The sequence below is a fragment of the Cyprinus carpio genome, chromosome B10, assembly GCF_018340385.1.
Source record: "Cyprinus carpio isolate SPL01 chromosome B10, ASM1834038v1, whole genome shotgun sequence".
NCBI lineage: Eukaryota > Metazoa > Chordata > Actinopteri > Cypriniformes > Cyprinidae > Cyprinus > Cyprinus carpio.
In genome coordinates this window covers 18,684,282-18,828,460 of record NC_056606.1, presented here as the reverse complement: position 1 = coordinate 18,828,460, position 144,179 = coordinate 18,684,282, and the positions used below count along the sequence as shown (strand labels likewise).

At 35.9% G+C, this 144,179-nt stretch overlaps 3 protein-coding genes across 3 annotated transcripts in view; all 3 read right to left on the bottom strand.

Moving 5' to 3' along the window:
• The window catches only part of git2b (G protein-coupled receptor kinase interacting ArfGAP 2b), a 16,719-nt gene extending 13,779 nt beyond the window's left edge, over nt 1-2,940 (bottom strand). The window contains 2 exon segments of the mRNA XM_042733030.1: nt 1,334-1,467; nt 2,790-2,940. Of these exon segments, the coding sequence (XP_042588964.1) occupies nt 1,334-1,467; nt 2,790-2,844 (189 nt within the window). The 5' untranslated portion in view covers nt 2,845-2,940.
• Nucleotides 2,941-6,179: 3,239 nt separating this feature from the next.
• gramd1ba (GRAM domain containing 1Ba) lies at nt 6,180-44,405 on the bottom strand. Its single transcript, XM_042733029.1, is given in 25 exon segments — nt 6,180-9,316; nt 9,609-9,729; nt 10,069-10,176; nt 10,284-10,295; nt 10,729-10,819; nt 11,166-11,297; nt 12,111-12,280; nt 12,422-12,552; nt 12,677-12,795; nt 12,891-13,037; nt 13,140-13,321; nt 13,521-13,670; nt 14,250-14,365; nt 14,458-14,538; nt 14,613-14,708; nt 14,891-14,994; nt 15,180-15,264; nt 19,182-19,202; nt 20,212-20,229; nt 21,097-21,099; nt 21,404-21,607; nt 21,609-21,621; nt 39,363-39,440; nt 41,232-41,762; nt 43,696-44,405. Coding segments are annotated over 24 exon segments (2,637 nt in total). The 5' UTR covers nt 41,597-41,762; nt 43,696-44,405; the 3' UTR covers nt 6,180-9,226.
• Nucleotides 44,406-70,119: 25,714 nt separating this feature from the next.
• Nucleotides 70,120-121,008, bottom strand: LOC109087974 (CXADR-like membrane protein). Its single transcript, XM_042733028.1, is given in 9 exon segments — nt 70,120-71,342; nt 73,941-74,082; nt 75,901-76,023; nt 77,473-77,504; nt 77,555-77,655; nt 77,658-77,698; nt 79,061-79,259; nt 80,131-80,288; nt 120,645-121,008. Coding segments are annotated over 9 exon segments (1,176 nt in total). The 5' UTR covers nt 120,676-121,008; the 3' UTR covers nt 70,120-70,993.
• Between the last annotated feature and the right edge of the window lie 23,171 nt (nt 121,009-144,179).

Genomic DNA, 144,179 nt, shown 5'->3' with positions numbered 1-144,179 from the left:
CAACTGGAAAACTCTATGATAGCATGTGAAGGCGGCATGACTTGCTATGGCGGATGATGTGGCAGCTTCTGCAATTAACCACAGTTCTGAATTTAGCTTAATGCAGCATGTTTTAATATGACTTGTTTGGTTCTACTGATTATTTAAGATGCTGGATGTGATATGTCTAATGACTATGGGTGGAACGGTTCGCGGAAAAAATTTAAACATACGGTTCTCCATACACGGTTCGGTACGCGCTAGGACCGCGGTTCAACTTAAATCTGACAACGTATCTGTAATATGGTATGTTATAAATGACACGTAAAACAGACAGTGTTCGGCTAATATATGTTTCTGTTGATGGATGCGCATTCTGGCTTCCCAATACATTACAACAGGGGTCACCAAACTCGGTCCTGGAGGGCCGGTGTCCTGCAGAGTTTAGTTCCAACCTTAATTAAACACACCTGAACCAGCTAATCAAACTCCAACCAGGTATGCCAGTTTAAACATTTAAGATCCAGAGGACACGACCTTGCGCACGCAGTGAGAAGTCAGAACGCGGGCAAATATTAAGCTTTCCCTGAAGTATTGTGTTTAAATGGATAAATTCACACAAAAATGATGTCAAAATACCCATCTTGGTAAGTATCCCACAGCAGACATAGCCAGCTGAACATACTGTATCAGTGCATTCTCTTAAAGTGACAGCACTTTCTGAATATCAATCAAACAGCAACAACAAAGAAATCACTCACTGCTCTTGATTGAATAGCTTTTGTAACTTTAATAAAGATTGCTCTTTAATTTATACAGTCAAAAATGCAATGCTGTTTTACATTTCATTACTCTATTAAATTTCTTTACCTGAAAACTAATGTACCTACCTAAAAAAAAAAAAAAAAAAAAAAAAAAAAAAAAAACTGAAAATCACTGTTTATTTTATTTGTATCTTTACTCAATTGTATTTATTTGTGCTGTTGCTTGTAGTTAGATAGAATGTTCTTATTTTCTTTATTTTTATTTGACAGTATAGTTTTTGCCTAAACATAGCAACTACCGAACCGTACCGAAACCGTGACTCTTAAACCGTGTTACAAACCGAACCGTGAGTAAGATGAACCGTTCCACCCCTACTAAAGACATTATCTTGCGGTGAGGTGCAAAAAACAAAAACAAAGCTAGAACAGAAATAGAATAGACAAAGAGGCTGATGAGGGAAGCTGTGCAGACTGCTGTGTTCTACTTCTGTCTGAGGAACTGAGATACAATGCCCCGTTTCCTTTAAAGTAACCTCAGGAAATGCAAAGCTAAGCGGCTCCGCATCAGAGCATGCAGCATGGTTCTTCACCTGGAGCTGGGAGGGGGGCCACGGAGTTTGGGTCAGGTGTCGGACCTGAGAACTGTGGCGGCCCAGGCCTCGGTGAATACTGCAGCATTCGTCACAGATCAGAACTCCACGATTGATCGAGGCCCAACGAGAATCTGAGAGGGAGAAAGAAAAGCGCTGTGAGTCATGAAGTGTTGTAACACAGTTACAAATTCCCCTCAAAAGGCAGATCCTGACATTATTTTCCAGTCATTTTTCCTCCTTAGCTGCATAATGGCCCTTACAAAACATGTCTGAGCAAAAGGCATGAGAAATGTATACTGTATAAGCCTTCATTGGTGACATTAAGCATGTGGCTTCTTTGTACAAATGGCCAAATGTGCTTTTTTCTGATCACCAGGATTCAGAGCTTTTGTCATTAAAGCACAGGAGCTACAGTAACTCATTTCATGCATTTTTCTTTTCATAACAACACAAATTTTTACAGACATTCATTTTTATGTGAGCAACAAATAGCATTTTAAACTGAACAGTCAAATTGGCCCAAAACAAAGATGGAAGTAGATCATTTAGACCTGCTGTATCGCAAAACATTGCAGTATAAATATAACACCAGAAATAAAAACGCATAATTTATAGTATAATGTGGCCATTGCTGTAGATAAATTGTTCTTGTGTCTGCGTTATATATATATATATATATATATATATATATATATATATATATATATATATATAGTTCTGCATATTGATTTTCGGAAAACTAAAACAAACATAATCTGTGTAGTGTGTAAGTATTGGTTGTTGGGGGAAAAATCTACATATAAAAGTGATTAAATGACGAATAAATAAATATTTATTTTCCTTTTGGCCGAGCACTGGCTAATATATTGGTTTATCACTATATTTATTTTTATGTATGAATGTATTTTATTTATTTAGTTGAAGACAGCTTTGGCTGAAATCAAGTTATTTATGTTGCAGTTTATTTAATTTTATTATATATATATATATATATATATATATATATATATATATATATATATATATATATATATATATATATATATATATTATTATATTATAATAATAACAATAACTGCTGATAATAGCAACTACATATTCTGATGGAAACTGGTCTCCACATATTGTCTGGTCTTTTCTTTGATTTATTAAAATTAACATGGAGTTTTGCTTCGTAGAGAAGTTATTTAAAAAATAAATAAATCAAAAAGCGAGGGCCTGAACATCATCAGTTAGCGCTATTTTCCATTGAAAAATATCAGGATTGTTATTTAACCGCAATCTGTTTTTTTCAACCACCAATATCCATGTAATCCGTAAGGATTATTACTGTTTACTTGAAAATAATCTAAGAGAAATCAATTTTATAAACATCTGTCTGAATAAATCCCTACGCTGCAGAATCTCATCAGCACTGTGTTTGCGCTTGTTTCATGTGTTTTGTTTGTCTTACCGGGCGAGCTGCAGTCCGCGCAGACCTCTCTGTTTCGCGCTCTAGTGCACATCATACAACTGCGTTCCACGACAATCTAAAACGTTAATGTGATTAACGCATTAATGAGGGAAAGGGACAGATGTGAGGAGGACGTGTCCTCCTTTCTCCTCATTATACGACTTCCTTACTTCCACTAAAAGAAAGAGAACGAGATCAGCAGTCATGGGCGGGTGTTCTTCAACATGACGCTTACTGCAGGCGAGCGACGCGACGTAATCGTATCGCTTTTAGTTTACATTCACAAATACAAAATAGTATTTACGGGAGGGGTTAATTTTGTAAGTATGATGATAGATTTTTTTTGCCACTTTCTTGTGGGATTTTTCCCTGGTTAAAACTTCCCCACCACATTTTTAGTTTTTAATGAAATACAGAAAGTATGTGATCTGACAATTAACTTGTTTAAATGTCACTAATTTTTATAAAAAAAAAATTCATAAATTAAAATTTTAACATTTACTCACTGTTGTGTTTTACACAGAACTCTTTTAAAGGGGTCATATAATGCAATTTAAAGTTTTCCTTTCTCTTTGGAGTGTTACAAGCTCTTGGTGCATAAAGAAGATCTGTAAAGTTGCAAAGACTAAAGTCTCAAACCCAAAGAGATATTCTTTATAAAAAGTTAAGACTCATCCACGCCATAGGTGGAGCAGGGGTCGGCTAATTGGGCTTAAGCCCCGAATGTTTTGTCAAAAGCCCCGAATGTTTTTTTTTTTTTTTTTTTTTTAAATAACTTCAACGTTGTTTCATTTCTTCTCAGTCTTTCAGACTGGGGCGCCTGGGGAGCAACTGGGGGTTTAGTGCCTTAATTGCTCAAGTGCACATCAGCCATGGGTATTGAGGGTGGAAGAGAGCACTGTTCATTCACTCCCTCCCACCTACAACTCCTGCCAGCACCGAGACTCCAACCTGCGACCTTCGGGTTACAAGTCCAAATCTCTAACCATTAGAACACTAACACTAAACCTCACCGGCAGGAGAGAGATTCAGAAGCAGCGTCAGACGAACCGCGGACAACTGTTACAGGTTTGTGAATCCGTTGTTGTAACACTTGAGTTACGTGACTGTATTGCTGGAAATGGGAAAAAAATCTCCCCGGGGGAGTATGCCCCTGGACCCCCCTAGTTTTGGGCTAAGCCCCGAAAATTTACAAAAAAGTATGAAAGCCATCATCCACTCCCTCCTTAAACGGCTCGTTCTAACACACCCCCACATTTCTACATCACGATGTGGGAAGATTCACATAACGCCACCCAAATGTTCACGCAAAGAAAGAAAGCGTAACCTTTGATTCTCGCTGTAGTAGGGATGGGTGATACCACTTATTTTGTTTTCAAAAATCACTGGTAAATAAAACACACCTTAATATCGATATTTTTTGTTTGAGTATCCATACTTTCGATACTCACGTCAGTATTGATATATCGATACTTAGGTTAGATATGCCCATGTAGTACTGTTGCTGCCACCATGTTGTGGAGACACTGTGTGTTTCATTGTGAAAGCGAAAATACATTCTTTGGTCTTCCAAAAGAGGACACAACTAGAAATCAGTGGTTAAGTTGTATTTACATAACTGTTCCAGAACAGCTCAACCCAAATATTCAGCACATTTTATGGAGGACTGTTTCCTGATCCTGGGAGAGAAGACTACAATGCCGGCTGTTCTGACTCACAGTCTGTAACTACGTTTACATATGTAAAGGATTTGCCACTGATGATTCAAACGCGAGTTTTAAGCAGTGTAGAGTAGCGGTTCTCAATTCCAGTCCTCGTGACCCCCTGCTCTGCACGTTTCTCTTATGGCTTCATACATTTGTTCTATTCGAAAGTTAAGTGCCCTGCGAAGTGGACATTGAAGTGTGTGAGACGTGAATAAAATTTTGTTTACAGAGGTATATGATGTAAACTTGTCCGTGTGTGAAGACATTGTGGAACACAAATCCGTGAATGAATGTTCCGAAGTGAAGTAAACTTCAACAGATTTCCCCTGCTCAGGGAGTAGGGAGCAATGAACACTGTGTAGGGACCATGTCAATGGGAACACAGTTCTAGAGCTCACTTCTAACGAGCTGATTATCTGAATCAGGTGTGTTACCAGAGAGAGACATGCACAAATATGTAGAGCTGGGGGGTGCGAGGACTGGCATTGAAACCTGGTGAAATTAAGCACTTGTTGTTTGTCGTTTCTCCGATCACAAATGCAGACATGGTTTTATGTTTACGCAGCGCAATGTTTTTGTCTTGTGGCGCCGGTGTTCTGACCGGGACACGCATCACAGTATGGCAAGGGGCGTAACATTTCCGTCACATGCTTGAGGCATTCGGCCAATCACAATGCACTGGATAGCTGGCCAATCAGAGCACACCTTGCTTTTTTCAGAACGATGAGCTTTGTAAAAATCTACGCCTTTCAGAAGGCGGGGCATAGAGGAGAACCAATAATGTACAGCATGTGGAAAATAATGTGTTTTTTGAACCCTAAACCCTATAAATTTCATTACACCAAATACACAAAATAATGTTCTTTTTAGCAACATCATATGACCCCTTTTAACATCTGCCTTTCTTTGTTCTGTTCATTAGTTATGTGGGTCATTCTGGTGAGTCTAGGAGGAATTATTCTCTATGAAAAACTGAGATTAATTGGGGCATTTAGAAGAAAGGGCCCTAGAGATCTTCAAGTAGAGCATGTCTGTAAATGAGCAATTACTGCAATTTACCTTCTCTGTCTTCAAAAGACTTCTTTGTAGATAAATCACAGTCAAATCATTATTCATTAAAACATTGTGGGATAAAAGGAGTACCAATTTCGGACTGTTATGACATCTTAAATGTAGAGTTAATTCAGGTAAACGGGGACACTTTTGACACTGGAGTAAATGTCAAAAATAGCACAGTTTACATGGGTTAATGGTAATAAATATATGTATATAAATAAATAAATATATATATATATATATCACTATATATATATATATATATATATATATATATATATATATATATATATATATATATATATATATATCTATCTACACAGTATGTGATATCAGCCACAAAAGTGGAGACACACACTAACAGGATTCAAGTAATAAAGAGACAAACTAGAGTAAAAGGTTATTTTAGTCCATTTTACATTTTTTCTGATCTTTTCTGTCTTCCACTTTATTCTATGTATAAATATTGTTGAGAGGAAATCAATAAAAAAAAAAAAAACGTTAAAATGCAGAATATGTAGCAAGTAATAACATGCAGTAAAAATCTCTTTTAAATACTTTTATTCATTCTGCCTATTTCTTGACAACACAAACGCTATAGTTTTTCACTTCACACAACATATACATATTTTCAGGCATCCCACAGTGCGGCCAGCGCATGTAGGATGTGCACCGACTGTACACAACATATACATACATTGCAGTATACCTGTGTGTATATACAGTTTGTAAAGAAAACTTTAAATAATTAAAAAAAGCTTCAATGTTGTAATTACAATACATATTCATTTTTCTTTCCTTTAATGTTTCAGGAAAAAAAATACACAAAGAATAACCCAGTTTATTTTCATCTCAGTGTTTTGCTCCTGAAAAAAAACAAAAAAAAAAAAAAAAAAAAACATGAATTTCCAAACCATCTGGACCATAACAGTCATGGCCATAGAAAAGCAACCATCCTGTCTGTGCACATAAGCTACTGTAAAAAATAATACTGTTAGCAGAACTTGAAAAATAATACTTTTAGGGCCTGACAGTGAGCAATGTGGCTCCATTGCTGTGGCCTCTCAGTGCTTGACATCAAAAGTGCCTTCTAAATCACCCGTGCTTCCAAACCCAGCAGGTTATGTCCAAATAAAGGATCGTCTTTCGGCTAGAAAATACATTCACACAGACGGTTCATGTGGAGTTTCAGCGGTACTTACACACTCTACTTGAACACGCATTGCACATTTAATACTGCCTTTTGGTTTAATGACTATGAGGATGAATACAGACATGAATGAACTGTAGTCCCTGTTCTGGACAGATTTTTAGGGAAACATAACCATCATGAAAACCGTCAGCTAACTGACTCCTTAGCATAAACAGTGCAAGTGGATCAGTACGGCCCGCAGATGCTATTTTTACATTTCCTAATTGGCCTTGTAGCTACAGCACAAGAGGTCTGCCACTAAAGCCAACATGGGATAGCAGAGGCTCCAAAAATCATGCACAATACCTCATGGGACAAAATGATCATTTAAGATCCAGTTGCTCTGAACAAATTGGAATGGTTTATATCCGACTAAGAAGTTTCACATCTATCACATGTTCTTGACTAAGACAGCCATCAGCTCTGTTTCTTTACATTAGTTCATATATTGGTTTAAACAATGCCAAAGACAACTGAACTTATTAATAAACTTAAAACAAGTTGATTCCATGGCAAAATCTTCATTACCACTTAATATCTAAATATTCAAACCAGAACTTTAGATTGTGGAATTGCTGCTTAGAAATAGATCAACTCCAGTAAATACATTTATAATTAGATTTTTTGGCCTTTTAGGATTAAGAATTAAAATATTCTTGATGAGGAGGAAAGGGGGAACAGGATCAGGAAATCCACTACCTATGACTCGAACCCATATTGCCTACATGAGCACCATGGCTCAATATCAATGTTTGATAGAGTTTTGTATGAGAAAACACAAGTTTTTGCGTATGACACCTCAAGAGGTTTTAGTCAGTTTGACCATTTTCATAAGGTTGATTTTTTATTATATTGCCAACGTTTCTAGACAGTTTCTCTTTGTAAATTCAAGCATAACCTGGATTTTTCACAGTTCAGTCTTAACACACCCACTGCTGGTCTCTCTGTAAGAACACATCAAGATAAATGTCGGTCCAGCTCCACAACACTAACAAAAACAATGTTAAATACTTTCTGACATCACATGACCAGTGTGCATCTTTCACCCGTCCAGCAGCCGGTTCAGCATCAAAACACAAAAACAACATACAACATGAAAAAAAAAAATAAATCATGGAATGGCTTTAAAAATCAAAGCTTGGCAATATGAGGTTGTTTACAGCTGCCCGCAGGATATAAATGAACCCTGAGGGAGAACAGAAACACATTCATGTAACAATAACTCATTCACAAATGAATGGATGCTATTGGCTGGGGTTAACCACTGCATGAGAGGTTTGGTTGATTTGATGGCTGCATCCCAATTCCCATACTCTTCCTCATTATAGAGTGCTGAAGTGATGGCATATCACCCTGGTTCCCTCGACAAAAAACCCAAAAGGATTTTTCCATTGGCCTTTGATTTATTACAGAAAGTAAACTCTGTGACCAACAATGGTTTATGATTCTTGCACTGTTTGTTCATCATGATATCTTCACCAATTAACAAAACTTTTCCAACTTTTGAAGCCTAAGCGGCAGAAGTAAAAATCTAAATGTGAGCTAGAAACCGAAAACACCACAGTTGCTTGACTTCATAGTCAACTCTTTCGATTCAACTCTTTCTTTTTAAAAAAAAAAAGAGTTTTCCTGTTCGGTTTGAATTTAAATGTGCACAGTATTTTCCTTTAGTTTACTCTGCACATTTAACTAAAGTATTAAAATGAAAGTATGTACCTTTTCCAAGTATGTACTTTTATTGTGCAGTAGCATGGAAACTGGAATGCAGCTGATGACGCTTAGTAGATGGAATGTTAGAGACCGACCGTGGCTCTTTTGTCATTGCAAATCAACCAATCGGAGGAAGTCATTCCTCCAAACAGGGGAGGATGTACCAGTTGCATATAGTTGATGCTCCATGGCGCAAGCTATCAAGGAACCAGCCTTGATTCTCCACTGAAGCCTGTTACAAATAAACTCTGGCAACAAATATAGCTCTACATAAAAATTATATATCTTCATGTGCATCATAATATCATTCAATTCCATATTTTGTTTTTATAAATAAATGTGTACATGTCCACATAACACTTCCTGATAGCAACCCCATATTTACTCTATCTGGTCCCAGAATCCAAAAGGTTTAAAAAAAGGGATGCTGCCGAGTTCCAACATCCGCTCGAGTTTTCTGAGTGTTTAAACCAGAGTCTGTGTCTGTTTTTGAAGTGACAGTTGTATTGTTTTGGTGCGTTTGTTTTAGCCCTGGGTGAACAGACCGATTCCACGATCACAGGACTGCATTCCTTCATTTTTTTCAGCTCTTTCATCGCAGAGAAGACAGAGAAATTACAGTACTGGGTTTCCATCAGTGTCTGTTGTGAGGAAGGTCTCACAGCGCTGCAGCCGGACCGTGAGAGCCGTCCCTTACCATGCCCCGGCACAGCTCATCTGGTCACTTACATGTGGAGATGTTCATCACATTGGCTGAGCCGGGCCTCTGTTCATCAGTGATGGCGACTTCTCCTTTCTTCACTGTCTGAATCGTAGTCTCTCAACCCCATACCTTTCTGTAGTTTCATTAGAGACTCTCTCATCTGTGAACACCCAAATACATCTTTAAAATCCTTTGATGACTGCAGCTTAAAGAAATAGTTCATTTTACAGATTTAGGATATAATCATATATGAAGCACTTTCAAGCTAAGTTCTTCCAGGATTCACATTTTGTATTCTACTGAAGAAGCAAGGCTATATATTTAAAATGACATAAAAACAAGTCATTTTGGGTATGAACTATCCATTCATAGTTATTCCTCGTTGTTGATACTCTATTAGTAGGATGCAGTTATAAAAGTTATCAATTTTTCAAATTTGAACTTGTTCGTACCTCATCTAATAACAGCACAGATGACTTTATTATTTCCCTCCATTTTTCCAGCTCATTTTCATGGTAACGCTGCTGAGATTCCAAAAGTTGAGCCCATTCGATCTGTGTCTGTGGAAGTTTACTGCAACACACACAGAGCCAAAAACATTCCTCACACAAATATCATTCAAGTTCATATGCTGCAAAAATCAGTTTATTTATCAATATTGTTTCCTCTTGTGTTCTGCTAAAAAAAAAAAAAAAAAAAAAAAAACTGTGGGCAATGAGGTAAGAACTTATGCAATACTGCTCAGTTAATTTGATGTTGTACTTAAAAAAAAACTGAGATTAAACAGATTTTATGCAGAGTGGCACAAACGGTGCACAACGAGTTGTGTGCCAAAGTTTAGTTGTTTTGAAAAACCTCATATTCCATTTCTTTAAAATAAGAAATAAACACATTCAGGTCTAGTCACTGTACCTTTCATGAGACCTGAAACCCTGCCAGGAGGTCAAACTCTGAGCCGTGTATTCCAGCATCCATAGCTTATAAAACAGCATCATGTTCAAAAACACCAATAGCACCAGACATAAGATAAAAAAAAAAAAAACACAAAATATCAAAAGAATGGCAACGGAGAAATCCTAAAGCAGCTAAATAAGTTTCACGTTCATACAGATGAAAACACTGAATACCTTACACAAATCCTGCAGGATGCAATGAAAACAGGAGAGAGAAAATACATGACGCCACAGAACAACAAAATGCAACAAATTCCAGCTGATCAACAGTGTGAGTTACTTATACAGTCAATAAGAAATGTGAAATAAACAGAAACATTTTAGTGTTCTAAAAATACAATAGAGGGTGCAATATGAAGACTATCAGACCAAAGTAGACACTGAATGAAAGATGCAAAGAAGACTTTAAAGAGGGCTATTTAATACTTTTATAGCATGCTATATTATGAATACATCATATTCTTGTATTTAATAACAGGAAACTTCCTTCACATGGCAACTTTAAATGAGATGCATGTATCAGTTTTATATTGCAGTTAGACATTATTTGCTATTTGCTTTGAGAAAAGGAGTGGAGTAAAGAAGTCCTGTGATTTGGTTTCTCACTGAGAATACTCACACAGAGCTGATTATAAGCAGAAGTTTGGAAATGCTGTAGAGAGCCAGGCCTTCAGATCCGTGGTCTGGGATGTGTCTGGTCTGTGTGGATCCTGCAGCAGCACATACATTATAATCAATAACAGAAAAACAACAGTCGGGCATGTGATCAGCTAGAGACAAAAAAGTAAGAAAATCTGACTTTTGTGTGGAAATGGTGATACACTTTATTTTTCAGGATTTTTTGATGAATAGAAAGTTTAATGAACAGCATTTATTTGCATTTATCAAATATATTAATATGCAGTTTATTTAGATAATAGCTTAAGGTAATAGCTTAAGACCATTTGAGCGATTTCAATAATCATGCAGTAACGGAAATCCATATTTACATGGAAAAATCACATCCCTGAACAATAATGCCCAAGTACACTAGGAGAGATTTGGCTAATGTCACACCTGCCACGTGTTTGATGCGTTGGATAACACTCTTCTCATCCTCAGGTGTGGTGACGGGACTGAGCGCCTCGTCCAGGTGCTGCTGCCTCATGTGCATCAGCTGCCGTTTCCTCCGCCTCACTGTAGCTGTGCATAGAAACATATATCACCAACACTACCTTACACAACCACATATCAACACACACACAGAACACAGAGAGAGAGAGAGAGAGACAAACACACACACACAGAAATGAGAGAGAGAAACAGATATTATTTTCATCTTTATTCTTTTTATCCTGCTCTAAGTGTTTTAATTTCATTTTGTTATTTTATTATTGGTTACATTGTAAGTAAAATATAGTAAGTAAAAATATTTAAAGGGCACCTATTATGTCCCTTTTTATAAGATGCAATATTGGTCTTGGGTGTCCCCAGAATGTGTCTGTAAAGTCTCAGCTCAAAATACCCCACAAATCAATCATCTAACATCTGGAACATTTATTTAATTTTGTAAACATCTGGTAAATGTCATTTTTGGGCATGTCTAAAAAAGAGCTGTTTTGGTGCACTTAAAAAAATAAATAAATAAAAACCTCTCATGAAACCCGGTCAAATGACTGGCAGCTTCGGCTGCCAAACAAAAAACGTAAACTTTAAGTAAAATATCATATTTGAAACAAGGAAAAATCTGTAAAATAACTTTTATTTTTATTTTTTTAGTAAAATCTTTAATGACAATTTCTGTAAAATTATTGTTTTTGCATTTTATTTCAATCAAGATATTTTACTGTAATTTTACGTTTTTTATTTGGCACCCATAGCTGCAAGTCATTTGACCGTTTTTTTTTTTTTTTTTTTTTTAATTTCAGTGTTTTTATCACTTTTATCACAATGTGATGTCAATGTGATATCAAAACTGTAGGCCTAGTGAGACTTATTTGGTTTAATGTGGACAAAAAATAAGGGGTGGGTGGATTTTTTTATCATTGTAGGGTGGTTGTGTTCAGTCCCTGCTCTCCCAAAACATACCTAAATATCTAAAATATTCATCCAAGCCACTCCAGAAGTTTCGCTCAATGAAGCCCTTGACCAATCCCCATGGCTGCTTCCTGTAGCGTAGTTCAGCTGACACCCTTTAAGATTCATAAGAAAAAACACAGCATTTTAACCTTACATGCTAGAAAATGTTTTTGAGCATTACACATTCAGAGCATTACACATTATACATATTTGGGTTAAAAACAGAGTTAATAAATATAGAGCACAAGCTTTACCTCAGGCGGCACTTGTTCTTGGCGACTCTGGTGAGCATGTAGCGGTTGAGCGTGTAAAAGTAATCGTGATACGGGACATCGTGAGCAATCACCTCAGCGTCGATGATGTAGCACTCGCTCACATAAACAGCCTTTAACAAAATCAACAAAGGACAAAAAGAAGCTACAGCTTTTCATAGCATCATTAAGAGAAAACTACATTAAACATGTCCCATGTACTGTATATGGCTTGTTTGTCTCCTCTGGTGAGCTCACCTGCGTCTCTGTGACTGTGGCCGTCTTTGGGGCCAGTGGGTTGGAGAGGGAGACAGTGTACATGATCTCTCTGGACTGATTACCAGAGTCCTCTTTCCTCCAAGAGTTATAGACCACACCTGAAAGAGAAAAAAGGTCAAATCAATAATAGTCAGATATAGGCAGACAGACAGACAGATAGCTGGATAAAGACTATTACATAGAGTTGGTCAACCTGAGAAGCGTCTCTGCTCCAGAAACTCTCTCATGAACTGGGATTCAGTGAAGAGGATGTCATACATTTTATCCACACTGAACATATACACTTCATTAATGTACAGTTTCCCATTCAGATCTTCCTGGAAGGCCTGCACTTCCCCTGCTGAGAACACAGAAATAGAAAGAGACCATGTGTCAGGCCAGATGTGGTACAGTATATAGAAAGTGTTTGATATAGAAATCAGTTTTGGGAGAGTGCACACACCCTCATCGTGTGTTTCTGAGGAGTCGCTGAGTTCAGTGGGGAGGTCCTCATTGTCATTGAAGTCAAGGGAAGGTGAGGGGACGGGGACATGTGCGGAGCCACTACTCTCTGACAGCTTGATGTCAGGTAACGGCAGGGGTAGGAGGTCTTCTGGGAAACAAACACCAAAACCATCCACATGTCAACAAAAAAAAATAAAAAACACAAAACAAGAGTAATACATCCTAACGGTATGCTGCAATGGTCAGGTACAGCAACCTTAACCACCCACAGTAATCCAACAATAATTCATTTATTTTTTGAATATATCTTGAGCTTACGTTGACCGAACCAACCAGTGATGTGTTGTGTGTTGTGTGAAGAGATCTGGTGCTTACGTTGACCGGAGCATCTGTGCTGTCCGTGGAGTTCAGACTGCTGTTGGGGAAAACCTTCCTGTGGAGCTGGGGGCTGATGTCCATTTTGGCGTCTGGGGTTTTAGGGCAGTTGTCATTGGCCTCGTTGTCTTCGGCAGGAATCTCCTCACAGTACCTGCACCAGGGAGAGGGGCAACAGCTGCAGGTCAAGATTACCAGCTCGGGCAGCAAATGGAATGGACTGAAGGATAGTGGTTAAAAATCATATGAAAATCTGACTAACAAAAAATGAATAATCATATCAATATATTATGCACCAATTATTACCATATTACTTTACAATTTATATCTTAATGGTTACTTTTAATTTACTTAATTTTGAGTGGTTAAATATATATTTTAAAACAAGTCTCTTATGCTCACCAAGGCTGCATTCATTTAATCAAAAATACAAAAAAAAACACAATATTTTTTTTTAAATAACTTGTTTCAATATTGTAAAATATTTTTACAATTTAAAATAACTGTTTCCAATTTGAATACAATTTTTTTTTTTAAATAACTTGTTTCTCTGGTGCAAAGCTGAACAGCCATTACTCCAGTCTTCTACTCCAGTGTCACATGATAATTTAGGAATCCCTAAATGAACATCTGTTTTCTGGATCTCTAGATCTCAAAGATGTGAGAGAGGGTGGAGATTTGTAAATTATGAATCACCTAAATGGTTGAACATTCATGACGGGGGAAAACTCACCCCATGGTGTTGAAATCATCATCAGGAGGTACATAATCCTCATCATCACTGGTCAGACCCAGTTCATTCCCATAACACTGATGGACAAAGTGCCACAGCTCTTTGGGACACAATGGCTAGATAAAAACGAGACACACAGTGGGTGAACATGGCCACCAAACATTTGTTTTCAACAGATTATAGGATATAACACCATTTCTTATCTAACCTTGTCCAGAAGAGCATTTTGCCAGAGTCTGAACATCATCATGTATGTCCGATCTCTTGCCCCAAATGAAGTAAAAAAGTGCTGGAGGAGAATATGTGAATGTTTACTGTTGGTACACTACTGGTTATATGTAGAAGTCAAAAGCCTGTGTTTACCTTTTCACTGTCTGTGCACAGCTGGATTGCATTAGGGATGAGTCTAGCCGTCTTCTCTTTCGTCATGGAGCAAACATCTTTCAACCTCACAGTCAGCTACACACACGAGACAACAAACTCTATCACTTTACTGCCAGAGCTAAAAAGATATATGAAGTCCTACATCTTTAAAAGAAGGACAGAAATGTGCAAAATTAGCTGCTTTCCCTCACACAGCTTTGCTGATCCAGCTGTGAGTGACTGATGCCCTCTGAGATGAGAGTAAATCATCAACTCACCAGCGTTTCCCAGCGGAATATGTTGCTATAGAAACAGATCCAGTTTTCGGAGAGGTAGAGGCGACCCTGCAGGAGGATATCTCTCTGCAGGGCACAGGAGTAGTCTGTCAGGATAAGGCCACAGGTCAAAGGTTAAGACATGCCAGCCAGTTTCATACATGAAACTTTTCCATTGTTTCCAGTCACACACCAAAAATATAATAGGCTACCACTAGTTAGAAAAAAATAGTGGGTCTTTTATGAAAGTTGTAAAAACTGTAATACCTATTAAATATCAAATAAGACTCACCCACAATGAGGCGCTCTGTGTCGGGCAGCTGCTTAAAGAGCTTCCTGAAGTCTTCATTTCGCTGTTTGTATGTGGGACTCAAAACCTGAGAGACAAGAGGAAAGAGAGAATGAGACCAGCTATATACAACACACATAAACACAAACATCCAAAAAGAAAAAAAAAAAAAATACATAAATGCACAAATAGTAAAAAATTACATCATTCCATTTAACAATAAAAAATAAATAAAAAAATAATAATACAAAAAAGCACAATTAAATAAATTACATTAATTATATAAATTACATTAAAAACATAAAAGTTAATGAAAATAAAATCAAATGTTAGATATACATATACATTTTTATTTTATTTGTATAAAATATATACTCTTTTTTTCTTTTTTTTTAACTGACAGCCTGGTTCACAGAACAACCCCCCAAAATTATGAATAAATATATTTTTGCTGGACTTTATCATCTACACCAAGGTACTGATCAGTACATCAGTCCCTCCACAGTCCTGTCCTGACTGAGATGTTCATGATCTAACAAAACCAAAGCCAAACAAAAGGACGCTTCTCTTCTCTTCTCCTCTCTGATTGGTTGCTTACAGCAGGAACACTCTCAGAATCCCAGTCCCAGTCCGTCCAATCACACGGGGGCACTTCAGGTTGTTGGACTGCCTCCCAGTCATAGAGCCAATCAGTCTCCGCCTCAAAACTGAGGACTTCCATTGCTCCTGTCCAGTTGTGGAGACTTTGCTACGACTTGTTGTCTCAGCTCCTGACAGTGGTGCAAAGCTTCACAACATATGTGCTGACCTCCAGTCCAGCGTCACCAAGCCACGCTATGAAATGACCTGGAGTAACCCCAGCAACTCATTAGCGTTACTAATTCTGTTGTTTAACTGAGTCTCAGCACCTCAACACCAGCCTAACAATCCTTTTCGGACAGCATCAGAACTCCCCACATTGAGAGACACACATCGCTCTTGACAATGAAAATGGAGTATGTTTTCCACACTAAACTATTCAAATTATCAACAAAACACAAAAGAAAATAAATATTAACATCAGCTGCTCTTCGCTCCTTGGAATTGATCACCAGATGCTCTCAAAATGGAAACGTTCCTTGCAGCTGCTCTCTTCTTGTTTTAGAGTTTACTCCTGCTGCTGATCCACTAAATGTACAAAATACAAGAAGCAGTTTCAGATCCAGCCAATAACTGAGGAACGTTTTCACTTTACAATGTTTCAGATCCAAATGGCTCATGTAGGTTTTCCAATACGGTTATTCAATAGGAACATTTGCATGTTTGGCGAGAAAAAATTAATTCTGGCAAGAAAAACAAAATTGTGAGACTGTTGTCCTAGACATATCCAGAGGCAAACATCTATTTACAAAAACCCAAAAACAGAAAATTGCTTGAGGATCCCGAAAAAACAACTCTTCTCTTCAGACAAAAATATTTTTTCTTTCAAAATTCTTTCTTCAAAACCAACATTCAAAAAAACACATACTAATTGTTTTGAAAAAAAATATTCATTCATCAGTCGCTTTTGAGTAAATTTCTTCCCAGAGGATGTGAATTTTGTCTGAATAAATTTCACAGAACAGCCAACTTGAGCTGAAGCAACCCTTTACTACGGCAGCAAAGAATTCTCACTGAGACTTTCTACAAAACAATTCTGCCAAGAGGAGTGGCCTGAGAGAATGTTTGTGTGTGAGAAACAGGGTGGGGGAGGAGCTAGGGAAGCCAGCTGGCCAATATAATGCCAAGGAGAAGAGAGAGGAGGGGCTGTGTCAGATGTAGTAAGCTCATTGCTTCAGGCTGTACATTTTTCTCATTCATGATCGAAGAGCTGTGAGATTTATATGTTTCTCCTAGGACTGTCATTAAACCCCTCCCTATCCCAAGTCAACCTTGATTTCATGTCTCTCCAGAAATGTTGCAAAAACACCATTTATACTGCAGTGATAGCTGCTGTTGTCAGTTTCCTGAAGACCCTGAGGCGCTTAATACCTGAACAAGACACTTCAACTTCCAGAAATGTTTTCTTTTCATTGCGAAACCCAAAAATTAGCATGGAAAGCAGAGGGGTTTTTTGTTTCATGAGGTGGGAGTAAGAGATCAAAACAGTGGGAGGTGGAGGAAAATATAGGATGGGGAGATTTCAAAGTTTGAGAGAGAATCACAGAGGCCCCCATTGTGCACAAGTCATTTTATGGTGTTAGTGTTTAGGCACGGCCAAGGACAACGCCTCAGTCTTCCTTCTCTCCCTCGTACTCGCACTCACATGGGGTGAACAAACTCTAGTTAACTTCCTGCGCTGGAGGAAGGGGGAATGCCAAATGGGTGAATCATCTCTGTTTCTGGCCTCTCCTTCAATCCCATCTCAAGCAAATCATCTGGGAGCTCTAAGAAAGTCCCTTATTTAAACAAATTTGGTACTATGCCAGCTTGTCTTTTGCCCAATGTCAAGTCTGGGTCAATATCAGTAAATATGAGCAAAGTAATGGAATTTAACCAAGTGTGATCGTTGGAGATGAGTCCGGTTATTCTCAAGGTCTTACTTCTGCTGGCTTCACATGGGGTTTTTCCCCTGCCACAGTTGCTCTTTGCTTGTTAACTCAGGGTTTTAAGGACTAATGCATTTTCTGTAAAGCTGCTTTGAAACGTAATGGATTGTAAAGTGGTCAAAAAGCATTTTCTTCACCGACGTCCTACTGGAATGGACATCTGAAGAGTGTTTACAGCTGACATCTTACAGCTTGTGGTTGTCTGTCCACCCAGGAAAAACAAAAATGAGCAAAGGTAAAAATTTTCTGATAAGCTCACACTTGGAGAGAGTCCCAGCATCTTTGTTTCCTGCTGTTCTTTATAAACAGGCACAGTTATCTGCACACAGATGCTGGCGTCCACGCATTCTGTTTTCTTCAGTTTATGGAGACATGCAGAAGCTTCATACCCTTTCAGACTGCCCCTGTACCCCCCTTACATTTTTAAGCCAAGTTTGAACCATCATCCATGCACATGTCAGATCATTTGCTTCAAATTGAAAATGAATGTTTTCATTTTATTTTAACCGTGGAATTCAGGCAATAAAAATGCATTAAATAAAAATATAATATAATATAATATAATAATATAATATAATATAATATAATAAATATAATATAATATAATATAATATAATATAAAAAAAACGATTTTGTCCATTGAAAAAAAAAAAACTGAAAAAAAAAAAATAAATACTAAAATACTGTGCATTATATAAACATTCAGCTTTGCTTTTAAAATGATTCTGGGGGGAAATGTAATATTAATGTAAAAACAAAAAAATAACATAACTTCCATTAAATACCCCAAAACCCAAAATCAACAGAAATTTGACATGAGTTTCAGGAGATACCTCAAAATCTCATATGAACTGATATGTTTTTCATCAAATTCCTCCAGAACCAAATGATCTGAGCTATACTATGCATATATAGCCTGATCCATGACAGGAACAGAAACACTGTTTATTTGAGAGAAAGAACACTGCAGTCTCTGTTCTGCCGTTCTGCAGTGACTTTCTTCGAGATGGCCCAGAGGTTATGACCGACCATAACACATTGACAAAACATCACAAAGGCACTTGTAAAATTATGAAAAATATCATTTAGAGCTAGCTGACCCAAAGAAAAAAATCAACTCTTTCCCACAGGAAAACAAATGCTGGGAAATGTCAGGTCAAACATCCAGCCTTACAGAACAAAGAGGTAATCATTTCCAACATGAAAAGCAGTGAAAGCAGTTTAACTCAAACAACACTGGGAGGCGACAAGCTCCCAGATTCACATGATTCTCATCATCCTACAACTGATAAAGCATTGTGGAGGAGCAACAAAGCAGTATTTAAATAAAGAAAAACAGCATTCATGACCCCAATATCATACAAACACACAACACAACAATCAGTATCAAAAATCACTGATATGAGCAAAACATAATGAAGAATAAAAACAGACTTACGTTATACCAGCTTTGACTCTTCTGTGAGTTTGAAGAATCAGATTTTGTTGTTGAAAGAAATGAGAGAGGAACAGAGAAACATCAGAGTGAGTTTTTAAGGGAATATACAAACATATATATTAGACAATCTATCTATCTATCTATCTATCTATCTATCTATCTATCTATCTATCTATCTATCTATCTATCTATCTATCTATCTATCTATCTATCTATCTATCTATCTATCTATCTATCAAAAATGTTTGATCAGCACAGGTATATGTGCAATTCATTTAAATATACCATAAAACAAGGGATTATGGGACAGCTCTGTTTGTTTATGCATGGGATTGATTTCATCAGTGCTTGTATCACAGTTCTCATACACAAAGCTACCACAAGGGGGCAGTCTTAACACTAAATCAAAGCTTTTCTTTCAAATGTTGCAAAACTTCTTAAACCTTTTATGGAGGACTGATCTACAAAACCACAACTACTTCAAACGAGTCTTAGCAACGATTATGATATAGTTTTATAATACATATACACAAATATAAAGACCTAAGAGAAATAAAGCAGAATCGGAGCATTGGAACGCTACAGTTCTCTACTGCGGACCCTTCTCACAGGACGGGGCAGGACTCAAGGGCACAAATATTGATTTCTTACTTTAATCAGGTTTAGTCTGTCATACTGGAGAGGAAGTTCATCAAGAGTAAGAGGTCAGGTGTGAGATGTTTTAGTAATATATATGTTTTTCTGCCTCTGCGACATGAGTAATGCGTCTCTATATGGGATTGGTAACTGAAAACTGTTTTGGTGTGATGCTGCATCGGTACAGATTGTTGTCAAGATTACATTTTTTTTCACAGTTTAATAAAAACACAATTTATAACATTAAATTTGGCATTACTAGCTAGTTTCGCACAGGGTTTGCTTAGCATGTACAGTACTAGGTTAACTTAGCACAGAAATGTGAATCAGAGCATAATGGGATGGCTCACAGGCAGGGTGGAGGTACAGTAGAGCAGAAAAGAGTGATGCTTACTTTAGACAGTCTCTTGTGCTACCATCAATCATAAGAAGAACAAAAAACATAAAAAAAAAAAAAAAAAAAAAACACTAAAAAATTCAAAAAAATGAAAAAAAAAAAAAATAGCAAAGAGATGTTCTGTGATTAACTCCTGTACATGAGGTGCTGCTGATGATTATGAAATGATTATGCAACGATTACTGACTTTAGACCATAATGAAATGTGCCTCTTTTGTCTTTTTTGACAGGCATAAAGTATTTCTCAAATGATTTCCTTTTGTGAAACATACTTTTATATATATATATATATATATATATATATTGTTCTATTTATAAAATATATTGTTCTTCCCTAAAATCTTGAAAATGAAATCCTTCAACAGATGCAATGATATGAAAATGAAAGCAAGAGTTCTGTTTCAAAATCTACTGAGCTGCCTGGCTGTCTACTGTACATCTTTAGAAGCAAAATATTTAAGTACAAACCAAAATGTTAAGTTCAAAAATATATTAGGGATGCATGATATTGGATATCTGATATCTGTTCCTATAATTTTAAACTCATTTTGGCAGACAGCTGATGCTGATACATTTTCTTTTGTTTGGAAACAACACCAAGTCCCTCCTGTGCAGAGATTATGAATACATTATTTTTGTTAATTTTGAGCATAGACTTACTTGTTAGAAAAAGCTTATTTATATATATATATATATATATATATATATATATATATATATATATATATATATATATATATATATATATATATATATAATGAGAATAAATAGATTATCATTAAATATAATTTAATTTAATGTAATTTTATTTAATATTTAATATTCATATTTTTATTTAAAAATAATTATATTTATAATAAATATTATAAACTCATCTGGGACTGACTTATCCACAGTGAATATACTGCTAAAATAATATGACGCCTAAAAATGTTTTCTAGGTTGGCAGCTCACTGGGTTTTGAAGTCAGATTACTGGAAAGCTAAACTGTAAACATTGTTATCATATAAGAACATGTGGACATTCATCTTTATGGGTATAAATCATCTGCAATTTTATAATATGACTCAGAATTGAGTTTAAAAAATGATACAGAATTTGATCCCACAGTAGCAATAAATGTGCAAGACATGTGGTATATGAAAACGGAGAGAGCGGAAGTACAGTAAGTACAATCACACATGTTTACCTTGGAGTTCTTCCCTCCGGGGCGGGTGGTGTGAAGCGACTGGCTGTAGGTGCGCTGGACGGCCTGTTCCGGGGTGGAGGGGGATTTATCAGAGGAATGATCAGAGCTCTTTTCCACCATGTTCTCTCCCTCTGGACTCTGGGGCGTTGGGGAGCGCAAGCGTTTACGCAGGACAGGTGAGCAGGCCGGCGAGCTGCGGTTCGAGATTACTGGCAGTGCTACAGAAACAAGAAAAATATCCAGTAAAAAATAGATTCTGTACTTCCAAAGGAATACAAATGTATGTTGGATGATGGCCGGACACTTTAAGCACAAGAGTTCCAGGCACACCGATTTGCAGTGCTCATGTGTCAGAGGAAGTTTTCTTTAAACCAGCAAAACACTTAATAAACTAAATGCCTTCATGAAAATGTGAAAATACAAAAGGTTTGTAAAAAGTTAGGTTCAGGTAAATAAAAAGCCACTGGCTCAGTTTAAAAACAACAGAACTCAACCACTAAAACAAAAATTTTCCCAGGAGGCCACTCATTGGCCTTTCACCTCTGCCCTTCCAACATCTATGAACAAATAAACACAGAAACCTCACAAACATCAAAAAAAACACAACATCTAAAAATAACTTACACATCACTGGACTTATCATATTAACTTCAAAATAAATTATAATTTCACATTATCTGTAGAAGAATTTATGAATGCAAATTCATAAGGTGTTTTTTAGATCAGAAAAACAAGATTGGTCAAAATACAGGAACTAAACATCTGATAATCCTTCTGAAGCACAAAACCGAGAAAAAAGGAAGAAATTAATCTTCATGAACTGAGTCATACTGTGCATGTTCATTTTGTTTTTGCCTCTTTTATTTCTTCAAAGGGATTTTCGGAGAAACATCTCATGCAAAATTGATTCTTAAAATAAAGCGTAACTGAGAACTTCATTAATTCTTAGACTAATGAAGAGCAACCTCTAGACAATGAAGTCATCTTCTGGGAAAAACCATCAGAATGACACTCACTAGCTGACCTCAAACACACAGAATCTCTTAATCAGACTATTTGCTTACGAAGGTCAAGATGATGTAGAAAGGAAAAACTTTTTTCAATCAAAAGGAGAACCACTCCATCTATCTCTGTCTCAGTCTCTCTATGCAGTAATCCTCCATCTTCCTGCTGTCAGTCCTTCATCTGTCCATCAAAAAGGGCACCAAGCTCTATCTTAATTATTAATGTTCTGTACCTGAGCTAAGAGCTGCCCGTCTGGAAAAACAAACACTGTGTGACAAAAGAGAGATAAAGAGAGAGAGAGAGAGCTAACAGATAAAATACAGCAACTCATAAAACACCTCACAATCTCTCTGGGTTCATGATATCCACCTAATGCACTTGTGATTTGCCCATGCAGCAACACTAAAGCACTCTAGGAGCCATCCCCTCCCAGAACACAAGTCCACATGTTGTACAAGGTTCTGACGGCGAATAAATCACTGCAGACGAAACCTTCACAGAAACAGTGGCATCAAATTACCATTGCATAGATCTACATCTGTCATGATGTCAAGAATCTGTTAGATCAGCTGCTTAAATGTTTTCTTTTACATCATTGCATTCAATTTACAAAGGGGGAGCACAACTCCGGCAAATGAACTGCTAAGTTGCTGATTTTAAATTCCATAGTAAAAATCTAAGTAAGTAGTCTAAACACTAAAATAAATCACTTGAAGTGCCATAGGTGTAATGAAGCATCACAACTTTATAATGTACAGTCTGAAAACTGTGATATTTAGATAAAAGCAAAACATGTAAAATGTAAATACATGCTAAACAAGCATGCACAATTAAATATTCAATATCGACTGATAAATTACTGATACATTTTTAAATATACGTTATAAGTCTATATGCTACTCACCAGGATTACTATAGTTAACTAAAACCATAAAAAAATTCATTTCCTGAAATAAAAGAAAAATTAACTATAATCATTTAAAATATACAAAAACATATTTCAGCTAGTTGATAAGGCCACGTTTCTCATTTTCATTTAGTTTAACTAAACTAAAAGAATTTTAACTAAAAATTAATACACATAACATAATGAAGACACACTATAAAAACAATAGATATAACAAAATTATAAAACTCTCTACACAAAAAATTCTCTTTACACACATACACATCTTTTTATTAATAAAAATAATAATTATTATGTATTAAGTATTATTATATTCCTGTCTTACAAATCTGAGCTATGTGTGTACCTTTTTTTATGGTTCCTTGTTATATTTGTGCTATAATTACAATTCTATAAACATAATTATAAAAAATATGGAAATAAAAACTCCAAATATTCCAAATATTAACAAAAAAATATATAATAGTATCTTGATACTAAAACAACCTCACCTTACCTCTCACCTGTCATATCGGCACTCATAACAGGCCTAATGACAGGCCACAGAGTATTCACATGTGTGTGTATGTGTGAAAGCAGTTTTCACACTTCTGCTTAAATGTTGAGACCAAAAAACCAACCCACATGGTCTAAGACATTTTCTCAAACCACCAGTCAGAGGATCCGGCTCTCTCACACTAGCGGCCAAAAAGCAGTGATAAACATCTTTCTCACACTCGTTGAAGAGGTGAAAACACTCCTATCTGATGCAAAAAACGCTTGCTACATGCAGCAAATGCGATGCAATGCCCTGATCAAATGGCGCATGTATGATACTCTTCTAAAAGCATCCAGCTCACGGATGCTTTCGCCACTTTGCAATATTTAATAGAGTAATTGATAAAAAGAACTGCTTGGAATGGCTTTAAAATGGCTTTATTTGCTGGTAAAATCAAACAAATGACTCTATTAAATATTGCAAGGTGGCAAAAGCATCTGTGAGAACTAAAATACTGGAAACTGTCGCTAATGGACAAGTCAGGTGCGACTACCCATCATGCAAATGCAAAAACAATGACTTCCCTTCATGATTTTCATGCAAAAATCACACACAGACAAACCTGGTGGCCATGAGGGGCTACATGAAAGCGTTGGGCTCTGCTTCATTCATTCAGTGCGGCTGCAGTGTGAGGATGGAGTGATGTGACGAGAGAGGAGGAAAAGAGGAGGCGGAGCTTATCTCCTCTGAATCCAGCATCCCTGTTTTTTCAAGCAAGCTCTCTAATTTTTTCACTCTTCTGCATGGCTGTTTCCTCTGAGGTCCCATTAGTCATTCGCTATTATTAAGTTAGGGTCAGTGGGGGACGGAGGACGGTGAGCTGGCGTGAATAATGGCTGCTGTGCGGCACAGTGTGGCGGCTGGAGTTGATTTAATATTCATGGGTTTCTTGAATGAAGCCACTCACGTCAGCAGCCTGAACAACAAGCCAGTCTCTGGCTCTCTACCCCTCCCCCTATCCAATCACACCACTCCCCTCTCTCACTCTTACTCGCTCGCTCTCTGTCCGCTCCTGCGATGCATTTATGGCACATATGCATATGCCAGTGTATTCTGCACACACATACAGTACATTCTGGACTGTATAACTTGTATTGTAACCAATATTACTATTGCATATTGCATGACGCCTCAAATCCTCAGTCTTGTTGATTAACAATGTGCTGTTATTTTTCTTAACAAGGAGACTTACAGTTTTTTTTGGTGGATGATAAAAGAGGCAAAAATATGGATTCCTGTGATGACAAAGCAAAATTTTCAGCAGTCATTCACTACTCACACGATCCTTCAGAAATCATTCTAATATGCTGATTTGGTGTTCAGTTATTATCAAATACAACCAGTGCTCAGTTACTTTAGCGAAACTAAATAATAATTTTTTTTAGGATTCTTTGATGAATAGAAACTTGAAAATAGCATTTATTTAAAATAGAAATCTTTTGCTAAATCTTTTCACACTGTTAATAATAAGAAATGTTTCTTTAGCAGCAAATCAGCATATCAGAATGATTTCTGAAGAATCATGTGACACTGAAGACTGGAGTAATGATGTTGAAAATTCAGCTTTGCAACACAGGAATAAATTACACTTCAACATATATTAAAATAGAAAGCAGTTATTTTAAACTGTATACTATTTCACAATATTGTTATTTTCTTACTGTATTTTTGATCAAATAAATGCAGCCTTACTGAGACTTCAAAAAAAACATTTAAAAAATCTTAATTATGCTAAACATTTGACTGTATTGATTGTATATGCATATTAGACCAGAGGCAAAATCAGGTTATGATTAGATGAGAGTCTAATAAGATCAGCAAGGTCTGTTTAAACTGTCATCTGTCCAGTTTAAGGTGATAATATTGCATCAGATCATGATTCAGTTAGATCACTCAAATCAGATCAGTGTCAGGTGAGATCAAAATTAAATCAGATGAGAATTAGATAAAAGTTTGAGTAAAATCAGTGCAAAATCAGATCAGGTGTAAACAACTACATTAAATTAGAGTCTAATATCAAAGATATTAAATATGAGTTAAATGAGATTGTAATCATAATTCATGAATAATCAGATGATTCGCAATCACAACATAGCTGAAACAGAGAGACTGGGAAAAGACAATAAAAATATCAAAGATCAAATCAAACCATGAATGTGTGAATCAAATCAAACTAGTCTGATCCACACTGAATCAGAGACAGACAGCGCATCTCTGATTAAAATAGGCCTGTAATCTGCTCAGTCAAGGCAGTGTAATACATGGCAATGCTTTTCAGCTGGGCTACTGCAACAAATCACCAAAGAGAATAAAACACAAACATAACAGCCCATATTTACTGTAAAAAAAAAAGAAGCATTGTAACCAACAGTATGTATACTTGGAAAAGCATAAAATATTTTTAATGCATAGAATACCCAGCAGACCTACTATTGTACAACTGCCAAAATGTACAGTATACTGCTTGGAATAGCGTATCCCACAATGCAATGCACTTGACACCTATTTCCCATGAGATAAATTAACTATTAGAAATCAACCATAATTAAAATGCATTTCGTGTCGTAATATTTGATCCAGCTGCAAAATGACATTTTTACAAGTGCTGTAAACTTTTGTCTGTAGTAAATTATAAATAAAATTAAAGTGTTTAGAGATACTTAGGAAACATGCTAAGTTCACATTCTTGCTTTTCGAAAAACAATCTTCCATTTCGGATTGTCTTTTTTTGTTTTGATCTGTGTGATTCCGCCCACTGACACTTTACCCAATAGGGTTTTACGTCCCCGGTTGCCAGTTGGTGGAAAATACAGCATATTGCAGCCATGGAATCTTTCAATCAAACTGGTTAAGGGGTCGCAGATTCTGCCCAGAAAAAAAAAATGCTAAAAAGCTCTTTGACTAGAGGAGTATTAAAATGTGGATAAATCAACTCCTCAACTTCTCGCCTTCCATTGTTAATTACGCTCGTTCTTTCATACTACACACACACACACACACACACACACACACACAGTATTTTTAACAGTATGCAGTTTATACTAGCATGCTTCGACTGTGACAGACTACACTAGAGAGGGAGCTGGTCATATGACCACATCTGCCTTAGGATCTTTATACTGTACACCAAAAAACATAAAAAAAAAAAAAAAAAAAGAAAACAAAATAAAAAAAATATCAAAAATATTAATAAATCACTGAATAATTTTAAATCAGCATGTCACTTACACATAACTGCATAAAAAAAACAAAGATGGGATTTCACTGCAGTAAACACACACAGATGGTCACACAGCAAACCCACAAACAAGCACAAACCCTAAAATACTCAAGAGTCCCACCGGAGGACACAGCAGCACACAGATGCTGAGACTCTCCACACTGTTTCCGCAGAGCGGCTAACGAGCAGAAATCTGTACAGATAAAACAGTAAATGGTAAAACTGAAGATAAACCACCTACAAAAAATACACAGTTATTCCATGTTTTTATAACACATAATATGGTAATATCTTTTTTCTTTTGACATTATATGGTAATTTTTTTTGCTCATTTTTAATGAAAGAGCAGGCATAGCTATTGTAACTTATATGTGCGTAACTTCCGGTGTGTGTGTGCTGAAAAAAAGTGGATGAACCATGATCACAGAAATCGCCACAATTGTTTCACAATGCCAATCTTTCGTCTGGGTCAGCCGAAAATCATGCAGTGTGTTTCGGGCTTTACAGCGGCAAATGAATCAGAAGTCTCACACATTCATAGAAAACACTTCCAATAAGATAGATATGAGTCATTCAATACCATGGTATATATAAGAAAACCAAGCTATTGGTCTAATTTCCATCAACTGATGATGTGAGTCTGGGACGGGACTGTTTATTTTTTAACAAATGGCATACAGGGAGAGTGTCTGGGAAACCTCAGAACTAGTGTCCAAGCTATTTAATGACATTTTAATGAACTAAATAATAACTAAATGTACCTATATGTACATATATATATAAGACTCATGATCTCAACACAAGTTCTTCATAAACAAGCTTTATCAACTTCTGATCTGATATGGAACAGATCTGCACTATAACATAATTCCCAAAAGTTTGCATTAAGCATGTTTGTGATTTCAAACACACAGTACTGCATTTTAAATGACAAAAATGTGTCCATGACCCAGTTCAGTATTAAAACACAGTTCAAATTAAAACTCTTTAATCAAGTGACTGCTTCATGATAAAAAACATGACATAAATGGGCAATTTTTTTACCATTTTCCACATATTTTTTTACATTTCATTTCACCACTTAGCACCTTTATTACAAACAACTTTGAGCACACTACGACATTTTGTTTTGTTCACATGTAGCAGTGTATACATGAGACAAGAAAAGGAATATGAGATGATCACATGAAAACTGCACTGTCACTATCACTTCAAAGACTAATCTGTTCTGAATTCAGAGCTCCTAAATAAGCTTCCACTATCCACTATCCTCCATCTAATCATTCTGTCATCTAAGAGGGCACTGTTACATAACCATTAAAAGTTTAACATTAAAGTCAACCATCTCAGCCTCAGCTGTGAGACTGCCAATCGCTCCGAGCTATGTAGAATGAATTGCTTTCATCAGTCATCAGACCAAGTCGACATTGTACTTGGTTGATGTAAACAAGTGGACACTAATACGTCATTGCAGATCTCTGACAGTGACAGATTCAGAGCGCATACCGCACAATGCAGGTGTTTAGGATGAGCATGGCAAACAAAATCTCTTTCCTGCGACACTACGTACACACAAACAAGCACTGCACAGAGAGAAGAGGCCCATGACAAACCGATTGACATCTGCCCATCTATCTTACCAGGCGAGCTTGAAGCCTTTCATTAGTGCAGTACAGGCTGTCCTGATCCCACAGTGTCATCTTCCCATTTCACGAGACACCTTTCCCAAGGCATCCCAAGCAGGATGTTAATCCGGGTTGGTTTGGGTAATCCCAAGCACAGGCGATCAGCCCGACTCAGAATGCCTCATTCTGCATGAAAGTGCCGGGCAAAGCCATACTTCCACATCCTGTGTGTAAAGCGCTCATGCGCACCTCTCTGAAATGCAGCAGCCTCTCTCTCTCTCTTCCTGCAGATGAGGACATAAACGGCTCTCGTCTCAATCCGGCGCTCACTGAGCATGCTCAGATCCCTCAGGCCACTCCCCCCTGCTTCCTTCCTGACTCAAAGTGATTCCAGTCCGGTTTCACTGCTGTTCTGTGTGTGAGGGACTATGAGGCAGTCGACAGCTGGTCCTCTAATCCCTTAATACAGATGGATGGTAAACACTTCGAAAATAGTATGTGTGTGTGTGTGTGTGTGTGTGTGAGGATGAGAGAAATGCATTGTTTGGTGTCTTGTTCTATTCCAGTTGAGCTGCTATATGCCACACACACACACACACTGCTGATATTATGGCAAATATCTAGTCACGTGTACAGGCCAGCAGCACTTCCCTGATCCCGTTGACACAGAGGTCACCTAAACATTCACAAGCTGTCTGAACACGTAAACGTCTGTTAAATTTTGATATGCGTTTAGGCTGTATTTGCCAGTAAAGAGCAATGGAAGTGTTCACTGCAGAGGGATGTGACGTTCAGATTTGACTGAGTATAAAAAACAAGACACTGCTGAGTCACTGTCTCCAAATATTCTTAAATACAGTGACCATGATTTAGCAAAGTATGACGTGTTCCTGAATCAACATCCTTGAACAACATTTATACCAACCAATAAAATTTTAGGGTTCGAATTGAGTTTTTTGGGCATGAATAGTATTCAAACGTATCCTTTCCCTCTTATTTTAGTGGTTAGGAAAGTTGTTTCTGTACCAACAAAATGTATTGCTTCAAGTCCTAATCAGGACCAAAATATGAACAAAAATACAAAAGGAGGATGTAATGCTTCTCTCAACTCTCACGATTCTTTACAAATTATAAATGAAAGATTTAGGACAAATTATAACCGGAAAGGTGTTCTTTTATTATTGTTTGGACAAAATACTGAACATTTCTTTGTGAAATTAAAATGCGTCAAATGACAACACTAATTTGAAATTTTAAAACAAACCCCAAATCAAACAAATAACACAAATGAAAGAAATCTCTTCATATAAACAAACTAAGGCTTTGCCTGTGCTCTTTTCCTTTAAAAACAAAACCAAACAATTAATAATAAAAACAAACAAAACCACAAACTTATTAATTGAAATTTATAAAACCAAAACTTGTTTTTTGTTATTTGTTTAACTATACTACATAAAACATCTGCAAGAAACAAAAACAGCAAGAAGGGCTGAAAATGCAAATTCACTCTCTGACAGCAGGTGGGGCTTATGGAACAGCGGCAATATAGTGTTTTATTTGCATTATAAAGAGGCAAGGTGAAAAGAAAATACCATCTAAAACTCTCATGTACATTCACATAAACTCCCACCCCCAACTGTATTGCGATTTTTTTTTTTTTATTTCAGCCAACTTAAATTGTTACATATTTGTATTTATTTTCAACTGGCAAAGGCTGTATCGTTGCATCCCTAACAAGGAGTGTTTAAACTGACAGAGCAGCATCAGCATAATCAGAAGTGAATTTCAATGAGAGATAGTGATTTGAGGCAAGACCAAGGAGAGTAACTGTTTGCAATGTAACAAAATACATCCAAATACACAGTCATACACCACAGAAACTACCATTGGAAGTGCAGATAGTAAAGCGTTTGATTGACAGCCAGTAACAAACAACAGCTAAATGGCTGCCCACTGCTCCTGGTGTGTGTTCACGGTGTGAGGGTTCACTGCTGTGTGTGTACACTTTGGATGGGTTAAATGCAGAGCACGAATTCTGAGTATGGGTCACCATACTTGGCTGTATGTCACGTCACTTTCACTTTTTTTATTTTAGGACTTTGACTTAATCACTGTCAGTGGCAACACACCTACACTGAAAAGAAAGATGTAGAAACAATTATCATTAGAAATTACTAGTACATTTCACAAATTGCAAAGAAATGGCAAGTAACACATTTAATTAGATGTGAAATTCTTAAGTAGAAAGATACACAAGAGAGACATAAAAAGAATGACACCTCTGACTACTACTTCCAAATACTGTGATACTTCTCAAATGACCAGCACACATGCCGATTTACAAAGACTGTTAAACACATCCATTTAAACTCAAAAACAGCCATATAATTCCCATTTTCCAATTAAGCATAGAATGAGTCCCTGTAACAGTATTAGACAATCAGAGTGAGTGCATGCCACTCTGGTGCTGAACGGACAGCTCCATCACAGGCCCTGAATGCGAACACACTGCATGCTGTCTAAAATACAATTTTATCTGGAAATAAAATGCACGATATAGGTTTGTGAGGACAAAATTAAAAATGGGCAATGTTTCGCTCTACCTTGGGATTTAATTACATAATGTGGCACAACCTATATCCTTTCATAAATCCATTTTCTGATTCTTATACAATCTGTACATGATATTACTTGATATTATCAGCCACCAAAAAGGTTGATGTCCAAATAAGGAAAAATTGTTTCATTGGCAGTGCTTCTAGAATTTCCCAGCACCTAGTGGAGGTCAGCGCTTATGTGAAATATCAGCATTGCACATGTAATCGGTTGCGTCATTGGTTCCACATGTTCCTTTGCCCTTGCTGGGTCTCTGGGGATCTGAGTGGGGAAGCACAGACGAGGATCTCTGGCTCCTGCGGGCCGGCGGAACCAAGCCAGTGGAGGCTGGAGTTTATTTCTGGGGGTCTAGTACTGCTATGTTTAGCCCCACAGCCCAATGGCCTCCGAGAGCTGGTACATAGCCCCGCCCCTCATCATCACCAAGCTCACTACCACATGGAGGCTGACAGGAGCCAGCCAATGAGAAGAGAGCGTGAGGAGTCAGGTGATGAGGTGACTGTCAGACTCGGTTAGGGAGTGTACTGGAGAAGTGAAGTGAGACAGCTAATCCCTGCATGCACACACGCACACACACACACACACACACACACACACACACACACACACACACACACACACACACACACACACACACACACAAACACACACACGCGCGCACGCACACACAAGCACACACACACACACACACACACACACACACACACACACACACACAACCCTGACTAGCAAAAACAACACAGATTATTATACCACTGAAAAGATTTCAGAGGGTTAGAAGATATGACTTATTTCCAATACGGGGGCAAAATTATTAAAATGAACACTTATTTTATACAATTTTTACTGAAAATGTACACAAAAATGTATACATTTTTATTGTTATTATGCACTGACAAGGCTGTGGGTAGAACAAGAGTTTTACGCTGTAGGGGGAACAACAACTGGCCAAACTGAAAATAGCTGATGCCAAGGCAAAATATTGGCCTAATAATTAGCCTGGAATATCAGTTTGTGACTAATAAACTAATAATTTTAAAAAAATAATACTTTTTCACTGATTGTTGAGAAAAAATAAGAGAAAAAGATAACTATGGCAAACTAACTGAAAATACACTATTACTAAACCTTGTTTATTTAAAAATGCTTTAAAATTTAAAAATATGAAATATGTACGTTTATGATTATATATGCAGAAAGCTCCACAAACTCACAGTACTACATTCTTATTCATAATTGTAACTATAAATATGACCAGATTTACAGACGTGTACAACTTTATTAACGAATTGTTGAATCGTGCTAAAAATCTATGGAAATATGTGGAATTCAGTGCAGATTCCATGCAGATCTACTCATCCATCACAAATTACTAAGGAGATGACTTATGATTCAAACACTGAGGTCTCTAGTGTTTTACTGAGATTTATACAGCAGCACTGGTGAATCCCACACAAGAAGGAAAACTCAATCAGTTGCTCATGACCTACTTTCACTGGCTCTATACTGCCCACTCTTCCTCACAAAGAACCCAAAGGACTCTGGGAGTTAGTTTAATCTGCAAGTAAAACATCTCAGTGTCCACAGACAGACAGACAGATGTCCAGACAGGACTCAGCTTACATATGGCTGAAAGAGCCCGTTTAACGGGAAGTCAAAAGTGCACATGACCTTACTATGAGAGACGGGACTCTGTTTACAGCTCAGTGGAAAAGAAAGAGAGAGATAGAGAGAGAGAGAGCAGTATCTGATTGGGGTGTTAGATAACATAAGTCTACAGTTATCTGATGAATCATCAGCTCTGATAACAGGACACTGCTGCTGCAGTTTTCTGTCTAATCTCAGATGAAAGATGGCCTGTAAATCTTTCACAGGGATCTGGCCAATTAAATAAGAACACAAGAACAACTGAGGCAACAAGGGCACATTGAGCAGCCTGAAAAATTATTACAGGAACAAAGTCAAGCAATAATGTGCTTTCACATCCGACAACAATTTTGACAGCCACTATGTTGGTGGTACTGAGAAAACAGTCTAAACACTGAACAATTCTGAACCACTTGATCTACTATAAGCTTTGATATACAGTGTGTACAGTGGCCCCATCAAGTATTTGATGAAAATGATGCAAACAAATCAATGACCACAGGTTAACAATTCAACATATGAACTATGAACATGTTCAACTAACATGACAACCAGAATTTGTCCAAATACTGTGTTCGTTTCAAACAATATAACTAGTGTTAAAACATTTTAGACCAACAAACCTAAAACCTCATAAAATGTTTTTCTTTAAAGGTGTGCTTGTGCAATCACTTTTTTAAAATAATGCCAGCTGGCTTGTTATCTAGTTACCTAGAGGCACATTTACACTGCAAATGTGGCACAGAAGCGCTTCTGAAGTGGCATTTAGGTGTATTTACACAAACCACACTGTTTAATGTTGCTCAGAGGTAGCATAAATGCATTAACACAGCACTTACAAGTGTATAACTTGATACTAGGAGCCGAGGTAAGTCTGAGCAGGCATAATTTAGTCTGGCTTTGATGCGGCATACCACCTTTACAATGAATTTTGAGCAGGCACAGAGCAGCATTAACTCGGCTGCGTAAAGATGCCAATTGCCAAATTGCCACACTGGCACAAAAGTGCTTCTGTATTGGCATCTAGGTGTTTTTACACAAATTGTTTAATGCTGCTTAGAGGTGGCTTACTGTAAATACATTTACATAGCAATTAAAACCATATATTTTGATACTAGAGGCTGAGGTGGGATAGAACAGGCATAATTCAGTCTGGCTTTAATGCATTGCACCTTTACACTGAATTTTGAGCAGGCACTGAGAAGTCCTAACTCAGCTGTATAAAAATGCCTAGTCATTTTAAAAGCTTTGCATGCAAACACCTTTTGTGGCCATGGTATCTGTAAACAATTACATGAAAGTTGTTAGGAAATATAAAACGTTAAATATAGAAAGAAGTTTTTTAAGGAGAGAAAGCAGTGAATAATGTATGCTTCCTGATATAGGCTCGCTGCACTTTTCTTTTGCAGCATAAGCATTTCCTAACAAACTATAGCAAAAAGGGCAACTCAGAATGTTGCTGATCATGTCAAAACAAAAACCCTGTCCAATGTACAAGGTCTGATCTCACCTTGAATACACAGAGGAATAGAGTGTGAGGCGGGCAGAGTGATTTCCTTGTTAATAAGTCTGCCTTGAACAACTGCTAATTAAAGAACAGGCACACTAGTGCACGCACGCACACACACACACACACACACACACAAATCTGTGTTCATCAAAGCTTTGTGACTGAAGAGAAACAGATCTAGTTAGTCTAGTTACTGTGACAGGGACACAGTGACCCTGAGCTCATGTTGACCAGAAGAACATGACATGACTCTTTCACTCTCTCATCCTCTCACACAATTGTGTGTGTGTGTGACGTTCATTCTGTATAGAATCACTTTGTTAACGGGCTACTTCAACCAAAAATGAATGTTCTGTCTTCACTGACTCAATCTTATGTCATTAAAACCTGTATGGGTTTCTTTCTGTAGAATATAAAAGCAGAGTTTCTGAAGAATATCCTAGCTGCTCTTTTCAATTTAATGAAAGTGAAGAAGACAGGGCTGTTAAGCTCCAAAATGCCAAAAATGCACCGTAAAACTTACAAGCAGTCCATATGAAGTGTGCATTACATTGCAAGTTTTCTGACTAATTTTAAGTCTGTATTATATGAAAAGCTTGATTTTTATTCATGCTTTCCTTGGAATAAGAATTTACGAGAGAAGCAGTGATGCTTAATTCATTAATGAATAATGAATTTGAATCAGATTCTTGTCAATGAATCCAGTTCATAAAACAGTCTGCATAATTTGTTCACAAAATGGACTGATTTCAATTCACTGATTCAGTGATTCATTCACAAAGATCAATCACTTACATTGGTACGCTCTTAAAAATAAAGGTTCTTTATTGGCATCAATGGTCCCATGAAGAACCTTGAACACCCATGGAACCTTTCAAATGTAGGAAAGGTTTTTTGTAGTGGAAAAAGATTCTTTAGATTTTTAAAGTGCTCTTCAAAATGGTTCATTTAAAAGTTCTTCTATGGGATCACTGGAAAAACACCCTTTTTGGTTGAAGCTTAAAATCACTGCAAAAACACCCTTTTGGAGGCTTTACTTTTAAGAATGTATTATATGACTTGAGAAATCTTCATAGTCATATGGACTACTTTATGGTACTTCTGCATCCTTTTTGAATCTTAAAAGCTTCTGTGCCGATTCACTGAAACTGCATGGAATAATTGCATGGAATTACTCTTTTTATGTTGTTAAGAAAACAAACAGATTTGAAATGGCACAATGCTGAGAGAATTATTCATTCATTTTTGGGTGAACCATTGCAACCTCATGCATAAGTCTAACCACATACATTATAACATATTAAACTTTTAAAAAGATCACGTACTTTTAATGCATTTTACATTTAAAAGGCATAGCAAGAATAAGAATGTATTATAATCATTTGTAATACATTATCCAGTTGAGAACTTAAAACATTACAAAATATTATAAAACAATGTGTATTAAAAGGCATTATAAATGCAAACAATTTACATATATGTGACCACACAATCATGGCTTATGTGTGAATACACTGAATAATCAGGAGTTCTGTTCAACTTTCTGTCCTCTCGAGGTCTCTACGTAAAGCGTAATTCAATAGATCACAGGAAACCATATCTGCTACAGCAATTCAGGCTGGATCAACTGGCCATGAATTTCTGCCTGCCAATTACAGTCTGTACACAACACCTTTCAAGAGCCGTTTTAGAGGCAAAAACACAAAAAGTACTCACGGATCCCGGCGAAAGTGCAGTCTTTTCCTGAGTGTGGACACCCGTGGGTGACAGCCCATCTTGACGGGTGAGGTGCATGATAAAATCCTGCTCTGAACCATGATGCTCTAAACTATGTGAAATGTAGAACTGCACATGGTTCACCCACCCTAGAGGGATGAGGACTCCTCATTACTGAACTCACTTCACCTCCTCCTCTCCTCTCCTCTCCTCTCCCTCGCTCTCTCTCTCTTTCTCTGCGCGGGCCATGTCTTGTCCTGCGGTGACCTAGATCCTGCGTTTTCTCAGTGTGTGTACTGTGGATCAGTACAGCTTGTTTCCTCATCTGAGGTGTGGCAGTGGTGAGACCACCAGCAGAGATGCTAATATAACCATCAGAGTCTCAGAGACACATAAGAGGTTGCATGCTTCTGGCCAAAAATGCATATTAATATGTAAAAACCAGAGAAACACAGATGTGATAAGCGGAGTACTGTACATTTGGCTGTTGATTTGGATGAACTTGAATCAAATTGGCAAGTAGGATGCAGAACTGTAATTTAAATTGTAGGAAGTAGAATTCAAACAATATGCCATTCAAGTAGTTTCTAGGGTGTGGCTTGTTAGGTTTTGAATATCTTTTCCAGTTATTGGAGGGGGGGCACTTTGCATAGAGACTGCACATAAAACAGCTTCAAGGCAATTAAATATTAGACTAGTAAACTAGCAACAACAACAAAAAGTACATTGTACATTCACTACAGAAATTTCCAAGAAGTAATAAAAATAGTTTTTCATAACTACGCCTGGAAAACACAAATTCCCTGATATTTCTGATACACATACTGGGGTATTTTCAGAAGAATTTGAGGAAATTACTGTACATAATTAACATCTTAAATGTAATATCTATGAAAACTTTGTGTTTAATTCACATATACTGAATTGCATTATATTAATTATTTTTAATTGTATAAATAATACATTTTTACTCAATTAATTTTAATACATTATTAATATTAACACACTTATTTGAAACAAATATTTTCAGCATTTATTTCTAGGCAGTGAAAACCATGTGACCAAACTTAAATTCTGTTAATTATTGATGCACTGTAAACAGTATTTATAGTTTTATAGCTCAGATCAGAAATAATGTAGGCCTTATATTCCATGAAAAAAAAAGTAATGACATAATTCATGTCTTGTCATAAAACGCTTGCAAATTCCAATTTTAATTCACTATTCTGGCCAATTCGATTTAAATTCACACTGGCAAACTAAAAGGGAGCCTGTACTGTACTGTACTGTGTGTAAATAAGAGTTGAGGGATTTTGCTGTGATCACTTCAGCCTACGGGACACAAACAAGCTGACCATTCATCACCTTTAATGAGCATTAGCTGCTTTTACGTCACAACACAAAACCAATTTAAAAATAAACTCAGGAATCAGCTGAAATCAGGTTGCTGAGTGCACAAAAATGAGCTGCTGGCAACTGCATGCATAATGACTTTAGCAGGTGTGGAGATGCACACACACTTCTACACAAACACACAAATGACCTCTTTTCAGACAAATGCATGGTAAATATTGCTCATGAATGTTAATAGCAACAATACACGAAATCAATTAATGTACAAGCAGTGATGTTCACGAGACACATTTCATAAATACAGAAGAAAGAACACAGTGTTCCAAGAGATCCATTAAAAGCACCAACAAACAAGCGCCTGAAGCCTGGAGATGAAAAAACCCTAATAAAAAATTCCAGCACATGATCTACTTCATCACATATCACTGCAGCTAAAAATCTGAGCTTTCACTACAAAACTTGATTAGCTGATTCAAAATGTGTAGCACCTGGTTTAGTTCATGATATTTCTGGGATGAAAATATATAGTCTCAGAAGATGCAATGGGCTGTTCTGCAGCCCTGCCATGAGAAAGTGAAACACACAAGAGATGTTTTTGAGATGGCACAATACAGACAGTGAGATCTGTGGTCATACTCAAAACCAGACAACAGATGCAGAACTTGACACAGAAAGAAGAACAGCTTCATAAGCAAAACATGAACCACCAAAAACAGACACTTCTCAACCACACTTAACCCACGCTGAGACTAAAACCAGCTGCCTACAGGAAGTTCATATCATGTCAACATTTTCAGCATCTGCTGAAATGGCAAAGATTGAAATGAGAACATAAAAAATACTAAGTGACAGAGACTGAATCCCTGAATTCGCAAACTATGTGTCAAATAAAACACACCAGATTAGCATATAAAAAAAAAAAAGGACATTCAATTAAATAACATTATGGGATATAACACTAAGATAAATTGTAAATGTGAGATATAAAGTCCCATCGTGAGACAGTTACAATTATCAGAAAATAAAGAGAAAATTAAAACAATTAGGAAATAATTCCTTATTAAATAAGAGAAAGTTGCACTGAATGAATTAAACTTGTAAACTTGCAATGGACACTTTTTACAGATTGTAATGACATCACAAATATAATAAAGCGTTTTATTTATTTATTTAGCATTTAATGTATACTTATAGGGAGGGAGTCATGGCAAATGTGACATCTTTCTCTCTTCTAACCACAGCTAGATTATTTTTTTTTTTAAATCTTTTGGAAAATCATATAAATGCTAAATGTTTGTTTGTTTGTTTGTTTTTGCTATTGGAGCAAATGGGAATGCAAAAAAACACATTTGTTGTAATTTCCATTCACCACTATAGAAGTTTACCCAACTATGACAACTTCCATTTCTGAGAACAGTGGAAATGTGAAAAAAGTCCATAATGAGGAATAAGGCAGCAATTATAAGAAGTAAAAAATTACCTTTTTAGGTTTCATCCTTTTTAGGCAGAATCAGGCTATCATACAAAGTACATTTACAGTACACTGAAAGCAGTATATCAAGAGCATTAAGGAAACATCACATACAATACATATTTTCCCATCACAAGTGAATAGTTATAAGCTTAATAAGGAAACTACGGTGACAACAAAAACCAACCACTGACCCCTGTTGAATACATAAGGAAACTACGGTGAGAGCAGCATAATGCATAAATATAAGACAAGTGAGATAAATGCCCCAATTAACCAGCTTCCAAATACTTTAACATGTAAAACCTACTGACAATGAAAATGACATGCAAAGCAGCCCAGATTGTGTACCTGTCTTCACGGGTGTTGGGGCTCAGGTAGCGCATGGACTCTTCCTCATGGCTGCTCTGCAGGCTGCTCTGCTGACTGCTGTAACACAGAGCATCACATTACAATCACAACAAAACTAATACACACATACACACCAGATACACACACATACTTATAATAATTACAAAAAAAAAAAATTCTCAAACAAAACAAACAATATCAATAAAAATAACAAAAAAAATGCTCGAACAAAACATACAAGATCAACACACAGTGTGCATATAGTGTGACTGTTCAGTGTTTCTCAGTTTACAAACTTCCATCAAGTGTCTTAAAAACAGACATTTTAAGGAGACCATTTACGCTTTTCCACTAGAGGACAGCAGAGAGTGTTCTATTTGACAAGAGTGTTATAAAACTGAAACAACACAATACATGCATTTAACAAGTAAACCTTGACATGATTATCAAGTGCATTGTACAGTACGCAAAGTACACTTAAGAAAATAAATGACAGAAAAACATCCTGTGCATCTGACCACAGAAGTGGTTCCCTGAGTTCTTTGCATGAAAAGGAAGCAGGTGAGAAAACAACCTAACAGATCAACATACCAGAGCCCTACATTCTTACACTGGTGTATTTTAAAGGGTTTTCTACCAGCAAACACCTGACAGCTTACAGTACACAGCTGATAACTGATTCATGTCAAACATCTAACCTTAAATTCCCTGTGCACTACCAGTTAAAAGTTTACACACACTTACTCATTCTTTATTAGACGTATTTTCCACATTTTAGAATGATAGTAAAGTCATACAATTTCTGAAATGACAAACTTAAGTATGAGAATTATAAAGTGACCAAACACTTTCTTAAGAGAAATTAATACTTTTATTCAAGGATGCATTAAATAGATCAAAAGTGACAGTAAAGACTTTTACAGTTACAAATCTACTTTTTTTTTCACTTTCACTTTCATCAAAGAATTCAAAAAAATGGTCTCAAAAACATTAAGCAGCACAACTGTTTTCAACATTGATGATAATAAAACATGTTTCTTGAGCACTAAAAAAGCATATTAGAATAATTTCTGAATGATGACGTGACACTGAAGACTGGAGTAAAGATGCTGAAAATGAAACTTTGTCAAATGATATTAGAATGGAAAACAGTTTTTTAAAATTGAAATAATTTTTCACAATAATACATTTTACTGTATTTTTGATCAAATAAATGCTGCCTTGAAGAGCAGAAGGGACTTCTTTCAAAAACGATGGGGATGCAATAGATGAAAAAAAAAAATTCATACACTTGATTGATTATGATAATCATCTAAAATCCAAAAACAAAAATCCCTATCACAAATATTTCTATTTTATAAATTAATCATTTATAAATAATCAAGATTATAAATCAGAAATTCAGTCAAGTGTGTCCATACTTTTGACTGGTAGTGTACTTCAAGTCTAATTTCAGCTATTGTTAAAGCTGCTTGAAGTAAATGTTCAGGTCATAGCAGAAACATATATACTGCATGTTGTATTTTTGTCTATTAAAAGCCAGCGAGAGTTATGAATATTTAAGACGTCCCCAGACAAACTCCTGTCAGCATTCCTGGCAGCAGCAGGTGGCCGCTTGTTCTTCCCTCCAGCCTATAAAATGTCACAGCAGAGACTTCAGTCCCTCCAGAGAAAACAGGGAAAAACACACTCACGCACACACAAACACAAAGGTTTTCTGTTACGGCTAATGTACCAAAGCAAGCTCACGTGAAGACCCAAATGAAGTGGTGCACATTAGTCATGATGGACAGCGGGAATGGAGAATGGATGTGTTTGTGTGCTGAGATCAGGCAGTGCAGGAGGGTTCGGTCTCGTGCTCATACAGACCTGCTCTCACTGCCGTGCTCTTTTTTCTCGCCTCCTCTCAGCCACTTGCGCAGGAGGAAGCGTCTGCGTTGGGGCGAGGCGCTAGGGGTGGAACAACTAGACCACGCTGCGTCCTCATCGCTGGATGGCGTGATCTCAATGGACGGAAGCTTCAGGTACTCCTTACTCCCGGAACACTGAAGTTGTTCCTTCTCCAGTTGCTCCTTCTCGCTCATGACGTTCTTCATACGGCGCATTTTAAAGCGTTTACGCCGCAGAGAGGGGCTGGAAGAGCTTGATAGGGCCGAATCCACCTCGCATCCGTTGCACTCCCCATCTACCGGGCCCTGGATCTGCAGCGCGGGCAGCTGGAGGGTTTCTGACATGGTTCTGCTACTGCCCAGTCTTACATGAGTCCAGAACCAAGTACAGATGCAGATCAAAGAGCTTAGAGAGATCACACCTGGGCTGAGCTAAGTTCAGCACTTCCTGTGAGATGGCTCAGTGCTCACATTTTTAAAAACCTTCTGTCCAGAAATTCTGCATAGCTCCCTAGAGGTCAGACGAAGGTCATAGGATCTACTAGGTTAGCAGTTCTCAAACACTGAAAAATTGCAATAATTACAAACATAAAATGTATGTTTAACTTAATTTTTTTTATTTAAATTCATTTTTTATGTTTAAAGTTTTTATTTTATTTTTATAAAGATTTGTGCATTAAAGAGTTTATTAACACACATTATTACTTTAAGATTGACTGAAGGGCATAAATAATGTATTTATTTGTTTGAAAATTGTTTTGATTTAATCAGGTGTGTTTGAAAACCAATGTCCTAGGTGGACAGAGTCTATGCATGCACATAACCATCTAAACAAAACATTAGGACTTTACATAAAAGATTACACAGAAAGGACAACATGCAAAGCAAATCATATTTTGCTCTCTCACACACAAGCTCTTTCCTGCTCTGCTCTGGAGTATTACTGAAAAACCATTGTTTTTGTCATATATATATATATATATATATATATATATATATATATATATATATATATATATATATATATATATATATATATTTCAAAAATGTATAATGTTACAAAAGATTTCTATTTCAAATAAATAGTTTGTTCTTTTAATTTTTTTTTTATTCATCAAAGAAAGCTAATATGTCACAAAAAAAATATTAATCAGCAAAAACTCAACATCAATAATAAGAACCACTAGTAATAGCTGGGAAACAATAGTAACTGATAATAAGTGATCACCAAGTTAGAATATAAGAATGATTTCTGAAGGATCATTTGACAGCAAATTCAGCTTTGATCACAGGAATAAATTACATTTTATAATATATTAAAATAGAAAAGTATTCTTTTAAATTAAAAAAATATCTCACAATTTTTGATCAAATAAATTTGATCAAATAAATAAACCATTGGTTATCATAATGGACTTCTTTCAAAAAAAATGTTTTAAGAAATTCTAATTATTCCAAACCGGTAGTGCATATTTACATATTTTGTTTCTTCCCCTGAAACCATTAAGTTCCAATAAGTTACAAAAAAAAAAAAAACTTTTATGACTGTGGAGGAAGTTTTGAGTTCTGACAGTTACAGTATGTTTTCATAGTACAACGACTCTTATCTCAAAAAATCTAGGAAGCATGATTCCTCAGGATTACCCAAAAATGTAAAAAAAAATTAGAGCCAGTCATGCGTGTCAGTGTTAATATAACAGGCATCATGTAGCGCTGCACTTCAGGCACTCATAAGTAAACAAGCCATAAACAACAAATTAAATTAATAATACAACAAAAACGCAACCCACTGAGAGCAGACACACACTCACGGACTGCCCATCTGCCTGCTCAGCACATCACACAATCTGCTGACTGACCCCTATGGTGGGTTAGTAACCTGCCACACACTGTTAGATCTATTGCTCCACTGCACAAGGCTCTATATTTTCAGTCAGTTTTTGTTTTTTTATAAAAATAAGTCCCTGTTATCTTGCCAAATGCCAAATACAAGAGTTCTGCATTCTTAGACTTCTTAGATTATATACAAAACAAATCCTACCATCTTCCCCACGTGAGGGGCTCCAGAAGGTGCACACTGTACCACACTGCATAACCTGTACAGTACATATCTGACTTAACTTCCTGTAAAAAATTAATTATCAAAAAACAATCCAAGACTTGTCATCTGTTATTATTTATTACACATTTGATAGGCTACTCAAGAAACCAAGTCATAAGCACTATAGAGAAAGACTGTACCAGAAAGCAAAGTTTAAAAGTCATTCTGCAACACCAAAGTGCACAACAATATTTCCTGTAAAATATGCTATATTTTATTGTGTTAAGTGGAAACAATATGATTTCAAATTATCTTAAAAATGGTATATGGATCTGTAAACAATCCTTAACGGTACAAATAAAAGTTGAAAACATGCACTAAACAGAAATGAGGAAAATCTTACCTGTTACATTTCAAGCAACCAAAACCTTTAATATGCAGTCGTTGTCTTTGCGTTTTAAATAGCCGTTATGAGTGAGAAACTGTTCCGGCGTTTATTCCCACACTGTTCAGTTATGATCTTCACGTTTCCTTTTCACCGGACAAATCCACTCCGATCGAAGGGGAGAGTTGTCGCGCAGAAACAAATTAAATGTTGTTTTACAGAATAATGTAAACTGGGTTTGTTATAAGCGAAATCAAAAGCAAAATACTTGTGATTAAAATATTTGTGTGGTTAAAAAAAAACAAAGACAAAACAAAAACGATCGGATGTGTACGCAGATTGAGCTCTGCCAATCACCCCTCTTTCTGAAATTGAGACGCCCCGGATCTCTCAGCATAAAAACTGCCGGTACAGTCTCATCGTTCAAAAGAGATTTTCTTGCTGCAGCAGTCAAGAGAAAAATATTAATGCAGAATATACGACAATTTAAACTGTCGTGCTTGTCTAAAGAAACGAGCTTCCTTCTCAAAACGAACTACTTTTAACGTTAAAACGTCGTTCATTGTTAGTCCGAATGTTCAACATACTGAGGTAAAATCTAGTGCAATTTGACAGCAGTAAAAACGTCCGAGAAATGTACAAAACCATCTTAACGACGAAAAATCACGACAAACACATTCTTGCCGGAAATACTCGTCAAGAACATACTACAATCATTTAAAACTGAAGTAAAAATATGAGAAACACATCTTGACAGACACAGAACAACCCAAAATACACAACAAAATCCAGCTAATCACACAAAATGCCAGCGGGGAAATGCCAATCAAAATGTACAACCACCTTCATTACTGAGGTAAAGTCATAAAAGCACATCCTCACCGCAGGAGATACTGTACAACCATCTATAAAGGTAAAAAAAACCTCTTGCATATCTTGCATGACAGAAAATACCTAGACAGCACTAATGGGTAATCCATCTTGTTATTTTAACCTAATCTTCATTCAGTAACATTATTTCATTTTCTACCCTATTTCATTTTATGCAAATGAAGACTAAAGTACAGTTCATTAAAGAAATTACACATGACTAAGGTCTATTAATCAAGATAGCTCAATGTTATTTGATTCAGACATAATATGTGAAACTTCACATTAAAAGATGCCAAATCCGTGAACAAATCTTCCTACCATCAGTTATGAGTTTTGAAGTTTTTCATACTGTCATCATTGATGAGCTACACAAAATCTTAAAAAATACACCAGCAGATCTAACATCATTCCCAAGAGTGTCAATAGATCCTGCTTCTTTTCATTATATTGTTTACTCTGTTGCACTATGGTGCTTTGACTTATTTATAGTATGCCAATATTTTCTAACAAATTTGCTTCAAAGCTTTATCTTTGGGGAGTCTCTTTAACTGGCTGAGGAACATCAAGCCACAGGATGCTGGATTTATTTGGCAGATGGCTGCTCCAGTCTGTTTTGTGTGTGACAGTTTTCCCTCACCACACCATAACGTTCCTGATGTATTCATTCACTACACCAGGGGTTTTCAACCTGTGAAGCGTGCGAGACCCTGAGGCATACACCTGAGTTATTATGAATACGAGCTAGCAATTTTTTAGGCATCCACTAGGTGGCAATCTGATTAGTAACGCAGCTAATTATCAAGCAACAGTTATAGCAGAGTTGGCGCGATCGAGTTCGAGAAAAAGTAAAAATAAAATGGACCAGTGGCTTTTTAAGATTAATACCAGTGAAAGTAAAATGGTGAACCGTCTGACAAAAAAGAAGAGGAGTGCCCAACTGAAGCATTACGACTGCAAACTGACGACAAACCCTCCACGTTAACGGGGATCTCCACACAGAGAGGATTAATTGCAAAAACCAAAGGCCTGTGTGCATCAAAGCAATGGAAGTATGACGAACAGTACATAAAATACGGATCCATGTGCATCACAATTAATAATGAACCATGTCCACAGTGTGTGTTGTATGTTCAGAGGTGTTTGCAAACGACAGTTTGAAACCTGTGAAACTGATAAGTCACTTACAAACCAAACATCCAAAGTTAAAAGATAAACCGGTTGACATTTTTCGCCACAAAAAAATCAGCATTAACAAGTCAAAAACATACTATGACCAGCCAAACCACTCTGCCAGTAAAAGTGCTTACTACTTCATATGAGATGGTGCATTTAGTTGCCAAGGCCAAAAAGCCTCATACAATTGCAGAGAGCCTCATTCATCCAGCAGCAATGGCCATCTGTAAAACTATGTTTGGAGATAAGTATGCAAGTGATATTGAACAAATTCCACAATCAGACAACATCATAAGTCGGAGTATTTACTGAAATGTTAACCAACGTCAAATGTCAGCTAATTGAGAGAATAAAGAATGGAATTTTTTTTTTCATTGCAATTAGATGAGTCAACAGGCATCTCAAACTCCTCCCAACTACTTGTATTTGTCTGCTACCATCATGAGAGAAAATTGCTTGAGGATCTTCTGTTTTTCTCAGCACTGGAAAAAACGTGCACAGGAAGAGATATTTTTGAAAAACTCAATGGTAAACTGAATGAACCTGGTCTTTGTTGGGCGACTGTGTCAGCGTGTGCACAGACAGAACGGGATCAATGTTAGGGAAACATAAAGGACTCACTGCTTTGGTTCGTGAAGTAGCTCTGAACATTTGTTTTACCCACTGTATAATTCACAGAGAGGCCCTTGCAGCAAAAACTTCCTGCAGAATTGAATTGAACACAAACTGTAAATTTCATAAAGACTCATCCCACAAAATCAAGACTTGTTTGGCCTGTTGTGCAGAATATGGGTCAGAATATGAATTGTTACTTTTCCACACGGATGGGGGACATTTAGACATGTTCCCGAACTTGAATGAATTTCTCACGGAAAATTTGTTTAACTGGGAAGTTACAAAAAAAGAAATCACTCTCCATCTGTAGTCCTGTCTGCACATTTCAATAAGTATTTTCCTGAGCAGCATAGTTGGATCCAGTACAACTGGGTTCGTAACCCCTTCACTGAAAGCACAGTGAGTCTGTCATCAAACCAGAATGCGCGAGTGAAATTAGATGAACTTGGGGTGAAAGTATTGTTTTGATTCTGAATGAAACTGTTGTGCTATTAAACGTGACTGATGAATGATAAACCGCTCAAGCAGGCTGTCCGTGAGTCATGCCATACAACACCTTTGACCATCTGTATTCACATTCTGTCTTCTGAAAATAAAAATAAACACTGTGTAAATGTACATGAAACACCAAACTGTAAGCTCCTTATTGCCACATCTAGATATGGAAGAATTTATTTTATGTATATATATGCAATACTTAGTTTATATTGTATAAACTTTTTTTGTGTGTGTGTCTTGTCTATACAATGAAAGTTAATGGGGTCCAATGTTGTTCAGACTCATTCCTCACACTCACACTCATAATAAAGCTCTTTCTGATTCTGCAAAATATCTTCTAAGAGCATACACATTTTTTAGTTACAGAGTTCAATAGGTACTAGCAGGAACAGCCCACACATTCATCTTCAGCGTCAAACTGTGCTTTTTTGCAGCTCTCACTCACTCAGCTTTTAAAGGTTATGTAAGGTCTTACATTAAAACTCTGTCCAAGTGCAGTGGATGTGGGTGTTCAAGTTCATTCAACCCAATGGCTTTTACAGTTTTGTTCATTACTTATAGAAACATCCTCCACCACTACAAATGATAAAAAAAAATAAAAAAACTTAATTATCTGTAACCTATGTGAATTCAAACCTAATTTTAGAGTTGTTTAATCAAAGTAATGAATCTTACAACAAAATATTATTAACTCCAGAGTATCAGCATTTAAATGAAATATAACCAATGTTAAATGAAAAACACGGAAATCGAGAAGAATGTAGTTCCTCATAACTCTGACTTCATCTTTCACTTCTCAGTGACAATAAATGTCACAACTGAGATTTCGGATCACACTTACAAATGTAAGACATTTTCACACAGAAAATAAAACGATCACATCAACCCCAACACTTTTGCAAACTATACTATGCCATTTTAAACAGTCATTCATAATAAATGATTCTTGCACAAAACCCACACACAATGTTAGGTTCCTTTTGAAACTTAACCTGAACGGTTAAAAAGAGGGAAATAATGCCCAGTGGCCCTTCCTGAGTAATCAAAATAGGTTTGTTTGAATCATTTAGCAGTAACAACCACAAAAAGGCCCCAAGTCACCGCATCTGGAAGACTGGACAAGAACTGAAACTCTGTATAGTCTAAACAGATACAGTAAATAGAAAACAAAAATACCCAAAAGTGAGCTCACAATGTTTGAGACAGATGATAATGAAATGTGCATTGCATTTTGTACAGTTTGAGCTGATGCACTGAACAGAGAAAAGAAAAATAGGAATCATCTAATAAAGTAAATGCTCCTGACAGCAGTGGGAAGTCACTGCCAGTTTACATGTCATATCCTGTCATAGAAATACCAGTCACTGTGTCAATTTTTTTTTTATTTTAATTTTTTTTTGTGTGAGTCAATTTTAGTTTTTGCATGTTTCCAGGGGTTTCTGACTGCTCAATCATTATATGTCTTACGTACACACCCTGAAAACTACAAGCAACATGTTATATTGTCCTTTATTTAAAACTATTTCAACCCTGTGATACATGATTTTTTTACATTACAAAAAAAAAAAAAAAAAAAAAAAAATCACCAGCATTGTTTTATTTATTAATATTTATTTTATATTTACATTTTACATTTACATTTTAGTCATTTAGCAGACGCTTTTATCCAAAGCGACTTACAACTGAGGACAATGGAAGCAATCAAAAACAACAAAAGAGCAATGATATGTAAGTGCTATAACAAGTCTCAGTTAGCCTAAACACAGTACACGTAGCAAGGGCTTTTAAATAATATAATAAATAAAAAGAAAACAGATAGAATAGAAAAAGAATAGAGCAAGCTAGTGTTAGATGTCTTTTTTATAATTGTATAATAAATGAAAAGAAAATAGATAGAATACAAAAAGATTAGAAATGTAGTTAGATTTTTTTTTTTTTTTTAAATAGAATTAGAATAATGAGTGCAAAAGTTAGAGGGTCAAATAAAGATGGAAGAGATGTGTTTTAAGCCGATTCTTGAAGATGGCTAAGGACTCAGCTGCTCGGATTGAGTTGGGCAGGTCATTCCACCAGGAGGGAACATTTAATTTTAAAGTCCGTAAAAGTGACTTTGTGCTACTTTGGGATGGCACAATCAAGCGACGTTCACTTGCAGAACGTAAGCTTCTAGAGGGCACATAAGTCTGAAGTAATGAATTTAGGTAACGGGGTGCAGAGCCAGTGGTGGTTTTGTATGCAAACATCAATGCCTTGAATTTTATGCGAGCAGCTATTGGTAGCCAGTGCAAATGGATAAACAGAGGTGTGACGTGTATTCTTTTCGGCTCATTAAAAATTAATCTTGCTGCCGCGTTCTGGATTAATTGTAAAGGTTTGATAGAACTGGCTGGAAGACCTGCCAAGAGAGCGTTGCAATAGTCCAGCCTGGACAGAACAAGAACTTGAACAAGCAGTTGTGCAGCATGTTCCGAAAGAAAGGGCCTGATCTTCTTAATGTTGAATAAAGAAAATCTGCAGGACCGGACAGTTTTAGCAATGTGGTCTAATAAAAAAGTTAGCTGATCATCAATCATGGCTCCAAGGTTCCTGGCTGTTTTTGAAGGAGTTATGGTTGATGTGCCTAACTTGATGGTGAAATTGTGATGAAACGATGGGTTTGCTGGAATCACAAGCAGTTCTGTCTTGGCAAGGTTGAGTTGAAGGTGATGGTCCTTCATCCAGCAAGAAATTTCTGTTAGACAAGCTGAGATGCGAGCAGCTACTGATGGATCATCAGGATGGAATGACAGGTAGAGTTGAGTGTCATCAGCATAGCAGTGGCATGAAAAGCCATGTTTCTGAATGACAGAACCTAATGATGCCATGTAGGCAGAGAAGAGAAGTGCTCCAAGAACTGAGCCCTGAGGCACCCCAGTAGTTAGATGTTGCGACTTGGACACCTCACCTCTCCAAGATACTTTGAAGGACCTATCTGATAGGTAAGACTCAAACCACTTGAGTGCGGTTCCTGAGATGCCCTTTGTCAGTAGGGTTGACACGAGGATCTGGTGGTTAACCGTATCAAAAGCAGCAGACAGATCAAGCAAGATAAGTATTGAAGATTTGGATTCTGCTCTTGCCAGTCTTAGGGCTTCAACAACTGAGAGCAAGGCAGTCTCAGTTGAATGTCCACTTCTGAAGCCAGATTGGTTGCTGTCAAGGAGAAAGGTAGAGACTTGGTTGAATACAGCTCGTTCAAGTGTTTTTGCAATGAAAGGAAGAAGGAAAACTGGTCTGCAGTTCTCTAAAAGAGATGGGTTGAGGGTGGGTTTCTTAAGTAGTGGAGTTATACGAGCCTGTCTAAATGATGAGGGGAAAACACCAGTGTGGAGGGATATGTTAATGATGTGAGTGAGTGCAGGTACAACTGCAGAAGAAATGGTCTTGAAGGAGATGAGATGGAATACGATCAAGCGGACAAGTAGTAAGATGATTAGAAAGGATGAGTTTGGAGACTTCTGCCTCAGAGAGTGAAGAAAAGGATGTGAATGAGTGTATGTTTGCTGGTGAGATGTGCTTGATGGATTGTGGTGTGGAAAATTGTGCGCTGATGTTTTTAATTTTATTAATTAAAAATGTGGCAAAGTCATCAGCTATTAGAGATGAAGCAGGAGGGAGAAAAGGAAAACAAAGTATAAACAAAAATTAAGAGTAAAAAGCATGCGAGAGTTAGACGAATTGTTAATTTTGTTATGGTAGTATGTCTTTTTAGCAGTGGAGACATTAGCAGAAAAGGAAGAGAGGAGTGACTGATACACATTAAGGTCAGTAGTATTTTTAGATTTACGCCACACCCTTTCAGCAGCTCTAAGCTTAGAACGATGTTCGCGTAGAACATCAGATAACCAAGGGGCTGAAGGGGTGGTATGGGCTGGTCTGGAAGACAAGGGGCAAACAGTGTCTAAACAAGATGTAAGAGTGGAGCAGAAAGTATCAGTAGCACTGTTAGTATAAACATATAGTTATATACACATATATAAGCTTTAATTTTAATATTTTTGGTTACAGTCTTCTTAGTTTTAGTAATTTTGTTCTTTTGTCATCTGTTCTTTTTTTTATTTAGCTTGAATTTACTTATTTCAATTTTTGTAATTTAATACTTTCATTTCAATTAGTTGCCAAGGTTACATTTCTAATTTTTAAGTTTTAATTTTTCATCTAATATGCTTATTTTTTTTAGCTTTATTTAAAATAACACCAGCTATTTTGATTAATTGTAGTTTTAGTTAACACTCATTTTATTTATTTATTTTTTAAACTTCAAAAAAAATATGGTTTTAGTATGATTTTATATTAAGTAATACGTAATTAATAATTGAAAACTTTTTAAATTTATTTTACACTGCAAGACTATTGCAATACTGCAAAACTGAAAAAAGGAAGCAACTGGTGATTATCTAAAATGACAGATTTTCTCTAATATATTCAAATAAGCTTCAACTTAAAAAAGAATGTTCATTCTATTTATCAACTAGCCTACCCACTTATAAATTCTACAGCTGCAAATACATGCATGCACATCCTGATGTTGATTTCTGATGACAAGTTCAACAAACTTACACAACATTTTTTCTGACTTGAGTGAAGCAAGGGGGCGGTTTGAGTTTTTGCCTCTTTGCAACCAAGCTCTGTCCAATCATAAGAAAACATACTACTTAATGCAACGTTACCATGACAACCATTCTCAAAGTCTAAAGTGATGTTTTGGGTACTTAAAAAGGGAAGCTTTGGGAGTCTCCAACCATACTGATGAATAACAAGTTAGAAGCGGAATGTGTGAGCATGAACCTAAAAATGTCCCGGCATGAGCTGCAAAAGAGCAATGGTCTGCAATGCAATGCTTTGTTTAGGTTTTGACAAGCCAACCTTGGATTTAAAAAAACAAAGCAGCCTCACTCTGGAATACATGATTGCTGGGAGCTGAAGTACACTTGATTGACAGTGATTACTGAATACATTTGTCAATTCTGAATCACATTTGAAAGGCTCACTTTAGAAACCACTAGTCGGTAAAATGCGGCTGCATTTAATCATTAACTTTAAATGAAAATATGCACCTACGGTGTGAAAATCATCAGAAATGCCATTTGTTTGATGTCATTTTATAAATGAGCTAACCTGGAGCATTTAACAGCTCCAGCATTGTAAAAAAAAATCAGTGTTAATTTAACACAAAGCACATCATAGGCAAGAAGAGAATGTAAAAATATTGTCAGCATAAAGCGAAATATAATTCAACTGTTACAGGTGTGTGACGTCTAAATGTTATGAAACAGTCCCCCTGTATAGAAATCAAGGTCTATTCAGCACCGGGTGAAATATAATCAGGACAAATCATTGACTGCACAATAGCACTATTTTGAACTGTTTTTGCCCATAAAATGAAATGCAGTGTGGGTCAAAACAACACTGGACAAAATGGGGAAGGAAAAAAACTATTCCATAGAAACAAGAAAGGCATACAGGTTTGTATGATGACAGGTGTCAGTAAATGATGACAGAATTGAAATGTTTGTATGCAATTTTTTTTTTAATAAATAAGTATAAATCAATAAATTGAACCCCGTAGACATTTAAATAAATGTGTTCATTTTCACATACAAGCTAAGGTCTTCTGAACACTTGATCCTTCAGAAATCATGCTAATATGCTGATTTAGAATCAATATTGGAAACAGTTGTGCTGCTTAATATTTTTTGGGACCTATACTTTTTCAGGATTTTTTGATAAATGAAAAGTTAAAAAGAACAGTGTTTATCCTAAATAGAAATTTTGTTACAATATACACTACTATTCAAAAGTTTGGGGTCAGTAAATTTATATATATATATATATATATATATATATATATATATATATATATATATAATACTTTAATTCAGCAATGATGTGTTAAATTGATAAAAAGTGACAGAAAAGACTTATATTGATAGAAAATATTATATAATATAATATATAAATGCTTTTCTTTTTCATTTTTACTGATCAAAGAATCAAAGAAAAATGTATCACAGGTTCCAAAAAATATTAAGCAGCACAACAGTTTTAATTCTGATAATAAATCAGCATATTAGAATGATTTTTGAAGGACCATGTGCCACTGAAGACTGCAGTAATGGCTGATGAATATTCAACAATGCGTCAAAAAAATAAATTATATTTTAGAGTATATTAAAATAGGAAACCAATATTAGAAATTGCAATAAAATTTCACAATATTACTGTTTTTTCTGTATTTTTGATCAAACAAATACAGCCTCGGTGAGCATAAGAGACTCCATTAAAAAGTCATATATACTATATACTGCTTGAATGCTTGTATCTTTGTAAGATGTCAACTATAATATGAGCCATATCTTATCTGCTAAAACATGAAGATAAGATAATTTGATAAGATGATTTTTTTTGTAAAGCTGATTTAAAATCATGCATACTGTAAAAAGCACTATATAAATAAATTTTGACATTACTTGGACAAAAACATTTTTGCACATTTAAAGCCCTCCAGAAGGCCCTTCTGTTGAATGTCACATCACCAGTCTTCCATTATAGAAAACGTCCTTTAGGTAAACAATACGATAACGTTATGAAAAGGCATTATCAAAATGATAAGCAATGCCAGAGGTGCAGTGATATCTATCTCAAGTCAACTCATCTGCATGGACACAGGACCGTCCCTGTCTCAGACAGCTGGGCACCCGAGACGTGGACACAATGACCTCAGCAGGAGGCCACAGACATTAGCCCTGCATTCAGGGACAGAAACATGTGATCTCATGAATATGCAAGAAGAAGCTGCCAGAGGGTTTGAAATGTGTTTGCCCAGCATGATGCAGAATAACGCAGAGTCTCAAAAGGCTGAAGAGAGACGGGGAGAGAGGTAACGAGCCAAACAATAAAGTCCATCAGAACAATGCGCTGCTTTTTATGGATACAAGACTTCCCAGGGCATCGGACGGATTCTTGATACTGGTCTAAAAAAAGAAGAAAATATTCTCTTCCTCCTCAGGCAGTTGAACTAACATGTTCCATTCCTGAGCCTTCAGAGGACGGTTCAAAACATGCACTTCATTAAAGATGTGCATGAATTTTTAAGTGTTATAGACTGATTGCACTCCAAAGCAGTGGAGGAATTTACTCTGAAGTCATGCTCCATCAACACACACACAAAAGTGAAAGTGAACTACAGTCCCACAGCAACATGCATGTCAACACCAAACCCTATAAGATTCATTTACATGCATACAGTAACCTGGACATGCACAGCATTTGGATAAAAAGGCTTTACCGTTACCTGACCCCAACCGTGTGAAACAACACATCAACGTGTGTGCCAACAGCCTCCACTTTTCTCTCCGCACAACTGAGAGGTCGCCGTCAAACTGTATTAAGCCCACATGGAAAGAAAAGGTGCAGCACTTATTCACGAGACACTGAGCACATGTCACGCTGCTGCCCAGTCAGCGCAGCAATCTCTCCCTCTCTCTTTCTCTTTCTCTCTGTCTCCAGGTGTTCTGTCCTCTTTCTGTTATTTCTCTCATAAACACACTTAAACCTGCTGGGCTCTGTCTCTCTTTTATGGTTGCACAGCTGCACTCATGAAATTCACAGACATTTAGAACACAATTTTATTTATTTTTTTAAGAGTTTTTGAGTAAGAAAAAAAATCATACATTGAACAAGATCAACTGATTTTATGACAACTTGTTTGTTGTAATAGTAATTTATTTTAAAAATGTAATTCTAATTTATACATTAATTTTTTTCTTAACTCACTGCCAAATGATTTTATTTTTTCTCGTTTAAATAAATAAACCTAATAAACATTTGTGAGCTTTACGTTTTAAACAATTTGCCAATAAATACAAATTAAATTAACAAATGTACATAAAATATTAACACGTAAAATATATTAAATAATTACATTATTTAAAATGTGAATATTAAGATAGAAAATATATATGATCTGAAAATAACTATTATTTTAAGTATTCTTAGTATTCTACTTGTATTCTAATAATATCATGCACACAAGTTTTTCACAAGTAATCTTGTTGTAAAGGTCCACTCAGTATTTTTTTTTTTTTTTGCTACCAGTCCGTTGTATAAATTTTGGATTTATACTGACCTCTGCTGATTTTTTATGTGTAACTATTGAACATTTTTATGATTATTTTTAAATCTGGAATAAAAAAAAAAAAAGCTATCTTAAGTAGATATTTTGAAATGAAGTTTGTAGTGTGCTGTTTTTCAAAAGAGCATCAAGATCTAAACCATCAAAGACAGAAATCTCTCAGAAATGAATTCACCTAACAGAGGCATTGACTCCAGAATCCCAAACCGAATCCAAACTTCTTCACACAGCTCTAAATCCTCCTCACCGGTTTGGCTGGAATTGGTTCATTTCTGTGATGTGGGTAGACTGACTCTTCAGGGTGAGACAGAAATAAGTTGGCACCATTTAAAAGAGTTTCAAGTATCTGGGGATTCGACTGACACATTCAGTCAAGCCCTTTTAAAATGTATTGAGCAGAAACACGTTCACACAAACACACAGAGAATACACATAGTCTGAAGTAATATTAGGATGCAGATCACACAACATGAGTGTTGAAAAATAAAGACGTGCGCATCTCTGAGAAATTCCTTGAAAGCCTCCCAGCTCCCAACAGAACTGCAAAGATCCAAAGAGAATCTCAAACACACAGCAAGCCCTTTTAAGATTTAGTTCACCCGTTATGTTTTGTTGATGACTTACTTTCCTTCCATGGAATACAAAAGGAGATGTCTAGTAGATTGTTCTGCATATTTTTTCTATACAATGCACTGGAATGTGGATTAGCACCATCAAGCTCCAAAAATGACTGACGGACTGACTGATGGACAGAGGAACAGACAGATTTCATTTTAGGCTACACTGAATCCCTATACATGGCACAGTATTATGACTTCTCTTACAGCAACAGATGGTGAGTTAGAGGTTTACACTGAGCTTGACTTTATATTGAGGAGGACCACCAAGAAGGGATTGTGAGCTCGCTACAAATAGCAGTCTGTCATTGTAGGTTGTTATAGATTCTGTGCAGGGCTGTCACTTCTGGGTTGACAGTAAACTCGGGAGATCCTGGAGCAAAGCTTTAACTGAAACCCTTTATTGTTTTATTTAAGAGCATTTCTCTATCAAAAGGAACATGACCTGATATAAAGGAGATGCTCTGATGTTCACAGGTTGACTCTGAAGACCAGAATCTCCGCAGTGAACTCAAGAGATACAGTCGCAAGAGTCGCATTTACAGTAGAAACCTCTCAGTAAAGGATTAGGTTTATTTTTGCCTCCAACCAAGAGTTTCTCTTCAGATGTTGCTGAAGCTAGTTAATATTTCCATTGTGCAAATAAAGGAAGTGTAACTGACTTCAGGCTCAATGGTTCAACCTTATTTCCACCATTAGCATATTATGATAAACAGAAGCCCACACAATGTTCCTTCTGCAGCTCAGAGGAGGACAAACCTGCCTTCACTGCTGCCAAAAAAAAAAGTATAGCAGCCCAATAAATGGAGCTGCACTAAAGGGTGGATATTTCTCTCTCTGACTGAGAGAAAATAACAGTTTTTCTCATCTTGTGCCTGGCGGCTTTTACCTACATGTACACACTGGCCCAATAAAAAAGAAACCACCGTGTAGGAACAATGCAATCTTAATCTGTTTCTCTCAAAATTAAGAAGGTTTCTCTTACTGTCTAAAGGTCATGAATATTTAATGAGGCAAGTACTGTATTGTTTGTGTTTGGCTATCTGTTGTTAAACAACTTCCAATAACATTCAAGTACTGCACTGTTTTGATAAAGAATACCTTTGGTGCCACGATTCGAGGTTTGTAACAGCACCAACAATCCTAAAAACTAAAATTACATGTGTGAAGCACTTACATGTTAAAGTGTTAAAAAGGACATATAAATCATGATTCTAAAAAAAAAGAGAGAAATAAAAACACTATTGTTCAAAAGTTTGTGGTTGAAAATTTTTCTGAAACATGTCTCTTCTGCCCTCCCAAGCAACATTTATTTGATCAAAAATACAGTAAAGATGTAATATATTTTTAAAATGTAATTTATTCCTTTTTTATTATTTTTAAAATGTATATTATACAGCATGATTAATGTTTTTCCATTTTACCGTGTTAAAAATATTTAATGCGATTAACGCAGCATCCATTTTTTTCCCCTGGCATCCCTTTGGATAGTGTTACAGTAGACTACTGAATATGAACACAATATTTAGCATGACAAGTTGCAAAAAAGAGAATATATTAAAGAGAATATATCAGAGAATATAAATGTCCTTAATATTAATATCCGAATATTAATATCCGATTGTGATCAGTTATAGAAAAATGTTGGTTTAATTAGTTATTTTTTTAGTCGATTTACAGCACTGTTGTCTTATTCTTGTATTATTTGTATTTTTAATTAACAATTATTGTTAAAAATTGTGATACATTTTTGTTCTGAATTTTTTAATGAATAGAAATGTCAAATAGATATCTTTTGTAACATTACAAAAGTCGTTTACTGTCATGATTGATCAATCCCTTTCTTAATAAAACTATTAATTTCTTTAAAAAATTCTTATTGACCCCAAACTTTCAAACTTCAGTGTAACTATTGTGGTACCTTATTATGTGCTCAATGGTTCCACGGTCCAGAGGATAGTTTCCCAGCTCCGAGCAGCTACAGGAACTCACTCAACGTCTTAAATGGGATTGGATCAGACAGCATAATCATATACAGTATCCCTCACGGGCTGATATTTCTAAAGCTTCCACCACCTTAAAATTCTGTGAAATTGAAATGTAAAATTCATAGTCAGCCACCGCCGGCGTTAAGCTTAATGTGAGAGATAGCGTTTGCTTTTGGGCCATTGGCACATTCATGAACTGAAAAAGGGAAAATGACACATAACATTGTGACCACTTTCAGCCCAACTTAGAAATTACAGCATTGGTGAAGCTAAAAAAGAATCGGTTATAACTCTGAGAACAATGATTAAAAACATTACATTGTTTTAGATATTTTTAAAAACCACCAGAAGTGGATTCAGAGTAAGCATCAGTGCATCTCTGCGCTAGTCTCAGCCTCGAGGGCCGCTCACAATGACAGCGGTTAAATCGATAGAGGTCGTACAGTCACTGTACTGTGGGCTGCTAGCAGGCGTTTGCACTTGACTGAGCTTCACTCCACATTGGTGTGCATTTGCGTAACACATCAGATTGACAGCTGTCACTGAAAAATACCACTTTTTTCTGAAAATTCTGTTAAATAGCTGAATTACGATTATGCAGCCTATTCATAATTTTGCTGCTCTCTAAAGATGATGCATTACGAACATACAAAACACTTTTTGTGCTATGCAAGAGGACAAAAGCATCTTACTACCACAAACACCAAAGGCCAAGATAACCTGGGAATGTGTGGGTCATCCAGCTGTGTTCAAATAACACTGAATGAATGTGTCGGAACTTATGCAACATCATGAGTAACACCATCCTATGGACAGAAGAAAAAAAGGGAAAAAAAAAATCATCTTTTATTTATTATATTGATGTGGCAGACACCCACTCTGCATTGTTTATGCAACTTATTTATTTATTTATTTATTATGACCTCATTCAGTTTCATTCTTTCTGAGTCACCGGCCGGATTCACCATGATGAAAATGCCACATGCATGCTTGTCTCTGACCCTCCTTTTATTTCTCTTTACACTCAGATTGACATATTTATTCAGTAAATTAAAAGTTCAGTGTTATTACGAAATAAACTGAATTCTTGCATAGTAAAATACCTTTAAAGGTCTTGATATGACAGTCAATCAAGTGCTGCCCTCTGGTGTTCTGTAATGTAATCTACTGTATATATATTTATACAGTATATACTGCAAATCAGCTAATCAAGAGACTGAATTTCCTCCTTTTGCACAAGTTTTATATTTTATGTACCGTAGGCAGACATTTACTTCACACAAAATCCCAAATGCATGCATTCTGACATGAACTCATTAATAAGAACATAACAACAGTGGGGTCCAAAAATGGGGTCCTAAAATAAAAATTAAAAGACACTAAAAAACTCTCTCTCACTATATACTTTATTCATTATACATCATAACATCATTTTTCAAAATCTTAAAACTATATATGTGACCCTGGAACACAAAACCAGACATAAGAAGCACGGGCCAACAATACATTGTATGGGTCAAAATGATAGATTTTTCTTTTATGGCAAAATCATTAGGATATTAAGTAAAGATCATGTTCCATGAAGATATTTTGTATATTTCTTACTGTAAATATATCAAAACTTAATTTCTGATTAGTAATATGCATTGCTAAGAACTTCATTTAGACATCTTTAAAGGTGATTTTCTCAATATTTATATTTTTTTGCACCCTCAGATTCCAGATTTTCAAATAGGTGTATCTCAGCCAAATAATGTCCTCTCCTAACAAACCATACAGTACATCAATGGAAAGCTTCATTCAGCTTTCCGATAATGTATAAATCTAAAAAAAAAAAAAAATAATAATAATAATAATAATAATAATAATAATAATAATAATAATAAAAATAATTGACCCTCTAGACTGGTTTTGTTGTCCAGGGTCACATACTGTATGTATGTGTTTGTGTGTGTGTGTGTGTGTGTGTGTGTGTGTGTGTGTGTGTGTGTGTGTGTGTGTGTGTGTGTGTGTGTGTGTGTGTGTGTGTATGTGTGTGTGTGTGTTAATTATTTAGATGACCTCATCTTAAGTTAATATTTAAAAACACTAATCATTTATACACTAATAATTTATCATCTTTAGCAAATCTCAAAACAAATATCCATTCACTGTATTGTAATGTTCAAATTATAAATATCCATTCATACTGTATTATAATGTTAAAATTAAGATCAATATTTTTGACATAGTACAGTATGAATTGATTTTTTTTTTTTGACATTTGCCAGTTTATAATTAACCGTGCTAGTATTTTTGTGTGTGTGTGTGTGTGTGTGTGTTTTAAAAGATTAACTTCAAGTGAGGTAATGTCTTCTCTATGTGTCAAAATAGGGCAAATGAGCATGTACAACTAAATATTGCGAAAAAATATATAATAAAAAATCCTACATCCCTAAATAAGATATCTGCATTTCTTGATCACTAATCAAGTAATCATAACCAAGCGCTACAAGTTTATCAGTGAAGCATTCATGACTAATGTGAGGTTGCTGTCCATGGTGCTGATCTTTTTGTTATTATCTATGTGTTATCTGGAATGCTGAAGGTCCCTGGGATAGGTGGGTTTCTCAAGGCTCTCTGCTGAATCCGACTCACAAAGACTCATCAAGGACACATTTCTGTGAGTCTGCGCAGGACAACCAGCATGACTTACAAAACAGTGACTTCATTTCATTTTCATCATTTTTGCTTTGAAAGAGATCAGTCAGTCCTCTGCAGAAAGGAAGCCACTAAATTATGACAAACACACATAGGAACAGAGTTCTAGAAAAAGCAGCACAACTCTTTCCCTGCTCTTGTCTAATGTTTCTACTAAAAAGAACTTACAGATTGCAGAGAGACCCATTATCTCTTTACTGTCTAATGCACAAACAGCAAAATATGATATCGCTCCAAACCACAGCCAGAGTATGTCGTCACCCATGTCTAATTCGGGCGGGACTGTGTTGGATGTCTCACAGAGGTCACAGGTAATGGACTAACAATCAATAACGTGCATAAAACTGTAATGGGCCGCAATGCACAATGGGTAAAGAGAGCCCAAATGGGCCTAGGGAAATAACGATTCTAATGTTTTGATTTCAATGTATGTATGGTATCTTTTTACAGTTTGGTTATAATGTATTAAAATACTCTAAATACTCTGTAAATAGATTTTGCTGAGCAGGTTCTGCAAAGGAGAAAGGGTGCTATGGTACTCTAGGTGGTTTCGTAATGGCAAAGGCAAGAGAGAACAAAAACACAAGTCTAATCAAATAAAAATGTTATTATGAAAGCCTTTTGTGAAATAAAGCTTAAAATAAGAAACACAAGTCATATTGTGTTATACAAGGTTCCAATTGTGAGACATAAAGCTGCAATTATGAAAAACAATTTCATAATTAAAGATATGTTTTGGTCATTTTATTTTTCATGAAAGTGCTAGTTAAATGTTATAACACTGGAACCTACTGAAAACCTACTGAATTTGAACACAGAGGGTATAACTTCCAAACAAACTTGTTGATCATTTTATTACTTTTGGGGGATTTTTCCCACCTTGTTACACTTGTGGTATTCCCAGCCTACAAATAAATTGCTTATAAATTTCCTATGTTATACTATTACCAAATATTGGATTCAATCTTTTCATCAACTTGTTTTATTTCAATTTCTTTCAATTCTTTAATAATATTGAAGGGAATAGGCTCAGATCAATGAGGTCTATGATGAATCTTCTTCTTCAAAAAAAGAATTGGCATAAAGACTGAATCCAAGATTCGGCGATAATACAACATAATAAGAGATTTACTAGCAATGTTTAAAAGGCTGATGATTTTTGACCAGGAACAACAAACTAGGTAAAAGATTTTCAGCACAACACAAAAGTAATATCTTTTTTATTCTCAGCGGGAAACATCCCTTAAGTAACACTTCTCTTTAATACGCCACACAATGTGAGCCATCTTTAAGCTCATACTATATCAACATGCTCACCGATCAAGACCGAGACGGATGGATCAAGTGCCTGAAATGTATCTGTACAAGTCAAGTTCCATCCTTTAGAAAGCCTTGTCATGACGCATCAGCCTTGGGATTCTCTGGAGAGAAGCCAAGGAAATGTCTTCTACAGCAGCAGATATAACGTCACGCATTAAGCATGCTGTCCTTGAGTTCCTGGCAATCTGAATGAGAAGGTTACAAGAACAAATCGTGGCCTAATGGTTAGAGAGTCGGACTCCCAATCGAAGGGTTGTGAGTTCGAGTCTCGGGCCGGCAGGAATTGTGGGTGGGGGGAGTGCATGTACAGTTCTCTCTCCACCTTCAATACCATGACTTAGGTGCCCTTGAGCAAGGCACCGAACCCCCAAATGCTCCCCGGGCAGCATAAAAATGGCTGCCCACTGCTCCGGGTGTGTTTTCACAGTGTGTGTGTGTCACTGCTCTGTGTGTGTGCACTTCGGATGGGTTAAATGCAGAGCACTAATTCTGAGTATGGGTCACCATACTTGGCTGAATGTCACGTCACTTTCAAATGAGCTGGGTAAAACTACAGGCTTTATCCCAGTATATTAATCATTTGATTTAGCAATGTCTGACCGATGATGACATCAATTATTTGGTATACTGTCCAGTTTTGTTCAGTATTTAAAGTGGGTAATCAAGCTAATAAAAGAGTTGATGTCTGCTACTCCTGCTGCCTAGCTCTTTCACTGCAGTACTACAGAGCCAGCAGCATGTATAAGATTTGTAGGCCACGATATTATAGTACAAGGACAAAAATGTGTTACTAAGCCATCTGACTTCCACTCTACATGCTCTGATAACAAATCCAAACACTGTCAGGATATAGTAAAAACCAGCACTATTCTTAACACATATAGAGTACAGTGAAGAAAAGGCTCTTTTGCAATGGATTTTCAAAAAGGATGTGCAAGGAGCTTTGAAATAAACATTGAATAAAATAATTGATGCACAATTATTTCGAAGCATGTATTTAAATAAAATCTAAATATGTAAATAATAATCTAAATATAGTCATTTACATATCAAAATACATAAACAAGTGTTTATTTCTGTTCATATATGTATATTAAATACATGTAAAGTGTCCGGTGTCCACAGTGTCCATCATGCAAACCCACAAACTCATAGTGAAGGTCAGATGGACTGATTTCAGACAAATCTGATATCTACATCTGCCTTTGAAAACACTGCAGCTCTCTTTCCCTCTGCAGTATCCTCTAAATACACCGGCCGGCTCAATGGTTAATCAATCCCAACATGCAGCCTGCCTCTGTGCTTGGAATCAAGACTAGCACATAGTTTCACATGTTCCCTTTGGCTGTAAAGCTCCAAATCGGTTCCACTGACAGCCACCGCACTGAGAGGTCATCACCGATCCCAAACTAGGCTGAAAAATATGTGCTTATACATGTTTATTTACAGATCTACTAAAAGCATTTAATTAAATATTCCGCTAACGAGGTTTCGGAAGTCCTCTTGAGCATTTACTGTAATTACTCGCAAACTAATTTCAGCAGATTGCCTCTGCTCTTCTGCAAGCACAGAATGTTTGGACACCCCGCAGATTTAATAAAGCTGCAGAGATTAAAATGACTTCAAAGATGACAGAACAAAAGAAAAAAAAATCCATTTAGAAGCTATTTACTCTTATTCTGTGTTTCTATTTTTTGAGGTTCAGAAATGTAATTTGATGCTTGAAAGGGAAATAAATGGAGGATGAGTGAAATGGATGGCTTGTTTGAAGGGTTTAGGCGAAAGTCATTGAACTTTGTAATTTAGTAGATAAACGTCCAGATGCCAGCATGACTGACACTTGTCAAAATGACTGACATTTGTCTAAACCAAGACCTGTGCCAACTTCACCACAGCTGTTTTTAACTGTTCATGTATCATCACAATCAGCCTTAACGCGACAGAACTCATTAGATACTGAATATCTGGAACACTGCACTGTGTCTTACCTCTGATGTTTCCTCGAGCTGAACGGGGAGAAGGAGGTTTTGCTCCGCCGGGTGGAGGTGCTCCTGGACGGGCTGCTGTCCTCCGTCGCCTCCTCCACGTTTAACTGCAGTATGATCTGACCACCAACAGTACAAGCCATTTTCCTCGACTGCTCGTGTAAAGCGCATCTAACCTCCAGTGAGATGGAAAGTTCGCCTCTGGACGAAATGAGGACGGGAGGTGCCTGTTTGCAGATCTGGACTGCAGGGGTTGGGAAACTGGCGAACTGATTCGAATGATTTGTGATTTCAAGAAGTGAGACTTTGTGTAATCCTGCGAATTCAGCCCGTCTAAATTAAATAGCTCTGTGCTCTGAGCTCCTAAATGTATTACTTTATCCCAACACTCAACAAATTTTTTGTCCCGTAAGTCTCAGCGCTTTAAATCGTTGTCCGATTCGTGAAAGAATCGTTAACGTGATTCGAATCTTTTCAGTGAATTAGTTCAACCAGGTCACATGAACCGTTCTGAAGGATTCATTAAATTTGCAAATAGGTTTAGCGGTTCTCGAGTCTGATTCATTGAAGCGAAAATCCTATCGATGAACCGATCGAGGGTCTCTGTCGGGCATATTTAATTGGTAGGCTAATAATCCGAGAACTGTTAAGTAAGCATATGAGGCATATGAGTTGTTTTTTGTAAACAAAATATATATTATTATTATTATTATTATTATTACTATTATTAAAATAAAAATGTTGAGCTCAACTTAACTTTTGTTATTTTTTAATGAAGAAATTAAAATGTGTAAATTAATTTTATCATTGTTTTGGAGAGCGGGACATAAAGTAACATTTTTTGACTTTCTCAGTTTTTGTAAATCCACATGGGGTTCAGAATAAAAAAAAAATAATAAAATAAAATAAAAAAATTATCCACAGTACTTTCATACTTGTCTAGTACAGATATATCGCCTGGTTTCATACAGTGTATCCGTTTTTCTTTATTTAACCCCATAAAAACGTACCCCATCTGAACCGGTTCTTTAAGTGAATCTTTTGAACTAACTGTCGGACTTCCAACTTTGTCCACCAAGAATCCACAGCGAATTAAAAATGTATGCCTATTTGGCCGTGTCTAAACGTCTTTGATAAATGTGTTCAATTTACCCTAAAGCCATACTGGCCAGTGACATAAAAGGACATTTTTAAGAGTAGGCCGAGTGGCCAAGAATATGAAGCTCAGGATGAGTCGTCAATATTTTGAGCCACTTCCCATAAGATAGTGACTGCAAATCTTAAGTCTTCTAAAGGTTGACTTTGTTAGTACTGCACTAGTATAGAGCCACAAAAATCAAATTCTTAAGCCACTCTTCATGAACCGAATCCACCTTTTTCCAGCGCCGCCCACTGATCTATATATATGTTCTACAGGTGATGGTCATATAATTAGAATATCATCAAAAAGTTGATTTATTTCACTAATTCCATTCAAAAAGTGTAACTTGTATATTATATTCATTCATTACACACAGACTGATATATTTCAAATGTTTATTTCTTTTAATTTTAATGATTATAACTGACAACTAAGGAAAATCCCAAATTCGGTATCTCAGAAAATTAGAATATTGTGAAAAGGTTCAATATTGAAGACACCTGGTGCCACACTCTAATCAGTTAATTAACTCAAAACACCTGCAAAGGCCTTTAAATGGTCACTCAGTCTAGTTCTGTAGGCTACACAATCATGGGGAAGACTGCTGACTTGACAGTTGTCCAAAAGACGACCATTGACACCTTGCACAAGGAGGGCAAGACACAAAAGGTCATTGCAAAAGAGGCTGGATGTTCACAGAGCTCTGTGTCCAAGCACATTAATAGAGAGGCGAAGGGAAGGAAAAGATGTGGTACAAAAAAGTGTACAAGCAATAGGAATAACCACACCCTGAAGAGGATTTTGAAACAAAACCCATTCAAAAATGTGGGGGAAATTCACAAAGAGTGAACTGCAGCTGGAGTCAGTGCTTCAAGAACCACTACACACAGACGTATGCAAGACATGGGTTTCAGCTGTCGCATTCCTTGTGTCAAGCTACTCTTGAACAACAGACAGCGTCAGAAGCATCTCGCTTCAAAAACGACTAAACTGCTGCTGAGTAGTCCAAAGTTATGTTCTCTGATGAAAGTAAATTTTGCATTTCCTTTTGAAATCAGGGTCCTAGAGTCTAGAGAAAGAGAGGAGAGGCACACAATCCACGTTGCTTGAGGTCAAGTGTAAAGTTTCCACAGTCAGTCAGGTCAGTCAGGTCCAAGGTCAACACAGCCTATACCAGGAAGTTTTAGAGCATTTCATACTTCCTGCTGCTGACCAATTTTATGGAGATGCAGAGTTCATTTTCCAACAGGACTTGGCACCTGCACACAGTGCCAAAACTACCAGTACCTGGTTTAAGGACCATGGTATCCCTGTTCTTAATTGGCCAGCAAACTCGCCTGACATTGTGAAGAGGAAGATGCGATATGCCAGACCCAAGAATGCAGAAGAGCTGAAGGCCACTATCAGAGCAACCTGGGCTCTCATAACACCTGAGCAGTGCCACAGACTGATCGACTCCATGCCACGCCGCATTGCTGCAGTAATTCAGGCAAAAGGAGCCCCAACTAAGTATTGAGTGCTGTACATGCTCATACTTTTCATTTTTATACTTTTTAGTTAGCCAAGATTTCTAAAAATCCTTTCTTTGTATTGGTCTTAAGTAATATTCTAATTTTCTGAGATACTGAATTTGGGATTTTCCTTAGTTGTCAGTTATAATCATCAAAATTAAAAGAAACATTTGAAATATATCAGTCTGTGTGTAATGAATGAATATAATATACAAGTTCATAATATACAAATTCACTTTTTGAATGGAATTAGTGAAATTAACTTTTTGATGATATTCTAATTATATGACCATCACCTGTATATTATAGATCAGTGGCGCCGGCATTTGTAAATTCTACGGGTCTAGCTTCCAGTCTCATTTGCGTCCAGCTGTTCATTTTGCTGCTTGATATTGACAATTGATGTGTCCTATCATATTATTTTAATCTGTTATCTTAATTAAGAACACACTGGTTTGTACTGCAAACAGTTTTACAGTTTACTGCACGTTGTTATTCTCCTCGTTATTTAGGCTACCTTAGTCGCTTTAACAAGCCACTAATAGAAGGCAACCAATTACCAGTAGGAACCAGTAGGAACCCATAGGGTCCATTACAGTTACCATTAAAACCAATACCCAAAGGGCACTGTTACACTAGATATAAATGCTCACACCCTTACCACTTATTTATTCCCTCCATTTCATACCCATTACATACATATAATATATATATAAGCGCAGGTAAGTGGACACTGTGGCCAGTAGAGGGCACAATTGCACTAACACTGTAATCAAGCATCCTAAAACTCTAAGAGATCTTTTTGTTACGAGTGAAGAGGAAGGTGGAAACCGGTTTTTAGATATTTTAGAACAACGGCTGTGATCGGTTAAAAAATAATGGATTATATTGTTGTATAGGAGATTTGGGTCAGCCATTTGTCAGACTGCATACTGATGAAACATGCCCGAATCACTATGAGACTGAGAGAACAATTACACCACAATGGGGGGATTAAGGAATGAATAATTAACTTCCTTTCTTCTTCTTTTTTTATTTATTATTTTTAGCCCACAAGACACTCCAGAAACTAACTTGACTCTCAACTTCGAGCAAGAACACTTCAGATGGATGGCTTCCATAGAAAAAACTTTTTTTCAGCCATAAGTACATAGTTTGGATTTTGATCCCCCCACAAAGTCAAAAGGCAGGTTAACTACTTTTGAGAATGGAAACCCCTGAAACGTCTGAGCAGTGAACAGAATAATGAAAGCATTTTCATTGGCTTGCCACGGAATGCTTTATTACAAACCAAAAGAAAATCATTAAGATACTGTACAAATATACATTTGTAATGAAGAAAGAAAATATGTACAATATTTTTTATCATCAAAAAATAGCCAGTAATGTTAAAGAAAAAAAAACAAAACAGCAACAGAGGGAAAAGGCTTATGGTTTACTTACTCATGCAGTCAAAACACCAGACCGACCAAACAAAACTAATTCAAAAATAACACAACATAATAAAAGACAACCCTCAAAAACAAAAAGTACATACAAATGTTAATAACATATAAACAAAAACCACGTATAAATACAAAAAGTATTTACATTAGTAACATTTTAACCAAAACCCTTTAATAATGCAATTCTTAGTATATAATGTACTGATATTAGCACTGAGCCAAAATATTCATCTTTCTCTAGCTATCAGAGTCATGCAGGTCCATTGCCAATAGTGTTTAGATGCACATTCTCTCAAGCAATTGTATGCAGGGTGTTTAACATTAGAGCTCAGCATTCAAACTGTTCAGCTGTGACTGAGCAAACGCAAACTCAACTGAACCATGCATCTCAGCACATATCAACAGCAGACTCAGCCGTTCAGATACAGTGGGTAGCGAGGAAGTACTTGGACTAATATTACTTCATTTCCTCACTTTCCCTGCGCGTGGAAAGAGACTTCAAAGCCGGGGAATCGACCGGGCTGTGGGTTGAAGCTAAATCAATGGAACTGGGTGCACATTGTGTGTCCTTTTGCATCATCCTCAACAATAGTTAAGAATTATATTAATAATAAAAATAACATCATCCTTTTACTCCACCACCTCCACCATCAACAACAAATAATTCTTCCACAAAGAAAAAATAATTAATTCCCTGGTTATCCGGCAAGAAGACATTGTTCTGTCCTTAAGGGTGACCTGTCACTTTGAATATTTTCTGACACCTTGTTTGTCCATCTAATTCATTTCTGAAGACCTAAATAACAAGACTGTCTCTTTGAGGGGAGGAATCCATGTTATGGTCCCCTGCCGTTCACTAATGCGGACTCAAAAAGAAACTTTTTCCAGCTGGATCTGGGTATGAATGCCTCTCTGAGCATTAGAATTCATCAAACATTAAAATCTAAGAGGGAAAAATACTGAAAAATGTAGAAAATATATTTGCAATGGCATTAGAGTAACTCAAATATAACTAGAATACAAAAAAATGATTAATGTATATAAATATCTGCACTCAAGAATTTAAAGCTTCTAACCTACTGCAGTAACAATAATGTGTTTTTGCTAAAACAGCAAAAATAAAATTCATCTTAAAACTTAATTGCTGAAATGAGGAAAAAAACTAAATAGTCAGCTATACAAATATCGAACACATTCAAAGCTCATTCGCAGGCCCAGAAAAAAATTTGCTGATTTTTTTTTTCACATTTTCTCAGTTGATTTTTTCAATAAAATGATATACAACGTCTTAAACTGAGCAAAAAATACTACATTCTTATTGGTAGCTGAAAGCATTAGCAAATTAACCATAATATTTAATAAACATACACACAAAAATGAAGGGTTATGTAGAGCAGCGGACTTAGCAAACATCCAAAGTGTCCACAGGATGACTTAAAATTATTTAATTATATTCAAATTTTCAAATTATAAATATACAAGAAATTATATATATAAAATAAATAAATAAAAAATATATATATATATATATATATATATATATATATATACTAATATATAAATATATACTAAATAATAAACACTAACTATTGTTTTTATTTAAGAACATATTATTTCCCCACTCTAAATAACTATTGTTTTTATTGAGGAACATATTAGAATCTTGGATCTTCTGGAATCGCGATAACAAATTGTGGTTAAATAACTTCAACTAATATGTCAACACTCCCAGTTTATGCTAATAAAAAAACAAAAAATAAAAAAACACTTAACAGATATCTCAAAAATATTTTATAAACATTATTTTAATATTACATATATTAACAGTACACTACTATAATTTTCTAAGAATCTCTTTAAATTTATATTAATTGAACATTAACATAACATAACATTACACAATTTTACACACATTATGAGAACATTACTCTCATCAACATTCTGAAACAACAAAACAACAAAAACAATAACAAATAACTATAACATTAACATACAACAACATAAACAAATAACTACTAAAATAACTTGCCACTGTCATTACTTGTCTCTGAGGAAAACCTTTCCAGAACTTTCTGAGAACATTTCTTGTCAGCTGGGAATAGCAAATAAAATATATCATAATATGGGGGGTGGGGGGGTTGAGTAATTGTGTTGAAAATGGGGAGATTTGCAAAAGACAGCCTTTCGAATTCTGCTGAAAACTGGATTTTTTCCACACATGCATGATTGTGTGTGGGCCTGCTTGTTCAGTTTCATCATAATAATTTGGACACTTTAGATCCATATAAACCATATAAATAGACATATCCATATAAACCAGCACATAATAAGCCTGACCCAACCTCATCATACTTGCATCCAAACCAATGCAACAAACAAACAACTCTAATTCAAATTCAAAAACCAACAAAAAACCAAAGCGGAGCCAAACCATTTCCCCACTGAGACAATCAACCTCATTACTGAAGATACTGGTTGAATTATCCTGAAGAATGTGAATGAATGATTTAAAGGGAATGTGCACACGATACAAATGAACTGAAATATATGAAATTCTTTTAAATACCTCTTAAATATGGAATATGTCTATTCGTATGGAATATATATATAGCTCTAATGAAGAACAAACAAATTTACTGTCACTGTTTATGTAGTAGTGTGTTGATTTCTCCTCATTCTGGGCCAATCGCAGAGTCTGTGCCCAGCAGGTGACCTGCCATTGGCTGTTAAAGTGTGATGCCCACTGGGCCGCCTGGCGAATGCTGATTGGCTGAGGAAATGAGTGGCAGATGTGAATCCTCATAGGGGCGGGTGAGCAGGTGCCGGAAAGAGTCCGCTTTTGTGAGTTTCTCCTCCAGTTCTGTAGCTGTCAGTTCAAACCCAGCAAGGGCGGGAAGTGTGCGGTCAGGCAGACAGGCTGTCTCTCTGGGTAAAGGCAGAGTTGTATCTCTGTTCATATCTGCCTCTTTTGTATGCTCAAACCATCATAATAACACAAGCCACAGCCCTCCACATCCAAACCCCCTTTTTCCCTCTGCCTTTACCCTTTACACTCCACAAGGGGTCTTCTTCCACTTCAGTGTGCACATAAAAACAACAAAAGCATTTATTTTCCAACACAGTTGAATCTGTTGAATCAAAAATCCTGACCACCTGGGTTTTCCGCAGGGAATGGGCAATCCTTTGGGAATGTTCCTGATACCAGATGTGGGATTTGATGCTCGATGCAGTGTGTGTATTTATCTGTTTGTGTGTATGTTTAGGCCGTTTATTATTCCTACACAGTCTGGAATGCCTTGGTTTGGGCGGGAATCATCACCGGTGTGGCGCCCATCCTCGCCAGGTTCCCAGGGCTGAGTTTTGCCGGGCTGGCTTTGGGGCTACTGCCGGGCTCCGGAGGTTTGGGGACCACATGGTTGTACGGTGGTGGGACCGGAGGGAAGTTTTCGGGCTGCCCGCTTTCTTTAAGGGCAGCCACGACAGGCAGCCGAGGCCTGGGCCCACGGGGGACACTGCTGTGCACCATAGACTGAGTGGAGGAAGCCCCAGAGCGAGAACTACCAGATCGGGAGGAGGAGAGAGAGTTCGGCTTCACCAGTTTGGCTTTGGGAGCCTCTGCATCTTCCCTAAAACATAAAGTCAGAGACTGTGAGATTCATTATCTGGCTTGGTCAGTGCATTGCAGCAGGGCCGTCGCTAGTGGGGTGAAAGGTGGTGACGATTATAGGGGCCCACGGCTGTTGGGGGGCCCCCGGCGAATAAAAAGACGCTCAGGACAGTTGACACACAGTCCGTAACCACTAAATTCCTCTTTCTCTTGAACTGACAAATACATACAAAATTATGTCACAATACCAGTCTTTGCGAGTATCCTCAAAAAAATTGTTGGTTATGTTTTAAGTGAAAGTAAACAGTGGAGAAAGAATCTAGAAGAAAGTTTAATTTGTATCTTTGTTCTATTTATTAATTTGTGATATTTACACAATTTTAAACAGGGCCCACAGGTAAAACTTGCACCGGGGCCCCACAAACCCCAGCTACGGCCCAGCATTGCAGGCATGCAGTCTTGTATATACTTATCGTCTATACTTAAGTGGTCTTAAAATGTCTGTGCCAAATCGAAAGTGTTATTATTCAGACAGCTAGCTATAAACATGTCATCTCCCTCAAAAACATTTTATTTTCAAATTGTTCATCCTCCAGCACAGTAGTTGACTCAAAACTAAATAATTCCTGTTATTACACCCTTTTCCAGGAATGCAGTGAATGCAGTGTGCATTTGTGTAAGCATATAAATTTCAATGTGACTCATCAACACAAAGAAATAAAAAATAAAGTTCCACATAAAGCTAAAAAAAATACATGTAGCATATACATATATGCATACAGTATAGTCCTTTTATGACCAAAATATACAGTATGCTAAATAAATCAACAGCTTGCAGGGATTGTCCACCCAAAAATTAAAATTCTGTCATCATTTACTCACCTTCATGTCTTAAAAGAAGATATTTTGAAGAATGTTGGTAAACAGTTCAGGTTCCTATTGACCAAAACTCTTTCGAATATTTTCTTTGTGTTCCATAGAAGCAAGAAAAAAGTCACACAAGTTTTGAACAACATGAGGGTAAGTAAATTATACAAATTTTAATTTTATGGTGCACGATTTTATTAAATATACAGTCAAACCAAAATAGATTGAGACACCTTTAACATTTCTCACATTATAACAGTTTAAGGTCCTTGCACGCTGAGTCCGAAATTTCTGCAAAAACTCAATCCAATTATTCAACAATTCATAAAAAAAAACTTGATACAAATGTGAAAATGCAGAAAATCAAACCTGATCCGAATTTTTTTATGACAGACGAAAGTTTTGGAGACAGTGTACAAACATGATTGACACGCGAGGTCATATTTATTTTTTAACATATGAAAATTTCAGACTCAGTGTACAAGGATCTTTATTCGCTATAGTTTAGAAAACGGTAATAAAATATGACAAGAACGTAGAACAAATGTCAGAACAAATTCATCTTGAAAAAGTCAGATAACTTTGATAGAAAGGTATGTATTGAATTATGCTGAATAGCTCTCAGCTGTTAAATTTAAGTTCACAATTAGATAATACCAATTTAGGTCAACCAATTACTAAGCAATGCTTCATTTTGTTCAGTGTGTGGTGTAAAAAGGTCACATTAGCAATTAAAGAAAAAACACTTAAGCAAAACATGGTCAGGTCAAAGTGTATGAATAATTTTAATTCGATCAATTCTACTGGTAGTCCACTGTATGAAGAATGTTTCGGTATAATATATATCACAGTTTACTTTATTTTGCTATCTTCATTTACATAAATGAACTATAGTGTCCTGATACCTCTAGTAAAAAGATATCAAAAATGATATCTGATGTGTGCATAACTTTTGGTTTGACTGTACAGTGAATATAAATATAAACTAATGGATAAAATATTTTCAGCCAACATAATCAAAAATATATAAAAATGGACGAGAAACATATGAGGAAATTTAAGTAAAGTACATAAAGTAATTATATATAATGCATTTTCAAAAAAAAAAAAAAAAAAAAAGAACATATTTTGGTCCACTTTTTTTTTTAATATTTTAAAATTTATTTAAAAATATATCTGAAAGTATACTTTTGCCATACAGGTTCAGAAACTTGCTAGAAGTGTTTCTGTTCAAACACCTGCATGGAGTGCATTCAGGCCTAAATGTATTTTTTAATGCAATCTAAATGCATTTTCTAGAAGCTTGTGCTAAATAATATATAGTGATAAACGGCTCTAAAGCTTGTTTTGCTAAAATCATTTGCATGCACAAACTTTTGTTTAGGGCTTTGGATTTTGCAAAATGTTTTGATAAATACACTAAAATGTACAAAAAAAAAAAAGACCCTTCAGGCTACTGGCTAACAAGTTTAGGGAAATTGACTGCAACTCTGTGGCCTTGTTATGTATCTCTTTAACTTCATCAAGAGCAGTGCATATGTGTGTATCTCGCTGCTGTCTACATTGTTAATGCTCACTCGTCCTCCAGACGTGCATAATTCATCCGACACCTGCAAATTAGCCTAGACATGAATGAAAGTCAACAAAGAGAAATAGAGCTGCTGCTTTAACAAGCATTATAAACGGTCTCAGGCTGTAATTTGCATGCACGTTCTATTTTAAAAAGTGTTCATTATTTTTTTTTCTTTACCTTATTTCATTGGGTGCTTCCTCCTCCTCGTATTTCTTCTTCTCTTTCTTGCGGAAAACAAGCCAGACGATAAGGATGATGAGGAGAACGCCAAAGGACACGCCCACCACAGCGCCAGCCACCACACCCATCCCCCGGACATCTGCAAAAAAGCAGAAACATCACAACTCTTCCTGTTTTATAAGAAGTTATGGTGTTTGCTAAGGTAACTGTCACTATTATTACTTTTAAGTCACATTATATTAGTTATATTAGTGCTTCATACAACACAGATTGTTTTAAAGCAGCTTCCCAGTAATAAACAAGAAAATAAAAGTATTAACATTGCAAAAAAATCTTCATTTTAGAACTGTGTGAATGTTGCAAAGTGCATTACCTATAAAGAGAACTCAGTTCCGCTATGAAGCAGCTTAACAGAAGATAATGTTATTCAGCTCAAGTTAGTTCAGTGTTTATTCTGTTAAGTTCAATACTGTCTTACATATCAAGTATGAAAAAAAAAATATGATCAGTTATAAAACAGCTCTATAGAAGACAATGTTCATACTTTGACTTAAAGGGTTAAAAAAATGAAGAATTAAACTGGTGTATAATTTGTCTGGAACCAATTGTGTTAGAAGAAATATAGAAAAAAAAAAAATTATAAGATGACATAGATGGAATGACCCAAGCAATTTCTAGTGACCAAAATTCTATAGAAACACAGGGGGGAACTCATTTGACTTATGCCAGTCAGCAACTACTCAGAACCACTCAAATTTGCCTCAGGAAATGTATCAATTCTATTCTATTCTATTCTATTCTATTCTATTCTATTCTATTCTATTCTATTCTATTCTATTCTATTCACACACACATAGCCCAGAAGTGTGTAAAACTGTTTAAAAACTAACACACCCAGTATCCACTACTGTATTTATAGAAAACATTCTCCATTCTTTGAAAAGACACATAAAACAAAGTTTCCATGCTCAGAATAGCCTAACAAACAGCCCGTAACAAGCAAGCAGCCCCCTCTGCATTGCAGATACCTGACGGAGTGTATCTCAGCATGAGAATACTCCAGCAAACAGCACAGCATTAATCAACCTACCGCACTCACTACGTTCCTGCCTTTAATAATATGCCATTTTTTGCAGGAATAAATTTCTCTTTCCACCACATATTTAATTATTTCTTCTAATTCCATCATCTGATATTTAATTATAGGTTTGGAGGAAGGAATTAAATCAGTGAACACTGTGATAAAGAAAAGGATGAACTCTTTATTTGGATGTTAAATAGTGCTGAAAGATCGCACTGCATAGCAGAACAGGTCAGGATCTCATTGCCATCTTCACAAAATAGTGTGGGTTGGCAATGTATTTGTTTTTGATGGTAATTAAATTAAGTGTCAGAAGCAGGAAGAAAACAAAAAACTAGGAGTAAGTATTTATTATTTGCATAAAGCTTTTCATCTGAGTCTGTATCAAAATGCTCAAAAAAGAAAGAAAAAAAAAAACAATGGCTAAGTTCAAATCAAGTACAAAATAATACTCATATTAAATTCTGTCATGCAGCATTGCATATATGCAAATTTTCTGTATGCATGGGATACTCAGATTACATAGTCTCCCACAATGCAAAACAATGCACTCTTTTTGACCTACTATTTACAGCTTGACAAATAAAGCAGTAGAAAATGTGCAGCATCTCCTTGTTGAATATGTTTTTGATCAAACTGAAAAAAAAGTTGACAAATTATCTAAACAAACAAACAAAAAAAATCAATTTGGATATTTATTTCCAAGGTAATGGAAAACTGGATGGCACATGCTAAATTAAAAATGCTGCACAATGAGGTAATGTGTCAACAGTGTTTGAAGCATTTATCACTTCATACTGTGCACTATTTTTAGGTTTTCACAGTATGCTACGCTAGTATGCCATTCTGAATGCATCCATTCACACAGGTACTTACAGTGAACTTTGACCTCTAAAGTGCAGTTTTCTTCTCCGACATCATTGCTGGCAGTGCATTTATAAACACCCGCACTTTCCCTCGTCAGATTTTTCAATGTCACAATCTCAGGGTTCTTCAGATCTTTAAATAAAAAAAAAACTCAAAGTTACAACAGACACAAAATGACAAGCAATAAATGTTTATTTCATATTGATCTAAAACATGTTGGATGCTGGGTAGCCCCGTCCACATAAAAATCTTATTTTCCAAAAAGCCCCGTCCACATAAAAATCTTATTTTCCAAAATTCTGTTCCACTTATACCACCATTCAAATGTTTGGGGTCAGTAAGTATTTTAAATCTTTTTAAAAGTAAAAAAAAAATGAAGTGTCTCTTTTGCTCACCAAGGCTACACGTATTTGATATAGTAAGATACAGTAAGCACAGTAATATTGTCAAATATTATTACAATAAAAAAAGGTTATGTATTTCTATAATGGCAAAGCTGAATTCAGCAGTCATTGCTCCAGTCTTCAGTGTCACATGATCCTTCAGAAATCCTTATCATGTGCTGATTTTTATTGCTTAAGAAACATTTATTATAATTGTCAATGCTGAAAACAAATCTTTTGTAACGTTATAAGTGTCATTACTGACACTTTTGATCACTTTGCAGATGGAATTGATGTAAATTTAACGTTATAAGTGTCTTTACGGACACTTTGGCCACTGTAGTGGTCTTCATCTATTTTCTGCTCCTACTGTAGGAGATTCTTTCCACATGAAATTTACTAAAATTATGCTCTAGTTGGTTGTGATTGTGTCATGTCAAGCTCTATTATCAAACTGTGAGTTACGTGATAAATCAAAATTGTGATTGTGTCATGTCAAGCTCTATTATCAAACTGTGAGTTACGTGATAAATCAAAAAACCAGCATATTAATTGCTTGTAAGTTCATCACAATGGGCCTGTTTAGAACACGCTGACACACTTCAAGCTCTGATCCTACAAACCTTTTGGGCAACGCTGCCAGCATTTTTCCTTTGTCTCCTACAAACCCATTTGGTAGTGTTGATTTCGTTAAGAAACCTATCTTCTGGACTTGCAGCTCAAAGTCGAGCACATTACATTACACATATATCACATACCCAAAAAACCCAATCAAGAAAAAGGGGACAACATTACATTACACATATGTCACATCTTTAAGCCAATCTCGTAAGAGGGGATAATTGAGGAGGTAGTGAAGCATGTGGGGTAAAAAATAAATAACCAAACAATAAAAAATAAATATGAAAAATCCTGCAAACTTAATATCACAATATACTTAAAGAAAAACTAAATTCAACAAATAATTTCATCACAATATAGGTATAGTAGCTGGAAATTCAACAAAAAAATTGGCTAACAGTTTTTTTTCTTCATGAGAAAGCAGTGTTAAAGTGATTGGAGCAGAGCAAGTGGGTTTAGCGTGTAAAAACGTGGGCAACAGGTTTCAGTCAAAATACCACCATAATTATTAGTAAAAATTGTCATTATTAAAATTTCCCCCTACACTTATGTATGTAAATATTTTCTAAGAGCTCACCTATGAGGGCCAGAGGTGGCCCTATTAAATAGCTACATGGTAATGCTCACCTATTGGAGGGCCAGGTGAAGCTTGCCAGCACAATATTCCTTTGTCTAAGACTGTCTTCCCATATGTAGCTGATCCATCAGTAACATCTGTGGACTGTGCAGTTTAGTCTGACACAGACATTCCTTCCAGCAAAGACGGCCCTCCATCCATAACCAGCGTGGTTTGCATGTCTTATTACAACATATGCATAAGTGCAAAAAAAAATATTAAGGTGAAATACACTGAGACTAATATTATTTTGTACAGTGGTGTATAAAAGTTTTTAGAACTGGCAATATCTTGCATTTTAGCTGGAAATAGCACAATATATTGCAAATATATCTATAATTTAAACAAATTGTATCACAATACATGCATATTAAAAAAAAAAACAACAAAAATTCACATAATTTATATAATAAATAAAAATGTAACAAAATAAAGTAATTTAAAACATAAATTATAACAAAATGGCTTACAGGTATGTACAATTAATATAACCAGGTTTGGAATGCATGTATTGATATTTCCTTTTGATACACTGCAAAAAAAAAAAAATAAACATGATGAAAACCTTGAATTAAAATATAGCGAAAAAATCAGACTACACAAATATAAATATTTTAAAATAATACTAAATTTATAAAATAAAACCATTACAAACACATATAATAACATCTTTACACACTTACACACACATATATTTTTCCCTCCAACTATCAACATCTAAAAAAGAATTTTCACTCCCATCAAGCTCCACAAAAAAAAAAAAAACAGTGTGATGCCAGAAAACATAAATCTGTAAAACAACCCGTTCACCATTCGGTCCTCGACTCCCTGCTTCTGGCCATTAGAATCTGCTCCTGCCGCCTCTCTCTGCTGAGCCAGGACAATTTTGCCCCAGCACTCACAGTGGGGGGATGCAATTACAGCTGCTGAGTGGGATGCAGGTCCCCTCCATCTCCCAACTCTGTCAGGATCACTTACGGCGCACAGAGGAAGCTGCATTTGCATCTTCTGCCAAGCCATTATCTTTGTGTTGAACAAGACAAATGCTAATGTTTGCCCCTCAGAATCGAACATGTCGTTTAAAAGCCACGGACCATTTATACAAATGTATGCGTAAATTTGTGCTGCTCTTAAATGTCTTTATAAAGCTGTTGTGAAGCGGTTAAGATGGAATGAGGGAATACAGAACGAAACAAACATATAAAAACACAAATAAAAAGTACCCATTCATTAAAAACCATTTATTCAACACACACTCATAATAATACATGTTGAATGAGTGTCTTGTAAATTACGTAAATTTCTACATGTGATGACTGCTTTTCCCCATGCTATCATGCATAATTTGTTTCATTCTTACTGTCACGCACACTGAATGTCATTTCACACCAAGATCAGGGCACAACTGGCACACTATGCCCAAGGACAACATCCTGGTGCTATTTTTGGACCCCTTAACTCTGTGACATAAGCATCTGTCATGTCTTTATCATTTCCCATGCCTACAAGAGAAGTTAATTAAAGCCAAGCTGCCGGGCCAAAGACTCACAGAGCACAATGAGTTTGACTGTGTTCCAGTAATACTTCCCGCCGTTCTTGACCTTGCAGATGTATTCTCCAGAGTCGGTGAGTAAGAGGTCACTGATCAAAAGCGAAGCGTCGCCTTTCAGATAGTCTCCTGCCAGGGAAAGCCGCCCAGCTTCACTCTCATTGGGGTCATAGATCTTTCCTGCAAAGTATGTGATGACCTGGTGAAAGAGGAAACATACAGCGTGTTAATAAATACTGCTTTGATTAGGCTTGTGAAACTCTTTGCGCTAAGGGTGCAGTCCAGTGAGGGTTGAGTCACAGCCTGCAGTAGAAGTCTGCAAAACTCTGATGTCACTGTGAATCAGGCCCTTCTTCACTTGGTTATATTTGTCTTTTGGTGTCCCTGATACTCAACTTCATTCTATAAAGCACCGCTAACAGCCATTTTAAATTGTTATAATATTTCACAATATTACTGTTTTTGATCAAGCAAATGCAGACTTAGTGAGTACCAGATACTTCTTTCAAAAGTATACAATTTTAAAAACCACAACAAGGTTTTGAAATATACACCAAAAATAAAATAATAACAACAAATTTTGAAGCCAAATGGTGTTTGAGATAGACCCCAAAATTATCATCTTAAACTCAAAACACCAAAAACTACCTCCCTCTAAATAATGAGACAAAAACCAATTAGAAAAGAACCATTTAGAACTGACAGGAAGTTCAATCGGCAAAAGGCTTGACCCCTTCTTCATCTTGATACATTGCCACATTAAAAACCAAAACACATAACCACATCACAAAACCAAATCATTAGGTCAAAACGAGGCAAAGCAGTGCCAATTCCACATCATTAGGTCATAAAAGTAATTGTTTGGGGTGATCCGAGGCAAAGCAGTGACATATTAAAAGTGAGCAGTTTTTACAGTGCGCACCAGTTACTGCAGATCAGGGACTGTGGCGAACAGCGAAGGCCAGCATCAACTGCAGATCAGGGACTGTGGCGAACAGCGAAGGCCAGCATCAGCAGTGCAATGTCGCAGCGGCAGGAGATCAGATGCACACAAGCGCACTCACGCTCACCACTTTCTGCTGTGAGCTGGATTTATGCAGCATCCATTCGATGTCCAGCAGGGAGATGTCGGCTTGCCACAGCTGATGGTGGCACGGCAGCGTGGCGTTGTCTCCGACCACCCTCTTCATCTCCGTCTGGCCATTTGCCTGAAGCACACTCAGCAATACTGTGGAGAGAGAGACAAAGAGAGAGAATGAAGCATTAAGGCCCAAAGCCAGGGAGTAGTTAGGACTGAAGGGCTTTAGTTGGCTTTAGCTGCAGGCTGCAGAGGTAGATTGGGGGTTTTAGAGAGGGGCGTCGGGGATTTCATGCCACTGATCCCCTGCACTCTTATCAAGAGCACAGAGGAGATGATTCAAAGGCTCCATCAAGACAATCATTGTTATATTCTCAGATAAATTCCTGGAATTGGGCAACGGTTTAACGGCTAAGCGGCCACTTGGAAATCAGCACGAAAAAACAAATGAATGAACTAACAACAACTACTGCAGAAGAAGAAGGCCATGAGTGCTTCTGAATTTATTGAGGTTGAAAGCTGAATCTACGGAATCACTGAAAATCTGCTAAACAATCCCACAACCCCAATTTCCCCCCATTACGAACCATCACAGCCTCCCAGCGTTTCCCATCAAGACACATTTTCCACTCATCAAGCGATAAAACGCAGAGAGTGGACGTCCCGCAGCGCCACTACTGTACTTAAACACCCTTTGCATTTGAACATCTCTACATTAACACAGGGAGGCAGCTAAATGAAGGCCAAGCTAATTAATTCCCAGCATGCATTCTGATTGCAGAAATAATGCCAACACAGGCAGATGACAAGCAGACAACTCTACACCTCAGCCATGCAAGCCTTCTGCTTGAATAATTCTGATAATGTGAGACAAATTATCAAATGTCTTTGCTTTGGGCAACGATCAGAACTGAGCGCACTACATAATGTTATATAAAAATAGTACATTAACATATTGCAGAGCGTGAATGTTTCAAATAGGCCTACAATTATTTCACATTAATGAAATGAAGAAAATATTGTTGGCAGTCTAAACAAATAATAGTCAAGGAGATGGTTCGTATCGCTTCTGGTTCATTTGTCACACTAGAAATAGAAGGCTAAACACTGCAGTGTTCTATGCAGTGCATTCTAATTGTATATTAAACATTTTTAGCAAATCTAATAGAAATAACTGTACAGTATATTGAAAATGTGTATACATATATACTACGTTCTATATTTTAAAAAAAAAGAAAGAAAAAAAAAGATGATGGTATGACATTTCAAATACATTCAGTATGCAAAATCTTTAGAAAATCATACCAATAATCATAGACGCTGGGCTGGAAAAAGAAAAAAGAATTATATATTATATATATATATATATATATATATATATATATATATATATATATATTCTACCTCATTTATTATCACTATAATTTTAAGAAAAGATGGAAATCTAAAAATATAGAGCCCGGTCTCATTCAAACACACACTCATCACATTAATAAAAATCAAAATTCTGTTAATTATCAGAATGGTGCATGTTGAACATTTAATTTTCTCCTCTTAATGTGGGATAATTTCATACCATGATATTTTAAGAACATCAATGATACTTATCCAGCAAAATAATCACAAAAATAAACTCGTTAAAAAACAAGCCAAAAAAAATGCCATCTAAAATAACATCTGAATTATCAAGTCCAAATATTCAATACACAGACTCAATATGGGATGCATTACGATGATCAGGTTATTCTTCAAAGGAAATGATAAGATCAGATAAATCCTCATCTGCATGGCCTCGTGGTGTCATGGAAATCCATCTTTGATGTGCAGTGAAATCATAGAGATCTGGCATTCACTGCCTCGAAGTTAAGATTAAGAGAATGATGTGCCATTTACAGAGGTTTTAAAATAAAGTGTAATAAAAATAAAAAGCTAGCCCTCAGAACAAAGTGTGAAAGTTCAGAATTGTACGACTCGTACTATATTCACAGAATACCTGGATGAACTGCTACATTGGTCTGAATGTGAATTATACAACATTGTACTATTTACTGTATCCCATAATGCAATGCACTCAACCTGACCAGCCATATGCAGTGTGACAAGTGAACCAGGAGTAATCTGCCACAGTTCTTAAGATCTTTTTTCTTGACAATTAATTTACCAAGTTGGTTTTACTCAGGATTGAATTAAAAATGCAAAATATCTGTTTGTATTATTAATTATTATCTATTTTAGGATTTTATTAAAATAAATAAACAAATAAAGAAAATAAATATTTACATATTATCACTATTTATATTTGATTATTTTCTATTTAATTAGTCGCAAATAAATAAATTATATAGCACACTTTTTAATTAATTAATGTATTACTACTACTACTACTACTACTACTACTACTAAGATGATGATATAAATATCAAGGAGACATTACAACTGATCAGATTACAACAACACAACAAAAAACTTGCCTACTACTGTTTAAAATCTTAATCATTGCATAATGCACAATTTCACATTGTATTTTTTTAAATGCTAACTAGTATGCAGTAAACAGTACGCGGTGAGCAACGATCTGATCACTGATTGGTTAAAGAAATTCATGTCAACCAATCATGAGTCACTGTGTACTCATTGGTGTACCAAAACATTTGGGAAATGCACGTAAAGAACATTTGTCAGGTACTACAAGTCTTTGAAGCACACAGAGGTATCCATGTGTCTATTTTTAAACCGTAAGGAAGGTGCCTGTGGACCGGGTCATGTTAAGTTCTCAGCTGAAAAAGGTTTGGATGAAATGGCCATGTTAATGCCTGCAGAGCAAGAAAGGCTGAGTGTTCATCTGTCATGTTCTGCCTCTTCTGGGCTGCCATCAGCTGCAGCTTGAGATTTTCTAGCCCCTTTTGGCGCATTGTGGCTCAGACTGGGAGGAAGGAGAGTGAAAGAGCGGCTCATTAACAATAGGAACCAAGCAGCTTGGCTGAGATGCACCAAAAGCTGGTGGAAAAGCAGATTTCTATGAAGATGCCCTAGAGGGAGTTGTGCTCCAGTAAATTCTCCTCCCCACAGATCTCAGCAATCTTATTATAGAGCAGCCAATAGCACATATCACATCCATACCCTTCAAACTGTCCAAAGTCATGGTACATAGCCTTCCCTGTCTTTACACTGGCAATCTGGCTTCACCACGGGAGAGGGCTGTGATCTCCCACCCAACAGCAACCTCCACATTCGCAGCAAGAAGAGGAAAACATAGGAAAGCTGAAGCTGAATCTTGCAGCTGAGATATAATTAATGGTTCTTGCATCACTAAAACTATCACTCATACTGAGTGTCGGGGTTCAAAACGTTGGTGAGTAACCTTTTCAAACACCATTTGTGCCACAGCTATTTTTTTCCCAACTAGCTGCTCAATACTACCCGGGAAAAAAAACTAGCGACAAAGCATTTTGTTGCGCTACATTACTAATTCATTTCCACAGCTCAACAGTTGAGCAAGACCAAACCTCAATATCCCTCCTCCCTCATGAGGCAGAGAATTCGGATTCATTTTAGTGAGTCAGTTCATTCAGACACTTTAAAAAACTGATTCATTGATTTGTTTCACTTCAGTGATTCAAGCTTCGGTTATATAAACTAGATTTCAAGAATTAAGTGTAATGCAGTGTTGTTAACTGTATACTAAATAAGATATTGTGCTTTAAAGGGGTAGTTCACCAATAAACTAAATACAACTTATTTTAGCAAATGTGCAAATGTCTAAAGATTCTTAAATCAAGATAATTTACTTGACATGAGATAAGAATGAATTGAGTTCCTACTGAAATCCTGAGATACTTGTTATCCCACTAATACTGTTTTGTAACATTGCATTGTTGTGTTTTGTTGTTTGTTTGTTTTTTTATGTATATGGGCAGATCTTATGCTGTGCTGTATAAAGCTATAAATCAAAAATGTTTACTAAATCAAGAGTCAAAAAAAAGAAAAAAGAATTAAGTGAGTTTATGATTAAAACAATATCAAATATCTGCCAATTGACTAAATAAACATCAATTCTTTATACCCTTTTTTACCCTGTTGACAAATATTTGTTTTAAACTCAATTGTGTTTAATGCTTCATTTTACTTTTGCATGTCAAGTAAATTTATCTTGATTTAAGGATATTTAGATATTTATACTGGAAAACAAAAACACAGAGAAAGATATTTGCAATGCATGCAACATTTAATGCAATGACTTTATGAATTTAAGACTTTTTTAAACCTGCAGAAACCCTGACGTTCCAAAAATGTATGACTATTATTTTTCTAAGTTGTAAAAGATAAAGTTTGTTTGAGTGTTTTACATGAAGAAAAAAAAAAAAAAAAAAAAAAAAAAACGACTTCTGTCTTCAACTACAACATTTCAAGTTAAATTAAAAATTAACTGAAAATTATAAAATTTCAATCCAACAAATTGAAAAAATTAATCATACACCACAGAGTACAGGTTTGGAACTACACGTCAATCACATTTTCTTCAGAAAATATAAACATCTAGTCATTCCTCCTTTTAAACTCATATAATAAAATAAACCACTCCAGACTCTGGAGTGATGAGGCTGTCTATTGGCTTTTGATTCAGCAAAGACAGTGGTGAAAACTCAGAGAATGAGAGAAGGTACTTTGTTTTCCTTTTGTTGTACTCACTCAGCTTTGCTGGAAACTGTAAATGCACAGAAACGGGAAGAGGGGGAGGTGGGTAGCTGATGATGTATGCTTGAGTGTACTTGGGGGTTGAGAGAAAGGAGAAAGGCAAGAACATATACAGATAAATGTGCTTTACCGTGCAAGCCAACCACGGTAAAATTAACCACATCCAATTAAAACACACTGCATTTATCTGTCAATGTTCAGACATCCTCTTGAAATATCACACTCGGCACAGTTTAAAAGTTTAATATCACACATGAAAATCTGGCGTCTCATGTGAACATCTTCCTAGAGTGAAACACATCACATTAAAGCTGTATTTTATGTCTCCGCTGCCCAGATGAGTCCATTGAGCTATAAAAAAAGACAAAGACTGGTGCTGCTTTACAGCAAGTGTCCACAAACGCAGCAGTAAATACAAGCGCTCTTTGGCCACAGCGCTGACAGGTCAAGTGCAGGTTCATGGTTCTACTCTCTCATTCTCACACAACACCAGATGAAATCCTAACCAAATAGCTAGACACAACTAGTGAACTGAAAATAGATCACTATATGAAAGACACAACAATTGAACCTAAAAACTAAACAAAACATTAACAAACCTAAAATGACTCTAAAATCCTAAATTCTAGAAAATATATCATACTTACAATTAGTGATCTATCTAATTAAACTGGGACAGTTCACCCCAAAGTTCACTATTTACATACCCTTACATCATTCTGATCCTATATTTCTTTCTTCTTGAAAATATAAAAAAAAATGGCAGAATATTACCAACCACCCAGAACACCCTTGCAATCCTACAGCAATGTGCTAACAACTAGGGCTGCAAGATTAATAAATAAATAAAACTGCAATAGGATTAGTGTGTGTATCAAATCACAAGGGCTGTGATTTAATCATATATTCATATGCATTGCAATTTTCACAGTTAAGCGCAGCACTGTGAGCAGCATATGATCCCGTGTTTTCAGAGTCTTAGTAAAATGCATGGGCCAACCATATTCCCATACTTGTAATTATAAGTCAGTAGAGAAAAGACAAAAGCAAAATAAACAAAAACATCCAACTATAGAAAAAACATAAAAAAAAAAAATTAAACTCGGACAGTGGAATGAGACACAAAAGACGTAAGCACAATGATCAAACACATCCATCTAGAGTGTTTACATAAGAAAAACAATGGAAAAGTAGCACAATAGAATAGAAAAACGTTTCTGAGAGCTCCCTCTCGTTTTCTACTAAAAGAAAAGAAAATGAAATCAAGACAGACATTAATATTCATATTGTAATTTTAAAGTAGCTCTGAAATTATTGCCTATATTATTCATTTCCCTACTCCCTTTTTAGTCTTACAGCACAAATCGTGACAATAGTAATATTTCTTCATTCAAACGATTATTTTTATTATTCGTATTATTATTATTATTATTATCCCGTTTTGGCCAAATTGTTAGGTCATACAAACCATGCAATATAGCAATAGCAAACCTGGAGCTTTTTTTCTGCAATCAAATTCATGGTAATTTGAATTTTAATTGTAAACATTAAGGCTTTTCTGGCTATCATCTTTTTTAAAAAATGTAAATGTAAACTTTCACTACACTCACACACAGTATTAAGTCTTAAACATATTCATCTGATATGATATTCAGTGGTCACCTCAGGGACATTCGGCTCAGGAAAATATCAGATCTAGAGAAAGGAATATCCTGCTTAAGGATCTGAGTGTATCTTCTTTGTTGAGCTCATCTACCTTATGAAATCAAATCACACCACCAATATTTCCCAATCAAATATTCTGTGTAAACACTACTTTGCCTTCTATCTGGCCTGCCGGTGTGAGGTGAGGAATGTTTCCTTCACATTAAACCCCAAGCCTTTCTTTTCAGTGACTGCAGGCGATACTTTGATTGAATTCTCTAATCCCTTCCTGCTGCCGATTAGATTCAAGCTTGTGACATCAACACCCGTGAACGCTACCTGATGCCCTGGACCCCGCTACGCCGCCATCCAAACCACAGGGTGCTTGGTATGCGAAAAGAAAGAAGGCACAACAAAATACAAAATATTTCTTGAGGCAGAGATTGGACTCCTCTCTTCACTCTTTCTGGTTTTCAGCTGGGAGGCTGATGAGCATCTCATTTGAATTGGAGGTGTTCAAGCAGGCGATGACACTCATGTGAAAAAGCTCATCATCTCCAGCTGAACACTGCATGTGTCAGTCACTCTAGGTGACACGCAGAGAAAACAGCACAATCATCTGCCTCACTGTTGGTATACACCGAACACAATGTGACAAGGAACCTAAGGAACTGAGTTTTATAATCAAACTTTTGCTGTGTGAACTATAATCGCTCCACAGGTTAGCTTATACTGTAAAAGCTTCATGTACTCGCTTTTAATCCAAACTAATGTGGCCCTGCATCATTCATGGGCTTTCCCAAGAAATTGGCACATTCAGTACCAAGACTTTTAAATATCAGCATAAAATTTGGTTAAACTTACTATGGTACTGTACATCTGAAATTTGTGCACTAGCTTTAAAATATCTAGTTTACTTGCCTCAAACCAAATCCATGAATAATGAAACCATTTATTTGCACACGCTGCTGCGGTGTTGCGCTGCACCTGATTCACTAAATCAATTATGCAAATAGATATGGTAATGCCAAAATATATACACTACCATTCAAACGTTTGGGGTTGGTAGGGTTTTGCTCACCAAGGCTGCATTTATTTGATCAAAAATACAGTACAAATAGCATAAGTGTGAAATAATATTACAATTCAAAATCACTGTTTTCTATTGTAATATATATTTAAAAAGTTATTTATTCCTCTGATGCAAAGCTGATTTTTCAGCATCATTACTCAAGTCTACATTGTCACATGATCCTTCGGAAATCATTCTAATATGCTGATTTGCTGTTCAATAAATATTTCTTATTATTATTTGAAAACGGGTGCCTAACATTGGTGTGGAAACACCTTTTTAAAGAGTCTTTGATAAATAATATCAATATTAAAGTACAGCAAACATTATTAATGTATTTACTGTCACTTTTGATCAATTTAATGCATCCTTGTTGAATAAAAGTATTAAAAAATAAAACAAAATAAAATAAAATACACATGAATGAAAATGGCTTAAAGACTCAAAAACCTACAATTATATATAACAATGTAAAGCATTCACACAGCAGGTGATCTTAAGTCCAACAGTCTTGAAGTTTATTTCCACATGTGCTTTTATAGCTGGAAATAGTATACAGTACATTAAATGATGAAAATTCTCACAGAAGGTTTTAAAACATACTAGCTGATAAAAGTTAAAACACAGCACTCTAAAAATGTGCTAAAACCAGCACACACAAAATAATTGCAGTCAAATCCAGCGAAGTACTTGGTTGTTGCAAGACCACCCAGACCCAATCTTACCATCTACAAGTTCTTTTTTAGGCACCTAGAAGAAGTCTAGGAAATAGAGTGAAACTGAAGTCAATGAGTGCATGTGCATTAGAGAGTGTCTCCCGATGCTGGTCATTCTGAAGGAAGAACACACAACTCTATATGGCTCACTGTTCATTACAGAGTTCCTCCTTCAAATGAACACACACAGCTGACAGTAGAAAAAGACACATGTAGACACACACACTTCCATAAACACACACACTACTGTATGTGCTGTCCTGCTCTTCTTTAATGAGGAGATGTTGAAGAAATCTGCAGCACTGCAGATTCCGGATCAAGCACAAAACTAGTGTGAAACGCTGCGATATTGACACCACCATATGCAATATTTTACACATCTGGACTAAAAAGAATTTGGGCATACATAATCCCCCCTTCAGCAGATCGAACAAACCCTTCAGGATTTCCTGTAGAACTGATGATGAAAGCAAAGGAATGAATGAAAAAGAAAGATTGATCACAAAAGAACTCTGATGGCTGGACTCATCTGTCTCTCTCTCTCCACCTGGTCTGAATCAGCCACAGGATCAAAGCCCAGAGGGAAACCTGATTTCTGATGTTTCTGACAACATCAAGTCCACCTTGGAACTCCTACAGTCCTTTCAAACAGACTCTTTTTATAATTAAGTGCCAAATTTGTGCAATATATATATATATATATATATATATATATATATATATATATATATATATATATATATATCTATAATATATATATATATATATAGCTTAAAGGTTTAGTCCACCCAAAAATTTAAATTCTGTCATTAATTACTCACCCCCATATCGTTTCAAACCTGTAAGACCTTCGTTCATCTTCGGAACACAAATTAAGATTTAAACATTTTTGATGGAATCTGAGAGCTCTCTGATCCTCCATAGACTGCAATGATATTACCACAATCAATGCACAGAAACGTACCAAGGACACAGGTAAAACATTCCATGTGACATCAGGGGTTCAACTGTAACTTTACGAAGCTATGAGAATATTTTTTGTGCACAAAGAAAACAATAATAACCAGGGATGTAACGATTAACTGCGAGCCGGTTGAAAATTGATTAAAATATGTGAAGATTCAAATCAGTTGAGATGCTAAACAAATCGCGATTCAATTAAAGGTAGGAGTTTATAGGAATGTATTTCTGAGGGGAACTTACTGTCTTTAGAAAAGTTTATATGGTATTTTTTATTTTCATCTTGCCTCTGTATAATACATATTAAAGGGGTCATATGATGTGGTTTTAATTTTTCCTTTCTCTTTGAAGTGTTACAAGCTCTTGGTGCATAAAGAAGATCTGTAAAGTTTCAAAGACTATAAAGTCTCAAATCCAAAGAGATATTCTTTATAAAAGTTAAGAGTCAACCACATCCCCCTAAAATGGCTCGTTCTAACATGCCCCTACATTTCTACGTCACAATGTGGGAAGATTTGCATAACGCCGCCCAAATGTTCACGCAAAGAAAGAAGGCATAACTTTTATTCTCTGTTGCCGCTGCTGCCATGTGGAGACACTGTATGTTTCATTGTGAAAGCGAAACTACTTTGTTTGGCCTTCTAAAAAAGGACACAACTAGAAATCAGTGGTTAAGTTGTATTTCAACTCTGTTCCAGAACAGTTCAGTCCAAATATTCAGATGTGTGCAGCGCATTTTATGGAGGATGAGGACTGTTTCCTGAACCACTAGCCTGCAATGCGTCTGTGGCACAATGGCTGTTTCTGTAAAGTTGGGCAGTTCAAACTCTGCAAAGACAGTCTGGCGCTTCTAACTCACAGCCTGTAAGTATGTTTTTTATATTTAAATAATTTGCCAATGATGATTTGTACGCGAGTTTTGAGCAGTAGAGTAGGCCTGTTGTTTGTTGTTTCTCAGATCACAAATGCAGACATCGTTTTATGTTTATGCAGCGCGATACGCAATGCATATATTTTGCGTGTGTTTGCACAGCAACTAGCATGGAACTACCAGTGCATTAAACAATTTTAATGCATACCTGCCAGCCAATCAGAATCAAGTAGACAGACAGACAGACCACGGTATAAATACAACTATGCCCTTTTTTCCTTGTCAGTGTCAGCTAATCATTGACACATTGGTATTCTCTTCTAGTGTTCACCACATCAACAATTCATTACATCAGTGACCAAAAGATAAAAAGTAGTACATGTCCAGTCGTGGCCAAAAGTTTTAAGAATTACATAAATATTGGAAATTGGAAAAGTTGCTGCTTAAGTTTTTATAATAGCAATTTGCATATACTCCAGAATGTTATAAAGAGTGATCAGATGAAATGCATAGTCCTTCTTTGCCATGAAAATTAACTTAATCCCAAAAAAACCTTTCCACTGCATTTCATTGCTGTCATTAAAGGACCTGCTGAGATCATTTCAGTAATCATCTTGTTAACTCAGGTGAGAATGTTGACGAGCACAAGGCTGGAGATCATTATGTCAGGCTGATTGGGTTAGAATGGCAGACTTGACATGTTTAAAAGGAGGGGGATGCTTGAAATCATTGTTCTACTAAGATTGCAACTAAATCAACAATTTATAGGTTCATCAAGAACTTCAAGGAATGCATAAAAATGGCTTCACAGGCAAGGATATTGTGGCTACTAAGATTGCAACTAAATCAAAAATTTATAGGTTCATCAAGAACTTCAAGGAAAGAGGTTCAATTCTTGTAAAGAAGGCTTCAGGGCGTCCAAGAAAGTCCAGTTAGCGCCAGGATCGTCTCCTAAAGAGGATTCAGCTGCGGGATCGGAGTGCCACCAGTGCAGAGCTTGCTCAGGAATGGCAGCAGGCAGGTGTGAGCGCATCTGCACGCACAGTGAGGCGAAGACTTTTGGAAGATGGCCTGGTGTCAAGAAGGCCAGCAAAGAAGCCACTTCTCTCCAAAAAAACATCAGGGACAGATTGATCTTCTGCAGAAAGTATAGTGAATGGACTGCTGAGGACTGGGGCAAAGTCATATTCTCCGATGAAGCCCCTTTCCGATTGTTTGGGGCATCTGGAAAAAAGCTTGTCCGGAGAAGAAAAGGTGAGCGCTACCATCAGTCCTGTGTCATGCCAACAGTAAAGCATCCTGACACCATTCATGTGTGGGGTTGCTTTTCATCAAAGGGAGTGGACTAACTCACAATTCTGCCCAAAAACACAGCCATGAATAAAGAATGGTACCAAAAACACCCTCCAACAGCAACTTCTTCCAACAATCCAACAAACAGTTTGGTGAAGAACAATGCATTTTCCAGCACGATGGAGCACCGTGCCATAAGGCAAAAGTGATAACTAAGTGGCTCGGGGACCAGAATGTTGAAATTTTGGGTCCATGGTCTGGAAACTCCCCAGATCTTAATCCCATTGAGAACTTGTGGTCAATCCTCAAGAGGCGGGTGGACAAACAAAAACCCACTAATTCTGACAAACTCCAAGAAGTTATTATGAAAGAATGGGTTGCTATCAGTCAGGATTTGGCCCAGAAGCTGATTGAGAGCATGCCCAGTCGAATTGCAGAGGTCCTGAAAAAGAAGGGCCAACACTGCAAATACTGACTCATTGCATAAATGTCATGTAATTGTCGATAAAAGCATTTGAAACGTATGAAGTGCTTGTAATTATATTTCAGTACATCACAGAAACAACTGAAACAAAAGATCTAAAAGCAGTTTAGCAGCAAACTTTTTGAAAACTAATATTTATGTAATTCTCAAAACTTTTGGCCACGACTGTACATGATCATCTACATATCAAGATGTGCACTGTAGTCAAGTGCACTTTCGGCATTTTAAAAAAACCAACACATTCACATAAATAACATAGTTAAAACAAAAATCAATAGCAAATAAAACAAAATGTGCATTTTCACATAATTATTTTAGTGAACACAGACAGCACTTGCAAATAAACAGCACTAACAGAGACCACAATTCATTCTTAGTGAATTCCCCCCTCAGTTTTAAAGCCATTTTATCTCCAATAAATATATTTTAGCCAACATCAAAAATCCTTTTGACAGCTTTCTCTCTTTTGGGACATTTTCCTCTACTAAAGACAACACAATCGCATCTTAATCAATAACTATAGCACATTTCCCACAGAAATCCTCAAATCAATAACTAAACATATCTATCAATACCGGACACAAGCTGTCACCCTGAATCAAAGTGCAAACAAAAGAGCAGACCAGACTTGCTCCCGTTCCACTGTCTGCTTGATGCAGGGCTACAGTTCGCCATTGACCTGCTCCGATCGATACTTTAATACACTTTTTATCCTGCCACGTCCATTTTGCTGCAATTTGCAACTTTCATGCCCATTAGGTAGAAAATCTAGCTGACTGTGGGGGAGAGCAGAAGAGGGAAAATGCATCTTTGTCTTCCCGAATCCATTGCTGACTGCTCAACACAAACAGCTCGGCCCGTACAAAAGCTAAATTACCGTATCCCTCGCAGTCACGTTGAGTTTCCTTTTCATCTAATGCAATTTACTATGCTAGGGGTTAGACAACATGGCTGGGGTTGTTTCACCACATGCAGAATGGTATAAAAATATGAATAAATAAATACCACGGACAACAGTGTGTAAAAGTTTACTAATTGGAATGAAAGCCCTGAAGTCTAAACAGATTTGTAATAAATTTGCTGGTACACGCAATAAAAAACTGTGGTTTGGATCATCTGGTTGGACCTTGGAGTCTGCAATGCAAAGAATGACAGATGCTCTTAAAATCGTGTGGTACGGGCAAACCACTTTAGTGACAAGAACAATTTGTCTGGTGCCTTTCACTAGCATGGCAGCAAGGTTAGCCAAAGCATCCTGGGTGTTCATGAAGAACAATGTGGAAACAACTCAACTGCTGAACGTTCAACATTCCACGCTAATTAAAAACAGACTTTTAGTGCTCTTACTTGCATGCCACAGCACTCAAAAGCAGCACTTGCATTAAAACCAGCTTTAAGACCAAACCATTAGTAATAATTCATGCAAAAGTGTTCTGTCATCATTTCTCGCCCTCATATGTAGGAAAACAAAAGTAGATATTTAGCAGAATGTCAGGTTGTTCCTACATAAATTCATACAGGTACAGAATGACATAAGGTTGATTTCTCATTTTTGGGTGAATAATTTTTTTAAGACCTTGATCTTGATTCATCTGAATCCTGATGATCTCAGGGTAATAATCTTGCTCTGAAAAAATGAGCACATCAGCGTTACTCAGTAAAAGTCCAGCATCTCTCAGTGTAATATAATATTCTTGTCATCTGCATGTATTTATAGCATCTAATTTGCAGTGCTTGGCTCACACAACTTTTAATTACAGCAAAAATTGCTTACTGTTGTAATAAAACTGTTTAAGCAAAGGTAAATTTGCTTTTCATAGATGTTTCGTAGCATTACTCTAGCAAGGTTTCTTGTAGTGTTGCAACAAATGATGATTTTGCCATTTAATAATAATATAAAAAAACGTTCTTACATCCTGCCTCCAAATAATGTGCAAGTTAAAAGATAAAATCTAATACATGTATATTAAAACACCTTATTTTGAATGTAAGCATGAGCACAGCTATTTTTATTTTGAATATGCATGGCTTCCGGTTTCAGACGCTTGCACTTATTTTGGCTGTACAAAAACTGTCCATCATGATACTTGATACTGCATACGGGTATTTATCGTCATATTATTTTAAATTCATTATCGTATTCTTAAACACTGGTTTACTGTTTAATGAACTTAAAGGCATACTCCTCTCTAAAAACAATAAAACAGCATTAGATTTGGACTCAGCCCAAAACCAAGCCATTTTTAAACTCCATCACCAGTGGGATCATGACCTCCTTTGTCTCTCAGGTAACCGGCTCATGGCTATGATCTGCACCATTCTCCACATGCGAGGAGTCCAAAAGCACGCTGGGAGCTTGGAAGCAGATGAATGAAGCTCTCATGTTAAGCCCTTGCTGGGCTAGTGTTTCAACCGCTACAGCTAGATTAAAACAATGTGTGGGGAAAGTGGGCAAGATCCTCTCATTCCTACAGGGCACTAGACAAAAAAAAACAACCTTTTACCTTCTCCACCCAGCAGTTACAATTGAGATGTAAAATGCTTTGCCAAATTTGTCCAATCTCTTTTCCAGTAAATGTGAGCTCCAGCAAACAAGGCGCATGTGAAAAGACATTTAAGTAGTGCAGTATGTGCAGGGAAAGAATCAGTCTTGCCATTACAGCTGTGATTGTTATCCATCCATCTTCACCCTCACCATGATGAAAATAAACACCTCCATCACGATTCATCATCAAATCCACAGCCGCAAGACAACGGTCGAGTGCTTGAAACATCACAAGCCATCAAATGAAATCAGTCCGGAGCCTCTTTCCACTCCGAGATGCTGCTCTCAAACACAACAGAGGATAAAAAAAAATCATTTCAGCTTGGACATTCTCAGCACTTTTGATGTTCCCTATAAGAAAAATAACAAAGAACAGTGTACAGATAAAAAGCGTAGTGACCAAACTGTCTGAACTCTTCTGAACCGACACATTTGTCTAGAAGATATACTTTGTCTCCAGAGGAAAAACAGGGCCACTTGTTGGATGATTTATTAAAGGAATGTTCCATTTTCAAAACAAGCCAACTTCGATCAACAGCAGCAGGTCAACAGTGCTATCCAAAACCACAGAAAATTATTCTGAATCAAGCAAAAATTGTGTTCACGGTATTGCACTTACAATGGAAGTCTATAAAGCAAGGAAAAGGGAATGTGCAGTTCATATTTATAAGATTTATACGTCTTGATTGAAAATACAGTAAAAACAGTAATTCTGTCAAATTACAATTTAAAATTATTTTATGTTTATGTATTTAAAAAATGCAATTCCTGTGATGGCAAAGCTACATCAGGCATTACTACAGTTTCAGTGTCAAATTCTTCAGGTGCTTATTTGGTAAGAAATATTTATTCTTATTATCAATGTTGAAAACTGTTGTGCTGCTTAATAGTTTATCTTTTTCAGGAATCTCTGAATAGAAGGATCAAAAGAACAGTGTTGTAATCTATACTTAGTGATACGGTCTGTTTATTATTAAATGGTGTGCATTTTTCCATAGACCTTTATTATAAGCGCAATTTTTGAACATTTCTACAAAGTGATTAATTATTTGAAATTAATTTCTGTGTTTAGCTTGTAATTAAACCTGGAACAATCCTTTAAAAGCCTCCCATTGCATAAAACTGCTTGCAAATAAATAGAAAACAATAACTGAGGCAGAATCAGTGCAAACCTCATCCTCGGTATGCTGAAACAAACACTAGATATTCTCAACACAGCGAAAAAATTGGCTTAGAAAAATAATAAATAAATAGATGGAGCAAGTTTTATGCTTAGAACTAGTGCAAAAATCTGCATATGGAACAAAACAAAATGTACTTACATTCAAAATATTTCTGGAAAGCCTAATATATAACTTTTTGCTTCTCAGGAACACTTTTTTTAAAGATTGTAGACAGACAGATCACTAAAACAGAGCACTAAACACACCTTGTCCAGGACTAGACTTGCTTGAATCTGGGAAACCAAAACACTCATTGTCAGATTCACAGAAGCAAACAGCATTAATTGTGTTGTCATCACTTAACTCATTAACACTAAATCAGCTTCCTCTCATTCACGGCCATTGAACTGTGAGCAGATACATCAAGATGGTTAAATCACTCATAGATAGATGAATAACAGTTAGAGACGTGACAGCCACGGATAACGCCTGTCCACCTGGCCGCTCGACGCAGGAGTGAACAGGTTCGTTTTGAACTGAGAGCTTTCTACATCACTGACCACATTTGAAATCCCCTATGGAGACTCCACAGAAACCCAAAGAAACAGTTTGAAGGAACAGAAATGTTGTATTTCTCCATTAGGGAATAAATGCCACAATTACTGTATTTTAAGCCGCGATGTGGTGTAGCACAGAGCTGACAATCCCTGTCATCCTCGATCAGGATTCACTGGCTATAATGCAGCCGGCCGAATGCCAAGACCAAGACGACATCCCCTGATTCAACAACAACAAATGATTAAATCACTGCTAGAGAAGCTATGGCCAATAAGAATGAACCGCAGTACAGTCCATATATATACACAGTGCATGCATCATTTTTATGCATTATTAAGTCCAAGCACGTTTTACCAATTCCAAACCATATAAATCTTAATAACTATTATTCATCTTACATATAATTATTTAAAAGTTATATATGTTTGTTAACAAGGGCTGGAAATGAAAAAATGGCTTATATTCAGGTGTGCATAACTATTATTAAGCAGGTTTTTTATGCTCGTTGGTTCAGTATAGTCGTAAAAAAAAAAAAAAAAAAAAAAACCTTTTGGAGAAGAAAAGACACGTTAACTGCAAAATAATTTATATATATATATATATATATATATATATATATATATATATATATATATATACATACATACACACACACATATACATATTAGTGCTGTCAAACGATTAATCACATCCAAAATAAATGTTTTTGTTTACCTAATATATGTATGTGTACTGTGTATATTTATTATGTACATATAAATACACACACATGCAGTATATATTTTGAAAATATTTACATGTATATACATTTATATATTTATATTCTTATAATTTGTATTATCTAAAAATACATTTAATATAAACAATATAACAAATTTTTCTTAAATATATACATGCATGTGTTTGTATTTATATATACATAATAAATATACACAGTATACACATATATATTATGTAAACAAAAACCTTTATTTCGGATGCGATTAATCGCGATTAATCATTTGACAGCACTAATATACATACATATATATATATATATATGTATGTATGTCATCTGATGTTCAGCTATATATATATACAGTATATAGCTTAATATCAGATGATGCATTAGTTCCAGTGAATAGTGTCAGAAATACAGGCCGCATGTTTTAAAACATTCAGCCATGTCACACAGCATTTCTTCACAGCAAGAGGAGTCAGAGCAGTTGACCTTACAGTAAGAGTGGAGACAGAATTCCTGCTATGGTTTTTACAAGGACCATAAAAATCTCCAGTAGAAGCAGGGTCTCTTAGGACAAGTCCCACTATACATCACAGATTGTGTTTGTGCGGTGGAAGACCCTCAAGACTGGGCTGTTAACCAAACTCAGCAATCCAATGTTGCAAGCCTGACCCCACCCAAAGCCAGTCTCGCCATACACTTGAGGCCATTTATCATCCAGGCTTTTCTAATCTGTGCTGACTTGCGCCTGGTCCCTGGAGTCTGTCAACTGTCAGGTCAGGAGGAAGACAGCTCTGACAAGGACGCCATTAAAGATAATTTACAACATATTCTTCTATTTCTTGCGGTTACATGAGATTTTCACAAAGTTCAGGTTCCTGTAATAAATTAAATGCATCATCTCATTCTATACGATCTGTTGTCATTATGACTAAATTAAGCATGAATGTCAGTGACTATAATGAGATGAGGAGTAAATGGCAGCATCATTTGTGATTGCCATCTTTAAGAAGGAATATTCCCGGGTCCTATTCTGGCTATGTTCAGTCAGTAAAGAAACTGGCAACAACATAATGGGGATTTGCTTCTGTTGTCTCTGGGAAAAAAACTAATTTTAGAGACAGAAAAATATAACTAGTGCTTGACACAGACAGGAAACACAACCTGGCCTCCAATCCCTGACAAATAATGAAGCTGTTATAAAACAACAACAATAACATACATTTAAAATAAAGTTTACAAGAGGATATTGTTTGACACGTCATTTAGGCAAAAATAAAATAACAAGACCAATTTGTTGCTCTTTTCTTTTGACTCTGTGTGACTCCAGCAGAAGGTTTAAACTCAAACGATTTTTGCAATTTTTGACAGTATAAAGTTCACGGCCGCCATCGTCTTGAAACGACATTCCAGCTGTGTTTGGACTACGTGACCCAAGGTGAGAGTGTGGTACGAACCATCACTGCCCCTTACAGAGGCATCAAGACCATGGAAAGAAGTTCAAGAAAGTCCTTGCTTTACAGGGCATTTTGACCTTAAATAAGACTATTAAGACTGTGAGACTGATAACATAAGAATTACAAAACATTCTACACAAAAAACTAAATCAACAACATAAATTCAGTTCACAGACAGAATGCAGAAATTAACAATTAGAATGCATTTTACGCTCTAATTTACATCCAGAATTTGAACTGAGATTGCAAACTGAAGACAGAATTATAATTCTAACTGCAGGGGGTTGAATTACACAAATAGAAATTCTAGTAAATACAGTTTTTTAACAATACTGTATCTTTCATTTTTTCAGTAGGAATTATCCATAATATTATAATGCACAAAACAGATACATTAAACATTAGTTTTTAATAGACCAATTAAATTGATTAAGATATTAACGATAAATGTTTGAAAATATTAAGCAGCACAACTGTTTTCAAAATTGACAGGAAATAAGAAATGTTGCTTGAGCACCAAATCAGCATATTAGAATGATTTCTGAAGAATCATGTGACTCAAGTAATGTTTGCTTTGCCATCCCAGGAATTTTTTTTTTTTTACAAAACTATATTACAATAGAAAAGTTATTGCAGTAATATTTTACAATATTGCTGTTTTTATTTTATTGTATTTTTTATCAAATAAATATAGCCTTGGTGAGCAGAAGAGACTTTTCTTTCAAAAACTTGCTGCTTTTGAAAAGTGCAATTCAATAAATTTCTCATCCAGTCGTTCCAATTCAAATGTGAAATTCCAACATCAATTTAAATTCTCATGTCATGAACTGAACGATGGGTAAATTCTTATTTTTCTGCAACAATATAGGAAACATCAGACTCTGAAACCTTGCTATTAGAGCTAAATCAAAACACGGCGCTGTATACAGTATTTAATGCAGTGGAGATTGTTTTAACACAACAAATCACGACACTCTACCAAAGCACATCACAGCAAGCCACAGCCTGACTCCCACAGGACTGTTCCCGCCCATTCCTGCTGCTGCTCCACCCCGGGATCGACTGCGTCTGCGGTTACCCGGGCTGCCTTTCCTCCAGATGAATTATTGGGTAATGGATCTCCAGATTTTCCAGCCTCAGCACTTCTCTTCACCCTGCTGGACTCCGTTTATTAGATGTGGCCCCTGTAAATTTCTTCAGCTGGATCTCTCGCTAATGTTTGATTCATATCACTAGCAAAGGTCAAGCTATCCACTCTCAATAATTCAATATCCACATACTCTCGACCCTGGGTCATATTAAACACGGAAAAGGGGCAGAGATGTTCAGCGAGCCATCAAAACTGAATGTCTCTTCCAACATAAAGACGTGACGAAACAAAATCCTTCACAGGAATGCTGCATTGCAGGCGAAACATTAGGGAAATCTCTGCTGAATATCTCATGCTGGTTTATTTAGCATAAACCAGGCTCGACAAGCATGAGATTTTCAGCCAGAATTTCTGGCGATGCTGCTGACTGACCAAGGTTAACCCTAAAAAACCTGCTGTATCATATTTGATTCACAAATTTCTAAGGCCTTAAAATGATCAACTATCAGCAACATTCCACTGTGCTGAAAAACCTATTTTACACAATCTACTACATGCCTTCTGTTGTCTTATTGACCGTTCTTTTTTAGCAAGTAAAAGTCTGTTTAGTATGATTCTAAAAATGATACAGATGAGCATACGCCATCTGCGTACACCTCAGAATTGCCAAAATGGCACTACGCTGATTTGGAGAGACACAGAGGAGAGGAATTGTTGAATAAAGTAGTTATTTTTGTTTTCTTCGTGTACAAAAAGTATTCTCGTCGCTTCATAACGTTACGGTTGAATCACTGACGGCAGATGGACTATTCTGACGATGCTTTTCATACTTTCGTGGACCTTGACACTGTTAGTTATTTGGCAGTCTATGGGACAGTCACAAGCCTCCCTGTTTTCATCCAAAATATCTTCAATTGTGTTCTGAGGACAAACAAAGCTTTTACGGGTTTGGAACGACAGGGTGGTAAGTGAATAATGACAAAATTTTAATTTTGGGATGGAGTATCCCTTTAAGGTAATCACGTCAGCTTTTGAAAGTCATCATGTAATTACAATTAAACAATTATACAAATACATTATACATTTATACAAATAAATATATTTGGCACACAAAATGAGATGGCAGAGAAACTCTTCACCATATGGGAAAGTAGCTGAATGACACATCATTCTGCCTAAAATCTCTTTTTGTAAGTCATATGGATAAGAAACAAAATAAAGGTTAAGAGATAAGACATTTTATTTTTGGATAAACTACTTTATTCATAACATAATCTCTCTTAGAATACCTTATAAAGTTATGGTAATCAAAACAGTCCTGAGCTAGATCAAGCTTTGATCTCTGCAAACCAAACTATATCTTTAATGAAATGTTTTTTTGGTTTGTTTTTTCCACCACTAATAAAAAGATTTTATCATTAGATAGCTCCACACTGGAGAGCTGCTTTATAACAGAAAATCAAGTACAAAATTCTAACTGAAAGCAACATTGACACTGGTTTTTCATGTTTAATGCTGTAAAACTGCTTGATTTAAGGCTATCTTATGCATAAAGTACTATATAAATAAACGTGGCATGACTGGACTTTACTGGAGTAAGTTACTGAACTGCAGAGCTTGTGCAAACCGCTGTAATCAGATGCATTTTAAACCGCTGTCAGTTTTTGATGTGTTTATTTTGTTATTGAGAGGAAAGTGCATAGTATATATTTATATATTCATCCAAACGCCGCTCAGCTGCTTCAAGTTTGGCTGCGTTCACTACTCTGAACTGAAGCGATGTCTTCTTCACTTGAATTGCATCAGGAAGGCTGAATTACAGTCTTGCGCTACAGCGCCACACTGGTCAAATCGCATTATTGGAGGATCTCACATTAGGTCATATGAGATCAAACGACTACTCGACAACAAAAATATTTGTTGACAATTTATATACATTGTCGAAAATGTCGAAAAATCAGACAAATTTACATAACCAAAGTTATGGAAAGAAAAATCAGATTAGCCAAGTATTTAAGAGATAGTAATTGGAATATTTGGCAATCTGAGGCACTTTTACAGCACCCAGTAAACTATCGCATCATGCACTACGCTGGGGTTTCATATCCTGCCAGGTTTATGACTCACACTGCACTCAGATTTATGTTCTACCACCAAGCCGCTGAGACACACTGTAACTTAAGCGCAGATGCACTAGTGGACAATTTTTGCTCTTTATTTTTTACCCCATTCCTCTCTCTTTACCAAAGACAAATCACAGCTTGCCACCAAAGATGTTTTCCACTACTATTCTTTCATAACCTGAGTCTGCATTCACCGCAGAATGACAGCGCACTCTCGGGAGATCTATGAGGAATGCGACAGAGCGCCGCTGACCTCAGCTTCACACACACGTGTGGAACCAAGCATCGCTTCCTATGAAAAGCACCTCTGGCCGTTAAATACAATTCTTCACATAGTATTTTAATCAGGCTGGAGCGATTGATAGTCACAGCTTGTCATGTTAACTGTGATCATCATTCAAAGCCCTGGGCATTCCACGTCTGTAACGTGGGCAGAAAGACTCCAACGCCTGTGTGAGTTAGGACTCTCAAACCTGAGCGTAATCTGCCTCTGCCCGCCAATGAGGCATGTATAGATCAGTCGCAGTGACGGCGCTGGCAGCTAATCCGAGAGGGAACCGGTTTTGATGAAAATGAAAATTCATCTGAACACAAAACAGATCGTCTCCGTTCTCCAGACTGAGATGCAGTAAACTGCAATCACTTTACTCACAAATAGACAACTGAAACCAATCAAAGAAGGATATTATGAGCCACTATGGTAATGGAATATTAAATTAATAAAAAACCAAAACAAATTAATGAAAAAAACTATAAATGAATAACGGGAGTTCTTGATGAGATCTTCCAGTATGACAGGTTCCAATTCATGACTACGAATGAGTAAATGAATTAATCGATAAAGGAATTATGGGCGGTCAAGCTATGCATGAATGGTGAAGAATAATATTGGAATCAATAATAAGAAACTGAGAGTGAGGGAGGGAAAAGGAGAGACACAAAAGTATTTCCTCCCTTCTTAAACTGAATCCCCTTTGTGGAGCAGAAAGAAAGACCACAGAATAAACTAATGGCAGAAACATATTCTATGCAAGTGTGTGGCGTTAGTTACATAGCTAACGTGCTTTCATGCATAACTGTGGCGGCAGCAAACCTCAGTACTCAAGGGGGCGATAGAGTTTCCTTCTTGCTGTAAACTGCTACTTTTAGAGCAAAAATAATAAAAATGAAATTATGGTGTACTGAACAATTTTATAATTAATGGTAAAGACAATTAATGTACTACCAAGGTAAAATACTTTTAAAAATGCCTGAAGTGTCATTTTTAACATCATTTTCAGTGTCACATGATCCTTCATAAATCATTCTAATCTGCTGATATGGTGCTCAAGAAACATTTCTTATTATCAATGTATGTTTTTCTGTAAAGTATGTTTTGAGCCTAAACAAAATATGGGGTAAGAGAAAGCATCTGATGAGGAAAGTATGATGTTGGATAACTAGAAACATAGGAGAAAAGGCAGTTGTGATGGAAAACTGTAAATGTAACCAGTTCATCTATCTCTGTTACTGTGAAAGCTGTCAGAATTACCATGTGGCAGATGGGAAACACCTCAAGCTGTGTGTAAAGAATGCCCTCTCTCTCTCTCACACACACACACACACACACACACACACTGGTGGAATAGTTGTGTCTAGCTCCCTACGGCCTCTACGGTATGTCTCTCTTTTGTTATTAACAGCCCGTGCAATGTGTTTAATAAACTTCTCGTCATTGGGGGTCTCTGAGAGAGCTGCTGTGCTCTGGTCAGCCAAACCCACACTCTTCAAAATAAAGGTTCCAAAAGGGGGTTCTGCAGTGATGCCATAGAAGAACAATTTTGTGTTTCCCAATGAACCTTTCAGTGAACCATTTTTTTTTTCTTATTGTAAAGAATATTTGAATAACCTAAAGAAACTTTTATGCAATGAAAGATTCCATGAATGTTGAAGGTTCTTCTTGGAACCATAAATGCCAAACTTCATCTATAAGAGTTGATGCTTTGCATTCGCCACAATACTAAAACTTCATGTCAACTTCATGTAGTCTAATGGACATATATATTCCCAACGCTTCCCTAATGAGCTTCATGTCTTGTTTTAGAAAATCAGTATTTTCAAGGAAACATTCCATCAGCTTCATTATTCGTTCCAGCTATCAAGCTTGAACAAATCATAATGTTAGTAATGAGAAGCCTGTTTACAACCCAATTATTACTTTTTCCAGCCAGTGCCCACAAGATACACACAACAATCTGCTTTCATCTGCTCTGGTTTTATACCCATTACAAACAGTACCCACCTCTAAAGGTCCAGAAGCATGGGACCAAAAGCTGGCACATGTGATGTGTGCTGGCCTGTATGTCTATGAACATATGTGACTTCTGAGGCTCAGGCTGTGGAACATGTTTGTACAATCGTCAGAAACATGTTCAGCTGATCCCTCTAGTCCCCTTTGAGTCAGTGTGCCATGTCTGGGCTCACAGAGCCAACCATTTACACTGCCAACACCACTGGCCACAGATCATGAGCTACACTAATCACACAAAAACACACCCAGACCAGCTTGACTATCAATCTCCAAACTAATATCAAAATAGAACAAAAATTAACTAAAAAAAAAGACACTACAAACTAGTGTAGCACAACATACCCAAAAGCACAGTAGTAGCTCAGCGTATTTCAAAATAGTGCAAAGCTACAGTACAGAAGTATTGTATGGTTAGGGATGGACAATACTGGTCTAAACTTCTAAAGTAACCTTAAATCCTGTGGAAGTACATGAAGATCAGCACTGTTTCAGCCCCATCAGGACAATTCCTCATTCCATTAAAGACAGCCTGATCTTAGTGGAATTTATTGAGTGGAGTAAAATTTTTGCAGTGCTCAGTGGAACGCAGAGTCCACAGAGAAAAATATAATGGACATTGTTCTCTGTCTGTGGATGATAAACGCTTGAATTATATCGTCAAGCAGAATTATGAAAGAAAGGCACCGAATTACCGCTGCATAGAGGAGCTGTATTCTAATGAAGAGCTTTTCACAGTGGAGAGCCACAAAGACGGTGAATAATTCTGTTGTAGCATCTCATTAATATCACAGAGAAAATGTGTGAGGAACATCCAAACATGGAGAGTTACTCAGACTTCCTTGTGCTTTCAAGAAACGAAGACTGACACCGAAAGAGCTCATTTCTACTGTTGCTCTCTGAATGGTCTCAGCTTTTGCTTTCATTACACAAGAGACAATATATGAAATCAAACAAAAACTGCAGCAGCCTGTATCTTTCAGACCACAAAAGGAGATGTTTTGAAAAACTCATTAAAAAAAAAGGAGATGTTTTGAAGAACGTATGAAAAAGAACAGCATGAACCAGGGTTATTACAGTTGCAGGTAAATGTAAAACCATAAAAATTTGTAATAAATTTAACTTAAAAAAAATTAAAAATGAAACTTATTATTGATTTAAAAGAACTATTTTAATAATAAAAAACTAACATAAAATGAAAACAATATAGAGATATTTTTACAAATAAAAAGGACATAAACCAACAACATTAATAAAACTTTATGCAAAATTAAAACTGAAAATATAAAAATAAAAACGTATCAAAAATATTAATAAAACTAGAATAGTAACACCCCGTGAACAATGAAAAAAGAAAAAAAAAAGTAGCCCAACTACAGTTTTGTTTGAGTTATTTCTCATTGAAAAGCTTCTATGTCTTTGTTGCATAAAACATTTTAACCAAATTAGACATCCAAGTGGCTTAGAGCAGCATGTGATAGCCATTTTTAAGGTAATAAAAATTGACAGACTGGGAATATAGTCCATAAGTCATTTGGGAAAAAAAGAAAGGAAATAGATTCTCTGTTAATGTAAAAAAAAAAAAAATCCACCTAAATTCATTGGGGTGAAAAGCACTTTTTTGTTAAATATTCATTTGGAAACCAAAAAACGCCCAAGGAAAGTGCGATAAAACTAACAAAGCAGCTGCAGCATAAATAATTTTATGGGACTAATAGGAGGATAATGGAAGCTCAATGTGAAATAATATGAAATGCTTCTCCAACAACCTCCTAATAAAAGCTGTGGATCTCTGGGAAAAGAGCGAAGAGCTTAAAAAGGCAAACAAATCTGCTCCTCTGTGTTCACTCTCCGTACCATTACTGTAGGTGCCACTCCATTCTGTTTTGTTTCCTAATGAGCTTCAGAGTTAATTGGAGCTCCGACGCCTCTCATATTTTCATCAGTTCAGGAGTGCGGCGAAAACAGAGGACCCAAAACTGAAACTAAATGAATCACATGAGTGAACTCAGAATAGTGCGAGAAAACTTCAAAGGCCTGCGCTGATATCCACCGGAGACTGTGGAGAGATATGCACATTCTGGGAGTTATTATGAGTTATTATGAGCACAATAGTGTGAGCTCATTAAAGAGCCATCACAACAAACCTTAACCCACCAGGAAAGAGACAGAAAAACTGCTGCTGTTCACAAAAAATGCACACAAAACACATTTAAAAACCTGAAATACCTTAACCACAGAGTATTAGCAACAGGAAGACTTCACAATATTCAAACGCCTGGCCAATGTCATCATCTCCAGCATCTGGTCAGACCATGGACTGTGTGTCTCTTGTTCACCACTGGGATGATGGGTAATTAAGATGGCCTCTACCATAGCCTTTACATCTCATTTGTGCATTTGCATACTTAAATTTGATGCATAAAAACAGTTTGATGTCCCAGCAGCTTTGGGAGCAAATGACCAAGGGGATGTTTTTAAGTGAATAACAACTTAAACTTCAGCATGGTCCTCACAGAATTGCAAAATCACAACGTCACATGACCTCATAACATTGCATGAGGTGTCCAGTTATCATATTATTTATTTACACTCTTAAACTATTTTTAATTAACTGTTGTGTTAAAATTGTTTTTGGCAGTCTTATCAAATAATGAGTCAAGAAAGATGTTAACATATTGTCTGATTCTTCTACAGTTGTAATAGTTTTAAATTAATCTTTAATAGTAGGGATGTAACGATTCAGTCAACTCACGATTCGATTCGATTTAAGATTTTGATTTCGTGATTCGATTCACTTTTTTTTTCTTTTTACAAAATAAGATTTAAAAATTTACTTTTATTATTGCTTGGACAAAATCCTACACATTTCTTTGTGAAATTTAAATTTTACACTATAATAATATACTAATATACTTGCAAATTATTGCTTTTTTGTTGGTTTTGATTGCTTCTATTGTCCTCATTTGTAAGTTTCTTTGGATAAAAGTGTCTGCTAAATGATTAAATTTAAATGTAATGTAAATGTAAATAACAAAATTAAATTGAAATTTTAGAACAGGCCCCAAATCAAATAAATAAGTAACACAAATAAAATAAATCTCTTCATATAAACAAAATAAGGCTTTCTCTATGCTCTTACCATTTAAAATTAGAAGCAACCAACGCATTTTAATCATGATCCAAACAAAGATGCAGCAAACAAGCAACATGAGCGGTTTTTAATCTAAATTAGATTGTATAATTTCGCAATTTGAAGCAAAAACAGAATGGTTTGACTTCAGTTTCGTGAATTTTTACATAAAAAATATCTGCATGCAACAGAAACAGCAGACGAGCTGAACGAGACACAGATTCACTCTCTGCCAGCAGGTGGTGCTCAGAGCATTTCCTTGGTTTCCACTGTAAACAAAGCAGCGCTGCACTTATGAACTTTAATATGCATTATACAGAGGCAAGATGAAAAGAAAAAATACCATCTAAACTTTGCTAAAGTAAGTAAGTTCCCCTCAGACTTACATTCATATAAACTCCTACCCCATAAATGAATCGTGATCTGTTTTGCATCTCAACCGATTTGAATTGTCACATATTTGAATCGGTTTTCAACCGGCTCGCGGTTAATTGTTACATCCCTATTTAATAGGGCAATTTCATCATGTAAAAAATTATAACAAAATTTGAGCTGCCTTCAATAAGCTCAAGAGAATTGAGTCAATATTTATTAATATATTTTCTTGATTCATTTTGAATCGATTGCATCATGCTAGTAATTGATCGATTCTACACAATCGTCAAGTTAAAATCAGTCAGAAGCTTTAGGGATGTACTTAAATCCTGTTACTATGGAAATGAGCTCAATAAGTGACCCTTAGCAATTAAAATTTATGTATTATTGATTATGTGTCTCAAAACCCAATTTATACAAAAGCAGTGTTCTAGCACACTTCCTTTCTGTAACCGAACAGAAATAAAGCATTTAACTGTGGTTCAGCAAAAATCCAATCATAAAGAAGATATTGCTGCTAAAATGGACAAAAATTCAGGGTCAGGCTGAGTGTGTCTTTTTTCTGGTTCACTTCCTAAGCGGTCTCTCTCTCTCTCTCCCCCATGTGTGAGACAGGAAATAATTAAATCAGCGCAGCAGTTTTGCATTGATTTTTGTGAGGACCCTTGCAGCATTAATTGACTTGAGCAAGCACATCTCTCTCTGAGCACATGAGAGGTAAAACAAACAAACAAACATAAAAAAGCCTCATTAATTATGAAAGCTGCTGACCTCAGGTGAATTGATAAACAGGCTCAAGCTTGCTGTAACTCTAATTGTGATTTTGCAACTAGTAACTTAATGTGTGTGTGTGTGTGTGACATATATATATATATATATATATATATATATATATATATATATATATATATATATATATATATCTGTATATAGAAGTGTTATTTTTGAGATACTATTTTTTTGTTTTTGTTAATATTTTGAATCGTTCTTGATTTTAACTGTAGTTAAAGTTATAGTAATTTTGTTGTGTGTACATAGTTCTCATTAAAACAATGTAATTTTTTGCTTTAGTTAACGATAGATAGATAGATAGATAGATAGATAGATAGATAGATAGATAGATAGATAGATAGATAGATAGATAGATAGATAGATAGATAGATTATTAATACTACTTTAATGACAATAAGCTTATATTTTTATAATCAATATTGAAAACAATAACACTAAAAAAAAAAAAAAAAAAACTTAATCTAGATGCATTATGCAGAACATGTTAAAGGTTCTAAAATAGGCTTCATTGTCTTAATAGAAAACACAATTTCTGATTTTAGAACGAAATGTAACCTGGATTTATTTTCATTCGATCACACAGGACAGTAAGAGTGGCTGTGCGTCCTGTGATAACAGTCTCGCTCTGCCTCTCATAAAAGTGTCATGGACAGAGGACACGATCATGCTGCAGTGATGGCATCTTTAGTCCAACTGACATTTAAATGGGGAACATGACATGCTGTAATATAACAGAGCGAGGGGAGGGGTCCGATGTGATGTCCTCTGAGACAAAACTCTCCAGCTTACCCAGAGTACTGCAGAGAGGAAGGAAGCCAGGTAGGCAGACAGGAAGGTGAAAGAAAGTAGAAGAGAAACAGACAAGCCTGCCAAACACTTTGGCAGATAATGAAAGGAAATCAAATATTCTCACTCCAAAAAAGGCAAGACTCACTTCTCTCTGCCTGTTCGATCCTACAAAACTACTCTTACTACTTCTGCAGTATGCAATATGTACATTGTGGGAATTTTTTGTTATTCTTTTATTCGGTTATTCAGATGTTCAACATTTAGTAGCTAAAAAAAAAAAGAAGCATATTGCACAGTATTATATTATATCTCACAAAGCACTGACTCAACATGACCTTCCATTCCAAATATGATGAATAAATTAGAAGTATTATGCAACCTTTGGACTCATTATTAGATCAGTCTGCTAAAAGCTACAAAAAAAATAATAATAATAATAATTATAGCTATTACTGAGATCAATTAGAAAAAAAACTTAATTTTTCAACTAAATCAAACATGCAATATGATGATGTTATGTAGTATATAGGGCTGGAAAAATAAATAGATGCATCGCGAATCGAGAAATGATTCAGCATCGATTCTGAGATTTTCCAAATGCATCGCGATTCTTTCTTGAATCGATTCTGAGCTTAGTTTTGAACATAAGGTGGCACTGCATGCTTTAGAAACAGCCATACTCTGCTGGTTTCCAAATCCTTACACACACTTGAACCTATAATAATAATTCATAAAATTCGAAAAGGCTGAAGCGAATTACAAAGGTGTTCACATTGGGCTGTGTTTACATTAATCTTGCGTCATAAAAGCATTATAAGGTGAGGTGAAATTACATGACTCAGCCAAACGCACAAGCGGTCTTTTTAGCACTCTTCTTCATGAGCATTTGAGTGTGCAGATAAAAACTAGATTAGAGCGCCATCTGCTGTTAAAATCAAAGCTCAGAATCGATTCCAGAAGAATCGCGATGCATTCTGAAAATCTGAGAATCGATCCACGATTTATCATCCCAGCCCTAGAGTAAACTGTTGTCGTAAAGTATGATGCAAATACCCACTTATACGATCCAAAATTAACACTAGGCAAGCAGCAAATATGATAAAAATTGGCTTCGTTTAGTATATAATATATATATCTTGAGTTGCTCACCAGTCAGCCATTAAATGTCTTAAAGGGATAGTCCACCAAAAAAAAAAATTCTGTCAACACCCTGTATAAGATATTTTAAAGAATGTTGGTTACTAGACAATTTCAGTTCCCATTTTCTTCTACTCTATAGACAAAAAATTTATTCAATCATTTCTTTGTCAACGGTCTCCTCTGTGTCTCTTCATATCACCATATGCTGTATATGCTCTTCTGTGTCATCCGCACCACAATGATGCGCTGTGTTATTTTCAAAGCTGAATACATGTAGAAACAGTGCATCCTTCATCCGAAATATCTTAAATTGTGTTCCGAAGACAGACGGAGCTTTTACGGGTTTGGAACGACATGGGGGTAAGTGATTAATGACAAAATACAAAAAATAATAATTAGTACCCCATCAATACTACATAATCAGCTTACTTAAAAAAACATTTGGACCCTGTGCATACTGTTTAATGTGCTAACTTAAAATAATAGAAATTATACAGTATATACTGTGTAGTGTGCAGTAAACAGGAGCCTAGTATTCCATTACACATAGCCTCTTTCTTTATCTCCTTTTCTGAAGATCACACACTGACGGTAGAATGCACTGTACCTTCATGTCAGATAACCTTGTCATCTGTCTTTCACACATTCACAGCATGGAATGAGCAGTCACACACACACTCCCTCCAGCTAACTTTCCACTCACGTACTCCAGGATGCACATAGAATCTATAAAGTCATTCCCCTTATGAAGAGTGAGGTGTCCCACGTTTGCATAACACAAGGTCATCTCGGATCTTTCTAATGCTGATCCATGACATCAAAAAATGCATACTCATTATCAACAGACCCATCATGCATCACTCATCTCACATGAGTCAGACGAGATCGGACCACGCTGTCAAAGTTGGTCAAAATCTCCTGTGTCATGTAGATCCTCACACGTTAATGAGGAGAAGACACAAACTTCCCCTGAAGACACATTTCAACTCTTATTTTATTTTTAGAGTTACTGTTTAAGTCTTTCTGCAGACACAGCACTGACACACTAGATTAAAACAATCATCATTAATAATCTGTGTAATAGACAGATAAATGCTGAGATGTGTTAATGCACTTCTTTCACTCTTTCACTTCTTTCACCTGTTTTTGACTACTCGCATAAAGTCTGTACCACCTTAAAAAAGTTTAAAAATTCATATTCCTATAAAATATATTTTTTTAATTTTATTTTTTATTTTTTTTAATAAAGAGTCCATACCAAGGCAGCATTTATTTGATTTAGAATACTGTAAAAACACTAAGAGTCCGTTTTACTAAACAGGGAGCGCAATTGGCGCAAAACCGCGCAGATGGGCGTAGAAATTTCTGCAGGCGATTTACTAACAATGTGCAAATTAAAGAACACAGACACAACATCTCATTTACATATCGACCAACACAATATACCAAGCGCAGCACAAATTGGCGTAGTCGCAAATAAAGAAATAAAGAAGTCACAGTATGTTGAAAACTAAGGGTTACAAGAAGGCCAGAAAGTGAATGTGACGTGACATTCAGCCAAGTATGGTACCCATACTCAGAATTTGTGCTCTGCATTTAACCCATCCATAGTGACACAGAGCAGTGAACACACACACACTGTGAACACACCTAGCATGGGCAGCCATTTATGCCGGCGCGCCGAGGAGCGTTTTGGGGTTCAGTCTTGAAGGGCACCTAAGTCGTGGTATTACAACATTGTAAATTAAGGGTTACAAGAAGTTTGATAGACCTGGTATTGCCTGACTCCTAGTTTAAAGTCGTTTTTTATTTCCAAAAAAAAAAATAATGCGTCTTTGGAAAATTCCCAGAAACAAAGTTGAATTAAAATCATTTTCTCCAAAAAAACCAGCTCTTAGTAAAACTGACCCTAAATATAATTAACATTAAAAATAACTGTTCTATTTTAATATATTTAAAAAATATATATATATTCTTGTGATGGCAAAGTTGAATTATTAGCCATTCAATAATACAGTCTTCATAAATCTCTTATATAAATCCCATTTTCTTTCGCTGAGAGAGGGCTGAAGTAATGTAATGTCAGAGATGCTCTTCCATGCAAACCTAAAGTCGGCATGTTTGCTGAGAATTCCTCTGCCTACCAACAGCTACTTTAAAACTGCAAGCCACAGACTTAATTAGCTCAATAAGGGAAGGCAGTGGAAACTCTGCCCTGGTTTCAGCATTAGTCAAAGTCACAGGAACAGTACAGAGGAGAGGTCAATGAAGAGAGAGAAAGAAACATACGCTGTTGACATGAGTAACGTTTGTTTAATCAAGAGACGTTCAGCCGATGGAAGACCCTTGTTATTCCATACCGTACTACTTTCCCCAATGAATAAATGAATAGGCATTGCTCACTAAACACTTCAGCTATGATGTTTTCCAGTGATTAAAGTATTAGTCATTATTTGCTCACTCTCATGTCATTCTTTTTCGCTGAACATAAAAGGAGATGTTTGGCAGTAGTTTCATACTGTATGTTCCAGCTACTCTTTTTCACATAATGAAATTGAATACTTACCAGAGGGCGTCAAGCAAAAATGCACCATAAAATGCCATAAAACGAATATGTGTGCACAGTATTTCAAATCATACAACAGATTTGTGTGAGGAAATTAATAATAATAATAATAATAATAATAATAAATGAAAATTCCCCCCTCTGCCATAGCACATTTTTTCATTCACAGGATTTGAATATTCATGAATGTGAATAAAAACGTGAATGAAGGTTAAGAATGATTATCAGTCAAACAGCTACAATTTCTTTCTTTTCCAGTGTTATTTTAGTATTACTGCAATAATAGTAGGAATAGTTTTATTAAAAGTTTTAACTAGTTTTTATATTTTTTTAGCTTTATTATTTGATGTTATTTTAGTACATAAAGTTAAACTAAATAAAAATAGGCAATATCTCCTTGGCAACTGAAATCAAATATTTCAGTTTAACAATTATTAATTAGCATTTATTTTAAGGAACAAAAATGTTTTAGTTTCAGTTAATAATTACTATAATTACTATAACAGGTATTTTCCTCTCACAAAGGTATCATATGACTTTTAAAACAACACAATGACTACATTTATACGTTACTTGAGTGGTGTTTTTGGAGCACACTAAAAAATGACATATTACTAAACTTCTAATTTTTTTCTCCAGAGGAATTAACATCATACAGGTTTGGAACAACATGAAAGTGAGTAAAATCATTCTATTAGAAATCCACCTACTCCCATAAATAATAAAAGTGAAATATCCCTTTAAACCACCTTAATCCTCAGAGCCAATAAATCTTAATATCTTTCTATTAGAAATTCAGCTAGGTCTATAAATAATAAAATAAAACAAAAACAACTTCATCAACACAACCTTTATCCCATGCCAGATTTCTCCCAGGATCTCGTTTTTCCTCTGCTGCTGGACGCAGTAAATGGCATGCCTCTTTTTAAATGCCAGATTTCCTCTCACGCTGAGGAAGACCAGGCATCTGAGCAAGACCTTCGCCTTTCATCTGTTCCAGTAGGGACGCGCACTGCAGTTAAGCTGTCACACCGCATGAACACCAAGGTAAAGCTGCTCAGAATAGACGCAGCAGGAAACAGCAGCCCGACACGTGGCCGCGGCAGCACCTGTATTGACTCGTCCTCCTCTGTACCGCAAATAACACCAGACAGTCCTTTTAAAATACAGCTTTTCACAGCACACACACAAAGCCCTCAGTATTTAACTAACAATAGGAGGAAGGTGTCAGCTCCTGAGGGCTGGGGAGGCTAAACCCAATTTTACTGACAAGAGACTCAAGTTATTTCAGGCAGGCCCTTCAGCGGTCCAGTTACATGCTAATACTGCAGTTTAGAAGTGGAAACTGTGTGAATTCAACCTGTTATGTTTTTTTAGAATACTATTGCTTATATGGCTCATATCGGGCCCTATGATTTCCGTGATGTGGAAAATGCAGATGGAATCGCAGAATATACTGTATAATGTGGAATGTCACAGCATTTGCCAATTTTTGGATGGATATATCAAAGTAGGTCAGTGCACTTAAATCAAAACGCGATATGGATTAGTGTCTGTAATATTATACGTAAAAAATGCCCTTTAAATATGAATCCTGCATGTTTTGCGTGTCTGACTGAACAGCGTAGACTTGTTTTATTTACTGCATACATGCTGTGTTTTCAGCTTCTGCTACCTCAATATAAGTACATGAACACATGAACATAATCTTTAGAACCGCTCTGAGAGTCACTTTATCAGCATTGTACAGTTTCTTTTGAGTAAAACCATCGTCATATATACAAACAGAAACCTAACCTGTCAAAATAAAAGTTTGGTTTAACTTGAAGAAACCATGACAGAAATATTACTTAATGTAATAATGATAGTACTACTACTGCTAATAAAATTATTATTAAAACATTATTTATAAAGGAATTTATATATACATATATACATACATATATACACACACACACACACACACACACATATATAAATCAATTCATTAGAGATGGTTTTGATTATTAATATTTAATGAAACCATTAAGATGGAATCCAGAAAATTAATGGAAAATAGAATTTGGTAAAAAATAGAACTGAATTTGAGAAAAAAATAAAACATATTGCATAGGGCCTTATTATAACAAATTATTTTTGTTATACTTTTAATAAATTATTTAATATTGTAATTTTCATGATTTCAAATAATTATAAATGATAAAATATCAAATTTTGATAAAAAACTACAATCTAAAAAATACAAAAAAAATAAATTCATAACATTTTTGGCTATATCACCCAGATCTAATTTCTTAGCATGCAATGATTTAAGATGCACTCATTTTAATCTTGCATACTATTCAGGACGCGAAATGGGATGCAGCGCTGGGTTTGATTTTATCTGCGCCACATTCTAATCCCATTCCATCTGTCTTTCCACTAAAGTTTCCCTTCAGTCTCATGTTATATATCATTAAAGAGTGGCAGAAGCCCAAAAACAACATATCAAATGAACTACCATTTCCCAGCACTTTCTGTGCTGTATTACAGTATGTTCAAGGGACACCTAATATTAAATACATCTTGAATCCTGCACCATAATCAGAAAGTTGCCAAACGCAGTCTGTGGGTGTTCCTTCTGGGTGTATTAGCCATGAAGGAATGAGCGATGTGAGATAGAAAAAACTGCTGCTGCTTTTGTTTCTGTAGGTGAATAGAACACATTAATGCAACAGGAGCAATTAGAGCAAAAAAAATCACACATGTGCAGTGCAGTGGAACAGCTCAATTTCATTAAGAAGTTATGTCTAACGACTCGTAAAAAAAACAGAAGTGCTGGTGCCATATGTTCTGCAAAAAAAAAATTAGGGAGAGAAGGCAAAAACCTCATTAGCTTCTTCCAGCATTTGTGCCAACTATAATGTTATGCGTCAGAAATGCATAACCAAAAGTTCGTCCACGGAGAAAAAAAAATATTTAGCTCAAAAAACTCATAAAGCTTCATATTTCTGCTTTTCCACACTCCAGCGACTTCCACTGTACATTACTGCAATATTAAAAAATTAAGCGTTAATTGACATCAGATGTTATTCAAAGACACTAAATTGTAAGTAATGCACAAGACAGATTAATATTTTTAAACATATCCATCACTCTTTGCTTGTCTGGATTGTCATATTAAAAGGTTTTGGTCATTTATGAAAGGGACAACACGTTTCACTGGAGACTGCACAGCAGAGTTAATAAATGTTTAGAGTGAATCGTTAGTAATCCTGGAGGAGGGGTGTGATTTCAGTTTACATTCTTGGTACTAAAAGCTTAGAAAAATAATATTCCATACTAGTCCTTGTTTTCCCTCCCCCATTTTTAAAGAAACACGACTCTCACAGAAATATCCAAGTGGACCAATTCATCTTCAGGGTGGTCAAAAGTAAAAGATAAACAAATAAATCAAACAAAAGATACAGATAAAATTAAAGAGTATCAGAAATGTTTTCTCAAAAAACACCCTGCAAATCATTGCCAGCGCCTCAGGTAACATCGTCCCATCATGCCACCTATAAATCCACAGTTAACGCTGAAATGCAAACCACCTCCAAATATTTTTGAAAGAAATTCTTTGGTTTTTCCACAATGAAAGCGTGACGTGAGAGCATGTGGTTTGGATTACAGTAAATCTAAACCGTTTCACAGTGTCTCAGGAAAACCAGGAATAAAGGAGATCATTCCAGCTCTGGGCCTGAAACGCTCCTCTGCAATCTGCTGGCCGCTTTCTTCACTCGTGTCTCTGAGTGCTGTGAGATTTGTAGGTCAGAGTGGCCTGTGCCATGAGACGCTTCAAAGCAATGATGACCAACAAACACTAAAAGCACAGGGACAGGCAGAGGGGCGGTAAAACATCCTTTACAAGATCACTCTATGCTCTCATGATATCTATCTATCTACCATTTATTCCTATAATAACAAAGCTGAATTTTCAGCATCATTACTCTGGGTCCTCGAGAAACATTTCTTATTATTATCAATGTTGAGAAATTTTTATTTATTAATTTTTTTTTTTTTTTAGATGACTTCACATGTTCTTCAAGGGTAAGGTGTCACGGTCAATAAGACAAGGTACAATGTCACACTTTCATGACACTTACCAAAAACACACAAAAAAACAACAAAAACACCAAAACTTCTTCACTAATTTCTGTAAACATTTAACAATTCTACACATACAAAACTACAGCTGTGTGATGGATACCAGCATGTTTACGAGTCTGTGCATGTTAAACTCTGTGTTTGTGTGTGTGTGTGTGTGTGTGAGTACAGAGGAGGTAAGTGGCTGGTGCTGTGCGTCTGGGGGGAGAAAGGATGTCACTGTGATTTCTCTGAATGGAATGACACGGCTCTCAGTGAGGGCCGGCCCTGCTGTGATCTGCTCTACTAATTAAAGACAGGGCTGGGGCCCCATGGGGACGCACACACATCTGACATGGTCCATGTGAAGCCAGGCTCATCAGGAGCTAAATTAGAGCTAAGTGCTGAAAAAAACACACTACAGTTTCTGAATCAAGTTACTAAATTACCAGAGCCATCCTTAAAACACGCATACACAGGCTAGTCACTCCCAGCTTTTTGTCGGTGGAGCTTTAATATGGATCATAATCCTGAGGGAAGTGTATAGAGCTTCTTTGTACAAATGGATTCATTACTGAAGCCACTATACAGTATTTATAGTATCTAAAAAAGTAATGCAGGGACATCCATTTAGCAAGCATAAATTAATAAATAATAAACAAACTATTAAATATTAATGTTATTTTGTCATGAAATATTAGGGAGAAAAACATTTACTATGACATGGAGAATTATAATTTTTTTTACAGCACACAAATGATCTCATTATCTCATTGCATTTGGCATAAAAAAAGTCATCTTCTCATCTAGAACAGGTCATGGTCTCATCAAGGGTGGGTTAGAGACACTGAGGTCAAGTAAGGAGATACTCCATATTTCAGAACGCTACATGCAGCTTTTGTTATTAAAGTCTGTTTGACAGCAACATTCACAGGGCAGAGAGAGAACGAGAGAGCAAGAATTAGCAAGAGAGAGAGAGAGAGAGAGAGGGAATGAACGCAGCACAAAGCAGGATGTCACTTCCTGACCTCTGGTTCTAGATGCCCATGTCATCTTTATACTTGACAGATACTTTGCTGCCCCTAGAGATCCATCTAAAAATAGACCGATCTAAGATCTGTTTCATAACGCACTCTTTATTTGAGATGCTGCAACAAATGTGGGTTTTAAGCAATGCAAAAGGTTTTGTTTATATTAGGGAAGCACCAATATTAAAATTCTGGCTGATACTGATGAGGTAATAAATATTGCATGTATGGTCGATAATAAAAACAAATAATTTTTTGTTTGTGAGAAATGGATATAGGCTACATTTTGTGACTGGCTAATAATTACATTTAACAATGTTGTTATATTATTAACGTTTTTTTAATTTATTCATTTTAGTGAACGCTACATGATGGCAAATGTCATCTAAATACAAATACAGTGGAAATGAGCACACACAACATCAAACAATGCAAATTTATAAAAAAAATAAAATAAAATAAAACAAAAAAGAAAGAAAGAAAACAGCACATAATTGACATGGTACCAATATAAAGTGTATGCCTAATGTGTATACGTTTAATATTTTGTTGCACAAAGCTTAAAATTAGATAATATAATATAATATAAAATCTCTTCACCCCTTATAGAATATAATCTAAAGAGCAACTAATTTTGGTATGGCACTTCACAAGCGTATTTCCACTAGAGCAACAGGGAGGAAAGAAACAATCAAACAAACAAAACAACTATTTAGGACTGCAGGAGTGATAATTGCTGCTACAGGGAATAAGATGTTCTTTACTATTAGACAATGATCAATTATTTCCAGAAGAAAGCCCAAACCAATGAAAATGTAATGCCATTAGACAGACAGACAGGCAGACAGATAGCTTCTCTTGTGTTGTGTTGCCGTATCTGCGGGGTGTGGATGATGATGTTGTGATATGTTGTGTTGTTTGCACGGCTTGTCTAGCACAGTTGTTTTAATGCAACTAATGAAAGTGCTCATCATGATAATTGCAGTGGCGTTTGCTCCCGTATGTGTGTGTGTCTGAGGACTCAAGCGCCTCGCATCTCTCTGTGTCGCTTATTGTGTAGTCACAACACTTCAGTGAAAGTACGCACAGCGGTTGTGGTTTTAAAGCACATGCAGTGCTATTTCTGCATGCATTTTACAGCGCAAATGCAATTTTTCATCAAAATACAACAACTTGATTCACCTCTGAAAAGTTTTTTGCCTAATATCATCAAGCCCTTTTAATTTTCAACCACTCTACTCCAAACACCTCTCAACAGTTTTCACAATCGATTCCCAATGGATAAAATCGGATATACTGTAAGTCTCACCTTATATATTTTTTCACTTATCATCTATAATCACTCTTAACATCAAAGTTTAGGGCTGATGCGACATTTCATTTACAAAGAAATAAAGCCTACAACCTAAGCTTTCCTAAAACTTTACCACTATTATTTTGCTGACATCCAACTAAGAACTGCCATTTCCTTAAGGACATGCAAATCTAGTTATATCTAGGATGATATCAGGTAAAATAGGCCAGGAGGTAAAATGAGCCAAATAAGGTTGGGAAGTCACAGTTCTTTAAGATTCATTATTCAGTCACCGCAAAACTATTCTAAACAGCTGCCACAATAGTATTAGACATTCATCAAATGATTTTATTGCTCTGTTTATGCTAAGGTGTGCAGGACAAATCATTTCACAGAGGACTGAAAGGAAAACGTAAGATATCCTGACATGATAACAGCAACATTTCACATCACATACCATTCATTTCTTTGTTCACAATGATGGCTTTGAATCACTGGCATATATTACTGTAACCGAACATAGTGATGCTGACAGGCACGGTACAAGACTTTTGACATTTAAACAGCTTTTGGGCTTAAAGAGTAGTTTGTTTTTTTTTTTTTTTTTGGTACATATTTTAACATAAAATGATAGAAGGGACCTGACTTAACACAAAAAGTGCAGTCTGGAAAATATGCAGAGACATTTTAATGCTGCTTCAAACCAAAAAAGTGTCCTTTTTTTATACCTGACTTCCTGCGTGGTCAGACTCAAACACTAAATATCTGCATCTCTACTGCAGAAATATGGAGAAAAAGGTAAAAGTAATTGACTTTAAACTTCAAATTCAACCTTAAATTAGTTCTCTTTCAGTAATGAATCAATTAAAATATTGCAACGTAGAGAGTTTATGAGCTGAGAAGCATACATCTAAGACCACTTGCAGACAACACATAAAAGCATAACTTAATTCATGGACAGGAAGGCATTAATAAATTAATGCATTTGCGGATGCTGAATAATACAGCACACAAAGGAAGATTGAAATCCTACCTGGTTATGGCATGCTACCTTAACATTTAATTCCATTTTAATTTAATAATATGATTAAGCTAGTTAAAACAGTTATTCTGACTACTTCATGATAAGTAAACAATTAAATGTACATTGTAAAACTTAAAAAGAAACCTGTAACAACTGAAATAGAATCAGAAGAGGATAGCTCCCATCTTAACCACAGACTCCCATAAAATTAAATGGCAAAAATATGCAATTTGTTACCAGGATAGAAATTAATACTATTACTGAATAACTAGGCTAAACAAAAAGATACAAATCACTACAAGAATGCACATTACAAAATGAGAAAAATTAGATATTGGAATACTTAAATTAAGTAGTCCATAAAATATATATATTAGTTCGTTTAAAGAAAATGTTAAAACGGCGTGCCATAATCTGATCGCTTATTGTTGCCAATCAAAAGTCACATTAGTAAAAACAATCGATATCACCAGCCAAATCAACTACTAAAAAGTCTACAACTCTACCAAATCTCTACAACTTATCACATTTGACAGGAGCTGCAAAAACACCACTCACAAGCAAGAGGAGGAAACTTACCTAAGAGCAGGGCACGCGCGCTGGCAGACATCACGTCTCCTGACTGAGAATCCTACAGAAACGTCTCCTTTGCTTCTCAAAACGAGCACACTGAGTTCATTGAAATGGTCTCTCAGTTTTGTTCTGACCATGAACGGAGCGATATCACCGGCTGAGACCATCAAAAGCATCTCCAAACGTCATGAAGCTCCTTCACAAAAGCCCGTTTCCTCCGAAGAGAAGTTCTCATTGACTTCAACTAGGATGCGTATCTACGATCTCCGTCCTCTCCTCCGCCTCCTGCTCTGTGTAGGAAGAAACCAAAGCCTGGTAAAGGTGTGTGAGGGGATGGGGAGACCTCTGCAGTTAAAGGAGAACACTTTCCTTTTCACTTTTCATTACTCCACACGTGAACATGACCAATATAACCAATTCACTCTACTCCACCTACTAAACCATAAATTATAATAACTAAACTTTATAATAACCAAAATTAAATTAAAAGCCATTAACAAACATTGCGCTTAACCAATGCATATTCAAATTAATATAGCATATAAATAAAAACGTGAAGCTACATTTAATGAGATTTTTAATTAATTAATGAAATAAACTCAATTCAATGAAAATAACACACTAATCAATTTGGCGTATACTGCTAACATAGTAGCGTAGCCTAATTAAACGTTACAGCCTAAAACCAAAAAAAATAAATGAAAAGATCAAAAAAAAAATATTAGTCTAATAAATTCATAGTTTAATGTCACTGTAATTTGGCAATTAAGAAATAGGCTACTTCACCTGAAAATGTAAATTCGATTACCAAACAGTAAAAAACCATAAACGTCGTCCATATTGCTTCGTATTCTAAATCTGTAACGTTAGACATGTGATAGCTTTGTGTGAAGAACAACATGAAAATTAAGACGTAGGCTATAATCTCGTTTGACGTTTTTAGCGGAAAAACATTTTCCGATATCACATGTTCAACCAACAAACAATACACAATAGATAATTCACAATAGATCACATATTAGAACACTATTAAAACATCATGATTAAATAATATTACAAATAAACATAGAATTTCCCACAGAAAAACATAATTACATTAGATTAGATCTGGTAGACTAATGACAGAGTTTTTCTTTAAGAATAAAATGAAACATTAATTAGATTTAGCTTTATTGTCATTGTCCAAAGCGCAAGTACAGGGCCAATGAAATGCAGTTAGCATCTAACCAGATGTGCAAATAGCCAAGAGATGTATTAAAGGATTTTTTTTTTTTTTTTTTTTTTTTTTTGGTTAAGTGTGCATTTAAGGACATTTAGTATCTGTTAGTAAATGTGAAAGGTGGTGGACAGATATGTGTTTTAAATAAAAAAGTAAACTAACAAACAAAGATTTAATGTAAATACATACAATTAAAAACAAAACATCAAATCAAATGAAATAACAAAATTCTTTCACAAACTTCATTCTTTTTCAAATCTTATTTTTATTATTCTTAGTCTACCATTTTTTTTTTTCTGGAAAAATTCTTTTTTTGTATTATTTTTTTGATTATTAGTTGGTCAATTTTGGAAAATTTTCAATCTAATTAACCACTATGACCAGCAGAAAGCTGCTTTGTTTGTGCTTTAGAAATCCCTACATTATTGACAATGGAAAATGTATTTTTTTCACCCACATGACCACACCTTATGAAAACATCAACCACATTGGAAAACACAATGCGACCCTTGCTATTCAACAGAGACTGTTATAGGATGATGAAAGCAAAAATGTCTAAATGCCAGCTGTTATAGGACTGAAACAGCAAAGATTTCACAATGGAACACTTGTTATTCAACAGCTGTTATAGGACTGAAACAGCAAAAATGTACAAGTTATCAAAAAACTGTGGTATGTGTGTTCATATATACATAACTCATATGTGATCATCTGATGGCCAAACCCTACATTACAATCAAAACAAAAATAACCACAAGTACAGTACAATCACCTCCTATTCAAAGTTTCTCTCCAAGGCGGCTGGATTTTGGTTTGTGTACTGCTGAAGCTTTCTGACTACATCTGCAGTGATGGAACCAACAAATAGTTTTTCATTATAATGCATTATGGGATTATTTTTAGTTGCATGGAAAACTTCAAAGAGCAACAGTGGCCTGTTTTTTTCCCTCTGATTATTCATGAAGGCCTCCTGAAAAGGAGCAGCGAAGGAGGACAGGACTTATTGCCATGACCTAATTACAGTTTGCTACAGATGCCGATTTTACAGAATTTTCATATTTTGGACCAGGCTGCCATCTTAAAGCATCTGACAGCTTGAAAGACAAGTGCAAGTGAAAGACAAGACTTTCCAGTTTTGGTTATTTTGTGGTTTAGCGAACCACAAAAAGTACAATATGTTTCACTCCACTATCAATCGACTATTTTGAGTTCTAAAGATTGAGGACAAAGTTCTTTGCCGTGATTATTAATTCATCATGTACAAAGCAACAAAGCACACAAACTAAATCAACTAAATACAGAAAAGAAATAAAAAAAAACTAAAAAAACAAAATGTCCACATGTCCCTATAAGAAATTCCAAAGCTTCTTTAGAACATACTGAGGTCACTGCATTATTCATGAAGGCCTTAAAACTTTAAAACAATCCATTAATCCATTCATTTCCAAGACTCGAAAATTTCAGGGGCAAAATTGGTGATGGTTCGTTGAGCGGCCAATGAGACTTCAGCCTCAGATTTAGATTGAAATGAGCTTTCTTTCTGAATTGTTAGCCAGCGGTCTTCTGACATACACATTAAAGGGAGGACAGACAACAACTCTCTGCCAAAACCTCCTCTGGTTTTAGCATTTCAGACTGAGAAGTTAAACCCCTCATCACCAGGGAGAGCGCCATAAATCTGCAAGCTCTCTACTGCTGCAGAATACCCATAATTCAGAGGCAAGTGTTCATTCATCAAACCACTCAATTAATAACCTTCCCTGAGAGCATAGCAGGGATTAATCAAGATCCTTCTCCAGTATGACATTGGAGGAATTTGAAAGATATCCTAACTTGAAAGTGGGAATATGATTCTTTTTCCACAGATTTTTCCATGTACTCAATCTTTTTGGCCTGTGGTGTTGCTAGAATCTGTGGTGATGAAAAACGGGAGGTCCACACCGCAGTCTTGAGCTCTGATGGTACTGGTTCATCTTTGTATTTTCCCTTGATTCAGTCTGAAAGCGCAATCAGGACATGGCTATGAGGTGGCTGCCTGGATGATCAGAGTGAATCAAAGCTTTTATGGACCACTTCTGAAACGGAATGATTCTTAAAAGTCTGTTTGGGGACAGTGCAACCTTAATATCCCCGGGAACACCAACTAAATGAAAGGAAAAGCAAAAAAATCTAAGGCCCTGCAATTCAATTCCCTTCAAAGATGAGGTCTGTTTTCTCAAAGACCATTTTCAAGGCCTCAGAGAAAGAGGAACAATAAAAAAATGAGTGTCTTGTTCCAAAAACCCAGTGAGTTTCTTTGCTGTCTACTTTCTAGAGACCCCTAATAAAAAAGAAAAAGAAAAAAGAAAAAGAAAGATAAATGTCAGTCAGTTTTCTATATGCAAGACGAGAAACAATATCAGAGTGAACAAAACCCATTCCAAACATATCAGCACATTATTGTACACATACACCGCTGTGGTGCAAGCTTTAATTAAAGTGATTGCTTTCAGGGATGTCTGGAGTTTTTTCTTTTCATTTTTTTTAATTTATTGTTTGTACCTAACCTGAGCTCATCAAACTGAGTGGACACAGACGCTCAACATGAGAGCGAGAATTAAGAAAGTCATTCATTTTATTTAGAAAAAAGGAAGCCCAAACACAATAGACAGAAACTAAGCATGAAAATATCCAAACACAAGACATAAACAATACATGACAACAGAGAGTATTAAAAACACTGATATAACTAAGCCTCAAGGAATATGGCATTAGTTGCAGTTTAGAAAATGTCTTTGTATGAAGGGAAAAATAAACTCAAAAAAAGGTAAAAATATACACAAAATAAAAAAAATATTACTTACAATAACAATATAAAAAAACAAATCAAAAAGTAAAAAAATATTCATAAAAATAAAAAAAATCTAGAATAGAAAATATAAACTGTTTCAAGTAAAAAAATTATGTAATATGAATGACTCAACATGACTGCATTAGGGTTTAACCGATAAAGGTAATTTGTAATAGAATAGAAATAGAATAGAATAGAACGAAGACAAAAATATAAAAAAAAATATAAAACAATATATTAATAAATTTATTTAAAAATTTTATACAATAAAATAAACATAAAAATAAATATAATGCAGAAATTAACAAACAAATTATATAAAAAATAGAAACAATAAAAAAGAACATTGAAGCCTATTATAGTGTGCTACCGAAAGAGCTTCTTAAAGTCAACATGAAATAGCTGCACTGATGAATCATCAATGTCTAAACATGTCTTTAAAAATTAAGTGCAGAATTAACAAAATGAGCAAACATATTCGCAAGCCATGCAAACAATCAAGAGATCTGATAGGATTATTTCCAAACGTCAGACTAGGTTTTGCACTAATTAACCTCAAATGATTCTCCTAGCAATTTTTTTTTTTTTTTTTTTTTATCAGGTGTGCATTTTATGTGTGAGCTTCAGCATTCGTGGCACTTTTATGTGTGATGAGTAACGGCCAAACCTTACTTAACAGCCCCCTCCCCCCACTTCCAGCAGTGCATTATGGGAACTACAGTGAGATGGGATCCCACATCATCAGACAAACCTTCCTTAACTGACAGGCACATCAATCTCCCCGCACACGCATGTCATTGTTTAAATTGGGTTATTTAAATTCATTAAATACTGCAACGGCATGAACTGCCAACATCATTTGACTTGCAGATTATGTTGCTGCAGTGGTCCGGTCCTAATGGCCATGGATTTTACGTCTCTCAAAGCAGTGTGGAAATATTCTGCTCACATTGTCCTACCTCTCTAAATGAACGATTAATTACTTACTAAGGAAATTAAAAAAAAAAATAATTAAAAATAATTAGTCACTAACCAACCCATTCTTCCTCCTCCTGTCATTCATTTCCAAACAAACAAACCCCCAAATAATTAAGTCCAAGCAAACAGTTGGCTACAGTCAACAACAACAATGAATTTTGTACCCATCAATAAAATTTTTGAACCTTAAACATATAACTTTGGCTAATGTGAAATGAAAAATGTTCACTTCAAAATTTTTGAACACCAATCAATTTTAGACCCAGCAATTAAATTTTTGTCCTGCATAGAGGATTTTTTTCCCTCCTCAGAGACCATATATACATACAGACTGTACACTCTTAAAAATAAAGGTGCTTAAAAAGGTTCTTCACAGTGATGCCATAGAATAACCATTTTTAGTTCCGCAAAGAACCATTCAGACAAAGGTTCTTTAAAGAACCATCTCTTTCTTACCTTTTTATAATCTGAAGAACCTTCTTTCGCTACAAAGAACCTTTTGTGAAACAGAAAGTTCTTCAGATGTTAAAGGTTCTTCAAATAACAATCAATACAAAAATCACCCCCAATTTCATCTCTAATAAAATTTATTTAAAAGATTTTAAAAAACAACGTATTCCTTAAACTCCTAATTTGCTGTCTATTAAAAGTTAGTTAAGTATTTGTTAAATTTAGGTATTGTGTAGGAATATGGATGCAGAATATGGTCATGCAGAATATGTGCTTTAATTACTAATAAACAACCAATATGCTAATAATAGGCACGCTAATAAGCAACTAGTTAATAGTGAGAATTGGTTCCTATAATAAAGTATAACCCAAAATTGGTGTAGAAACAATTTTCACTTAGGAATTGCTAGTAAATTTCACAAATAAATACAAAGAAAAAGCAAGTTACGCATTGAACTAAATACAACATTTTCTAGTAGGAAGACCAAAATAGTATTTTCTCATAAAACCTTTTTTGAAAATACACAAAAATAAAAGAAGTGAATACGTTGTTCCATCAAGGGAGAAACCTTCTGTTGGGGTTCTGTACAATCTGATTATTTCCTGACCTCTTGTGCTGTTCAAGAACTTCTGTTCTATGTTTCGGGGGATGTAAGACACCGGTTAAAGAGGACAATAAACCGCTGACCCAAATTTCCTGCAAAAATAGCTCTGAATCTCCTGTGAAGCCACGCATGGGACCCCTGGATTGCAGCACAGTCTGAGAGTCTGAGACGTTACAGTTATCAAATGACTCAATACAACAGAGAGCCACACTGGAAGGCTTTGTGCACTTAAACGTGCTATTCATTTACAATACCCTGCTGTTTAACTGAATAAAAGTATTCCAAAGGACAACATTTTTTACCACTTTCCAACTGTGATGTGAAAACGCAAATGAAAAAAATGGAAAACACTGCTTTGAAATCAACAAAAACTGCACAGTAAGACTGTCCAACAGACTATTTAAATATGTAAAACTTTGCACGTCCAATTTGCTTATGAAGCATCTAAAATAATAGATTTTAACGCAATTAAAAAAGAAAAAAAAAACACCGAAAACTGAAACTGAAAACAAAAATCCAAATTCATCATCAAAGTATTACCTGCTCAAAAACCCCAATAGAAGCATGACAAAAAACAAAATCCACAGTTTAAGTTTCAGCATGAACTTTTCACCCCCTCCATGAGGCACACGCCTGCCAGCCACAATTCACTTCAAATAGAGATTCAGCTTGCTTCAATACTGTAATATCAGCTCTCACATCCACTCCGCTGACACCAGCGGCCCTTCTAAACAGATGAGATCCCTGATTACAGCTCTGCTCTGACCAGGACACTCAGCAGTAGCTGCACACTGCTCTAAAAGCATTGACAGACAGACCAAAGACATGCTACACCAGTCTGATTTTACTTCTGCTCTAATAGAACGCAATTGATTTTTCCAAGAACCAAGATACTAATGGATGCCACCTATGTTTTTACTACTGATCTAACATGTGCAGCAATGTCCATGAACACCATGTCTACACTTGAATAGAGCGATGTAACAAAGTGCACAAGTTCAAACTTGTTATGACTTCAATTTGTCAGACAGATTGATGGATGGATGGATGGACAGATAGATGCATTTACTGCCACTTTTAAACAACTTGATGTATATCCTTAATAAAATATCTATTAAAAGGATCTATTATAAGTAAGTACATTTTGATTTCATGTTGACATCATTATTCATTGCTATCAATCTCTTTTGTTGTCAACCAATTTTGCGTGCATCAATTATTTTATATCACATAAATATCACGCGATATAGAGGTTGACATGAGAAACACGACATGAGCAATGATTTGTGGTCTAAGTAATGGGAAAGTGAGAGAGGAACCAACAGTGAGAGGTCCAGACTAGTTGTGAGTCAGTGCTGAATTTGTCACCCTGTAACTGATCCGTTTCAGACACATTCTGTGGCTCTGGCTCCAGCGCAGCTACAGAAGTCACCTTGAAGCTCGGTTTCATGCACAGCTGCACTAAACTACACATGAAAACAATACTGAGGCAATTTACCTGCACTATGACAGTCGAGATGATCAAAAACACCTACTGCACACAAGAGAGAATAAAGACATTGGAATCAGTTAACAACAGTTGTGCTGTTACATTCAATAAGAATCCTGATCAATAGGTGCAATTACACTGTCTGATATCCCGGATGTTTGTGTACCTGAGAGAGCATTGCATTTTTAAAGAGCATTGTAGGTGTTTTTAGAGTGTGAGGGTAGATATTGACTCTTGTATGGCTTGTTGAATTGACTCTGACTTAGAGGAGCTGTCCCTGAAGGACACACCATAAAGCAGAGGGTCAGCAAAAATGCAGCGAGTTGGTGCGATACACACACACACACACACACACACACACAGCTGTTATGAGGCAATGCTACAAAAACATCAGCACAAGCACACAAACCAATCACAGTGAGATAAGGGGAAAGGGGCAGAGACAGAGACATATACCCAAGTACTGTTCCTACTCACAAGTTCAGAAGTGTTAACTAATAAAATTATGTATGTTTAATAGATTTTGTTAAAAAAATAAAAAATAAAAAAAACAGAAACTTGGAGAATGTCATAATTTTTTTTTTTTAATAAAAATCCCACCAAGAAAAACCTTTTGTACTACAAAATGAAGAGCAACTGATGTGCATTAGGAGTTTAAATTATGTTTTATGTATTGTGGAAGCATTTTTTTTTTTTAGTGAACCGTGCAATTACAGGTGAAGTACTTAATGATTTTTCATAGTGTGTGAGAAATCCTCAAAACAAGCAAGTAAAGATGCAGCCACCACAGCTGACACACAGGACGCACTGCAGTTCACCCACTTAACCCACGCAGGAACTCTTAAAAACCATCTGCCACATCAACCAAAGAGGAAAGCACAGAAAGTTAGATGCTCAGTTAAAGCGGTACGACTGCAAAGCAATCTGGAGTCAGTGAGACACAAGATCGTTATTGATCAGTCAGCAGCCACAGGCCCAGATGGGATGGGCACATCGACACTTTAACCATTAAAGAGAGGCTTTCAAATGGCTTTACTCTGTAGTGCCTTTATCTCCAGTGAATGAAGAGATTTTTTGGAAGCAAAGATTAAAATAGGTAACAGGTCACCGAACTATGAGATGTTAAAAGCGACTGGGAGTGACAGCAGACAATAGCAGTTGTCATGGTGATAGAGAGACACCGGAATGCTGAGTACACAGGGATATATTCAATTCAGCAGACCTGGAGGCAAACCAGTGCTGTCAATCAAAAAGCCATTTCAGAGCGTCCCATAAAAACAACAACATCAGAGCAGCAGTGTGGAGACCACTCTAGGACAAATACCTCAAGGTCCTGCAAATCATTACAGGGGAAACTTTACTAAAGAAGAAGAGATACAGTAAAAAATATGAGATTGGCTCATATCAGTAAGATTTTTTTCTTTCTTATATTGAGTAAGGATTAAATTATTAATCAAGTGACAAAAACTTTTCTATATTTACACTGTTATTAAAAATATAGTCAATCCCTGTGTGTGTGTATATATATATACAGTATATATATATATATATATATATATATATATATATATATATATATATATACACACACACACACACACTCACACACACACACAAAGAACTTTCTAATCAAAGAATCTTGAAAAAAGATCATGCGACACTGAATACTGGAGTAATGATGCTGACAATTCAAATTTGTAAACACAATAAATTACATTTTAAATTATATGAAAACTAGAAAACAGTATCACTCTATTAATGCAAGTATTTCCTCCATGGTTTGCTTCATCCTTGGTCTGAACAGGCTTTAAACTCAACATAAAATGGCATCTGCAGACCATTTTGCTTTTGTAATGTGATAGAAACAGAACCAAAGAAGATATTCAATGATTTTGGTGGCTTTATGCACCTGGAATTGACTGGATAAGGATAATGTGGTGTTATCTGAAATCTTGAATTGATTAGACTTGAATGAAACTATCTGGCTATTCGTTTACTTTAAGTAACAGAACAATTTGAGGACATCAGCCAAAAAGTCTTTTTAGAGACTGAGCAATTGAATATTTGTTTCTTTGGATGTTGAGTGATGAATCCTGTATAATAAAAAACAAATACATATAATGAAGTAAATCGAGTCAATTTTGTAATCTTGTAATGATTGCCATTAGCTGGAACGCACAGATCTTCAGTAAACAGACTGCTAAATTTGTTCTGCTTACACTAAACAGATCTGTTGCATTGGACTAGGACATATAAAGAGACTAATCGCACAAAGAATAGTGGACATCAGACCCGGCACAATCCCTCCTGCAGGGCAGCTGAGGTGGAGCGCTGACCTCAGCAGTGTCCGTATTGAGAGTCGACTTCTTTTATAAACGGCACTAATGTGTCAAAGCCACTGACAGGTTTGGCCCTTCTGCTTTTTTCCCCCGAGCGGTCCGTCTATCCGTGTTTCCTGTCCCATACAGACATACTGCGGAGTGACATCCTAACTGTCTTTGGCCTGCCATAACCTTTACAGACATGCTGCAACCCCCCCAAGAACCTTTACAGACATGCTGCAACCTTCCTTCAATACTTGTCTCTCCTCACAACTGCTTTGTTCCAAAACGCTGCACTCAAATGAGCATTTCTGTCATAATGCCTGTGTCCTTGTTGCACTGGCTGTTTCAAGTGCATGTCAATAGTCAATCCATAACGTCACTTACAAGATGAGACAATCACATAGAACAGAAAATCACGTCAGCATCTTTCCTGCGCTCTCTCTCTCTCATTGGCATGCAGCTTTCTGTGTGTGCATTACTCTGTCTTAACTTTCATCTACTGCTCTTCACCTACAAAATCAATGGGAGGTAATTTTTCAGAAGCTTTAAAGAGGTGGAGAGTAAATTGTGTGCATGTGGGTTGGGGTGTGGGTTTTATGCAAAATCATTTGCATAATCAGTATTTTTTTTCAGTAAATAATAAACAGATATTAAAATAATTATTAAAAACAAAATTAATTTTATTTAAAAAAAAAATATAATTTAAAACAAAAGAAAAAATATATATAATTAAAAAGCAAATAATTAGTTATTAGTAAAGATGGCAATTATATTTATATTTTTAAATTATATATATTTTCCATGAAGCGGAAAACGCAGACGGAATCACGGAATCCAGTCATAAAAACAGAATTTACTGTATACAGTGGAGTGTCACAGAATTTGTCAAATTTTGAATTAAATATTAAATATATTAAATATTAAAAAGACTATTTAAACACGAATCCTGTATGTTCTGTGTGTCTATGTATGAATGAACGGTGCAGATGTGCTGTTTCATTTACTACACAAACACTGAAGCCGTGACTCTCATGGTGATTTTAGCGTCTGTTGTCTTACTAAATGAAGACACAAATACATGAACAACATCTCCAGAACTGCTCTGAGAGTCACTTCATGAGCATTTTACCCTTTGATTTGAGTAAAACTAGCGTCATATCACAGAAAACATAAATTTAAAGGTATTCACAGAAACCCATTAAAATAAAAGTTTGGTTTAACTTGAAGAAATTGTGCCAGAAATATATTACTATTGTTCAGTAGAATGTACATGCTGCTACTACTACTACTACAAAATGTATTAAAACTTTATTTTTTAAGGAATAATCACACAACATTTCTTCCTATTTAATATTAATAGTAAATCCCATTTGTTTGCCAAAAATAAAGTTTGTTTAATTTTCAATAATAAAAAGATAAAAGAAATTAATGTTTTATGCCTTCATTTGATAACCGGAAAAATAAGTACACAACACAGAATATCTGAAGGAAAAAAAATTATAAATTAAATTAATTTAAGAATAAATTTGATTGAATATGCATTCAAATGATTAGACCAGCTAAAACACAGAATTTGTTAACAATAAAACATTTATAAATATATAAAACAAAACATTTCATAAGGCCCTAAGCATGTAGTTTTTAATAAATTGATGTGAAATTGTAAAAGTTTCATGATTTTAATTAATTAGACATGCTTCAAGTACAGTTGTTTTAATATAACTTCTCTTATCTTAGATTTTTACTGAAAAACACTGCTTAAAGAAGCAGTTGCAGTGTTTTGCAACCAGTCAGAATGAATTTGTGCTTTTCTTCTTTGCCTGTTGCAATCTAAAAGATTATTCTAATTAAAATCCAGCTCACATCTAACCATCTACCTGACGGGCATTGCATTAGGTTAGGGACTACAGCGGTATGATTTAGGATTTTTGGATAAACCCAAACAAGGTCTGTCGATTTGCGGTAGAAGAGATATGAGTCAGACGTACCAGCTGCAAAGCGTTTCAAAGGCTCCAGATGAGATGTTTTATTCCTCCGGTCCCAAAGCCCCCAAAGACACGTGGAACAGTGCAGTGCTTCTCTAATGCTTGAGATGACCTTCAGAGGCCGTTCTAATAAAAGAAAAGAAAAAAAGACATAAAGAGCCTGCCAGGCCTTTGTGAGATGTCTAGGACAAGATCACTGTGACTTTAATTCTCTAAATGTCCCTCTACCTTCACCTGATCAGAATGACACCTGCCATTGTTACCTGCCATGGCTTCAATTACTGCTCTTCCATGGAACAATGAATTTCCCTATAGTAAGGCACATCATCAGGAAACAGTGCCATCTGTGACCACATTATGTACTATAAACAGTAAAATTTAATTTTAAATATTTTAGTTTCCATCAATATCAGCCAATGAACAGGTCGCCATTCATTACATTGTAATTGGATATACAAATTAACCTGAATTCCACTTAAAACATTTAACTATTATTTTTTTTCTAAAAATGAATTATGCATTTCCTATTTAAATTAATCCCATCAATAAATAAAAATCCTACATTTATCCAACCACAAATGGTAATATTTGAGAATCAGAATCAAGATTCTCTTTTTATATTATATTATTATTTTAAATTTTATAATATTTATATATTTTGTTTTCATTTTAAAGTTTTAGTAATTGTGTGTTTTGTCATTATTATTTTTTAAATATATCTATAGAGTACTTAATTTTTCTTTCAGTTTTAGTTTTAGTTAGTAAGATAAATTAAATGACAATGAGAATGTTGCTGAAGTTTTTTTGTATTTTATTTTCAGTTAACTTCTATTCTATTCTATTCTATTCTATTCTATTCTATTCTATTCTATTCTATTCTATTCTATTCTATTCTATTCTATTCTATTCTATTCTGCTGAGAAAACATCCAGACAGACACTGCTGAACACAGCTGATTTAACAGACACATCATTTTCTGACCTGGCTCACCTCATTAAAATGACCTGAAAGTATAAATCTGAATTTGCTTGAATGTGCTTTGTCAGACTTCAGCAAAGGTTTCCAAAAAGAACAACCTTGAATAACCACATGACCGGTTCCTTTCAACTTCTCTTGTTCTCTGCACATCTAATCCTGTTCTCACTTAGCATGTAACATGGCCTATTTTTCCATTCATTAAAGGACAATTCCCTCAGGCTCCCGCCGTTTTGATTTTTGCAGTGCTCCTGTTTTCCCCCCACACCTTTTTCTTCTATTTTTTTTCCACTCAGAACGTACCTGTTATTTATGAAGCTTAACCCAAAATAAACTTAAAAGAACAAAGAACAAATTAAAAATTAAAACCAAGTATATAAAAATTGCGAACAGATTTGTGCCAAGTGATAGATGCTCGCATCAAACCCACTCCTGTAGATAAAATTTGGAAATTAATGTTTATAGCCAAATAATATATATTTGCACACTCGATACGGATGTCTAAGTGTCATTACAAAAACAAATAATTAATAAATTGTTTACATTTATAAAACAACAGCTAATACTGCTAATACTTAAAATATGTGTCTATATTGTCAAGCACAGACCATTTTGCAGGTCTGCAGGTGAATGTATCTGAGTGGCGTCTGTCACTTTGGCCTGTGCAGCTCCACTGGATAAACTCTCCTCATAAAGGTCTGGACTGGCAGGAAGGATTGAACAATGCTGACATCAGCGCTGACTGACAGCATAATAGAGCTAAATGCTTTAACGCTAGCATGCTTCCACTGGATTGGGTTTACAAAGACAAATGATTGAAAAAAACTCAAATTATGATTACTTACGTTCAGACTACTTACTGAATGAATACTGCATGGTATGCAACAAATCAAACCAACATTAAAAAAAATCGGCTACGTTCAGAATGGAGCTGACTACTTAATGAATGAATACTGCATAGTATGTACTAGATGGCGCTTCACTTTTTTAAAAATAATATGAAACAAGCATTTTACGCTAACAAGTTGCTGTATGAAGACTATAAAATGATTATTAGATTTATCAAGCACATAAACACAAAATTTTGTGGTAACTGTAGTCATAACTTACAGTAAATATCCACAGATCTTATTTTACTTCTAAATCTGGAGGACTGTGTGCACAAAGTAGCATGATTCAAGATTTTTTTTTTAGAGATTTTTATTTGTCACATACACAATTATATAGAGCATATATAACCAGCAGTGAAATGTGAGTCAGGTCCGCTCCATGGACAGTGCAATTATTAAAGAATACAACACAGATGAAAATATACATAAATATAGCTATGAAAGAATGAAATAAAAGTAAACAATAAAAATATAAGAATAAAATATAAAATATATAAAGAGATGTATACTGTAGAATTAAATATATAGTGGAAAATAATGTGCATGAAAGTAAACTGTAGTCTTAAATAATAAGATACACAGGAATGTACAAGAGGCAAATGTGCAAACAGGTTGACACTTACAGTATGTCAATGTGAGGTAGTGAATGATGAATGTCTTACTGATAAAGTTAATAAAAAAACAAAACAATAAAACATTAACAGTCTCCACAAATGAATAAGTCGGTAAATACCTGGGGGAAGAAACTCCTCCTAAGTCTCTCAGTTTTTGACATCAGGCTACGGAAACGCTTACCAGATGGCAGCAAAGTGAAAAGATGGTTACTGGGGTGAATGGAGTCCTTGATTATTTTAACAGCTCTGCTTTTGCAGCGTTTGAGGTAGATGTCCTGCAGAGAGGGGAGAGCAGACCCTGAGATGCGCTCAGCTAAGCGCACAACTCTCTGCAGGGCTTTGCAGTCATGACTGGAGCTGTTCCCATACCACACTGATATACACTGAGTCAATACACTTTCAATGGCCCCTGAATAGAACGTTTTCAGGATTGCAGGTGAAACCCTGAATTTTCTCAGCTGTCACAGATGGTACAGTCTTTGCCTGGCTTTATTAACCTGTGTTTTGAGTGTGTGTAGTCCAAGTCAGGTCCTCGGAGATGTTTACACCGAGGTACTTGAAGCTGCTCACCCTCTCCACAGGGGTCCCGCTGATCATTAGAGGAGTATAGGGCTGCTGCTGTCTCTTCCTGAAGTCAACAATCAGCTCTTTAGTGTTTGCTCACATTCAGAGAGAGACAAATTGTCCTGGCACCATGATGTTAATTTCTCTACCTCATCCAAGTATGCGGTCTCATTATTGTTGGAAATGAGGCCCAGAACCACAGTATCATCAGCAAATTTAATAATAGATGTGGAGCTGTGGGAAGACACGCAGTCATGTGTGTAGAGAGGAGTAGAGGAGGGGACTGAGGACACAGCCCTGTGGAGCTCCCATGTTCAGGGTGATGGAGTTAGAGGTGAACTGGCCTACTTTCACCACTTGAGGTCTGCCGGTGAGAAAAAAAATAATAAAGTTGCATAGTGAAGAATTCAGGCCGAGGTCCATGAGTTTAGAAGCTAGCGTGATGGGGACTATAGTATTGAAAGCTGAGCTATAGTCGATAAATAGCAGCCTTACATAGTTCCTGTTATTGCTGTCACTGTGTGTGAGAGAAGAGTGCAGGATGTGAGAGATGGCATCATCAGTGGATCTGTTGGGGCGATAAGCAAACTGAAGAGGGTCCAAAGTATCCGGGATGGAGGAGCTGATGAAGTTTTTAACCAGTCCCTCAAAGACCTTCATGACTATTGATGTGAGGGCAACTGGACGATAGTCATTCAGGCAAGAGGGGTTATTGTTCTTAGGCACAGGGATGATGACAGATTTTTTGAAGGAGGTGGGAACCACCGATGTAGCAAGAGACTCATTAAAAATGGATGTAAACAAACCAGCGAGCTGATCAGCACAGGACCGCAGAATACGGCCAGAAATCCCATCAGGTCCGGGCTGCTTTCCTGACATTCACTCGCTTTAGAGCCCTCCGAACCTCGTCCTCAGACACGGTGATTACATGATTATCGCTGCTATGAATGCTGCTTCCTGACGCGCTGATCGGCAGACTCGCGCTGCTCAGATTGCTTTCAAAGCGGCCGTAGAAAGTGTTTAGCTCGTCAGCCAGCGACGGATCTGCTCTCACCTCTGCAGAGGATTTATTTCCAAAGGCACAGATGGTTCTTAGTCCTTGCCACAAGCGTCGGGAGTCATTGAGCTGGAAATGTGACTCTATTCGTTCCCTGTATCGGAGTTTGGCGGCTCTTACTGCGCGTCGGAGAGCATAGCACGATGCTTTGTACTCACTCATGTTTTTCCCGACAAAAGACCGGCGTTGTAAGCAGCAGTGCGTTTGTTTACTGCTGCACGGATTGTACTATCCACCCAAGGTTTCTGATTAGAGAAGGTCCTTATAGATATTGTATCCGTAGCTTGCTCAGCTAGCGTGTTTACAAAGCTTAATGCTACATCTGTGAACTTGCTGACGTCAGATGAACTTGCCCGAAACATGTCCCAGTCTACGTCATCAAGAGCCGCCTGTAGTATGGCTTCAGAGTGGGGGGACCAGCGCGTCACTACTCTCTGCACTGGGGGTTCTTGAACGAGCCTTTGTTTATATTTCCGGTGTGAAGAAAATGGCAGCATGGTCCGATTTGCCGAAAGCCGGTAGTGAGCGAGCTTTGTAGGCATGCTTAAACTGAGTGTAGCAGTGATCCAGTGTATTCGGTCCTCTGGTTGGACACGATACATGTTGATAATAATTAGGCATAACCTGCCTGAGGTTGGCTTTGTTAAAGTCCCCAGCGATGATAACAGCAGCGTCAGGATGTTTGTTGATGTTGCCGCTGAGCGCATCGTGAAGCTCGGACAAAGCCAAACCGGTGTCAGCTTGTGGTGGGATGTAGACAGCAGTAACGATGATCGATGAAAACTCACGGGGAAGATAGAATGGGCGGCAAATAATAGATAAATGTTCCAGATGAGGCGAGCAGGAGCGCGACAGAGTGGAGATATTCCTGGGGTCACACCATTTCTTGTTAATCATGAAACACACTCCTCCACCCGTGGATTTACCGGCCTCGGCTGTCCTGTCCATCCGTAAAAACAGAGAAGTTTTCAGACGGCGTTACAGCAGCGTCCGAGACCGAGGGCGTGAGCCATGTTTCAGACAAACAAAGGATGTTACAGTCCCTAATGTCCCGTTGGAAACTTATCCTGGCTCTAAGATCGTCCATCGCTTTCTCAGCGCGGTAAAGTTAGTTTTAGGTTTGATATTCTTTGGATATTCGCCTAGGCTTGCTTTAGGGACCGTCTGCAAATATACCTCTCAGTACAGAACAAAGTCCAATAATTAATACAAATTATGTTTCCAACATCACAGTAAATGTCTTGTGGGCAAACTGACACAAAATATTTAGCCAATATGTCCCTACTAACAATATCTCCCTTACTGTATGTACAGTACAAACAAATTATTTTCTTTAAACATTTACTATCATTCACCAAAAGTTTTTTTTTTGTTTTTATGTTAATGTTCCAAAGGTTGTAGGACATTTGTAGTTACAAGACTGACTTACTACAGGTGAAATTTTGCCAATATCTCCCTTACTGTATGTACAGTAAATAATTATTCTTATAAAACAATTACTGTAAATCACCAAAAGGATTTTTTTCATGTTCCAATGGTTGTAGAAAATCTGTATTTACAAGACTGAAATAGTACAGGTGAATTTTTGCCAATATCTCCCTTACTGTACGTACAGTACATAATAATTCTTTAAAAACAATTACTGTAAATCACAAAAAGGGTTTTCTCATGTTCCAAAGGTTGTAGTAAGTTTTTAGTTACAAGACTGACTTACTACAGGTGAAATTTTGCCATTATCTCCCTTACTGTACGTACAGTACACACTTATTCTTAAAAAAAACAATTACTTTAAATCACCAAAAGGATTTTTTCATGTTCCAATGGTTGTAGTACGTTTGTAGTTATAAGACTTACTTACTACAGGTTAAATTTTGACAATATCTCCCTTACTGTATGTACAGTATATAATAATTCTTTAAAAACAATTACTGTAAATCACCAAAAGGGTTTTTTCATGTTCCAAAGGTTGTAGTAAGTTTGTATATACAAGACTGACTTACTACAGGTGAATTTTTGCCAATATCTCCCTTACTGTACGTACAGTACATAATAATTCTTAAAAAATGCTGTAAATCACAAAAAGGTTTTTTTTCATGTTTCAAAGGTTGTAGTACACTTGTAGTTACAAGACTGACTTACTACAGGTGAATTTTTGCCAATATCTCCCTTACTGTACGTACAGTACACTCTTATTCTTAAAAAACAATTACTGTAAATCACCAAAATTGTTTTTTCCTGTTCCAAAGGTTGTAGTAAGTTTGTAGTTACAAGACTTACTTACTACAGGTGAAATTTTGCCATTATCTCCCTTACTGTATGTACAGTATATAATAATTCTTTAAAAACAATTACTGTAAATCACCAAATGGGTTTTTTTTCATGTTCCAAAGGTTGTAGTAAGTTTGTTTTTTCAAGACTGACTTACTACAGGTGAATTTTTGCCAATATCTCCCTTACTGTACGTACAGTATATAATAATTCTTTAAAAACAATTACTGTAAATCACCAAAAGGGTTTTTTCATGTTCCAAAGGTTGTAGTAAGTTTGTAGTTACAAGACTGACTTACTACAGGTGAATTTTTGCCAATATCTCCCTTACTGTACGTACAGTACATAATAATTCTTTTTAAAAAATACTGTAAATTACCAAAAGGGTTTTTTTCATGTTACAAAGGTTGTAGTACACTAGTAGTTACAAGACTGACTTACTACAGGTGAATTTTTGGCAATATCTCCCTTACTGTACGTACAGTACACTCTTATTCTTAAAAAACAATTACTGTAAATCACCAAAATTGTTTTTTTCCTGTTCCAAAGGTTGTAGTATGTTTGTAGTTACAAGACTTACTTACTACAGGTAAAATTTTGCCATTATCTCCTTTACTGTATGTACAGTATATAATAATTATTTAAAAACAATTACTGTAAATCCCCAAATTGGTTTTTTCATGTTCCAAAGGTTGTAGTAAGTTTGTTTTTTCAAGACTGACTTACTACAGGTAAATTTTTGCCAATATCTCCCTCACTGTACGTACAGTACATAATAATTCTTAAAAAAATTCTGTAAATCACCAAAATGTTTTATTTTCATGTTTCAAAGGTTGTAGTACACTTGTAGTTACAAGACTGACTTACTACAGGTGAATTTTTGGCAATATCTCCCTTACTGTACGTACAGTACACTCTTATTCTTAAAAAACAATTACTGTAAATCACCAAAATTGTTTTTTTCCTGTTCCAAAGGTTGTAGTATGTTTGCAGTTACAAGACTTACTTACTACAGGTGAAATTTTGCCATTATCTCCCTTACTGTATGTACAGCATATAATAATTATTTAAAAAACAATTACTGTAAATCCCCAAAAGGGTTTTTTTCATGTTCCAAAGGTTGTAGTAAGTTTGTTTTTTTTCAAGACTGACTTACTACAGGTAAATTTTTGCCAATATCTCCCTCACTGTACGTACAGTACATAATAATTCTTAAAAAAATTCTGTAAATCACCAAAATGTTTTTTTTTTAATGTTTCAAAGGTTGTAGTACACTTGTAGTTACAAGACTGACTTACTACAGGTGAATTTTTGGCAATATCTCCCTTACTGTACGTACAGTACACTCTTATTCTTAAAAAACAATTACTGTAAATCACCAAAATTGTTTTTTTCCTGTTCCCAAGGTTGTAGTATGTTTGTAGTTACAAGACTTACTTACTACGGGTTAATGTCTGCCAATATCTCCCTTACTGTATGTACAGTATATAATATTTCTTTAAAAACAATTACTGTAAATCACCTGTGCATGTGTTTACTTTTTAATGGTACATTTCTGTTTACTTTTGAAGATACAGTGTGAACAGTGCCAACGATGGTTCCATGCATGCTGCCTTGGACTGTCTCAGGACAATATACTTGGAAAGGATGCCCAGTGGTATTGCACAATGTGTGTCTAGTTTAAAAAAAGTCCACTTAAATATTGGTAATGTGTTACAATATTGACATTTGAAAGGTAACTTAAACTTTGTGAAAAAGTATGTGTCATTTTGCACTTTAAGATTTGAAAAGGTTGTTATAACGGTGAGAATGTGATTTAATTTTTGAATAAAAAAATAATCTTTTGTGTATTGTTTTTGTATTATGTATCAATTAAGAAAATATGTTGTAGAAACAACAGCAGTTCCAATACCTACTCGTGGCTAATGTATTTACCAAAAAAATATTCAGTAGTGACCAGTAGACAGTATACAGTATATAGAGTAAGTGTGATAATGGCAAAATCTCACCTGTAGCAAGTCAGTCTTGTAACTACAAGTGTACTACAACCTTTGTAACATGAAAAAACCCTTTTGGTAATTTACAGTATTTTTTAAAAAGAATTATTATGTACTGTACGTACAGTAAGGGAGATATTGGCAAAAATTCACCTGTAGTAAGTCAGTCTTGAAAAAACAAACTTACTACAACCTTTGGAACATGAAAAAACCATTTTGGTGATTTACAGTAATTGTTTTTAAAGAATTATTATATACTGTACATACAGTAAGGGAGATATTGGCAAAATTTAACCTGTAGTAAGTAAGTCTTGTAACTACAAACGTACTACAACCTTTGGAACATGAAAAAACAATTTTGGTGATTTACAGTAATTGTTTTTTTTTAAGAATAAGTGTGTACTGTACATACAGTAAGGGAGATATTGGCAAAATTTAACCTGTAGTAAGTAAGTCTTGTAACTACAAACGTACTACAACCTTTGGAACATGAAAAAACAATTTTGGTGATTTACAGTAATTGTTTTTTTTTAAGAATAAGTGTGTACTGTACGTACAGTAAGGGAGATAATGGCAAAATTTCACCTGTAGTAAGTAAGTCTTGTAACTACAAACTTACTACAACCTTTGGAACATGAAAAAACCCTTTTGGTGATTTAAAGTAATTGTTTTTAAAGAATAATTATATACTGTACATACGTACAGTAAGGGAGATATTGGCAAAAATTCACCTGTAGTAAGTAAGTCTTGTAACTACAAAGTTACTACAACCTTTGGAACATGAAAAAACCCTGTTTGTGATTTACAGTAATTGTTTTTAAAGAATTATTATGTACTGTACTTACAGTAAGGAAGATATTGGGAAAAATTCACCTGTAGTATTTCAGTCTTGTAAATACAAATTTACTACAACCATTGGAACAGGAAAAAACAATTTTTGTGATTTACAGTAATTGTTTTTTAAGAATGAGTGTGTACTGTACATACAGTAAGGGAGATAATGGCAAAATTTCACCTGTAGTAAGTCAGTCTTGAAAAAACAAACTTACTACAACCTTTGGAACAAAAAAAACCTTTTGGTGATTTACAGTAATTGTTTTTTAAAGAATTATTATATACTGTACATACAGTAAGGGAGGTAATGGCAAAATTTCACCTGTAGTAAGTAAGTCTTGTAACTACAAACGTACTACAACCTTTGGAAAAGGAATTTTTTTTTTGGTGATTTACAGTAATTGTTTTTTTAAGAATGAGTGTGTACTGTACGTACAGTAAGGGAGATAATGGCAAAATTTCACCTGTAGTAAGTAAGTCTTGTAACTACAAACTTACTACAACCTTTGGAACATGAAAAAAACCCTTTTGGTGATTTACAGTAATTGTTTTTAAAGAATTATTATATACTGTACGTACAGTAAGGGAGATATTGGCAAAAATTCACCTGTAGTATTTCAGTCTTGTAAATACAAATTTACTAAAACCATTGGAACATGAAAAAACCCTTTTGGTGATTTACAGTAATTGTTTTTTTATGAATAAGTGTGTACTGTACGTACAGTAAGGGAGATAATGGCAAAATTTCACCTGTAGTAAGTCAGTCTTGTAAATACAAATTTACTACAACCATTGGAACATGAAAAAAACCTTTTGGTGATTTACAGTAATTGTTTTTAAAGAATTATTATATACTGTACATACAGTAAGGGAGATATTGTCAAAATTTCACCTGTAGTAAGTAAGTCTTGTAACTACAAACTTACTACAACCTTTGGAACATGAAAAAACCCTGTTTTGTGATTTACAGTAATTGTTTTTAAAGAATTATTATGTACTGTACGTACAGTAAGGGAGATATTGGCAAAAATTCACCTGTAGTATTTCAGTCTTGTAAATACAAATTTACTACAACCATTGGAACAGGAAAAAACAATTTTGGTGATTTACAGTAATTGTTTTTTAAGAATGAGTGTGTACTGTACGTACAGTAAGGGAGATAATGGCAAAATTTCACCTGTAGTAAGTCAGTCTTGAAAAAACAAACTTACTACAACCTTTGGAACATGAAAAAAAAACCATTTGGTGATTTACAGTAATTGTTTTTAAATAATTATATACTGTACATACAGTAAGGGAGATATTGGCAAAATTTCACCTGTAGTAAGTAAGTCTTGTAACTACAAACGAACTACAACCTTTGGAACAGTAAAAAAAACATTTTGGTGATTTACAGTAATTGTTTTTTAAGAATGAGTGTGTACTGTACGTACAGTAAGGGAGATATTGGCAAAAATTCACCTGTAGTAAGTCAGTCTCGTAACTACAAGTGTACTACAACCTTTGAAACATGAAAAAAAAACCTTTTGTTGACTTACAGCATTTTTTTTAAGAATTATTATGTACTGTACTTACAGTAAGGGAGATATTGGCAAAAATTCACCTGTAGTAAGTCAGTCTTGAAAAAACAAACTTACTACAACCTTTGGAACATGAAAAAAACATTTTGGTGATTTACAGTAATTGTTTTTAAAGAATTATTATGTACTGTACGTACAGTAAGGGAGATATTGGCAAAAATTCACCTGTAGTATTTCAGTCTTGAAAAAACAAACTTACTACAACCATTGGAACATGAAAAACCCCTTTTGGTGATTTACAGTAATTGTTTTAAAATAATTATTATATACTGTACATACAGTAAGGGAGATAATGGCAAAATTTTACCTGTAGTAAGTAAGTCTTGTAACTACAAACGTACTACAACCTTTAGAACAGGAAAAAAACAATTTTGGTGATTTACAGTAATTTTTTTTAAGAATGAGTGTGTACTGTACGTACAGTAAGGGAGATAATGGCAAAATTTTACCTGTAGTAAGTAAAGTCTTGTAACTACAAACTTACTACAACCTTTGGAACATGAAAAAACCCTTTTGGTGATTTTCAGTAATTGTTTTTAAATAATTATTATATACTGTACATACAGTAAGGGAGATATTGTCAAAATTTCACCTGTAGTAAGTAAGTCTTGTAACTACAAACGTACTACAACCTTTGGAACAGTAAAAAAAAAAACATTTTGGTGATTTACAGTAATTGTTTTTTAAGAATAAGAGTGTACTGTACGTACAGTAAGGGAGATATTGGCAAAAATTCACCTGTAGTAAGTCAGTCTTGTAAATAGAAACTTACTACAACCTTTGAAACATAAAAAAAAAAACCTTTTTGTGATTTACAGCATTTTTTTAAAGAATTATTATGTACTGTACGTACAGTAAGGGAGATATTGGCAAAAATTCACC